Raw genomic sequence first — 130,523 nt, 5'->3', positions numbered from 1 at the left:
GGGGGGGGGGGTGTAGCTCAATGGTGGAGTGGTACAGCACGTGCTACCATGTACACAAGGCCCTGGGTTTGAAACCCCATACCACCAAAAAAAGAAAAAGAAGGAGGAGAAGGAGGAGAAGGTGGAGACAAAGGAGAAGGAGAAGGAGATAAAGAGGAAGAGGAAGGAGCTACCTGCCACCTGAAAATCCTGTCATAAGAAAGTCCTACAAGCAATTCTTTGGCTGTTCTAAATTGTAAGAAGGCATTCAAACATATCTGAGTGTAGCTTATAGTTAACACCTAAAGAAAGAATACTTGGATAGAATTCAATTGACACTTAAAATGCTAGTATATCCCACTATTCACCTTTCTACTTAATTTGTCTGTGTAAGAGTAGGGTACAGAGCAAGTGAAAAGGATTTTTGTTGTTGAATGTGTGTGACTGGCAAGCTGACACAAATTAGATAGATTGTCTCTATCTCTCTTGCTCTATGAACTTTATTGATTAAAACATTCAAGAACTGACCTAGTTTGACTCTATTCATCTAATTATCTTTATATTCTGTAAACACCAATGCATCATTCATGGAAGAGAAAGAGGTCAAATTTGCTATTAATGATTCCTTTCTTTAAATGGTACCTACTTATTACTATAAGCACTGGGACTTAACACCACATTTCAAGCTGAGGACTGAAAGAAATTGTCTCTGGCATCTCTGATGAAAAGCTATAAGTAAGTGAGCCCCAGACTCAGGTACAACAAATAATGACTAAAGAGTTGGGCCCAGTGGCTCTACCTATAGTTCTAGCTACTCAGGAGGCTGGGATGGGTGGAGGGATCACTCAGTCCAGGAATTTGAGACTAGCCTGGTCAATATAGTGAGACCCCACCTCAAAATAAATAAATACTGACTAAAATTGAATTTATTATACTTTCACATATGCAGAAAAAACACAACTCAATGATAGGCAATTTGACCATTAAATGACATATTTAAATACTCAAAAATTCGATATTGTTCCCAACACATTGGCCAAAATAAGAAACTTGCTCTCAATATTGCATATTCTTTTATATGTATACTGACAATGGAAAAAAGTATAAAATGTATACAAAAATAATCCCTACGCCCATTATATTGGGCTTTAAAGTCAGAGTGAATATAATGTTAAGTGAAAAAGAAAATTACTAAATCGTATATACAAGAAAAATCCCAATCTTATTGAGAAAATATTTGCATAATGTATAATTTTTCAATGTATACAAAAATATTTTATGATTTATATACTTACATATTTATATAACATATATTTTTAATGTTTCAAACCAATGTCACACTTGTCCATTTATCTAGAAACTAGTTCAGCATATTTACTGTAATAATATAAAATTTCTGATACTGATATTTAAGTCAGATAAAACTTGAATATATAAGGAAGTACCAAAAATCTCGTGTCTTCACTGTCTAGTTTAAAAATGAGTTGAAGGGTCTGAGGGTACAGCTCAGTGGTGGAGCATCTGGTTAGGGTGTACAGGGCCCTAGGTTCCATCCCCAGAACCACACACATACATACACATAAGGGAATTTAAAAGCAAAAATGAACAAGAGCCTTGTCCTTAATCTCCATATCACCAGTGAGCAAATCTCAGAATCTCCAGCCTCAGGTTGATGTGCCCAAATGAAAATTCTGACCCTCAACCATGACAGAAGATATATTCTTTCATGGACCCCATGAATTCTGAATTCTATATAATAGTTCATGTTGAATGGCACACCTGGGAGTCAGGTCACTTACATGTATCCATCTGTTGGACGGCCTACCTATTGTAAGAAGAGAGGGGGCATGGGAGCAAGGAACCAATTCAACTCATACCTCCCAAGTCCATGGGTAACCACACTAACCCAAACCCTTCCAATGCACACAGCATAGATACATATTTACCCTTTTCCCTTGGATGGTTTTAAAATTTGCGGGAAATGAAAAGTCAATCCATGTTAATATTTATTTGACAAATATATAACAAGTATATATGCTTAACTTAGAACATAGCAGTAAAAGTCACAGTAGGAATCAGATAGTGTTCCCAGCACCATCCTTCTCTGAAGACTACCATCCTCCTGCATATGTTAATCCCATCTGCTAGCTTTTTTAATATATCATATGACCTTATCTTGGTGAATTAAACAAATTCAGCCCTTTTTCTAGGAGAGCTTAAAAATAAGAGTGGAAGAGATGGGCTGGGTTGTGGCTCAGTGGTAGAGCACTCGCCTAGGCGTGTGAGGCCCTGGGTTCGATCCTCATGCACCACATAAAAATAAATAAATAATGGTATAAAAAAACTGTGAGAAATAATTTTTAAAAAAAGAGTGGAAGAGACATTCAATATGCAACTAAACAAATGTGTAGTTACAAATTGGATTAAGGGCCTTGAAGGAAATAAACAAGATGCAGCAGGTGGGTATACTGGTGATGATATGAGAGAAAGTATGAATGAGGATGGGATTCACCATGAGCCCTAAGGATGAGCAAGAAGCAATGGGAAAGATGTGTGGGGAGTAGAAGAAGTTGAGGAACCAGCAGTTCACCAAGGACACACCACATAGCAGCATTCAATTAAAAAATGTACAAACTATTACTAAATATTCCTAACTGATGAGACTCATGAAACTGCGTTTCTCTATCCATAACTAGACCTAACATGTTCTCTCAGAAATAATATATGCATGCTGAATAGTGCTGTTCTTTTTCTCTGCTACACTCTAAACATAGCTTAACTCAGTTAAATAAATATGGCCCAATGGAAAAGGCATTAAAATTCAGGAATGAAGTGAGGAATTTGATTTCTTTGATGATCTGCTGATGAACATAAGTCATAAACTGAACTTAGCCTTTAAAGGCAACAGGAGGAAAATTGCATAGATACCATGATTACAGCTATGTAAAAAGTATATTTGTGTGTGTGTGCATATTTATAAACTAAAAAATGGAGAACAAAATCTAAACAGTTGAATTGTTATGGCAGTAGGATCCTAGGTAATTTTTGAGTTTTGAATTCCATGTTACAATATTGTTTTGAGCAATAAGTAGAAATTTTTTTAATAAAGCAATTTAAAGCAAATTCTAAAATTATTTAATATGGCATCCAAATGTAATCTTTGCCTTAGGCTACAAGGGAAATTAAAACAGCCAAATTTTGTATGTCTAATTTTGATGTATCTCAGGAATGCAAAGGTAGTTTAACATTACCAATTTAAAGAAAAAAAAACTATATAATCAACTCTATGGATAAAGAAAAATTGGAGGCCTGGGGTCTAAGTCAGTGGTAGAGCATACATGAGGGCCTAGGTTCAATCCCCAGCATCCCCCCCAAAAAGTACCAGATAAAGAAAAAATGCATTCAATTAAATTCAATACCAATTTATGATAAGTAACCTCTTAGCAAATCAGAAATAGAAGGAAAGCTCTTAACTTCGTAAAGAATATCTACCAAGGCTGGGGATATAGCTCAGTTGGTAGAGTCCTTGCCTCATGTGCACAAGGCCCTGGGTTTAATCTCCAGTACCACACACACACACACACACAAAAAAAAAAAAAAAAAAAAAACCCTATAACAATTATTATTATTATTATTATTATTACTACTACTACTACTACTACTACTACTACTACTATTATTATTGGTACCAGGGATTGAACCCAGGGGTGTTTACTCATTGAGCATCCTCAGCCCTTTTTTGTATTTTATTTAGAGACAGGGTCTTGTTGAGTGGCTTAGGACCTTGCTAAGTTGCCGAGACTGGCTTTGAACTCATGATCCTCCATGCTTCAGCCTCCTGAGCTACTGGGATCACAGGCATGCCCCACAGTGCCTAGCCTCCAAACATTATTCTTAATGGTAAAATTCTATAAGTATGACTTTTACAACAGGAAAAAATAAGTATATTTACTGTAACCACTCTCTTCAATATTGCATGAGAGGTCCTAGCACACAGAAGTTTTTGTTTTTTTTTTAAAGGATGAGATTTGCAAAGTGAGAAACAGAACTATATTAAACACAGATATATGATTAAAAATCCAAATAACTCTAGACATTATATCATTAGAAGAGTTTAGGAAGGTGGCTAAGTATAAAATGGTTAATAAAAATAAATTCCATTTATACACCTAATACAGACAGGAAATAGGGGCTGGGGATGTGGCTCAAGCGGTAGCGTGCTCACCTGGCATGAGTGCAGCCCGGGTTGGATCCTCAGCACCACATACAAATAAAGATGTTGTGTCTGCCAAAAACTAAAAAATAAAGATTAAAATTCTCTCTTTCTCTCTCTCTCTCTAAAAAAAAGACAGGAAATATATATTCATAAAAAATACCAATTTTAATAACAAAATTACAAAATACTTAGGAATAAATCTAACACACACAAAAGATGTGATGACCTTCATGGGGACAATTAGGTGCAATGCCTGAATGGAGTAGAACTGTGCTGTCCAAAATGGCCACTAAGCACATGTGGTTGTTTAAATTTAAGTATAAGCCAATTTAGATTAAATGGCTTTCAGAACTCAGTTTCTTAATCATATTAGCCTATTTCCAGTGCACAATGGGCACATATGGTTAGTGACTATCCCTTTGTCAGTGAAGATAAAAAAAAAATCCATCATCACAGAAAATTCTATTAGGCAGCACTGGATTAGAATATGTCCATTCATCACACAATTTTCAATTAGAATGCAATAATTTATAATACATTGTATGTTATACTCCCATAAAGGGAAGCATGACTTAGTAAGAAATATGAATTAGGAGTTGTAAAGGTTGCTTATCTTCTAAGAGTTTGTAGGAGATATTTATCTTTTGTGGGGGACAAGGTTTGCTTGGCATCTGAAGGTCCTTCTGATGTTTTGTGAGTCTTCTCATTATAAAAGCCCCTAAGGGGCAGATACTTGTTCTTCCAGTACCCTGGCAACAAAGATACAGGCAAGAGACCAAGGCTAGCTAATCAGATACTCTCTTTGAAGATCTGAATCTTTCGCAAGCAGTACAGAGATACTGTAATAGCTCAGAGTTCATTCTAGCATGGCTGTTGTGGCCTTTAGTCTCTAGTGACCACAGAATTATGCCAATGGCAAGGATCCAGTGGTAGTATCCACTATGTAACAGTGACAGCATCTTAATCATGCCATTCAATCAGGCTCCAGGCCCTGACTTCCTGTTGGTTTCATGCTCAATACTCCAGCCTTGCCTCTAAGAGCTACTCAGTATTTCTCCAATAAATTCTTTTTCTAAATTAGAATGAGTTGATGTCTTTCATCTGCAACCACAAACCCTGAATGATACAAAGTTAGAATGTATCTTTACAGATTGTCTAGTCCAAGTTAGTGCCATACCTAATATAAATAGAGGCAAATGGAATTTTCTCTCTGATACTTATGTACTGATACTTATGTATCAATTTAGGCTAAGCTACATTGTGATGAAAACAATGACTCCACAAGCCTGGAACAGTGGGGCATGCCTGTAATCCCAGTGACTGGAGAGACTGAGGCAGGAGGATTGCAAGTTTGACACCAGCCTCAGCAATTTGTTGAGGACTTCAGAAACTTAGTGAGACCCTGCCTCTAAATGAAAAATAAAAAGGACTAGGGATATGGCTCAGTGGTTAAGCACCCCTGGGTTCAAACAATCCCTGGTACCAAAATAAAACAAAACAAAACAAAAATGACCCCACTATCACTGTGGTTTGCAAAACTGAAGACTCATTTCACACCTTAATGTCCATCAGGGCTTAGCTGTAGTTCCAATCCATGTCATTTTTTTTTTCTGACCCCTAGATGATGAACACGAGCTAACTGCAGATCTCATTTGTTGAAATCATACCAAAATAAGATCCCTGCTGGCTCTTTTTCCATCCTGAAGTGACATTCATCATTTCCGCTCATCTTTATTGACCAAAGCAAGCCACATCTTGGCATGTATAATCTCCCTAAATGGAAGGGCACTGCAAGTCACATGGGAAAGCCTAATGTGAGTGGTGTAGTGTTCTCAAATTGTCCTACTGGGAAGTTTATTAAATATATGAACAATAATGCAATCTAACACAGCCCTTATGAATCAGGGCTTTACTTCATTAGTCTCATAATATTCAAATTCCATAACAAAATGAAATATGTTTATTTTGAACAAATTATTTTTCTGGAGAGTAGGTTTGAAACATTAAAAATAGTAACATTTGATCCCATTTATTAAGTTAGATGCAGTGCTTTTAAAGTGTACAGTAGGCTATGCAGAACCAAAACACATGAGCTCATATTGAAATTCTACTCGACGCAAAAATCTAATTTTTAAAATTGCATTAAGCATCTACCATGCTCGGAGTTAAACCTTGGGGCTTTGGGGTATACAAACATAATTAAGGTCTGCAAGGAAGCTTGATGGATAATTAAAGGGAAGAATCATGTCCATAGATAATATCAAGCATTGATTAAAGAGGGGAAAGAGAAAATAGAGAAAGTTCATTGGATGGGCTAAGTATGAAATCCCCCAGCCTAATAGAATTGTGGGAGAATGGGACCCCTTGTGAAAGCCATACAATTGATATACTTTTGCCACATATTTTATACAATAATTTTATACTACATAGAAGAGATGTGGTGAAGAAAAAATTGATCCAACTTGATAAGAATTCCTAATTAGTCTTTATTAAACATGATGGTTCTAGTAAAAAAAATATTGAATGCTTCTTTGACAATTTAAGAAACACGGGGAACAATATCCTTACTTCCTTTTTCTTAAAGGAAAAAAATCTTGTGACCTTTTTCTTGTAGAGAACAGTAGGTATCTTGCTTTCAAATGTCAGGTTCTGAATGTGGTTAATCAAAAATAATTTTTGACACAGAAGTTTGAAGGAGTGTAATCATAACAGATATAAACGTTAAATTGTTTATGCAAATTCAGTTATGATACACTTTAGCTAAAGGTCAGTAAAGATCCTTTGATTAGTAAAGCACAGTTTACTTCTTGAATTAAAAAAAAAAAACTCATGAAAGAAGCCAGATATAAAAGGCCACATATTATGTGACTTCAATTCTATGAAATGTCCAGGATAGGCAAATCCATAGAGACTGAAAGTAGATTGGTGGTTGCCAGGAGCTGGGGAAGGGAAGAATAGGGAGTGACTGCTGACTGTATCAGGTTTCTTCTTGGGAGTAATGAAAAGATTCCAGAATTAGTAATGGTGACAGCTGCACAACTTTGTGAACATACTAAAAGCCACTAAACTATAACAAATAAATAAATAAGTACACATAAATTTTTAAAAACTCCTAAGTTGCAAAATTTGTGTGTGAGAGAGAGTGTGTTATGTGTGTGTGTGAGGGGGGGGGGTTGGTAGAGATTATTTTCAGAATCACTGCTAGAATTATAGATATATAATCAAGTATAGTCTGTAATGCATATTAATAGATAACTAGGTCAACAACAAAATCACCAATGTTAGTTTTGGTAACATCTTTCAACTATATTATTAAACACTTGCAGGAGCTTCTGGCAAGTAAAACAATCAGCAAACTGAATTTTATTTTTGATCTTTATTATTTCCATGACAATGCTACTGAGTTGGAGAAAAGATAGCCTCTTTAACAAATAGTGCTGGGAAAACTGGATAGCCTTATGTAGAAGAATGAAACTAGATCCCTGCCTTTCACCCTGCACAAAATCAACTGAAAGTGTATTAAAGATCTAGGAATTAGATCAGAGACAGTGAAACTGCTAGAAAAAAACATAGGGTACAGGTACTGATTTCCTTTTTGGAGCAGGTACCAGGGATTGAACTCTGGGGCATTTGCCCACTGATCCACATCCCCAGCCCTATTTTGTATTTTATTTAGAGACAGGGTCTCACTGAGTTGCTTAGTGCCTTGCCATTGCTGAGGCTGGTTTTGAACTCATGATCCTCCTGCCTCAATTTCCTGAGCTGCTGGAATTATAGGTGTGGGCCACCATGCCTAACATGACTTCCTTAATAATACTCCAAAAGCTCAGAAATAAAACCAAGAATCAATAAATAAGTGTGATCTCATTAAATTTGAAAGTTTCTGCAAAGCAAAGGAAATAATTATAAGAAACTGAAGAGAAAGCCTACAGAATGGGAAAAAAGTCTTTGCCAGCTACTCCTCCAAGAGGGGATTAATAACCAGACTATATAAAGAACTGAAAAAACTTAACATCAAAAAACTAATAACCTACTCAAAGGGGTGAAATATCTAGAGAGACATTTCTCAAAAGAAGAAAGATAAATGACTGGCAAATATATTTTTAAAAGTTAAACATCCTGAGCAATCAGAAAGATACAAATCAAAACTACAATGAGATTTCATTTCATCCCAGTTAGAATGGCAATCATCAAGACTACAAATAAGAATAATTGCTAGTGAGGATGTAGAGGAAAAGTTATATTTATATGTTTTTAGTGGGACTGCAAATTAGTATAACTACTTTGGAAAGCAATATGGAAATTTCTCAAAAGGTTAGGAATGGAACCACCATATGATCCAGCTATCCCACTCCCTGGTATTTATCCAAAAGAGCTAAAATCAGCATACTGTAGTGATAGATGCATACCAATGTTTATAGCAGCAGAACCCACAATATTTGAGCTGTGGAACCAGCCTAGGTGCCCACCAAAAGAAGAATGGATAAAGAAAATATGGTCTATATACTCATTTTGTTTTACTTATGGTTCTACTTAGCCATAAAGAATGAAAGAAAGTATGGTATTATGAAAATGACGGCAATTATGGCATTTGCTGGTAAATACATGGAGCTGGAGAACGTCATGCTGAATGAAATAAGCCAGACTCAGAAAGTCAAGGGTCAAATATTTTCTTTCCTATGTGGAAGTTAGATAAAAGGAATAGTAAAAGGGGGAACTTGTGAAACTAGAAGGGAGAGCAGTAGAGTAGAAGCAGGGACCAAGGGTGAGGAAGGAGGGGAGGCAAAGGGGAAGGCTGAGGAATAAAGTGGACCAAATTATGCCATGTGCATTATGACTATATCACAATGCATTTCAAGTTTATTTATGAATATAATGCACCAACTAAAAAATAAATAAATAGAAGGAAGACCAATAGAATAGAGGAAGAATGGGGGAGGGAGGGAGGAAAGGGGATAGCACTGGGGATTAAAATGGACAAAACTATGTTATATGCATTTATGAATAGAACAAAATGAACCTCACTACTATATATAACTGAAATGCACTAAAAATTTTTAAGAACTTAATTAATAATAAATATTTTTTAAGAAAAAGGAAAAAGAAGTTTTATTGCTTTGGTAACAAAGGAGAAACACATAGAACTCTTGTCCCAGAGACTGTGATTCTGACCATCAGAGGGAACAGGGTTTTTTTTTTTTTAAAGAGGTGATTCAAAGGCTAAATTCCAGGTGTTCCCTGTCTGGAGTTGTAGTTCACTTATTAATTTTGGAGACAGGTATTTCTTAGATCTTCTGGCACCGTTCCAAGTCTGAATTACTGAATTACCTTGTTCCTGTGGTGGCTGTGTGCTCAAGGACTGGTAACTCTGCCTAGGATGGGGAAGAAAGATAATACTGTTTCCTCAGACTAGAGAGGGGAAGATTAGGGGGAGGAAGAGAGGAAGATAAAGAAACATCCATTTAAAAAAATAAGACACAGGGACAGAGCAGCAAGTACCATATTCAAAGCATAAGGTAATAAATATATTTAAAGGATTAAAAAGCACATTTTTGAAGGTTTTCTATATATCTCAGAACCATGCTAGGGATTGGGGATATGCTGTGAACCAAAGAGACAAAAATCTCTGATCCCATGAAATTTCTGATTTAGTGGAAGGAGATAGAGAATAAAATAAAAACCAAGACACTGTGTTGAAATAGTGAATAAGCTCTTGGAAAAAAATCAGAAAAGGTGTTAGGGAATGTAGAGAATAGCTTGGGAAAGCCTCATTTCCCAAGGTAACATCTGAACCGGGGCTTGAGAAAGTAAATTAGAAATCTGTAGTAAGAATATTCCAGGCAGAAGCAACAGGAAGTGCCAAAACCCTGTGGCAGGAGTGTACCTGGCATTGCCAAAAGGCAGCAAGGAAGCCAGTGTGACTAAGTCCAGTCCATAGTAAGGAGAGAAGTAGTGAGCAAGGAGCTTTGAAAGGTCTCAAGGGACAGATTAGCGAGGGTTTTTAAGGCCACTGTATAATCCATCACTTTCTCTTGGAGATGAAAGCCAAAAGAGAGATTGAGTACAGAAGTGATATGACCTGCTTTGCATATGTCCCAGGATCACTTTGGCTATTGTTCTGGAAATATACTTGAGGGATAAGAATGGGCCAGGCACAGTGCCACATGCCTGTAATCCCAGCATTTTGGGAGGCTGAGGCAGGAGGATCTCGAGTTCAAAGCCAGCCTCAGCAATGGTGATACACTTAGCAACTCAGTGAGACCCTGTCTCTAAATAAAATCCAAAATAGGGCTGGGGGTGTGGTGGCTCAGTGGTTGAGTGCCCCTGAGTTCAATCCCTGGTACCAAAAAAAAAAAAAAAAAAAAAAAAAAGGATAAGAATGGAAGTCAGACAACCTCTTACCAGGTTGTATGTATGGTGATTAGTCATCCAGGTGACAACTGGCCCTACAGGTGGGGATGATGCTAGCTTAGAACCAGCATGGTGGCAGAGAACATAATATATGGTTGGATTCTGGAATGTGTGTGTGTATGTGTTTGTGTGGTGCTTGTGCACATGTATTGCTGAGGATCAAATTCAGGGCCTCATGCATGCTAAACATGTTCTTCCACTGAACTATACCCCATGGATATTTTTAAACAGTGTTATTAAGGTATAATTTACACACAATAAAATTTACTTGTTAAATGAAATTCAATGATTTTTAAACAAATTTGCAAAGTTGTCCAGCCATCACCACAATTCAATTTTAGAACATTTCCATTACCACAAAAGGATCCCTTGTGCCCACCTGTAGCGATCCCCTTTCCCAACACTAGCCCCAAGTAATCACGAATCTATTTTCTTTCTCTATGTGTTTGCTTATTCTGAATATATAATAGAAATGGAGTCATATGGGGGCTTTTGTTTTCATTTCTGTTTTGTGGTGCTGGGGATCAAACCCAGGGCTTCATACATGCTAGGCAAGGGCTATACCACTGAGCTGTAACACCAGCCCATGTATAGGCTTTTGTGACATCTGCTTTTATTTATCATGAAACTAGATAAGATCACCAAAGAGGAGGCAGATCTAGAATGAGTCCATGGACTAAAATCGGGACACTCCAAAGTTAAATGTCAGGAAAGTAAAGAGGAACCAGCAAATAATACTGAGATGGAGCAGCCAGTGAGAGGGAAAACCAGGGAGTGTGGAACCTACTGCAAACCACGAGAGAAGTGTTCTCAAGAAGGAAGTGGGTATGCCAAATGCTGCTGATGGGTTTCAAAGCTAAGAATCATCCCCTGAATTTAGCAACATGAATGGTGGAGGTAGTTGGCGACCTAGACAAATACAGAGAGCAGTGTTAGCTAGAACCTGGAGCAATTCATCCAAATGTAGAAGCAGGAAGGCAGAATTAATATGCCCAGCTGCTACAGACTGGAAAATGTTTCACAAATGTTAACATGCACAGGAGTCACTGAGGACTTGGTGAAAATGTTATATTCAGATTGAGTAGGTCTGGGTTGGAGCCAATGTTTCTGTATTTGCTCCTTGGTGATAATAGTGCCAGTGATCCAAGGGCCTCACTATGAGGAACGAGAGTGTATGGCTGATTTCATCTGCAGTTAAATTATAAGTTTCTTTGCTGAGTACAGATCTAACTAGGAACATAGATGGCAACTGCTCAGGATGGATTCTAATGGATTTTCCACTTTCCAGGGACTTAATAGCATTGGTAGTTCAGTTCCAATCTCTGGCTTAAAAAGCAGAGAGGAAACAGAAGGAACAATGACTTTGGATGCCCTCATAGCACCATGAGCTGTGGCAAGCAGGAGGACCTTCCATGCAGAAACACAAATGATGAGGCCCAGGAAATTGCCCTGAGAGCTTCCGCTTTTTACCTGTCAGTGATCTGGCTGTTGTGCTTCCCAAAATTCCCTTTTGAGGAAGACTGCCATTATTTCTCCATTACATGTAAGAATAAATTGGGACACTCAAAACTCAGAAGGAGTCAATGAGATACATACCCAATAGGGACCCTGTCTTCAATTTCTTTTCTCAATTCAACTGATTTTCTGGTAACAGGTTATTAAAATTCAATTCATATATCATATGATTCAGCCATTTATTTTTAAAATTTTTGGTAATGGAGCTGGGGATATAGCTCAGTTGGTAGAGTGTTTGTCTGCAAGCACAAGGCCCTGGGTTCAATCCCCAGCACCAAATAATAAATAAATAAATAAATAAATAAATAAATAAATAAATAAATAAATTTTTGTAATAATTCACCTATTTAAAGTGTACAATTCAATGGTGTTTAGCCTATTCACAGACCTGTGCATCCATCACAATCTTTTTTTTTAAATTTGTTATTTAATTAAATGTATTAATTTATTTTTGGTACAGGGGATTTAACCCAGGGCCTTGAGCATGCTAAGCACTGACATATAAAAACACAAAAATTGTATATATTAATGGGGTACCATGTGATGTTTCAATACATCTATATATTATATAACCAGGTTAAACATATCTATCTCCTCAAACATTTATTAATTCTTTATGTCAAAAACATTCAAAATATTTTCTTCTAACTTTTTGAGATATGCAGTATACAATCACTCAATAGTCATAGTACCCTAGAACTTTTTACTGCAATCTAACTGAAACTTAGTACCCACTGATCAACCTTGATGAACCCATTGATCACAATCAATTTTAGCATATTCTTATCACCTTCCCCCCTAAAACCCTGAACACTTTAACCACTGTCTCACTTTTAAATAGTATAGATGTCCAGTAAAATGTCTAGAACATTCTGCTCAGCAATCTATGAGATATCGCAAAGCTGAGGGGCAAAAATCCATGTGTTGAATGAAAACAAAACTACAAAACTAGAAATCATCAGACTGAAAAGACAAGCTAGCCTGGTGGACTCATATATGCCAACAGTACTTTGAAATCACAGCCCAAGCCAGTCAGGGTAGTGCATGCCTGTAATCCCAGCGGCTCGGAAGGCTAAGGCAGGAGGATCACGAGTTCAAAGCCAGCCTCAGCAAAAATACTAAGCAACTCAGTAAGACCCTGTCTGTAAATAAAATACAAAACAGGGCTGGGATGTGTCTCAGTGTTTGAGTGCCCCTGAGTTCAATCCCAGTACCCGCCCACCCCCCAAAAAAGAAATCACAGTCCATTGTGTCTTTTGCTGTTAAGATATTGGTAGGCTTGCCTTTAGCTTTTCTCAGCTGAGGTACCCTTGAGTTCACCTGCCATGGGTAAGAGCTGTGTGGGACACTGATTGATTGGACAAGTGCCTGGCCATGTTGTGGCTGGGGAAGGAAAACTGAAACTGTTTTGGAGCTTTGTGTCTTCCATCATTCACAGAGAGGCACACCAGGTGGAACCCAGCCAGATGACTCAGAGCCTCACTGGCACTCATGGAAATTTCTTAATTTTTTGTTTCAGTCCACAGAGGTGAATTTAGTGAATTATGATACTTTTCAGGTAACTTAAAAGCAGCTGCTGGGGAGCTATCTATTTCTATGTTTACATACTTTTAAAAAGTCAATATATTCCAAAAATAACAAATGAAGTTTTTGAATGAATGATATCTTGCTTCTTAATTCTTTCTCTGACTTTTCCATGGCTGGTTTAGATTTTTTAAAAAATGTGTCATCACATGAAAAAGATTAATGACTGCTTGGAACCTATTCCTATTCATTTCTCATTGACATTTTCAAAGAAAGCAGGAATACATCCAACAAATTATTTTAATCCTATTTTTGACTGTCCATCCCGTAGGGCACTTACGATAATTTAATAAAGAATGCAAGATTGCTTGGCTAGTTTGTTAGAATTGTTATTCCTAGGTCATATAGATAGAATAGCTCTGTGTTTTTACAGAAAATGGTATTTCAAATTACAATTTTATATTCTTCAAATTCACAAAAATATAAATTATGTAAATGTCCCTTAAAAAGCTACATATTCTCAGCTGGGTCCAGTGGCGCATACCTGTAATCTCACTGGCTCAGGAGATTGAGGCAGGAGGATTGGGAGTTCAAAAGCTGGCCCAGCAAATTAGTGAGCCGTAAACAACTCAGTGAGACCCTGTCTCTAAATAAAACATAAAATAGGGCTGGGGATGTGGCTCAGTGGTGGAGTGTCCTTGAGTTCAATCCCTGGTAGCCCCGCCTCCAAGTGCTACATATTCTCACTGGCATGGTGGCATACACTTGTAATCTCAGTGGCTCAGTAGGCTGAGGCAGGAGGATTGCAAGTTTAAGGCTCAGCAATTTAGCAAAACCCCAACTCAAAAAATATAAAAGGGCTGGGGATGTAACTCGGTGGTTGAGCACCCCTGGGTTCAATCCCTAGTACCACACACACAAAGCTACATGTTCTCAAGTTTTAAAATTTAGGTATTTTAACAGTCATTCACTTTGCAGAAAACCAGAAAAACTGCACGGACACTACAAAGAGGTTCAAGGTTTCCTGTGTCAGGAGAGCTGGCACCTGAGAGAATAAAGTGCAATTGTTACTGCACAGTATTTCTGACAATGTTTAGTAACATCTTGGGAAACCTAATTTTAAATAATAATGCAAATGGGATTATGTGAGGCTGTCATCAGTTCTTCCATCTGATTATGGGGCTTTTTGAAAGCAAGAAGGTGATTTCTATAATCTAAGTACTTACAGTAAGTACTTCTGAGAGCTAAAAAATACTTATTTTAGTAAAATATTTTGCATTTACTGAAGTTATAAATAACAAAGCAATCTAAACTGAGATGGAAGGCCCAGCCCTTGCAAAGGCAGTGGAGCCCTGCCAGCTGCAGGCTTCCTGCCTAGCATTTAGAAATGGTAATAGGGAATGAAAGGAGCCTCTCATCACAGGAAGTGCTCAGGGAAGAGACAGAGCCGCCATTGTATCCAACTCTTTATTTTAAAAAAGTAACACGGACAAAGGACAAGGGAGAGCGATGAGAGGAAAAAACCATCAAAAAACCTCCTACATTCAGGTATAACAACTGATGGTTAGGCCTATGCCTGGCAACTAGGGTACAGGATATACTTGTGTCATGCCGAGTTTCCACAGTTATGTGTTTATTATTATGGTCCATAGGTAGGGGATTTTCAAATGGGGGTTTTTATGAAATACCCATTTACAAAATTGCCAAGGGCTTTGTTAACTCTAAGGATGTAGGGAGACCAGTCTTTTCTGTACTTTTATTTGAAGCCAGTTATATGATATGTGGACCACTGCAAATGGTGTTCCTACATCCATCCTTACTTCCCTTCCCATTTAACATAGCAACTGTAGTGATCTTTCCCAAAGGGCACTTGAATCTCATCACTACAAACTTCATATGTTCAGTGACTGCCCATCATGCTTTAAAACAAAACCCAAAGTCCTTATCATGGCCTAACAAGGGACCTCATGAATTCTGTGGCCTCTCTGACTTTCTCATCCTTCTTCCTCTTGCTTACTGCACCTCAGCTGCTGTGAACTAGTGCTGTCCTTTGACTATATCGGGCACCATCCTATCTTGGGGCCTTTGCACTTGCTGTTCCTATAAGCATGATTTTGAATTAGAGTCTTTACCTCACTAGGAATATTAAACAAAACTCTTTCTTTTTAGGAGATAAGACATGGTATGTGAAAAAATTATTATCCATACTTAGAAAATGTGAGGCTGTTTCATTGGCCAAAAGAAAAAAACAGCCCATATTACTATTTTGCTCTCTCTAGTTGCAAAACTCACTGACAAAGTTGATATGAAATGAGGAAGACTGCAAAATTTTTACGTCAAAGAGTCAGGGATTTTCCATTTCAAGTGATTTTATTTGTCTGCTAGTTTGTAAAATTCCAACATAAATAAAAACCACACACACACAAAACCAAAACACCAACACTGACTTGAACTAATCAAACTTGGTTTTCATGTGCTGTGTGTGCTCTTTCATAACCACTGAAGAATTTTTAAGATCATTCCAAGTCATATGAAACCACACTTTGTGAAACTCTTAAGTTTTAGATGACTTTGCAAGTTACTGTTTAGAGGACTGACATGTTGTATCACAGTAAGCAGCCCCAAGAAGCCACAGAGAGAAAAGATATCAAAATAAAATCCATACTTGATGGCCTCAAGCTGATGTCTTCAAAACCATTTGAAAACACAAATGTATTTTAGTTTTATGCACCTTTTGGGAAAACTGCAGTAAGGAGGTAAATTGTACATACAGAGAGGCCTTCAGACTTCAGCAATGGAATAATGGAGAGTTAAGAGAAAAGAACTGGTGATAAAGTGAAAATATGTACATCTGTAGACAACCTGGAAGTAACCTTTGTAAAACTATAAAAACAATAACATACTATGATTTTTAAAGACAAATATCAGTTATAATCACATAGGCTTGTGTTTAAACAATTATACAAATTAGTCAAGCACTGATTGCAAAGGCCTTAAAGAAGTAATTTCTTCTTCAATTTAGTAAAATAAATTTAGATAAATAAATACTGGTAGATTTGAAGGTTGAAGCAATGGACTCCCTCTGGCAGATTAATGCCATTTTTACTGAAGCAGAATTTGGGCTTTAGACCTAACACACCTGCCTTTGAGAACATGAAGATCCCTAATATCAGAAACTAAATGTCAAAGAGTTTATGGAGAATTTGTGCAAAGAAAAGAATAAATAGCTCCTTCAACTAAGCAAGAGGACTCTAAACCAAATTCCAATCACAGGATAATTTATAGGGTAATTTTCAAGGCCCAAGGGAGAACCGTGAAATGAGAAAAGAAAGAGGAAAAGAATGAAGCCCTAGTCAGCCAAGGTTAGCACCTAAAGACACTATTCACTTAGCCCCCATCGACAGGAACACATTTCTCAGACTGTGGATTGAGCTCATCTCAGACTGTGGATTTCCTTTTTCCTTTTCTTTCTCTCTCTTTTTTTAAAAATTTCAGAAATGCCCTAAATAGGCCAGAAGTCATCCCACTTATGAGTTTATTTCATGTGATCCTTCTCAGCATGCAGTGTACCTTGGGAAAATTATTTGTCCTTTGCTGCCCTGGTTCACATTATAAATTAATTTACAAACAAAGAATTGTGCTAGAAACAATATTCACAAAAAGCCCTTATGCTTGTTCACATACAAAAATATCCATCAGACAAGATTTGGAAGATAAGAATCTAGGACCAACTGGGTGTGGTGGTGCACACTTGTAATTCCAGTGGCTTGGGAGACTGAGGCAGAAGGACTGCAAGTTTGAGGCCAGCCTCAGCAATTAAAAATAAAAATAAAAACAAAAAGGGTTGGGGATATGGCTCAGTGGTTAAGTGCCCCTAAGTTTAATCCCCTGTGTGTTTGTGTGTGTGTGTGTGTGTGTGTGTGTGTATAAATCTAGAATCAGCGTGAACTGAGATATTTATAGTCGTTTAGCCTGGGCAAGTCACTGCAGCTCTGTGGACCTGTTTCCTCATCTGTAAAGTCTCCAGAAGAACACTCATTTATTACAACTATAAAGAGGATCAAACAAGAGCCTTTTTGTGAATAGTTCTTAATTCTGACTGCATCTTAAAATAACTTGAAGAATGACAGAAGCAATGTTGAAACCAGTGTCCTATCCCATAGGTTCAGACTGAATTGTTCTAGGCTGGGTCTCAGTATTAGTGGGATTCAGAGCTCCCCCAGGAGATTCTAATATGCAGCCACTGCTGAGAACCACAGGCCTATTGCTAAGGCAGCACTTCTCAAGGTTCCTGAGGACCCTGCAAAAATAAGTCTGCATTTCTGACAGGCTTCTAGGTTATGCAGACCTGCTCTTAATCCCAGTCTGAATACAGTAAGGTACTAAATAGCCACGAAGTACAAAGCAATAGTCATCCACTCTCTCTCCCTAAAAGATGACTTTTAGTGATGGTGGCATGTGCTTCAGCAAATAACTTTTCCTCCTTCTTAGTACTGTTTTAAGAATGCTATGCACAAGATTTTAAAAAGAGCACGAAAGGGCTATACAAATAAAAGGTATCCCTTGGGATATCTGTTGTTAAGGAAACATTCATTTATAATTACAAGCACACCCACTTGTTATGATACCACTGCTCCCCACATTCATTACAAATTACGTAGGTCATCATTTGTTCATCTGGGTTTGAATTCCTCACCCAACTTGGAAGAAAAAGTGTTCCTCTGGTAATTACAGTAACCTTGCAATTGTATTTCTCACAGCGCCTGCATTTTATTTTATTTGTCTGTGTGCCATCGATCACTTGGGGAAGGTAATGTTCCTGGATACAAGATTTCGTGTAGGAAGCTCTCAACTGCTTCAGTTCCTTGCTTGCCATCTCCATGACGGTCATTCCAGCAAATTCTTTTGCAGACATAGTTCCAGAGAGCAAGTTTTGTTGTAAGTGAGAGTTTCTGGGATTCTTCAAATTGGCCACTTTGCTTCTGATACAAGCTTTATATTTTTTGATGTTCCTTGAATAAAGGGTAAAAATGTGCTCTTCAATTTCTCTTGCCAAGATTTGCCACAAATCAGCTTTTGGCTGCTCTGTGGAAGAACTAGTTAAAGCTGCAAGAAGAAGTTCTGTGCATTTAGTTCTCAAGGACATTGTAGAATCCTGCAACTCACTTGATCTCTTGCCAGCGGACTCAGGGTCACTGCTCCCCGAATGCTCTTCTTTAGGTTCCATCTGAATAGTGCTATTTTCAGTCACCACCATGTCAGTGTGGTTTGCAACATCTTGGGAGGATAGCAGGGGATTAGAACTGCAGGCGCCCAGGATTTCATCCTGACTTAGGTCATGAGAAAGTCCTGCATTTTCTCCTTTATTACTACCTGAAGGGAATAATTTAGGGCTGTCCCTTGGTTTCAAATGAGTATCCTTATAAAGAGCTTTCCACTTTAACAGCAAACACTTAGCTTTCTTTCTCAAAGCCATGGAGGGGCAGTTTTTGAGGACTCTGTACACAGCTCTGACCACATCTGTCTCCTGGAGATGCTCCTTAGTCACATAAATCATTTCTAGTTCAGTAAGGTGGTTGCCAAGATCCTCAAAATTTCTTTTCGACATCAGTTGCTCAATAAGGGAAGCTCTGGCAGCTGTCTGGTTTTTGTCAGACATATTTGCAGCTGCAAAGAAAAAAAAGAGGTTTCAGTTTCTTAAGCTTGCCTTTGCTAGTCGAAACTCCTGGACAGTGAAATTGTACTTTCTGCCAGTTATGTATGCAATGTTTTCTGAAGGAATAATGTAATATAAATGGCTGTGACATTTTAGAAAATGGAATCTGCAACGTGGAATGGTTTAGTTTCCAGAGTTTTAATCTCAGTAGTTGACGGGAAAAAAATGGCATGGAAGCATTTCAGTGTAACATTAAAAATGGATCGCTAGAGGATCTGCTGTAACCTTTTCCACCTCCAATCATACTAATCAATATCTTTTTATTAAAATAAAGATTAGTCAATTCATTTGGGTAGAATTTGATGATCATGTTGGGGAAGACATCACACCATGTCAGCATCAACATGGTAATGCTAAGCAACGATGAACCATTTTTTCCCTCATATTCAGCAATATAACTGAAATACTTGTTTATTTTATCTTTTTTAATATTTATTTTTTTAGTTCTAGGTGGACACAATATCTTTATTTTACTTTTATGTGGTGCTGAGGATTGAACCCAGTGCCTCATGCATGCCAGGCAAGCANCCACTGAGCCACAACCCCAGCCCCTCATTAACTTTTAAAAAAAAACTTTTAAAATATAAAAAGTTGCTACATGATTATGTCTGTGTGAACCTTGTCCTGGGCAGGCAAATGTTCACTGTATCTAAGTAGTCTATTTTCCCCTCCACATAACATACATTACCTTGTTTACAAAAAAACCTCAGATCTATATTTTTTCCATCTGGTTTAAATGTGAGCACTAGCATTTTGATGGCAGGGACCTTTTCTTTTCAAAAGTCCATGGACTTGATTTTACATTAATCAATTATCACTGAACAAACACAGGATAAGAACACGGAAGTGATTCCAGAAAGAATTCATGCAATCTTTCTAGAAACCATCTGATAAGTACCCTTTTAGTCAGTAATTCTACTTCTATATTTTTCCCCTAAATAGGAGAATGTTTAAAAATGTACAGGACATGATGACACAATAATGTAACCATTTAAAATCATACTTATAGAGAATACTTAACGACATGGGGAAATAGTCATATAATATTAGGTGAAAAAAATCAGGATGTATAACTAAATAGACAAATGATTAAACACTGAGGTACATTATGATCCAGCAGATCTATCCAAGAGAAATGAAAATGTCCATGCACACAAAAATTGTATCAAAATGGTCACAACAGCATTATTCATAATAATGAATAAGTATTAAAGATGGGAAAACCCTAAATGCCCATCAACTCATGCATGAATAAATAAAATGCAGTACATCCATATTACAGAATTTTTTAGTCATAAAAAGCATTAAAGCACAGATTCATGCTACAATATGAAATCAACCTTGAGGACATTAGGCTAAGTGATAGAAGCCAGACCAAAAATCCACATATTAATTTATATGAAATGTCCAAAATAAGCAAATCTAGAGAGACATAAAATAGATTAGCTAGGTGGGACTGGGGCAGAAGGGTAGTCGAGTAAAAGAGAAAGGGGAGTGGTTGCTAATGGGCAATGGGTTTTCCCTGCAGGGTGGGTAGCAAAAATCTTCTAAAGTTGACTGTGGCAATGGTTTCTGTAACTGAATATACCAAGAAGCACTGAGCTATATACACTTTCATTAGGTGAACAATACAGTATATGAATTATACCTAAATAAATCTGTTATCAAAAAATAGTCAGATCTAAATTTTATGTAAAAATTACATATAAAAAGAAAGAAAAGGGATACACAAAATTTTAAAGAGTGACATTTTGTGAGTAGTCAGATTTTAGGTGATTTTTATGCATTTATTCTTTTCTGTATCTTCTGTGATAAGTATGTGTTGTTTTCATAATCAGAAAAGTTCCTACTCTAGTATTATTTCACAATAACCTATATACATGTAAGATATATACCTACTGAAAAATGACATGGGAAGTCAATCAGTCAACTTCCATCTTTCTTTAAGTAGGAGAAGATTATCTCTTAAAAGTGGTTGTATTGGCTGGGCATGGTGGTAGCACATGCCTGTAATCCTAGGGACTCAGGAGGCTGAGGCAGAAGGATCACAAGTTCACGGCCAACCTCAGCAACTTAATGAGACCCTAAACAACTCAGTGAGACCCTGTCTCAAAATAAAAAATAAAAGTGGCTGCATCATCTGTGGCTTTGCATTCAGATGAGGGCTCACAGTTTCCTCAGAAGTTGATCACTGAATTGTAAACAGTTCTATATTCCCTTAAGCTTTGTCCCCCAATATGAAGAGGTAAGTTTCCACTGGTGTTTCCCAACTCACAGATGACCCAAAGTCTGAATCTTGCCAATTTTACCACAAGAGAGAGAGCAGCAAGGTAGAAAACCTGGGCACTGGGTCTTTTTTGTTGTTGTTCTCATTGGTTTTTTTTTTTTTTGTGGTCCTGGGGGTTGAACCCATGGCCTTGTGCATGCAAGGCAAGCACCAACTGACCAACTGAGCTAAATCCCCAGCTGTTGTTATTCCTTAGAGTCAGTTTAAGTCACTCAGTGGGCCATCAATTTAGGATCTTAAAACAATTTTCCTAATTACTTAGAACTAGTACTCAAAGACAATTCTTTTTTCCTTTAAAAAAAAAAATCAACTTTTCAAGACTGAAACCAGTAACAGAGATCTTCCTAAGAATCAAAGGCTCAATAAACAGAGAATAGGTATAGCACAGAGAAATAGCAAATACACACCCTCAATTGCTGAACACTTCTCTTGGCTTGTGTGCTTTAGATCTTGAGGAAGTCAAGCAGTTGAGTCACAGTAGTAAGGCTTCAAGCTGCTCAACACACCTGAACCCTGCCCCACTTGTTAGAAAGTTCCTTCACAAAGAGAAATATCCATTCTGCTTGTATTCTCAGCACACTTCTAGATTTTCCAGATGTTCAGAAAGGTGACTAGTAAGAAAGAGACAGGCCTACGTTGCCCACAAGGCGAGCAATATTTGACTCAGATCAGAGTTCCCAAAGGGGAATTTCACCACAATCAGGATTTCAGTGGTATGAAAGCAGTTTTAGCTTTGCCAGCAAAATATTTTTACCACTTGTATAAATCCACAAAAGTTAATGCATTCGTGTGTATAAAACCAAACAATTCTCTGCTCTTCATTTCAGTCCTTTTGTTTGCTACTATGAACATGAGTGTACAACTATCTCTTCAACTCCCTGCTTTTGATTCTTTTGAGTATGTGGTTTCCTTCCATACTATGCTGTCAATTCTTTCAGTACAGAGACCATCTCTTTAGGCTCAGCATCTAACACATAATAAATTTTGTTGAGTGAACTAAGTAGAAATAAAATGGACACATACCTTACTTTTTTTTTTATGGAAACTCAAGTTGTGTGCCCCATTGCTTTCCACATTATGAAGTCCTGGGGCAATAAATGCTTTAACCCATGTGATTGTCTCATAGGGAGAATAGAAAGTTTGACAGCATTGAAATGCTATTAAACATACAAAGGTGAGCCATGCCTACTTGTGCACAACTGTATCCTAATGTATCCTAAGGTTAAGGCAGAAGGATCACCAGTTTGAGGCCAGTCTTGGCAATTTAGCAAGGCCCTGTCTCAAATTAAAAAATTTAAAAGATCTGGGGATGTAGCTTAGGGTATTGTACCCCTGGATTAAATCCCAATTCCTGTTTGAGGCAGTCTTGGCAATTTAGCAAGGCCCTGTCTCAAATTAAAAAATTTAAAAGATCTGGGGATGTAGCTTAGGGTACTGTACCCCTGGATTAAATCCCAATTCCTGGTTCCATCAAAAACAAAAATAGGGAGAATAATGGGAAAACAGTATGGGAGTTTCTTTTTTAAAATTTTTTTAGTTGTATGGACACAAATCTTCATTTTTATTTATTTATTTTCATGTGGTGTGGGGGATTGAACCCAGGGCCTCACACATGCAAGGCAAGCGCTCTACCACTGAGTTACAGCCCCAGCACCAGTATGGGAGTTTCTTTAAAAATTAAAAACAGGCCAGGTGCAGTGTCATACACCTATAATCCCAGTGATTCGAGAGGCTAAGGCAGGAGGATTGCACATTCAAGAACATCTTCAGAAACTTAGTGAGGCCCTGCCTCAAAATAAAACATAAAAATGAGCTGGGTTTGTGGCTCAGTGGTTAAACACCCCTGGATTTAATCCCCAGTACAAAAAAAAAAATTAAAACAGAATTGCCATATGCTCCAGCAATTCCACTTCTGGGCACATACTCAAAAGAATCAAAAGCAGGGAGTTGAAGAGATAGTTGTACACTCATGTTCATAGTAGCAAACAAAAGGACTGAAATGAAGAGCAGAGAATTGTTTGGTTTTATACACACGAATGCATTAACTTCTGTAGATTTATATAAGTGGTAAAAACATTTTGCTGGCAAAGCAAACAACTACTTTCATACCACTGAAACCCTGATTGTGGTCAAATTCCCCTTTGGGAACTCTGACCTGAGTCAAATATTGGTCACCTTGTGGGCAATGTAGGCCTGTCCTCTTACTAGTCACCTTTCTGAACATCTGGAAAATCTAGAAGTGTGCGGACACAAGACATTGACAAGAAACTGGCCAATTATGTGTAGTGAGTCCATAAGGACAGATACAGGCCACTAGAAGCAACACAGAAGGATGGATACCAAACTCCATTTGGGTTCTCTATCATCTGGACAGATGCAATTTACTCTTGATTCATGGCACTTTGTTAGAGGGATCATCCTCTAGTACAGAACTCAGAAAGATATTCCTTCATTTTCCTGTTTACAGCTCTCCAGAGGTTCTCCTCTGCTCTCAAGATGTCACCCAACATACTTAAGGGCAAGATGATGAAAAGAGACACTCCGGGCCTCCCTCTTGACTACTCTCAAACCAGAGATGGGTACTGCCCATTTCACAGCTATGGGCCCTGGCTCCAGCAGCTCCCTGAGCCTGGCCTCTTTCTTACCACAAGTGGTTCTCAGCCCTGATTGTATATTAGAATCATATGGGGAAATTAAACAATGAAAACTAAAACAATGCCAGGGCCTTAACCCAGACAGAATGAATTAGAGTCTCTGAGCTTAGGGCCTAGATATTTATTTGTTCAGTTCTCCAGCTGGTTTTAATTTAAACCATACACAGACACAACCTCATTCCTTCCCCTACATCATTCCCCTCCCCCCACCAACAGCAGTAGGACTGCCATTAACCCCAAAGATAGCTGCTCCTGGACCAATGCACAGTACCTCTCTGACTTCAGATTTTGCTAGATGAGTCCTATTAAATCAGAAAATACTGAAAACACTACTGTGTACAAATCACCTGAGAACATTTACCAACTACAACAGGTGATTATAATGTTGTAAGCGTTATGATGTACACAATGCTTGATATTCACTTCCTCACTTACCTTTTAACAGAAGACAATGTACATTTACTGAGCAATTCTATGTGCCATGCAAATTCATGTCATCTCAATCCGCACAATAAGCCTGATATTCAAATACAGTTTATCTCCATCTTGCAAGTGAGAAAACCTGTTAAAACATCAAATAATTGCAGTGTTTTTTCATAGTGATTACTACATTTAAAAAACCATTTTTCTGTCTGCCTTCCCCACAAGACCATAAGAACTAGATCTGTTTTATTTACGTATAAATACCTGCCCAGTGCTTACTATTACTCGAGAAATATTTTGTTTTGTTAAACAAGTGAAAAGCAAGCATCCAGGATGCCCTCTCTCTTCTCTGCTTGTGAGCTTCATTTCTTTTCACTGCAAACCAACTTGCTTGTACTCACTGTACCTAAGCCCAGTGCTCCTCAGCTTCTTCCCTGGGAGACAAATGCCATCTCAATTCTAGTTCAAAAATCATTCAAGAAATTCTAATTTAAAAACAAAAACAACAACAAAGAGTGGAGCATGTTGGCACACACCTGTAATCCCAATGACTCAGAAGGGAAAGGCAGGAGGATTGCAAGTTTGAGGCCAGCCTCAGCAATTTAGCTGGGGATGTAGCTCAGTGGCAAAGCACCCCTGGGTTCAATCCCTAGTAAAAAAAGGAAAGAAAGAAAAAAATCCACACAAGCACAAAGCAAAACAAAACAAAACCCCCAAAGAAACCATTGTGAGCTAATCAAATGGGTCTGAGAAGCAAGTCTTTTGGATTTGGAGGGTCAAAAAAGTATAGTTGCCAGAAGTGAGGGGTGTTGAGCAAGATGACTAAGTTTCTTGGTCATCTTGTGTCTCGGTTTCTTCATCTACAAAAGGGGGAAATCCAATATTCTAAGATTAATATGAGAATTAAATTAGATGGTTTTTATAAAGTGCTTAGAATTATGCCTGTGGGTCTACAATTAAAAGTTTTATATCTACCATACCATGTATTGTTCCAGAGCAAAAGTCAGACACATATTTTATATTCTGCAGGCCTTACACTGTGTAGACTCCTCAACTCTACTACTCTTGTAGCAGGAAGAGTTGACACAGAAATACACATATGCATGGGCATGACTTGGTTCTGATATGACTTGTTTACAAAAGTAGGCAGATTGGATTTAGCCACAGGCCCTAGTCTGTTAACTCCTTTCTAGAGAAGTGCTGTCCCATAAAAATATAATTCAAGCCACAAATATAATTTAAAATTTTCTAGCTGCATGCAGTGACCCATACCTATAATTCCAGTGACTCAGGAGGCTAAGGCAGGGGGACTGCAAGTTGAAGCCTCTGCAACTTAGCAAGACCCTGTCTCAAAATAAAAAATAAAAGGTCTGGGGCTAGGCATGGGGGTTTATGCGTGTAATTCCAGCAGCTTGGGAGGCTGAGGCAGGAGCACAGCAGGTTCCAAGCCAGCCTCAGTGAGTTAACAAGGCTGTAAGCAACCTAGTGAGACCCTGTCTCAAACAAACCAGCAAACAAACAAAAAAGGATGGCTGGGGATGTAGCTCAGTAGTTGAGCGCCCCCTGGATTCAATTCTGAATATCAAATTAAACAAATTTTTAAATAAAATTAGGTGAAATCAATTATAATACATTTTATTTAGCCCAATGTATAGAAAATATTTTGTTTCTTTTTCTGTTCTTTTAAAATGTGGTGCTGGGGATTGAACCAGGAACCGAGTTACACTCTCAACTACCCCAATATTTTCCAATATATAGATATAAACAAATTTGGGGTACTTTAATTAAAAAGAATTCCCCCAAATTTGCCATTTTAAACTTACAGTACATCTCAATTCTGACTCATCACTGCAAGTTCTCAAGCCTTATCTTAACTAGTATCTACCTATTGGACAGCCAATTCTAGAACATATGCTAATATGAATAATGCTTACATATACACCTGCGCCTCTAGCTTCTGAATACACACCCAAAATAATTTTTTATGGTGCCAGCAAGAATGGGCCCTAAATATTTGTTGAGTGAATGCATATAAAAGCTTGTAAATATTAATATTACATATGGGCAAGGTGCCCATATCTACACTAAAATTGCCTAAACCCTGAGAAGTACCAGATGAAAGCTCACAATGAAAATTTCCGAGAGCTGGTAACAATCAACAGTAACTTAGATCTGGTTAAGTTTTCAGATTTTTTTTTTCAGACCTAAAGAGAAAATTTAACTTTCTAGCCCTAAACCCATATACAACTCTCCAGCTTCAAGAGGAGCCCCTCCCTCAACCGAAGGAAAACGATACCAAATGTTGGCAGGGGTGTTGCATTTTCTGAACAGCCAACGCGACGCTACACTAGGACTCTTTTCCATAATGAAAATTTCTAATAAAGGAGTAACGAGGGGGAAGGGACCAGTCCAAGAACCAGGGTTCCGGTGGGTGGGGTCGAGCACTCAAGCAAAGCCTGCAGCTAAACATCCCAAAGTGAATGGCCTGACAGTCGGCACAAGAGCAGACGCGGCCCCGAAGGTTCCGCCCACCCGGGCGACCTCAGCTGGAGGGGAGGGTGCAGGACAGGGCCTACCCAGCCTGAGGCGCACCGGAGAGCCTCCGCGAGCATGGCGGCATTCCGCTGGAAAAGGCTCGCCTTGCTGAAGGGCAGACGCGGGGGCGTTCCCGAAGCGTAGGCCAGTGAAAAGCGCAGGCGCAGCCCCGGAGTCCTCAGCGCTTCCGCGTCCAGAGAGAACATCCGGTTCCCAGGACTGTATGACAGAAGCTCAACCAATCTAAGTCCACGGACCGGAGAACGCGGGCGTGGGACCTAGCGCGTGCGTGCTGGGGAAATGGCGCCTGCGCGGAGCGGTTTGTGGCTGTGGGCTGACCTTCCGCGGTTCTCTGAGGGAGGAGCCAGCACACGCCAGGGCTTGAATTGAAACTAACTTGGCTGTCGGGTTTTTTTTTTTTTTTTTTTTTTTTTCAGTAGCGAGGTTTGTTGAAGTACTCTGCAACTTACCCTTTCTGCTTTCTATCAAAAGACAATTAAAGACAGTGCTCAGCTAGATGCTGATATAACTGTGGACATAAATGTGAATAGTCTGTTTAACAGTAATTAATCCAACACATATTTATTGCACAGTAGTAGAGTTCTTTAAATAGGTGCATCCTGAACTTCTTATCTGTGCACATTTTTTGCCTGCAAGGTTCACTAAAACCATCCTTTGCTGATCCCCTACTGCAAGATAATTTGAGGCAAAGTTAAAGGAAGCAAAGGTGGATTGGATGTTGTTCAGAAAGCAGGGTGACTGTGATTGAATAATGTAATAAATACTTGGTCATTTTTTGTCTTTGGATAATGTTTATGTTTTGTTACTATTAAGACATGATTACAAAGGAGTCTTGTTTTTGTTGTGATCCATCACTGTCAGAGAATAGCCTCATCAGATGTTCTGTGAAATTATTTATGTTCCATATTCTAAGCCAATTTGGTGCTGTCAGGAGTTGCTTTTCTCTTTCTCTCCAGTCTTTAAACTACTACAGGGATAAACTGTTTGCTGCTTTCAACTTTAATGCAATTTGCATTTGAAGATTATTTTGCTAAAGAAAAAAATTATAATTTGACACTTGTTGAAACATGGTAAGGAAGACTTTTTCCAGGACCATCTCTAGATATAGGGACTACTGCAACCAGGTCCCTGTGCCCCAAATACAGCATGGATAAGTGAGAGTTTATAGCCAAGGAAAGCAAGGGAACAGTGGCTGAAAAACTACCAAGAGGAAACATTAGGGGTAAGGGAGATTCTGGCTAAATTGACCTAATAGGATTCTTTCTGGAGATAGGCCAAGACCAGACATAACCTAGGGGAGGGGTAGAGGAGAATGAGGAACTGGATCAGATACTGAATGTGATCAGACATTGGGGGTAGGAGGGTCTTGCAAAACTGACTTAGCAAGGCTCTTTGCTCAAACTAGGTCTTAGAAGGAAATCATAGTTTGGCCTAGGAGAAGTTTCAGTAGCCTGATTATATTTTGGCCAACAAAAAATCTTTGTCAATCTTTACTTTGGCCCATTAAAAGAAAAACTGTAGACAATTTAAATTTAGCACATTTCATTTGAGCAAGAACTTGTGATTCATGAATTGGGCAATGCTGAGATCCAGAAAAGGGTGAGAGAACTCCATGGGCAGTATCTATTAGAGAATGGAAGTAAAGTACAGAAATAGGTTGATTGGTTATAGCTTCACGTTTGTCTTCTTTTCTTTCTCCATTGTTCCTTTTTTGAGTTCATTTTCTGTTCCCTTTGGAAATACCTGATTAAATATTTGGAGCACTATAGGTCTCCAGAACAATAATCTTTGGTTTTGAACAGTGACCTAGAAGAAACCTTCCTTCATGATTGGATTTGTAACATTCAATCTTAAAATATTTAATATTTTTCAAAACAATTGTACTGGGCTGAGGATGTGATTCAGTGGTAGAGCTCTTTCCTTAACATATACAAGGCCCTGAGTTTGATCCCCAGCACCAAACAAGACAAAAAACTCCAATTTCATTCAAACTATGAAGACCCAAAATAAAGGGGTTAGTTTAGAAACTAGAAGTCACTTTAAAACTATCAGTAGAACCTTGTGGAATACAATAACCATTTTCTCATGAATTCTAAATTTAGGGAGGAAAAGAAATTAGGCAAGATTCTAAAAGACAAGGCTTTCCTCTGGTGTGAAGAAAAAAACATTATGTCATCTAAGAGGCAAATTATAGTTATTGTGTAGTCCTGCCTTGCCCACTACAGTTTTCCACATGTGGCTAATTACATTTAGATAAAATTTAAAAATCAGTTCCTCAGTAGCACTAGCCAAATATCAAGTTCTTAGTAGTACTAGTGGGGACCATATTAGATAGCACAGATTGAGAACATGCCCACTTGCTACAGAAAGTCCTGTTAAAATAGTGCTCGTTGGAATACAGAAAGGTTGCTGAGAAGTTCTTTTGGGCAATTTTAAGTAGACTGTAAAAGTATTTCTATGATAATTTATCATACAGACATATAAGTTTTTCAGACCTTTGTTTTAAAATAATCTTTTAGCTGTTCTGATACTCTAGAATTCTCTTTGATAAATTTCCTCTGGTACAGCAGAAACCACTTTTCAATTCTTATTAAGTCTCTGAGTGGTGATGTTGATATTTTGAGCTCACATAAACAGCCCTTTCCTGAAAATTCCCTAGGAACAGAGGCAAAATCCCTTTATGGGTCCTCTCCAGAATCTAATGTTACACATTACTCAGGGAACAGTTACAGATGTTTTCCATGGAATGAAGTAAGAGAAACTACATCTTTCTGGGTTCTAAGTTGATGACTGATAAACACCAGACACAGCACCAGACATAGGACTTAACTGGGGATGTTCTTATAGGTCACAGAATATAATATGTGGGATAAAAAATGAACAGTTTCTATCAAATCACAGGAGTTACAGAATGTCAGGAAACATAATGAAAAAGCATGGAGTGTAGAAACAGAAATAATGTTTAAGTTCTGAAACATACCTCAGACTTATATAGGTGCAATGGCAGAAAAGTAGTGAACACACCTAGAATAAAGAAACTCAAGGGAAGAGTTAGTTTCTGCATAGATGAGGCAAAGATCAGCTGGGGGGCCAGGGATTAATTAAATGAATGATTCTTCACCAGGAGCAGGGGAGGGAGGGTATACACTAAGCATCTAGGAGAGCTTTTGTTAAACACAGAATCCAGCCTTTCTTCAAGCTGGGCAGGATTGGTGGGGGTAGGGTAGGGAGGGAGACTGGATTTCTGATTTAAAACCATTTTTTCCCTCCTAGATTAAGGATTCTTCACTTTAAAAAATTGTGTAGGAACTTCCTTCATTGGTATAGCCTTTTACATTTAATTATCATAGATAGATGCTTAAGTTGTGTTTTAGTTCACCTTTGTTGAGGAATAACTTAAACATAGTAAAGCACACAAATCCATGTTACATCTTGGTAAAATTAGATATATATCCAGTTATTCATCACCTAGATTAAGATATAAACATATCCTCTACAGGGCTTCCTCTGTCTTCCCCTCCTACCACCCAAGGCAACTTCCATCTGACCTTTTTCTCCATAGCTTAGTTTTATCTCTTTGGGATAGATCAGTATGGACTCTTAGTGTATGTACCAGTTTGTATTTAGCTTCTTTCACTCAATCTTATGTCAATGGAATTCACTCCGTTGTGACTTTTTATTCTGTGTAGTATTGGTCTGTATACATCTTCCATAATACATCCATTTTACTGTTAACGGAAATTTGAGTTGTTTTCAGTGGACTATTATGGATAAAGCTGTTATGAACATTTTTATTTTGTCATTTGGTGGATATATACACTTATTCTCGATTATATACCTTGGGATGGAATTGTTGAGTGATAGGGTAGGTGTATGTTTATTTTAGCCAACATTACCAAACAGTTTTCCAAAGTGGTGGTTCCAGTTGATACTCTAATCATCGAGGTATTAGTTTGAATTGCTTTATATGCCCACTAATATTTGGATTGTTAGTCCTTTTAATTTTATCCATTGTAGGGTGACCTACCTATGTTAGTGTTTCTCAACCTTTGCTACATATTAGAATCATCAAGTGAACTTCTAAAACTCCCAGTGGCCAGGCTGGATGTTTGCTGGGGGCCCCATCCTCATCCATTTGCTGGTTCAGATGATGCTCTGTCTGGTTGACAGGATAGTTGTCCTGCTTTTAGTGGCAAGTGTCATATAGACTTTCTCTGCTGGGTCACCTCACCCACAGGGCAGGGTCTTTCCAAGACAACTGATGCCTACCTACGTGCTTGATATGTATGTAGGCCATGGGAAAAACCTAGCAGCTCTGCTCCCACGTAAGCCCCAGAAGAAGGGGCTGCTCCCTCTGCAGCCTGTCCCATTGCCATTATAGGCAGTCTTTTACAGCTGTAGCTGGCTTCTTGATTATTGAGTTTTCCAGGAAGAGTCAGGCACCATTCCAAACAGAGTGACCTGTCCATCTCTCTAAATGGTTCTCTCAATGTCCTCCTCCACCTGCCTTGAGGAGGGGCAGGAAGGAATTTCTAGAACTCTAATAACATTCTTTCACTCTTGCCTACATAAGCTGAAGAGGGGTGAGGAACCATGGATGGCAGAAGTAGTTTTGGGTTCATCCTTTATTAAGCTCTGTGTTAATGGTCTAGCATGTGTCTTTAGAACCAGTGGACACTTACCATTGTATTCAGCTTTGGGGCATTGTATGAAACTCCAGGTTGGGAAAAGTTCCATTTATCAAACATCATCTTCTTTTCTGCGTTTTTTGTTCATTTTACTCATTTCTGTAGAATGTGAGTTATTTCTACCATAGATTTATGGCAACAAAATTAGCAGACAAATGACAGGACCAGTAAGTCGGGCTTCAGTCACTTCTTGGTGCATATCATAAAATGAAAATTCAGGGGCAATGCAATAACATTTTTACTATTGTGTTGCTAGGGATTCTTCAAAAACCCATTTAATCAGAAAACCATAGAAAAAGTATAAAAAGAAGTGAGACACAGGATGCTAACTCCACTCAAAGACTTCCACCTGCCTACTCAATGGCCTCTCTAATTGCTATTAAGAAATTCGAGCTGAGGCCCACCATCTGGGGTTTGGTTCCTCCAGCATGACTCACTTCCAGGAAGAGTGCAGATTGCCAGTGATCCTGATGTGTGGACAGCCCCAGGAAATGCTTCACTTCATTTTGGTCCTTGGGCTTTTTAAAGGGGATCATTTTTTAACAGCAGTTCATCAGAACAGTGAGTTATAAGTGCTCAACCACAAAGCATTGGTACAAACTGCTTCCTTATCTTTCATTCTTGCACTGTGTTGCCTCACAGCTCTTTTTCATGGACCAACACTGTATGCACCGTCCACAACCTCATTTTCATTGGAAGGTTATGGGTACTCAGAGAAAAGCATGAACTTACAAGACATGGAGGACAGGGAGAGAAGAGGGAGCAAGAGAGGCAGAAGACAATTCTGTCGGTTACTGGTGGCTGCCAACCACATGTTCATAGGCCGCCACAAGGAGGCGCTGCTGACTCTGAGAGAGCATTTAAAACAATAGGTGCTGCAAGTGAAAAGTGTCTGACACTCTGCAGGAGAGCTGAGTGACTGTAGCTTGGACTCATCTTAGGAGGAAAAACACATTTAAAAGAGTTCTGGATAGAAAAGGGGATGTAGATTCTTTTAACACTACTCAGAAAGACCAATAGGTGCAGAGCAGGTGAGAGTTTCAGACTCCTGAGCAAGTGGGACCTTTCAGCTCTGGGGACTGTTGCACATGTAACCTTGCTATCTCAAGCCCAATTCCAGGAAGTCCTTCCTCACACCAGGCCAAATTCTCACCACTGTACTTCTGCCTCCTGAGACATAAATTATTTGTAAATAGTGTTACAGAATTTTTAATGTACATATTCATACTACAATTTTATGAAGCATTGATATGATGTTTAAAAACATCATATTAAGAAGTAGTCCCATCCTCCACATTAAAAAAAAGAATCCTTATTTATGCACATGTACACAAATACTTAAGTTCATGATACTTTACCATTCTCTAACCAGACAGAATGAAGATGCATGCACACAGTACCAGGGCACTTTGAATGGAGAAAGAACACAGCTATTTGGCATTTATGATCATGGTCTGATGGAATGAAAGAGAAACATGGTTGAATTCATTTAGATGAATTCAAGCCCCAGAGGGAATTTAGAAAAAAATCTCACTTAAAACCACTGTACTGAGATAAATTCACCAACATATAATTAAAAAAGATTCACCAACATATAATAAAAGCCAGTTTTTAACATAGAATGTGCCCTTCATTTCTTCTTGGAGAGTAACTCAGTGCTTTGGACTGCCATGTCATAGCATTCCATCTTCCACAAGAACTTGATTCACTCAAAAGGATGCTGAATAATCATTAGCCAATTTACCTTGTCAGGTTTCCAAGACACTTTAAATATTCTGAAAAGCAGGAGTATTGACACAAAACAACCCACTGTAGGTGCAGAGTATCAATTATAACATGTTGCCAAACTCTGATAGTTCTCCCTCAAAATATGGAAAAATTTCATTCCATGTTTGCTTATTTTGCAGAAGTTAAATCACCTAACTGCTATTTTATGGTTTGATTGAAGTAGTCTGGAAAAATAAGTTCCAGAAAGCACTAGCTGCTTTCACTCAGACAAGGTGAACTGTAGCAAGGGTGAGAATGTTATTTGTAATATTGTGGATCGATAAGGAGCCAACATTCCTATCCAGTTTTTCTAATTCATTCTTTTATCTAATGGATTCCAGAAAGCTAAGAGTTTAATGTTGGGTGGGTTGGAGGTGAGTCTCTATGAATGCCACCCCCATCTTCTGCACAAAGGCAGTGACTGCTTTTGTTTCATACTGTCTTTTCAAGGATATTTGTATAATGAACAGTCTGGGAGAATAGAGACAGCGCTTTCTTTTTGGAGGGCAGATTTGGTTCTTGGCCAAGACAACTACAAAGTTTGAACAGGTTTTCTATGAGCCCTTTTATAAGATTGGGGGTTTCCTAAACTCAGGGTTACTCAGCTGTGACACAAACCCATTGTGTATAATAATGTCCAGTAAGATCCACCTCTCCGTTGCCTCATCCCTGTGACACTTGGTTCATTGTCTTCATTGCTTTAGGTGACAGCAGGCACAGATCTGGGGACCCTTCTATTTGGGAACCATCTTGGACCTGTTTCTGATACAGAATCTCTGACAGTATACAGCTGCTTCTCCACTTACCATGGGGTTATATTTTTGAAAAAAAAATCATTATGTTTAAAAAAAATTACAAGTAAAAATACATTTAATATATTTCATCTACCAAACACTACAACTTAGCCTAGTCTACCTAAAATGAGCTCAGAACACTTACATTAGCCCACAGTAGGGCAAAATCATCTAATACCAATTCTAGTTTATAATAGAATGTCAAATATCTCATGTACAGACACAGATGAGTGTTTTGTAGATATGATAGGAAGTGAAAACACGAAGTACAACATCTAAAAGCCACTGGCAACATAGCACGCTATAGAGATTGGGTTATTTCCTCTTGTGACACCGGGGCTGACTGGGAACTGTGGCTCATTGTCACTACCCTGCGTAACAAGAAAGTATCCTACTGTATATCCATAGACTGAGAAAAATTCAAAATTTGAAGGACAGTTTCTATAGGATGCATATTGCTTTCATACCATCATAAAACTGAAAAAACTTGAACCATTGTAAGTTGGGGACTGTGTAGTCATGTCTACAAGGAATATACCCAAGATTCATTACCACATAAAACTATTTTTAAATTTGGAAGAAAGGAAATAGAAAAGAAAGCATAAGTCTTTTGTTTTTCAGTCCTGCTTCTTGATAATTTACTTTTAGGTAGTTCTCTGAGGCCTTCAGTTCAATAATTTGTATTACAGTTATGAGGCCTAATGAAACAGTCATCTTTTCCCATAATACTAAATAATTTTAAGAATTTTAAAGAGCACAAAGCATTTTGATAGAAAAAAGAATAAAAACTACACTTTTAGAAAAGCAATCATATACATTGAGCATAATCAACAACATATTTTCTTTCTTAGAAAAATTTAAACCATGACACAAGTTGATTATTTGGACACTATTACAAAAAATTTAAACATGCAAGCTAGGCTATGAAAGACCATCTTGAGCCACTTTGGCAAAGTTTATGTTTAATATCATAGTTTCCAGTAAGCACCATAGAAGTTAAACATTTCTCTGTTCTTTGTGGTTGTTGTGATTCTAGAAATATTGTATGGAGAAGTTCGTCAACTCATGTTAGACAAATCAGATATGCTACATCGGAGATGAACTGGAATTTCCATATTTTATAATATAATGTAGAAAAATTCATAAATGAATGAGAAGACACAGAAGTACTATATTCAAAGCAAATATTGGCAAATCAGTTACAAAGAAGGCATCTTAAAATAATATTTCGGTTGGTACTTTACAATTTTCCAGCTTGATTTCTAAAATGGGGTGTGTCCTACAATAATATCAAAACACAGAGAACTGACATAAAAAGCCAAATAAAAAGATATAAAAGACAATAGTAACATTCAACCTTCCACAGATAAAAGACCATCTGGACATAGGCCTGAAACCAGCAAGACGCCATCCACAGCAATTTCGCCACTTGTGCCCTTGCCACGTTCTGCTTCAAAAATGATCTAACAATGGAGAAAGAATGAAACATTACTTCAAAATATTAAAAACAATGATATAATCAAGCTATTTAACAGTTATTAACAAGAACTAAACTCATGTGTCTTTATTACATAGTAAAATATAAAGGATCCTGGAAAGCACCATAAACTGAGAGGGACAAGGTTTAAGAGGAAATTTCATAATTCCCACTTAAAGAAAAGAAGTGAAAACAAAAGAATTTGTTTTCTTTATAAAAACCCATTTAAAAGGAATTTGATATTCCTTTCAACATCTAATGTAAAACTATTTGGTTGAAAGACCTGTAATCCCAGCGACCTGAGAGGCTGAGGCAGGAGGCTCGCAAGTTCAAGACCAGCCTCAGCAACTTAGCAGGCCCTAAGCAACTTAGTAAGACCCTGTCTCAAAATTAAAAAAAAAAAATTTAAAAAGGGCTTGGGATATGGCTCAGTGGTAAAGTACCCCTAGTTCAATTCCCAGTAACGTCTCCCACCAAAAAAGAAAAAAATGCTTATGCATTTGGAAATTATCTGAAATATTTTTCTCATGTGTTGAAATGTGTTTCATAAGATGCTACAATAATTTTTATTTAAGAAATTTATTCATAATCAAAAGAGAAATAAACTTCCTTTATTTTAGAAATTTCCAATGTATAGAGAACAGAGGATGAATACTAAAAAGAATTATCTTCAAATTGGTTGCAAAATGACAGGAAACTCACTTAACAAAATTAAGGACACACAATGACTGTTTTATATTCACCCACTCATCTAAACACATTTTCAAATAAATATGATTAGAATAGATATTTGCTGAGTGAATATTTATAAGTTTCTTTAATACTATAATGCTTTTAAAAATAGTTTGCGTTGATTTTATAACTAGAAAAAAGTACCATACTTTAAAAACTCAATAATTATAAAAATAATGCTAGCTCTAATTTATGGAGCACCTATTCATTATAATTCACTCTAAGGAGGAGTATATCTCCCTCACTTCCCATATATCTCCCAGAAAGAGGGCAGTAGGCTTAGTGGAACACTTCTCAGTATTAGAAATATGCAGATTTGGAGGACAGAAAGATGATTCTGATTCAAAGACAATTAAGGTTATCCTGTATTCAAAAGCTTTTGAGAGAAAAGAGCATTTAATTTGGAACATGTTATTCTTCTTTAAAATGATACACACATATATTATGTCAAAATGGAATTCAACAATGGCTTAAATTAAAATTTAGTCTGTCCAACATGGGTATGACTAAATTAAAAAATATGTATTCATGTGGGAAGGAAAATGTAAAATATGAAAACACTCATGTCATTGTGATGTGATTAATGAATCTTTACTTTTTTCAATAAAGTAATTTCCCTTTGCCTTTTCTAAACATTTAAAAAATAAATTCAAATTTACAGAAAATTGACATTTCAAAGAATGATCCTTAAAGCATCATGCTCACAAGAATGGCATCATGCAAATAGTCACCATTACCAACAGCATCTTTTTTTGCTTTATAAACAATCATGAAACAGTTTTCAAGGTGACAGAGATAAAGCAACTTAAAGTTTATTGCCATCACTGTATCCAGCTTTCCTAGGCTCTCCAAAGAGAAAAGAGGAGACCTCAGGAGGACAAATGGGAGTGACAAGAGCCTGTGAATACCAATTCCCAGACTGCTTGCTTTTGCTTTCAAACTGGGTACATTTTCTTAGGAACTGTTGGAAACAAGCTATTACTAAGCACCCAGAGAAAGTACACTAGATTTAGAAGTGTTTTCTTCTTCTGTTTTCATCTCAGGAGGGAACTTCTTTTAGGTAGATATCTCTTTTGGGTAAATTTTAAAAAAGTAAAGATGGGCCAAAAAGCAGATGGCTCACAGTAGCTACAGTGGGCAGGATAATGAGGGTGGTATGTCTGCATCTTGGGATATGGAGTCTTTTCCATCACTGCAACCCCTTACTGATATCCCCTGGATAACTAAAAATAAACGTCAGAATAATTATTTGTCATAGTAATTTGTGTTTGCTTTTCACTTTTTTTTTTTTTTTTTTGCCTACCTTGGTCCAAAATCACTTAGGCAGGCTTTTAGTGTTCTCTTTTATCAAGGAGATTTGGGATATAATGATCAAACTCAAACTTTTCTGGAAGATAAGGCCCTTCCTGATGTTAGTTCTCCAGAATGGGAGATTGAATCCAGGGCCTCACCCATGCTAGGCAAGCCCTCTACCACTAAGTTACACCACCATTTTTTTTGTGATGTTGGGGATTGAACCCAGGGCCTTGTATGTGCAAGGCAAGCATTCTACCAACTGAGCTATATCCCCAGCCCACATTACCAGCTTTTAAAATTTTGAGATAGGGTCTCACTAAGTTGCTGAGGCTGGCCTGGAACTTATGATCCTCCTGCCTCAGTCTCCCAAGTAGCTGGGATTAGAGGTGTGTGCCACCATGCCCAGCTAAGCTTAACCTCCTTGAGGAGTTTATATTAGTAGAAGGTGGAGGGCCAAAAGGTGAAGCAATGATGGGGAGAAGTAAGGATTATCCAGAACTATGAAGGCACACCATTGCTTTTCCCTAGCAGAGCTCTGAGTGAAAGATGGCTATCTGATGTTCCATAGTAAAAAGACTGAGTAAAGGTTTCTGTGTCCCAGCCTGGCATGTGATAATTGACTTGAGGGGTCACATGGATGCAGAAAATGTGGGTACCCATGGATCCCACAATTAAATCAAGATGTTTGTGGCACTTTTAGCCTTTGGGAAGCATAGCCCATCCTAGAGAAGGGATTCCCTTGTGAGCAAGTACCTGAGATGGAATTTCTTCCCAGCCTAACAAGATTGGGCTTTGGATTCAGATAATATTTTATTTAAAGAAGCAATGCAGCTTATCTTATATGCTCAAGATTATGGAATAAAAGTCACCATATGTTACAAATATCCATAGCCAATATGTCATGCTAATCTGGAATACATGCTTTAGACTGAATTCTTCAGCTTCTCCAACTTCCAGTATCCCCCACCAAGGTTTCCCACAGAACTGAAAAATTCAGGACACAGGTGCTGAGGTGTGAGCATTCCTCTCAACCAAGCATTGTTATGTTATAGTGTGATGGCTGGCCAGGTTCTTTGGAAGCATGTTTTTAATATGTGCATTAAAAATCACTGTTTTGATGATGAATCTACCTCAAGCTACCATATTATATAACAAATAATCCCCAGCACATTAATTCAGTCAACATGGAGGTCATTGTGAATATTGTGCAGAAGCATATTTCAACATTTCAAACGGGTATGCCATCCATATATATCATGGCTCAGTGCCACAGTCCCCAAAACATGCTATGAACACAACAATATAAACATGTGGATTGGATTTGTGTTGATTTAAATGCACTGTGATGAGAGTAAACTTGAATTGTTGTGTGTGTTAGTTCTGAACAAGCACTGGCTGCTTTTCCTTCAGAGGGTAAGAGTGATTAGGAAATTCATTAACTAGGGACCAACATACGCTTTCATTATAGTCACATCTTATGAGACATTTTTAAAATAAGATATTCTGTTTTAATTAAAACGTGACAAGTAAATGAAAAGATGTTAAATTTAATGTCTGACACTAGGGACTAGGCTCTCTGGTCTGATGCATAATGCCAAGAAATATGCCTTTACTTACATTAATCATCATCTTTCACAAGCAAAGTATTAATTAATTTCTAATTTATGGATCTACTAATTGTTCTTCCTTTGATCAACTCTTTATATACCTTCTAGTTTGCACCCTGTCTTATCTTTTTCCTTCTCATGTTGACCAAACTTTTCCCCATGGTCTACAGTGGCTCCCTCCAGGCTCTGTTCCATTCCCTCCTCATGTCTCTTTGATGCTTTCCTCTAAAGAAACAACTCCTGAAAAGGCTCTCTGTTTGACCAACTTGCTCTTAAAACTCTGTTTCCTTTTCCTTTATTAAATCCACTACACAGAGAAGAATTAACTCAGCAGGTCAGGGTTGTCCAGATGCTGCACATTCTAAAGAAAGTTTGGTCTATAGCTGGTTCTTGGGAGATAACTTCTAAGCCCTTGGAATATCCTACCCGATTAAGTTTTCTTTCTTCTTGGTATTGGGGACTGAATCCAGGGGCATTTTACCACTGAACTAAATAGCCATCCATTTTTAAAATTTTTATTTTGAGACAGGGTTTCATTGAGTTGCTTAGGGCTTCACTAAGTTGCTGAGGCTGGCCTTGAACTTGCAATTCTCTCACCTCAGCCTCCTGAGTTGCTAGGATTACAGGCGTATGCTACTGCATCTAGCTTATCCTACCTGATTAAGAGTGCCTTTGTTTACCTGGGATCTTTGGCTAAGCCAGATGGTTTATACTAACAATGTGATTTATGGTGGGGGCCTTGGGTTTCATGGTAGCAAGTTGAGAGACTGGAGACCAGATAACTAAGGACAGTTATTCTGTGGTAACATGGGCAAAGTTTTAACCCATAAAAACTTTGGACACCAAAGCTTGTGTGAACTTCCCTGGTAGGCAACACTTTGGGAGTGTTGTCACAAATGATTACTGGGAAAATTAAGAGCTTCCTATATGACTCTACTGGGAAAGGAAAACTACAAGTTTGTGCCTGGGCCCTCGTGGATTCTATACTATGTGCTCTTTCCCTTTGCTTATTTTAATATATGTAAGCTGTAATTATCACTAGAATAGCTTTTATGAGTCCTATGAGAACTTATTTTAAGAATATTTTTTAGTTGTAAATGGACACAATGCCTTTATTTTATTTATTTTTATGCAGTGCTGATGAACACAGTGCCTCACATGCTAGACAAGCACTCTACCACTGAGCTACAACCCCAGCCCCTCTGTATGAGAACTTTTAAGGGATCATTGAAACCAAGGGTGGTCTTGGGGACCCCTGACAATAGCCACTCTCTCAATTCAGTTAAAACAACATTCAACAAGTCATTTTCTGGCTTCCATCTGTTGTGCTAAGTTCTGCAGATAGAATGGATGAGAAGGACAACTTTGATACATTAAGGAATGCATAGCCTAGTTGGGGAGGGAGCTGGTAAAGAAGAGCTGGACACTAACAGGTCATTGCCACAGAATGTGATATCATTCACAAGTATCCTCATTAGGTGTCCTGATTAATCACCATGCCTGTTCTGCTCTAGAATGTAAGCTTTCTAAATGGAGGGGGAATTCTTATTCATTTCTGTATCCTCAGTGCCTAGGCACTCTAGTAAGTGTTTTGTTTGTTGAATCATTGAAAAAAGAATGTAAATATTCAGCTTAATCATTTTTTTTCCACTTACACTTTTGGTAGTATCAGTCCCTTGATACAACTGAATTTTCCCTGTCTTCCACCTTTCATCCTCACTCTTGGTCTCTTCCCAAGCTAGGGCATTGTTACTATTTTTCACAAACACTCGAAGTTTCCCTATTTTGTCTCCAGTCAGCCGATAATCAAAAAGCAAGCATAAGTTGTTTTGGGGTTGCAGGTCTGGGAGGAGAAGTTTCAACCGGCCAATGTCCTTCTTGTGCCCTGCCAATGCTGGAACTGCCATATAATAGCCAACAGCTTTAAGAGAAGAAGAAGGTAAAAAGGCACATTTAGTGAAGCCATTATAAAGGATTTGTCTATAATATATAAAATAGCTATGCAAATGAACAAAAGCATGCTACAGGGAAGGCTGATATCATTTTTGAAAATAGGAACAAATTTTTCATGCTAAAACAGATTTTAGAGATTACACAGTTGAAGTCCTTTGCTATATGGAGAAGAAAATTGAGGGTCAGAGCAACTGTACTTGCCCTGAATCTTTAGCAATAGTCCCACTTACACAACTGTTCTAAAAAGAATTCTTGTTAGTGGATATCCAAGTTTTCTGACTGTATGTGAGGGCTTGAAAAGAAAGATCTCAGGGAGGAATTAGATCCAAGGTAGAATCTAGAAGGATCTTTTAACCAAAGCCTGAGTCTGTATATCCCTGAATAAATAATTGGACTGGGAAGGAACTGCAGACCATGAGGTGTAATGGTTGTCCCTAGTTATATAGGCGGCCTTCAGGAGACAGAGGTTCAATATGTGCTCCAAATGAGAGCTGCAAGCCAAATGCTTTACCCAATGGGAAAATTAGGGTCCATCAATAGTGTTGGAGTACACAGTGGAAAGGGCAGGAAATCCACAGCTTGGAGCTGAGGTTGAGCAAAATTCAAGGGCAGGTGGTCAGAAAGAAATCCTCCAACAACAGAATGGAAAGCTTAGTCCAAGAGTTCAGACTGCTAACTTGATACTCATCAGGTTTTTGATGCTTTGAGCAGTAGCTCAACTAAAACTCCAGGTTTCAACAGAGGTCATATTTCCTTTTGAGATGGATTTCCCCTGAAAACACAAAACAAAACTACAGAGCATCATGACTGGAAAACTGAGAAAAAGGAACAACTTCTTTCTGCCTTTTCCCCAATACCCCTAAACTTTACATGAATATCATTATCTTCTCTCGGAAGCAAGAGGGTAAATATAAAAGAAGTTTTCTGGAGCATCCTTTATGAGGGCAGGTGAGTGGAAAAGGGATTAAGGAGGGGAATATATACTGGACCAAGTTAATCATCCATCAGAGGAGACCTCAGAAGGTCTAAAGGTTTCCAACAATGACAAAACTCTGACCTAAGGAGTGACAAGAATACTAACCTTCCATCATTGGAGCAACTGATTTACTTTTGCCCTATTGCAGAACATGAAAGAGTCAAATATAAATACCATTATCTCGATCAGCAGGATTCCAGTCAAAATCATCTTCTCTATCTTGTTTCCAGTCACAGACCCCATGATCAAAGCTGCAATCAGCTGAGATATTTAAATCTGCCAAAAAAGCATATTTCACAAACATTAAGAACATTAGAAAGGTAGCTAATATTTAGAGCTTTGGAAGGCAATGTCATATTTTCAGTTGCATAGAGTATAGATTATGGCAACTTAAATGCCCTAACCAGACACCCTTTTTTGAGTTAAATCTGTGACACCATTCTTTACAAATTTTGTTGTGATTTTAAAACACAATAACAACACTAAAACAACCTATTTAAAAAATAATTAATGAGCAAGAACCCCGTGAGCAAAGCAAAACAGGGAATATAACCAATTGTTCATAAAATTCAGGCCAGAAAATAAATTCTCTTCTACAGAAATAAACAACCGAAGAGCTTGCCAGAACTTTTCAGATGATTTGTGGAATAGTAAGTTTCATGTAGTACATGACTCACTAACATTCATTTAACAATAAATATATAAATCATGTTTTTTATTTACTGTATTTTATGATGTTTTCACATCTTGGGGGACCTTGAAGACCTAGGGAGCAATTTCCCCCTTCCCCCTTCAGAGCCAGCTAATTCCAAGATAGTAACACTTTATTCGAGAGCATGCTTCTCATATGCAAGCCAATACCCCCTTTATCTACTCTTATACACTGTTATGGTTTGGATCTGAAATGTCTCCCAATGGCTACGTACTAAAGTTTGGTCTCCAGCCTGTGGTACTATATTGGGAGATAGTGCTACTTTTAGGAGGTGGAGCCTAGTGAAAAGAAATAAGGTCACTGGGGCCATGCCCTTGAACAGGATATTAGGATTCTAGGCCTTTCCTTTCTCTTTCTTTCTGCTTCTTAGCTACCATGAGGTGAACAGCTTTGCTCCACCATATGCTCCCTGCCATGATGTTCTGCCTCATCATAGGCCCAAAGCAATGGGGCCAAGTGAGCATGGATCAAGACTTCTGAAACTGTGAGTCAAAATATATCTTTCCTCCTTATAAGTTGATTATCTCAGGTATTTTGCCATAGCAATAAGAAAGATGACTCACACACACACCAAACCAATATTTCCCCTGTCTTAAATCATCCCAGGACCAGGCAACATATAGGAACAGCCCTTGTGCCCCAAACCCCTCTGCAGTTATTCGAACTAGCCAAACCTAAGCAGTTTACCCTGCCCTGTCCTGCCTTTCTTTCCACAGAAACCACAATAGAGCTGTGGCCTAGGCTTTCCCCTTGTTCTTGCTTCTTTCTGGATCCTAACCTGATGCTTTCCCTGTGGCCCTGTGTTGGCATCATATGCCCCTTCTCTTGGGAACTGTAAGTAATAAATCCTTCTTTCAATGGCATTGGCCTCTTCATGTTGTCATTCAGTCACTTTCATCACTTAAAATCCCATAGGTACAAATGAGATATTAAGTGGACAAAATTGTCATTTCTTAACTTCATGATTCCAACATTTCAGTTAGAAAATTGCCAGTGTTCTGGTGTTTCAAATAAGCTGAAACACTGCTGGTTTCTAAATTGTTTCTGGGTTTTTATGGTAGAATGACTGCCATGTTTAGAAGTGTCAGAGAAATCTATAGTCAGCTAGTATAGGTTTTAAATTAGTGCCTCTGGTTACTTTTATGTAAGTCAGAGGTCATAAAACTAATATCCTGGCCTACTGCCCATTTTGGTAAAGTTTTATTGAAGCACACCTTGCCCATTCATTTACATATCATCTATAGCTGCCTTTGAGCTACAAGGATATAGTTGAGTAGTTGACACGGAGACCATATGGCTCATAAAGCCTGAAATATTTACTATCTGGCCCTTTCCAGAGAAAAGTTTGCTGACTCCTGGTATAGATAATAAAAAAATACAACTTTGAAATAGGGAGAAGACTGGGGCTGAGGCTGTGGCTCAGTGGTAGAGCGCTCACCTAGCACGTGCGAGGTACTGGTTCAATCCTCAGCACCACATAAAAATAAATAAATAAATAAATAAATAAATAAATAAATAAATAAATAAATAAAATAAAGATATTGTGTTCAACCTACACTAAAAAAAGAAAGAAAGAAAATAAATAGGGAGAAGACTGAGATACTTCTGATTGAAAACAAAGCCTAGCTTCTGGCTCTGATTTAGGGGCTTTCGCTGTTTTTGCAAAGGAATAAAGGAATGGAAAGAAAAGGAAATAAGCTCAAAAGCTCTTGATTCTTGACTCCTTTCAATGTGCCAAATATTTGCACAAACATTATACCATTTGATTTGATTGTCAAAAGTCTACCATCGGACCCATTTTTAGGAAAGTAACACCGAGGCTCACAAGTGATTTGACCAAGTTCTGCAGACATTGTGTGCTAGAACTAGACTTGAACCCCAAAGCAGACTGAAATCAGTAGTTGTCCATTCTGAACATATCCTAACTTAGTACAAGCACACTGCCCATTTTCTCACTATCCTTACTTCTTTTTTTGGGGGGGAGGGATGACCAGAGATTGAACTCAGGGACACTTGAACACTGAGCCACAGTCCCCATCCCTATTTTGTATTTTATTTAGAGACAGAGTCTTACTGAGTTGCTTAGAGGCTCACTAAATTGTTGAGGCTGGCTTTGAACTCGTGATTCTCCTGCCTTCACCTCCCTAGGTACTGGGATTACAGGTGTGCACCACCATGCCCATCTTCCTTTCTTTTTAACCCACTGTTTTTCCCTGTCATCAAAGACAGCTTATTTCTAGTCCTGATTTTAAAATAAAAATAATACCAAATAATATTTGCTTCTTCTTCAATACTCTTTAATGAGTGCTATTACTAGTTTGAGAAATTGATGTTACCATTCCCATAAATAGTGGGACATCAATTTTTCAATTGGTTTATATGCTGGCACATTTTTCCCAAACTCCCCCTTCTTCCTCAACATGTGGGAAATAGGGCATGCAAACTGAGATTAGGGACCACTATATAGAAAAATTCCATAAAGAGGTATAACTCAAGTCTTTGTTCTCAAAGCATAAAGCATACTACTTCATTAGTTTAGCACTTCATGGTTTGCAAAGTGTTTTCAAATATATTCTCTGATTTAATTCACACCAACCTCAAAGCAGATGCTGTTGGTGCTGCACCAACATCTGTCAGTACTTATGTTCCCTTGCAAGCATATGGATTTCTACTGCAAGTACCCACAACTCTCTGTATGAAGATGTTCTCTGGCTGAAGCATGCTTGGCCCAAGCCAGGGATGTTAGAATGCTGGTGAGTTCCTTCCCTAGGGAGAGCTCTGAACCAGTGATGGACAGGAATTGGTAAATAAATACTTCTATGTTCTTGCTTTTGGATAGGACCCATAAGTGCTGGAAATGAATGCAGACTGAAGTCAGGAGGGTCCAGAAGCTGTTTAGTTCTGCAGAAGGGCTGAGGGGCATGGCGGTCCAGTGACCACAGTGGTGCCCTCCCCTACTTTCATGGCAGTGTAGAAGTGCCAGGGAATTAGCTTCTTCTTGGAGCAGTATTCAATCAATGTCAGATGGGACTCAGTGCATATATATACCCCAGCTCCCTTATCCCTCCTCTAGGATAATTCTAAGCCTTGTATTTTGCACTGGTTCCAAGATTTCCCTAATTAGATTGAGCTCCTGTTCCCCATGGTGAAAATTTGCCTGATAACACACCATTTATTGCCTCTTTATATCCCTTGTCTAATTTCCTCATGCTCTATCCACTGCTTCTTGGGATGCCTCTCCCATTAACCACTTGCACACAAATTCTTGTCTCAGTATCTCTTTTAGGGGAACCCAGCCTAAGATAGCAAGTAAGAGAGGAATATTGTTCTCATTCCATCTTCATGTATGAAAGCAATGAGGCAAGCAAGTCTAAATGACTTGCTCAAGGCAATTACCAAGTGGAATAGTTGGGGTGTGCATCTGAATCTTTTTTGCGGGGGAGTACCAGGGATTGAACTCAGGGGCACTCAACCACTGAGCAACATCCCCAGCCCTATTTTGTATTTTATTTAGAGATAGGATCTCACTGAGTTACTTAGGGACTTGCCAATTTGCTGAGGCTGGCTTTGAACTTGCGGTCCTCCTGTCTCAGCCTCTCCAGCTGCTGGGATGACAGGGTGTGCCACCATGCCCAGCCACCTGAATCTTTTGATTGGGACTGAGCTCTCTGAGACACTTTATTCAAAGACTGTTACAATAGTAGGGTCATTATACTCCTGAACAAAATTTTCAACTTTCTGTGTTTCATTAAGGATCCTGGAAGAAAAAGTAAAAGAAGAAATCTGGTCAGTTTGGGGATCCAACGAGGACTCAAATAATTCCTTATGGGTGCTTAGCAAGTGTGAAGCAGAACTGGGTAGAAACTGTGAGCACTGGGAGGATTGTGCTATGGAACTCCCTTTTCCTAACCAGGAAAATGGACAATAGGATGTCTAATGCTGAGAAATTTTTTTAAAAGGAGGAAAACAAGATGTAGGAGCTGGGTCATGGGTTACTAGCCCTTGAAAAGATTTTAGTAGAAGATTCTCAGATCAAATTTGAAGGATGGAACCAGAGAAGCACTTTCTTCATGGTAGAGACCATTCCATAAACCAAAAAGATAAAACTAAAGAATGTACTTGCAGGGTAAACACAAAAGGGAATCTAATTAGCATAGGTTAGCACTACCATCTACAGTGGTAAGTGAAAGAAAATTTGAAAAAGAAAGATAGGACAAAGGCATTCATACTTACCACCAAGGGAAATCTGTGTGGATCTCAATTATAGCCACATATAATTTATCATGGGTAGTAGTTCTAAACAAACTGAAGAACCAGGCATCATGCCCAAGAAATTCCAGATAATAAAGTTTTGGTAAACTTCACAAAAATGGTCCTAATTCTTATCTCCTCCTATAGCCACACCCTTTGTAACACAGGTTGAACATCCCTAATCTGAAATTCAAAATGCTCCAAAAAGCTGAAACTTTTTAAGCACTGACATGACTTCACAAGTGGAAAATTCCACACCATGAAACTGTTATATGCACAAAATTGTTAAAAATATTGTATAAAATTGCCTGCAGGATATGTATATATGATATATATGAAACAAATAAATTTTGTGTTTATATTTGAGTCCTATCCCCACTGATATCTCATTGTGTATATGAAAATATTAAAAAAATCTGAAATTGCAAAGATTTCTGGTCTTAAGCACGTCAAACAAGAGATACTCAACCAGTATAACTTTGTAGATCCTTTCCTAACCTTTAAGTCTAGGCTGGCCTTGTGACTTGCCTTGGCCAGTAGAATGTGGCAGAAGTGATGTGCCAGTTCTGGGCCTAAACCTCAAAAGGCCTGTTTTGTCTCTGTTCTATTTTTTGGAACTGTCTTTTGAGAACAACCCTGGACTAGACTGTAGAGGGATGAGAGACCACATGGAACAGAGCTGAGCAAGTTCAGTTGTCCTAGATGAGGCCCAGACATTTGAGAGAGCACAGTTAAGATCATTAAAGTCAGAAAGCAGGCCTGCAACTGACTCCAGCCATATGGGTGAGCCCACTCAGCCCAGCTCAGATTGGCACACTGCCCAGATGATCCAGGTTCATAAGCAAAAATCAACATTTACTGCCATAAGCCATTGAGAGTTTGTGGTGATTTGTTATACAGCATTATTATGGCAACTGGTAATGGATTCAGGGATGTTGGGCCAGATTTTAGTACATGGCAATTTTCGGGTTGTAGACCCTCAAGTGTTGGGGTAATTTTCTCCCATCTTCACATATATAGTCTGCCTCAATTCTATCCTTTCAGTGACAGGTGGGAGTGGCAAAGAGAAGAAAATAGTCATACTATATTGTAATTATTGGTACCAATCATGCAAGGACTTACTATTTAAAAAAATTTTAGATGTTGATGAACCTTTATTTCATTCATTTATTTATATGCAGTGCCGAGAATTGAACCCAGGGCCTCACAAATGCTAGGCAAGTGTTTTTTGCCACTGAGCCACAACTCCAGCCCAAGGACCTACTATTTTAAAATTGGTACTGGGTATCATGATGTAATGATTTTTCCCTCAGGGGTTTATGAATGAAGCAGTGATTCCAAATCAATCACCTCATTCTATGAAAAAATGAAAAAGACATGGGACAAGGTGAGAAAGCATATACTTGGGAAAAAAGAATTATTTACCTTTGTGTTCCACTTTGGAATTTGGCACTTTTCTTTGGACAAGAACCAGACCAAAATCTCCTGCTTCATTCACCTTAGGGGCTGATAAAGGACACTTGGTCAGTTAAGAAAAAAACCTAAAATCCCACATGGTCAGAAAGCAAAGATCAAATCACTGAACAAAGAAAGTCTGATCATGCATTCTAATCACAGAACGTATTAGAGCAGTGTCTGCCATTTCCAAATCAGTCACATCGATTCCAGTTTCCTTATCTAGAACATCTTTTTGCAGAGGTTCTCTTAGCATCTACATTCCTGAAACATTCCTTATCACCAGGTTTTGGAAATACTTCCTTGAGATTTTTACTATTAAAGGAGATAATGTCACTGGTATGATATTTCTTGGACAGGTGGACTACTTACTCTTTGATTAATTCAAGCTGGCATTTTTATATTTGACCACCCATCATAGAGCCAAGAATAGACAAGGCAAAATACAGAGGAAGTGACAAGTGTCAAATAAGGACATAGGGAGTCTCAGTGTAGGGATCCAGGCTGGGTTAATATGGGAGCTGTTCTGGATGGGCTGAGACTTGTAGTGGGGTTCTGTATAGCAACTGATGAAAAGAGAGATATGGTGGTCACTTAGCTCATGCGGAAAACTTAAGCTTTACTATAGCTTCCCACCACCCCCATGATTTTTTATTTTGTCCTTTAAAAGCATAACTACACAACTGTGAAGTTCCCATTTTATAGAGTGGGCCAGTGAAAAGTATCTTTAAGAAGTAAAAAGGTAGAGCTTGGTAGATCCACATGGCAAGGGTCTCCCTGATTTGGGAGGTAGGTCTTATGGAGAGTTTGGCAGCTAGACATCTGTGCTTGCAGGACAAACAGCTTATTGGGCTGCTAGTGGGAAGAGAGAGTCTGCCCCAAACAGGGAATGCTCAAGTAAGGAAACAGGACTTACCCTCCTCATTGCCCAGCATACTTGGTTTGGTATCTGTGGAAGGTGAACCTGACTTCTTAGGACTTAAGACCCATTCCAATTTTACTTAAGTTGTGAAACTGTCTATTCTTCTTTCATTTTTCCAAGAGGAATAACAATTCATTTTTCATGAAATGTATAAAGTAATAAAAGCGATACTCACAAAACACATCTCCTCGAAGGCTTTTCTCCTGCTCCACATAATTCTTCAGGGGTTTCTCTTCTCTTTTATCTTCTTCAAGCCCCTCTTTCATCCTCTCTTCATTCCTCTTATTTTCTCCATTAGAGTTCCCATTCCTGGAAACAGTCTCTTCATAGCTGAAGGGTTGCAAGTTAACCTTAGGGTGGCGAGTCCCAGTGGGTCCTGGGGTGACATTTTTAATTTTTACCTTCTTTTTCATGCTGTTTTTGTGGGCAAGCAACTTCTTAATTCTGTCTTTGATGGTCCCAGGTGCTCTGAGGATTTCCCTTGCAGAATTTTCAGGTATAACTAAAACAAACAATAATAGGTAAGAAGTTCCAAATTGGTTGATAATTAGATCACTCATAAATGATGGAATATTTTAGAAGGATTAAAGTACAGTAGGTGACTGCATCCAAAATGAACCCGTATGAGGCTCTAACATGTGAGATTTTAGGATAAACTATATTTGTCTGAAGGAGTTCTAATGTAAAGACACACTTCATTTTGCTTCAGGAACGACTTTAGTGAAATACTTGCTACTAACCAGTTGGATTACAGATCCTAAAGTAATGGATTTTCTAGATTCATCTAATATTTTTGCTTTCATGTGCACTTTCTCAATCCTGATATTGTTCAAGTAGCCATAGAGATTTTTTTTCCAAATTTGATGTCAAAGACTACAGCTATAGCATTAGGTCAAAACATATATGCCAATAATGTTTCGTGACTTACAAACATGATGATTTGTGGTTCAATGTCCATGCTTAATCTTCCTTCCCCTTTCTCTCTCCCCCTTTCATTTTCTTTAATTCAGCCAACTACTATCTAAAGCTGAATGATTTTGTTTATTGAATATTTCTAGAGAGGCTTCTAATTTACTAATTTATATCCATTTTTCTATTTCTTACCACAAAACTAAATTGCTATAAAAATATACCTCTAGATTGATTCCTTCTATCCTGAAATGTGATCCACTGGGGTAAAATGATAACACTGGGGAAAAAGTGTTAGTGTAGAAAAACTTAAGAGGTAGGAAAAGGCCAGTTAGCCCAACAGTCTCATTTTGTAGATGGAGCAACTGGGCAATGCTAAATGACTTGACCAACCTCATTAGCTATCGAAGGGCAGAGCTAGGATTTGAGGGTAAAGCATATATAAATGACTCTTTTATCCAGTCCTGTTTCCATGGCAGGGTTATTCCTATTTTAAGGTTAAGGGTTATTTTTTCTAGACTGGTTCAAATTTCTGGAGATCTATGATCCAATGATACCTGTTCCTTTTCCAGGGCTATACTGAGGATAATTAAAATATCCAACTGATGTAAAAAAAAGCAATTTATTTCTTAAAAATTAAAAACAATGATCTTTAAAATCAAATATGTTGTCCTGTTATAAAATATCTAGGCCCAAGCTAGTCTAACACTAAGCAAGAAAGGCTGCAATAACACTTGACTCAATTCACTCAATTCTACTACTTAAAGACAGTATATAGGAAAGTGAAAGAAAGAAGTAGACATCAATTTTGGTGCCAAAATGAATATGATAAAAATAAACTGGATTAGGATGTTATTAGAATATTTTTCTTGGCAATGTTTTAATCTCCTCTGCTTTGTTCCTTCTTCATCACTTGGCTAATTCGATCTGTACCAAAGTAGCAGAAAAATAAATAAGGAGAAGTTCACAATATTTTGAGTAATCAAAAGGGGAAATAAAAATGCTTTGAGGGCTGGGGCTGTAGCTCAGTGGTGGAGCACTTGCCTCGCATGTGTGAGGCACTGGGTTCAATCCTCAGCATCACATAAAAATAAATAAATAAAAATAAAAATATTATGTCCATCTACAGCTAACAAATATTTTTTTAAAATTCTTGGAAAAAAAATATATATTTTTTGGTACCGGGGATTGAACTCAGGGGCACTTGACCATGGAGCCACATCTCCAGCCCTATTTTGTATTTTATTTAGAGACAGGGTCTCACTAAGTTGAGGCTGAGGCTGGCTTTGAACTCACAATCCTCCTGTCTCAACTTCCCCAACCACTAGGATAATAGGCGTGCACCACCAGGTCGGCAAATATATATGCTTTTTTTTTTGTTGTTGTTACTGGGGAGTTAATCCAGGGGTGTTCAACCACTGAGCCACACCCCAGCCCTTTTTTGACTTTTATTATTTAGAGACAGGGTCTCACTGAGTTACTTAGGGCTTTGCTAAGTTGCTGAAGCTGGCTTTGAACTCATGATCCTCCTGCCTCAGCCTCCTGAGCTGCTGGGATTTATAGGCATGTGCCACCATGCCCTGCTATATATGCTTTTAATTAATACATTGCTTTCACTTTGACATCAATCTGAGGCTACTAGGACAAAAGTGTGGTATTTCTTTCGATGAAATATTCTAGTTATTTATCATTGTGACAGACTGTACTTATAGGTATGAAACAAATTAGTACTAATACCAGTGGTATGTCATTTCTAATTTTCCTGACCTTCACATGGCCTGTTTCAGCTCCTTTGCCAGAGGTCTTGATTTTAATGTGCTGATCATAATATACCTTCCTCTGGAGGCCCCACTGTGTAATTCTGTCCACAGCTTTCTGAATCTTTTCTCAGTACCCAGCATGAAAAATTAACAGGAAACACCAATTCTCTGTAAATTTCCTTTGTGCAATCAGTAACATAAAACTAAGGACCTTTAATAAATAACCGGGAGAGGAGAGGGTTTCAACCACATTGGGCAAACCTAAACATCTCTTTTCAGTTTTTGCTTTGAAGTTTCAAATTTTCCTACTGAAAAGAAAAAAAAATCAAAACATCATAACCTTTGTAATACCAACAATTTCGTTCCCTTAGTGTGTAAAGAGAAAGCTGAGCGAAGATAAAAATGCAGTAAAAAGATATGCATATATATAAGCTTAACTAGATTTGCTTTTATGTAGGTACTGCTGTTTCAAATTTAACATAGTTGATGATTGTTTCTCCTAACATTTCTTGATTATTGTATTTTCTTTTTGAGAATATACAAATGTGAGAGGAAGCTGAAGTAAGAGAGTCTTAGGCATGTTTGGGGCACTTAGACAAAAATAGGGAATTTCAAAGTCTTTAGGTTCATGGGCCAGTCTTTTGTAGATGCAGTTGACAATGTCTCTCGTGAAGGATTAGAGATTTCTCTAAAATCCATTTTGTCAAAAACTTCCACCTGGAAAACTTAGCTTTAATCTCATTTCTCTAGAATAAGACTGTTAATAGAAGATCACGCTTAGGTGAGAATATCTGACTCAGAAGGAATATGACTTTGACATTCATTTACCTATACTTAGTTCATCAGATGACCCCATATCATGTGATAGGACAAATGTTCCACCAAATGAGCTTTGGACACAGTCCTGGGAGGAATTGCTTAACCACAGGTGAGGGTGTACTGTACCAGGGGATCCAGGAAATAGGAAGGGCTAAGATGGAACAAAAGCTGATCTAGACAGTTTTATGGGGAGGGAGACAGAAGGACTTCTCCATCATAGGGGATTAGCCACCCACCATGAACACAACTGCCCCATGCTTAAGCCCACTTTCCTGGACTTTACTCCTTCCATCTCTAGCCATATGTCCTCAAACTAATATCCAACTTCTCTTAGCCCCAGTCTCCCCATTTTAAAAAATTGGGATAAGAAGAGGATTTTGAAAGGTTTAAATGAGTGAATACAGGTCAAGCTCTAAGATTAATGCCTGGCACAAACTCAGGATATGTTTGCTATTATTTTTAGAATTAATCACCAGAAGGTTTAAAATCTTTTACTGAGTTAAAAATAAAATTCCCAGGCCCTGCCTCCGAATTTCTGAGGTTTATGCTGTAATTGAAGAAAAAAAATTGAGACATCCTGGTTTTCTCAAAACCTCTCTTATTGGGTAAATTGTGTATAAATTGAATAAGAAGTTGCTCTTCAATGGGAATGATTGTTAGATTTTGGTAAAGAAATCTTTGGCACTATTACTCCTACTACTAGCACATGCTTACTGAACATAGGTGGAAGATAAGCCTTTTAGATTGAAATTTGTTTCTTCTGCACGTATTGCTTCATTTAATTATCAAATTAACATCAAGGGCCAGATGCTACCATTCCTATTTTGTGGATGTGGAAACTGAGGTACTTAAAAGTTAAATAATTTGCTCTCAGGCCACAGGTAGTAAGCTAGGAAGCCAGGGAGCTAATTAAGGTAACCTAATACCTGGTAACTTGATTGACATAGTTTCCTTTCATAAATTGACCATTACTGCCCCAACTGAGTACTATCCATGTTTTCAATTTCTTAGAATGAAGTATAGCTGTTGTCAAATCCAGACCAAAATATTTAGCAGTGTAATAATATTCACGTATTCCTTTTTGTTTTTGATATGGGGGATTGAACCCAGAGGGGATTAACCACTGAGCTACATCCCCAACCTTTTTTATTTTATATTTTGAGACAGGGTGTCACTAAATTGCTTAGGGCTTTGCTAAGTTGCTGAGGCTGGCTTTGAACTTACGATCTTCCTACCTCAGCTTTCCGAGCTGCTGGGATTACAGGCATGTGCCACCACACCCAGCTCACTTATCTTAGTATGGTAAAAAACAAACATCTATGTTTATAGGGTGCTTCTTCCTTTGGGCCCAGATGGTGTATAAGGATAATTGACCAACTCTTCTTTGTTGCTGCAGTGTAGCGTCTGAATTTTTCAAAACAATGAACTCATGATAAAAGTCACTATATTAAAAGCTGGGGGACGGGTAGCTCAGCAATAGAACACTTGCTTAGCATGGCCAAGGCCTTGAGTTCCGTCCTCAGCACTGCAGAAAAGAAAAATAAAGGCTGCTATATCAATGCTCTATATTAGATAGTAGCAATTCATGCACACATAAATGTATTTTGCAAGCTGACATTATATAATGCTGGATACACTTCTCTCATTTTTGTTTTTATAACTTCTATGCCCATAAGGGTAGAATTTTGGTTATCCTTTAAGCAATGGGTGTTAAGACTCATTAAGATCAATTTTCAACAGAAACATAGATGTTTGTTTTACAAAGAATGAAAGTAAAATTAAAAGGGAGGACAAATAATATAGTGAATGCCCCAAAGATGACTTTCTCCTTTAAGTAAACATTCTAGGGAAAGACTAAAGAAATAATTCAGCTGCACAATGGATGAACAACAAAATGCATAATTTTCAGATGTTGAATAGAATGGTGTGATAAATTTGAGGTTTCAAACAATAAAGAAAATTTTGTTCTACCCTCAAATATACGTAAATTTGGATCATCAAAGAAAAATGAAAGTTTTCACATAAGAAATGTTTGCACTGATGTGGAATTTATAATTTTAAAGTGCTGAGTTACAATATAGAAAACATGGGCTGCAAACAATTGCCTAGTTGTGTGCTTAAAGCTATTGCCTTCCTTTGGAAATGAATAACACATTGTGGTTTCAAGGGGTCCAAAGGATGATAAAGATGACTCCAGGTTTATTCTGGGAAATTCTTTCTAATCCCTTGATTCTTAGACCTGGGGGTAGGGGAGGGGATATGTGGGGGTGAGTTACCCACTATTTTCCTGAGGCTTCTATATTGTATGCACAGTATTTTCCATTTATCTTTATAGAATTTCAGAGTAGCTGGCCTCTAACAACTGATTTAAATAATAGTAACAACAATAGTAACCATAGCTAACTTTATTGAGCAGCTAGTACTCTGTACCTAGATGAACTAAGTTCTTCATCTATATCACTTTGTTTAATCTCATAATGGACTTCTGAGAGAGGTATTTGTCTTAGTGTGGGTTCTCCAGGCAAAACCTAAGATAAGGGTTTGGGTGTAGGTGGTTTATTTGGGAGGTGATTCCAAGAGACAGAAATGAATGAGAGAAAAGGGACAGTGAGATAGGAAGGGAGGAAAAACAAAATATGGTATCCTGATGGGCAGGTTCACTGTGGGTAATGGGGTTCATTCCCACTGGGGATGTCTGAGAGTCAGTGTTGAAGACAACTTAGAATTGTTCTACCTTGTGACCGGGAAAGTGGTGTATTTATCCATAGACTCTTGTCCCTCGCTGGCTGGGGGTGGGGTTCTCTAGGGGTATTGACTTTCCCTATCTATGAGTTAAATCTTCAGGAGGCTGGGTAGCCTTTTAGAGAAAGTGTTGTACAGGGGTTAGAGATATGCATGGAACTGTCCATCCTGCCTCATTGGGGTTAGGGAGCTCTAAAGGACTGTGGTCTGAACCAATACTAGCACCTGTCTTACCTTGGACAGGAGAAACTGAGCTCAGAAAGATTAAGAAACTTGCTACAAGTCACAGCCAGTGGAGGCAGAGCTCAGATTTAAATTCAGGCCTCCTGTTCCTGGAATGTACATATTCACATTTTGGTGGCACGAAAGAGTGTTAGGTATGGGTCTCCAAACATTTATCCAGTATGGACAATTGATTTATTCCATCTCCTCCCTGGAAGCCTCCCAAGGTTATGGCATCCTCCCCACCAAAGTACAGCTCTCTCTCTCTCTCTCTCTCTCTCTCTCTCTCTCTCTCTGAATCATGCTTCAGAAGGACATCATTGGGTACTTCTACCTAGAGTGACAGAATCCATAGCATTGAGTTGCTGGCAATTGAGTAGTCATTTAATCCTACCTTCAGCCCAATGTAGGAATCTCTCCCAGAGCCCTTGGCCTGAAGGCGTGTGGCAGTGAAATGCCCCTACTCTTTGAGGTTCCTTGTTCCATCATTTTAAAGAATGTACTTTCTACCCATTGGTTTTAGTCTGCTCTGGGAAGCCACTTTTATTTCGCATTTCTTAAAATATTTCCAGGCACAATTTATGCTTTTCCAGACTAAATGCTGCTCAGTTATTCTGCCAGTTCTAATAGAATTTGATTTCCAGACTAATTTTCTTTCTTTCTTTCTTTATTTTTGCACACACTCTTGTCCAGTGGCATTCAACCACAGCCCAGTGGGTACTACAAAACTGTATGAGTCTGCTACTAAATATCCATCATGATAAATACAGTTTGTTTTTGCATGATTGAATCATCAGGAGCATTGGCTAAATGGGGACATAGGATGTGGGTGCAGGTCAAAGGACAACTTGCATCCATATTTATTGGAATATGTGGGAAGTCTGTAGGGCAGTAAACATAGTCAAATGATGAGCCAGTGCTAGAAGGAACATGAGCAGAGGGATTAATCTGGCTGACTTTAAACACTGTAAGACACTGTTTACCAGGGGATGGCCTGTGTTGTAATCATGGCTGACTTGTGTTAGCAGATATTCCAGGTGTTCACAATGGTTCCTAGTTTTCTTCTCTCTCAGGGCACACAGCACAATTATTGTTTTTGTGCTCCTTGAAGTTAGACACTCACATGCTGAATTAATTAAGATCTGGCACATGGTTGTTCATGCTTCTTTCCTGGTTGTGACAAATTCTAAGACCCTGGACTTATGTCCTTGTACCATAAGATGGTGAGGCCTCAATCAGCTTGGATCCCTAAGTGACTATATGGAGAAGAAATCTCCTGAAAACTCTCTTCAGACATACTGTGCATGAGAAATATACATTTATTATTGTTGTAGTTGTTCATAGCAGTAGAATTTTGTAGTTGTACATCTGGCTTATAAAGTTTTAACTAATAACCATTAAAGAATTCACCAGTGGCAAGAACAATGGGGCTCTCTGTTATACAATCAAGAAAGTGAATCCAGGCCTGTGGATGGCAGATAAAGTGATATCCACTGCATTGTACTTTGTTTTGGTTGTGCATTCTGCAAAGCCCTGATTCACATTAAAGGATTGCTTGTTACTATACCATAACCTAACCTATCCTGACAGATATCCTGGGGTCTTTTGTCCGTACATCTTATTTTTCAGTATTTAAAAAAATGTCTGAGGGGGCTGGGGATGTGGCTCAAGTGGTAGCGTGTTCACCTGGCATGCGTGCGGCCTGGGTTCGATCCTCAGCACCACATACAAACAAAGATGTTGTGTCTGCTGAAAACTAAAAATAAATATTTAAAAAATTCTCTCTCTCTCTCTCTCTTTAAAAAAAAATAAAAAATAAAAATATGCTGTGTCCAGAAAAGTATGATGTCCCTGCTGTTCTTTTAGTTTCGTGCCTACAATGTCATGAGTATTTGAAATATGATCCAACTAGCAAAGAAGACAAAGGTAAGGCAGAATTAAATTTAGACACCACACACACACACACACAGAGAGAGAGAGAGAGAGAGAGAGAGAGAGAGAGAGATGAAGATGAGAGATATGAAGAAGAGAGAGAGGGAAGATGTGGAGATAATGCTTTAGTGGGAATAGCAAAAACATCATACTACTTACCAGAACACTGAAATCCATTGCCTTTATAACCCTGCTTGCATTTACACTTGAAGGATCCTTGGGTATTGAGGCAATTGGCATGGAGGCTGCACGTACGGGTATTCATGGAACATTCGTTTACATCTAAAAATGTGAACATTCCAGTGAACAACTTTATGGTAACAGGGCTTGCTGAAAGACTACCCCTTACTTGAGCAACTCCAAGGCCAACCAGTCAACACCCTCAACAAACCAAGTATTGCCTGAGAACTGAGAGGTGTTCAAAATTCCACGCACATTGGCTAAGAGCCCTGACTTTGCCTGATGCCTGCCTGGTATGTAGGAAGCATGTCAGCAGCTCACCTCCCCCACAGCAATTTCAACCCTTGCTTATGAATGCTATTGAAATCTGAAAGATATTTGGGTTTTTGTCTTAACTTTCTCATTTGTCTAATTTAGAACTCAATAACAGATTCAGAAAATAAAATCTATATTTGGAAGGGCTTGAAACTCTTAACTCACAAAAGATGAGCTCAGCCAGAAACTGTTGACATCATCTGAACTTATAGGCAGGGTCATTTGTTTAAAGCATGCCAGGAGGAAGGGTCAGGCTGGTCTCAGCTCGTCTGCTGGTTTAGAGGAGGAAAATTTGCCAAATTCCATCCAAGCAAGAGGTTCCTTTGCTCTGCTCCATCCCACTTTCTAGCTACATGTTTGTAGACATAAGCATACAAAATGGCTTATTGTTTTTAATTCAGCAAAAAAGGGAGCTCAGATGCTAATCTTAATCACTTTAAACATCAAAGATTTATTTTCTTGTGAAGCTCTCCATGTGAGTGCCTACCCTATCTACCTACCCTACCCTCGGGTGTCAGGGGACAAGATCACACTGTATAACATAGAGTTATTGGATTACAGAGCTAGATGGCTTTGCAGGAGGGTGCAGGGTCCAAGCTCACCACAAATATGGGTTTTATGAGCCTGTGTAGAATGGTCTTTGTGTTTGAGAAGATTTGAGGGAAGAGCTGTGGAGGTTTCACAAGACTGTTCAAAACCCAGCAATCAAGGATTGCCCCAACATGATTGCACAAGACATGTCCTGGAAAGCCTGAGTGTGGGGTTGAAAACAACTCTATTTTTCCCAACTGTTAGCTTTCCATGTAATGCACACACCTTAGTTACACATGCTATGTGAATAGAAATCTAGAGGAAGCCCAAATTTCCCTTCACTGTAGGGTAGCATATCAAGGGCAACAGGAATTTATATGAGGGTTCTGCAAATACCCTACCTCATGTGCTCACTGAGATTTAGAATCCATTCACTATGGAATAAGATACTTTATTATACACAGATTAGGCCAATAGCTGACTGGTATGAGAATCTTATCAGAGAGTGATTTTGGGGGACTGTGGAAAGGGAACAATTTATTTGGAGCTCTAACTATGAAAAGGCTAAAAGAAGAGAGAGAAAAGAGCATGTGTACTCATATCCTTTATGCAGTTTACTAAAGCTCCCCTGATGGAGACTCAGGAACAGACCACTGAGATCTTGTTTGTTCTCCATTACCAAATGTAACTATCATTTTATGATTCCCATTTTTAGATGTGTAGATGGAGACAGAACCAAAAAATGTAAACAAAACCAAACCTACCAAATTAAAAAAATCCCACCAGAATCATCCAAAGATATTTGCCTCCTTAATAGAGATATAGTCCTTACTTTAAGTCTTTGTTGACCTGGTTTCCTAATTGATGTCACTAGAGTTTTCTAAGTGCCAGAAACTTGAATAATATCATCTTTGTTGTTGTTGTTGTGCTGACCAGTATAGTCGATGGTTTAAATAATAGATTGAATTGACATCAGAATTATCTGTAGAGAAGCTTTCAGGTGTGATGGGGAAAGGAACAAAAGGAAAAGTGCCATTGAATCTTACCTATGCAGTCATATCGGCCACTGATATATTTCAGTTCAAAACCAATGTGACACTTGCAGTAGTAGCTTCCAAATGTATTGACACATCTTCTATTGTAGGGGCAGACTGCTTTACTGGAGGCACATTCATCAATATCTAAGGTGTAGAACCAGAAGGTGTTAGTGATGGCAAGAAAACTACCCCCAGCACGTGCTTGTGTGCACTCTCTCCTGAAGCATGTGCTGTGTATGCACATGCATGGTTTCCTCACCTGATAAATTGATTATCTGGTGTCAATGTCATCTTCTGGAAAGTATTCTAGATCCTCACCAGTCACATGCACAGCTTTCCCCTTTAGGAGTTTATATCACTGTGCACGTCTTTTCTTAGAAACCTTGCTGTGATGCCACTACTTATCTTCATAACTGCTCTGACGTTAATACTTGGCTCTTCTGGGGCAGGGTGTATGTGCCTGGCACTTGGTACTTATTCATTACCTGTGTGCTGAGTGGGTGCATATTTCTCCCACAGATTACATTGTACTACATATACAATTTTAAAATCAGAGTAAAAAAGAGTTTGCTATACTTTAAGCCAACCGAAATACATAGACATTTAAGATTTACATTTTACAAAAGAATTATTCCATTTTCAAACTCCTCCAAAGCTTCTGCAAAATTAACTCAAATCACTGAAATGTGGTTACACAGGAATGCATTTCTGCATAAACAGTGGGTCTAGTGTAACTGTGGAAGGATGCAATTTTGGCCAATAATAGGCATAGTGCTTTATTCCATTGAGGGTGATGTTATAGAAGGGCTGGCAGCTCTGCTGACGAATCAACTAAGACTCAAGTTTTACTTTAACTTTCAGATATCAAATCAAGTAGATGATTTGTTATCCTTTTGGACCTGTGATTAAAAATGCAAGTTGGTGCTGGGTTATTGTTCGAATATCTTGCATTCTTAAACTAACAAATGTGTGTTAGATGGACCACAATCTCTTTTCAGTGATCACTTTCATACACATAGCTTTCTCTTCCAATTAAAATGGCACTCAACAAATCAAAGAAGTGGGTAGAAGTTTGGATTTATTGTGGCCAAGATTTAGCCTTGTCATGTATACATTACTATACCAGTGAGTACTAACTCTGTGAACCTAATTAAATCTTAAAGAGAAGACACAATTTTAATTCCTATGTATATGTACTTTAAAGTGCTTAACTGATATAGGACATATTTGGCTGTTTGAGTTTACTAAATGCAGTTTTCAAGTTATATACATTTGGGACAAATAAACATTCATTTCCTTGACTGAACCATATTTCTATTGCATTGAAGAAGTAAGGTTCTTAAATCATCTTGCTATTTGCTTATTTAAATCAAAGAGATTAAGAACTATTTCAACATTCTGATTTGGTTTTATATCCCTTATTAAGGCTATGTGCTCACTTAATTATAACTATTATGTCTATTTGGTACAATACAATGAAGTTTTATGAGTATATACAATTTGGTGATTTAGCATAATTGAAATCCACTAAGAAACCAAAGCACAGAATAAATAGAGTATGGCTTCCATCATTGAGGGTCCCCTTGAGTATTAAATACATAGCCCTTCAGCTTTTAAAGTTTCCATACCTCCTATTTATTGCTTTCTGGACCTGTGATGTTCTGTTCAGACCCTCACTTGGGCCAGGCTGGGAATACTGGGGAATGATGTCCCAGAGCAATGTCCCATCAAAAAGGGGCAGAAATTGATGAAAAAATACCCAGTACTCTTGCTCTAGAGAGAAAATTCAGAGGCAGCTTCCCCCAGTCTCCCAGAGGTGCCCATATCTTATTTAACCTGTTCATGAAATTCACCTGACACTGGTACCTTCCTTTCCCTTGGCCATTTTTCTACTCTTCAACCAATGTTTCCTGGCATCACCTCCCAAATGGACTGCTCAGTCAGCTTCTGTCCCCAAATTACGATACAAAATAAGAGAAGGAGAGAGCAGGACACCAAAGTTCTTATGTATGGATTAAATTAAATTCAAAGTTATGGATAAGTATCCTTCATCCATATCTTTAAATTTAATCAATCCTTGATTAATATTGATTTAATCTGCTCATTTTCTCTGATCAGAAAAAAATATGGGATATTTTAGTTTCTATAATTCAGAGCAAGTTTTAAAGACAATGTGAAGTTGGTTATCTGCTAACTTATATAATGTAGAAGGCATGTTCTTTCTTTGTGAATGTTATAGCAAAAAATACTTTTTTCCAGGAAAATATTAGGTAGAACTTGGAACAAAGCCCAGTGGCCTTTGGGATGTTACTCACTGAATGACAACATATGAGTAGGGGAGTTTCTATCCTATGGTAATTGAAGTGAAATATGCAGGGTGAATGTACTAACATAATATTACCTTTATCCTTTTCCTATTATGGCACTAGGCAACCAGAATACTAGAGAGATGTTCTTTCTAGCATCCCAAAGTATGTTTGAAGTATAAATGGCTAAAAACACCATTTCAGAAATGGACATATATCTGTACTTTTAGAAGCTTGCAATGTCAAGTCAATAAGCTGATTGTGATAAATGAAAAAGTGGGTTTGGGGGGCCAAGGGGTGACGAGTAGAAGTAGAGACAATTCCTGATGTTTTACCTAGACAGACTCTTCCATTTGAAGCCAGGTGGAGACCTGAGGATGGACACAGGCACCGTGGCCCTTCCTCTGTGTCTTCACAGCCATACTGACAGTTTGTCCGGGCACATGTCCTAGAGTCTGAAAAAGTAGAAAAGGATGAGCCTGACTCTCTTGAAATAATAAAACATGCTGATAGAGAAACTATTTTCAAATTCTGAGACATTAAGTATACCATGTAGATTGGCATTGTAGGGCAAATTTCATTATATGGGTCCCAAATGTAGAGCCAGAAGGAATCTGGGCGAGGGTGGTCTCTTGGTGGCCCCTGGGCTGGATCCCAACTATGGTCTGTTTTGTTAGCCAACACATTGAACTTGAATGTAGGTAGGGCATACAGCCCTCATACTACATCTCTCTCTCCTCCTATGTGTGCTCCTGTCACTTCTTTTGTCATTTAGTTGGTCTGTATAGGGTGAAAAGTCACTGTTAACATAGATCTCCCATGCATTTATAGCCTTAATGAGAGTCATTTGAATCATAAGACTTGGTCTTTCAGGTACCTATATTAAAACATGTGTGAGATACAGCTGATCAGCTGCCAGAAAGACATTCTGAATGACCTTTTCTTTTGCCATTCTCACCACTGAGGCTGGAAAGCCAGATACTTGTCTTTTTCCCAGCTTCCTTTGCAGCAAGGAATGGTCATGTGAATCAGTGTGGCCAAAGAAATATAAAGATAAATTCACTGGAGACAGTGGGGCTCCTGGTAAAGATGTTGTCTCATGATAAATGAGACAAACATGAAAGAAGTATTGGTTCTTTGGCATCACCTCTATCCCCTTAGTTTTGCCTACCTTCAATGATATCTGGGGCTGAGGGAACTATATTGTCACTATGAGGTCACAGCATGAGAATAAGATTAATGCTCTGAGGATGGCAGAGACTGAGCAGTTCTGGAATGCTTGCCTCTAACTTTTTTAGTGACTTAGATAATTTCTTTGGATTTTTCTGTCATTTGTCACTAAAAATAATTTATGTCACAAAATGCACTTACCTGATAGGGGTCCAGTTTATATGGATCATGAACGCATGGGGTTAATTCATACTAATGTCTACAACAGGGGAGTACAGTGAGTATACTCCTTCCATTCACCCATCTCCACAAAATGCCAATCACCCAGGACAAGAGAGACTGTAAGAGACCAGGTGGAATAAAACCAGCATCCAGGAGAGAGGTCTGCAGCTACCTGGATACCTTAAGCTATAAACAGGGAGGTACAGGTAGTTCCTAGATATACAGAAATAGAAAGAGGGTACATGGATAGAGGTAATGCAATAGATACCTACTGATTTTTTATTACTCATTTTTGTTTCTTATTTTTCTCTTTAGTCATCTTCTTTTAAACTTAATCTTCAAAATTATCACAATTCTACCTTTCCTTTGAAGGAAAGATATATTTTGGCACTGATAGACCTCTTGTGGAATGTTTCAGAAACATCCATTAGCATATATCTTTTAAAAATAAGAACCAAATAGAACTTTGCCAGAACCTCCTCCCCTCAGCCCTCCCCAAATGGGACCACTATCTAGGCTTTTATAGTGATCACTTAAAATTTTTAAAAAAGATATATGCCTGTGTCTTCTTATAAGAATTCATTAAAGTATGTATTTGTTTCATGTGGGTTTCTGTTTAATTTATAATAATGATTCTTTTTAAAAGACACTTCAAATGACTGGTTTATCCCTTAAGCTTGCTTCCTACAGGAGGATCTGAGTGACTGTTGGTGTGGGGGCACTTTGCCAAAGTGGGAAAGGACAAAGAGGAGCCAAGAGGCAGCGATCTGTGTAGTAGGCAAGATTTTATAACCTTGGGAAAGCCAAGGATGGTGATGGGGGGAGGCGGGGAGTCCAGGTGACTGCAACCATAGGAAGCTGACTGAAGGCATGGGCTCCAGGTTTGCTAGGGTCTACAGAGTGGAGGAAAGAGAGAGGGGGAGAGAGGAGAGGAGGATGGAAGGTAGGCAGGGAGGATGGGTTTGCCTTTCAGCTGCAACTTAAAACCCAAAAAGCTTTTTCCTCTCAATAAGTGAATGGATATAGATTCCTACCCTCCCACAGGACATGAGTTTTCTTTATCACAGAAGGCCTTTTCTTTTCAGGAATGTGAGTCAGAAATGTTTTTCCAAAGAGAGCCACTAATCTTTGGGTGTTGGACAAGGAGCGTGAGAAAGGTAGCTGGTGGGAAGGATTGATGTCCTGAGATGGCATGTAAATTTATCCCCTCCCTAAAACAATATGCTCATTTTGTTTAACATGCTTAGCTTTGTGATGAAACCCAATCCACCCCTGCATATATATAGATACATAGTTATATAATTTATTGTTCCCCCCAGTTAGTCTTTTTATTTATAAAGTAAATGACCAGAAGAGGCAAATCCATAGAGACAGAAAGCAGATAAGCTGCTGCCAAGGGCTGTGAGGAGGGAGAGTGGGGAGTGACTACTAATGGCTAAGGTTTCCTTTTGGGGTGACAAAGATTTTCTGAAACATGATAGTGGTGGTGGTTGTATAGCATTGTGAAGATACTTAAGCCCATCGAATTGTATACTTCAAAAATGGTTAAAATGGTGAATTTCATGTCATGATTTTTTGGTCATAATTTTTATAAAGAAATAAGTGCCCAAAGACGTTTTAGCTTAGGGCGATATTAGAATTTTTTAAAATCAGTCAAGTCAGCCTTTTCCAAAACATTAAATATCAAGAGCCAAGCCTCAAACACTTATTGAGAATAGCCTGGCTGCTCAGACTTACTTGCACAAGTAGCATCTGGCATGAGCATGTGGCCACTGAGGCAGAAGCACTTGTAGCTGCCGTGTGTATTCACACATCTGTGCTGACATGGTCGGGGCTTCCCTCCACATTCATTCACATCTGTAAGGGCAATTAGAAAATGGAGAAAGGTTACCTGAAGCAGGAAACATCCAGGTGGGGAGTACTTGATGCCAATCTTGGGGAGAACAATTGGTTGGCTACCCTGTATTCCACCACTTACTTCTCTCACTATAAAATTCTGTTTTCAAGGCTTGGTGAGGATGTGGGTCAAATGGAAAGACCATTCACCATTGGAAGGAATGTAAATTGGTTAAAGCCCTTAGAAAAACTGGCAGAATGTACTAAAGTTAGATGTAAACAAACTACATCCATGATCTAGCAATTACAGTCCTGGATGTAAAACCCACAGAAATGTGGATTTGTGCTCTCCAAAAAAAATGTACTAAAATGATCATAATAGCACTAGTGTTGGGGTGGTGTATGGCTCACTGCTAGAGAGCTTGCCTACCATGTACACAGCCATGGGTTTGATACTCAGCACCAAAAAATAAAAGATTATTATAAAGCACTAATGTTAATATCCCAAACTGGAATTAACCAAAACACTTCCCAACAGAAGGATAAATGATTTGTATATTCATGTAATGAATACTATATAGCAACGAGACTGAAGAAATGAGAACATCAGGCAATGATGCATGAGTCTCACAAACATGATATTGAGTGGAAGAAGCTGGATACATACATACATACTGTATAATTCCATTTTTGGCAAAAATTAAATAGATGCACTAAACTGTGATAGATGAGGCCAAGATATGGTTTTGTTGGGGTGTAATGTAAGTGACTGGATGGGGCATGAAAGTCCTTCTGGTGGGGCTGTTAACTTTCTGTTTTTTGATCTGGGTGTTTATGAAGATGATGTATTGAGTTATACATCTTGGGTATATGCACAATTCTGTGTATACTACTTGAATAAAAAGTTAGAAATATACAATTTAGATATTTCTGCCTTTCATGCTTTCCCAGGCAACCTATGACAGATGCTGACAGCACAGCCTCATTTCAATTATTATTATTTTGGGTGGCTCCAGACTGACCAAATTGCTTTGGTTCACACAGCTTCTAGAGGGATTCTTGTCAGGAAGTTGTTGATGGTAAGGTCAGAAGACAATGTTTAATCCCATGTAAAGATGTTCACAGGATGTTGTTAAGTGATAAGAGAAGTTTACAAAGCTCTGTGCATACTTTGACTCCAAATTTGTAAAAAGATAAAAAAGAAAACGTGTAAAAAAGAAAAAAAAACCAGGAGGATATGCTATAAATACTAGCCATGGTTGTCATTCTCTAACATTAAAGGTGTCTTCTTTCTTAGTGCTCTCCAATGTTTTCTAAAAAATAGTTTAACCATTAAGAATAGGTACTATTTTGGGGGGCTGGGGATGTGGCTCAGCGGTTTAGCGCTCGCCTAGCACATGCGAGGCCCTGGGTTCAATCCTCAGCACCACATAAAAATAAATAAAAATAAATAAAGATATTGTGTCCAACTACAACTAAAAACTAAATATTAAAAAAGAAAATAGGTACTATCTTTATTAAAATAAAAAAACAATATGGAAAGAAAATAAATCTTTAAAAGGAATCATTAGTAGAGGATCTTCTCTTTGGAAATGTCTTAACTCCCCCAAGGAAGATACAGAAAGAAGGAAACAACTAAGTTCTGTATAAGACAAAAATTCTGCATGGCATTGGTCAAAATGTGCCCTGGAAAAGATAGAAATGATTGTTTTGTTTCTGAAAAGATCCCTATATGGGGATTTCCCAACAGCCTAGCTGAACATTTGAAACTTCCTTCTCCATTGCCCAACCCTTCAACCCTGCCATCTCCCTAATGGATCCTAATGGCTTCCAAAGGGGTATCTGGAAAAAGCTGATTGGACATAATAGAAAACCCAGGAATACCCCATTATTTGGCCCTAACTCAGAGGTGACTCACTTGTCTCTTGGAAGGAACATTTTTGGGAAAGACATCAGTCAAGGGCTGAAGCCTGCCACCACAAATGGATATATGTGGACTTTGATCAGGATTACTTGAGCAGGGAGGCTGTAGGGAAAAGACAGCCCACAAACTGGAGCCAATTGGATCACTCCCTCCATGTTAATATTTTACCAGGACTTGAAATTTAGCATGAAAAATATGGTCTGAATTCCAAATCTCTTGAAAAAGTCTCTTGGTACAAAATCTAAAACATATGGAAAAGCAAATTTTCTGGTATGAAGCCTCTGGTAAGGGACACAGCTGAATTATCACTCATGAGCACATGATTCTTGATGCACCTCTCTCAAGCAGTTCTAAGGAGCACCTTCAGGCCTCTAGCCTCCATGTTGGTGGTAGGACTTAAAGAGATTCAGAGATTCATCTCTGAGGCTGCATGGCTGGCAGCTCAAAAAAGGCTACTTCAGTGTATATAGCTAACCTCTGGGTTAAGCAGCTAGGGTTCGGAATGGTAGAGTAGAGTGTGCCTGTTGCTGAAATGTCACCCTCCCTTCTAGAACCTTGGCAGCCTTTCTTTCCTTCTTTCTTTCTTTCTTTCTTTCTTTCTTTCTTTCTTTCTTTCTTTCTTTCTTTCTTTCTTTCTTTCTTTCTTTCTTTTTTAAATAAATACACGACAACAGTGGACTGCATTACAATCCTTATTACACATATAGAGGACATTTTTTTGTATCTCTGTATATAAAGTATGTTTATGCCAAGTTATGCCATTATATAGATGTACTCTTTTTTTTTCTTAAGGGCAGCTAAACTTGATTTGCTGATCTTTGTTATAGGACAGGGGACACTTTCATAATTATAGCTTGTTTCTTCATGCCAGGGTTTCTCAACCTCTGTTGACATGCCAGATCATTGTTTGATGTATTGCAGGACATTTAGTAGCATCCCTAGGATCCATCCAGTAGATATCAGTAGCACCCCTCACCCACTTGTGACAACCAAAACTGTTTCCAGACATTGCCAGTGTCTCCTAGGTGACAAAATCATCGAGGTGAAACCTCTTGGTCTGCTCCAATTAGGAGATCCCTTGCTCCAATTAGGCATTTTTCTTCACCATAGATTTCTCACCATCAGCACTATTAACATTTCCATCTTCTCACTCTTTGATGTGGGAGCTATCCTGTGCATTGTAGGATGTTTAGCAGCATCCCTGCTCTCGACTCACTTGTATGAATGACAGCTCCAAAACTTGAACTAATTGGATCACTCCCTCAATGTTAATATTTTATTGGGACTTGAAAACTAGCAGGTATGGATTTCTCATTATGTGCAATCATAATTTTTCAATTCCCCCTTTTGAAACAGAGGGTCTGTGAGGAAGATGCTAGAAATATCCCTCCAAATATCTTTAAAAACTGCCAGATATCCCCTGGGGTAAGGCTCCCAGATTTGGTAAATAAAAATACATGATTTTCAGTTGAATTTGAATTGCAGGTAAATGAGTAACACTTTTTTAATATTTATTTTTTAGTTTTCGGTGGACACAATATCTTTATTTTATTTTTATGTGGTGTTGAGGATCGAACCCAGTACCCTGCACATGCCCGGCGAATACGCTACCGCTTGAGCCACATCCTCAACCCGAGTAACACTTTTTTAGTATATGTATATCCCATACAATATTTGGAACATACATGTACTATAAAATTATTTGCTGTTTATCTGAAATTTAATTTTAAGTGGGCATCTGTATTTTATTTGGCAACTCTTCCTGGAGGGCAAAATCACCCAAGTTGAGGACCACTTTTCTAGATATTATAAATAAACACCTTCATGTCTTCAGACAAACAGCCAAACACAAACATCACAGATTGTCTTTTCAAAATGTCTCTATTACAATAAAAATATGTATACTATTTAGTTCAACAATTCCATCTAGACACTTAGCTGACACAAATACTCAAAAGTGCAAGGATGTAGTAAAGTGATGTTTGGTTTAGCAATGTTTGCAATGAAGAAAATTGGATACAATGTAAGTAATAATGGTTAAATGAAGCATTTATTTCATAGATGATAAAAATATTCACTTTAAGTACTGGGATAGGGCCTTAACAAGTATGAAGTAGCTTTGCAAATGCTGACAGGTAAAGATGCCCATGAGAAATACTTGCATTTTTGCAGTTAGCAAAGGACTCTGAGGAACTAGATCAAACTGTTAACTATGGTTATAATAAGGATTATGGGTAGAGACTCTTAATTTTTAATTTACGACCTTTTGCATTGTTGGAGTTCTTAAGAATAAAAAACAAACATTACTCAGGTAGTTTAAAAACATAATAAAATTCTGTATTTTAAAAAAGCATTTTATTGGGTACTTGACAAAGATATCAGAAGTTTTACATTTATCGAGGAGAAATGATTGGCTGAAGAATCTCATCCTGAAATCACATTCATTTAAAGATTCAACTAAAATAACCTAAGAAATCCTATGTACCATATTTCATTGCAACCCCACTGCTGATGGAATTTGTACTACAATCTTGGGTTGTTTTACTGACCTTGGCTGCAGGTTTTCCCGGTGTATCCTGGAAAGCATCTACATTTGTTTGGTCCCACGCATTCACCAAACTTGCATCCTGGTTCACATGTAGCTGTGAAGGAAAAAGATGTCCTGACCATAACATAACAGAAGCTGACACGGTGAAATGTGTATGTCAAATTCAGTTACCTTCTGCTTGGCAGAAAACTTCTTGGGGACACATACAGGGTGATCTGCCCCCTCTCTCATTTGTTTTTACCTCTCAGATACTGGACAGAGTTTCCTTGTGATCAAGATCAACCCTCAAAGCTACCATCTGACAAATGCAAATTTATTGTGCTCATTTGCTTAGCAGCTGCCATGTCTCCAGTCGTACTCAAAGAAACACAAAGTCACCAGGACCATAGCCATAGTTTTACATGTCAACACAAAACATTTAATAAAAGAAGAGTAATATTTGCACTGGAAGAGACCCCACAGGAATCCTGGGGCAAGTGCCAAGGTTCCTTCCCTTTTGACTCTGGCCTATTCCCATCCCATCTCCTTCATATTTTCTTTCCTGTTTTTCTTTTGAATGATCAAATTCTACTAGGAGCTCAGGAAATAGCCTTGGTATGAAAGAATTACTCAGCAATTGCCTGTGAATGTTACTTACTTCTCTGCCCACTCATTCCCCAGCTCATAGTAGGTCTACCTCTAAGCAAGCCTGTTCCTAAAGATCCCAGAATCTTTAACCAGAGACCCTATATTTTATTAATGTCACCATTTTCCTAGTTACCTAGACCCAAATCTCAGACTTCTTCTGTTTTTTTTTTGTCCCCAACCCAATCAATCATTCTACTACCAATTCATTAACTGAACAAATATTCACCCAGGTAATGGAGACCACATTGCCTGCAGACACCTGGGATATCATGTAGGACTCTCTCTCCTTGCTTTCCCCATGATGATCTGATATTAGTGCCTCACCAATGTAGGGGTCTAACAGCTTATTTTCTTGGCAGCAAAATCCCCTGGTTCAATCAATACTCTGGAGCTCCCTGTGAGATCAGTAAAAAGCTAGAATTCTCTTGAAAAGCACATCTCTACCTAACTTCTTCCCCTGCTCTCTTACTCACCTATAGATTTCTCCTCAGAACACCCAGCAATGGGATACTTATACAAAAATCTACCATGATCTGTCATGCATCTTTTTTTCAGTCTTAGTTTAGATGTAAGCATCACTGTGGCCAAACTAGATTGTATACCATTTGCTTTCTGCCCCTTTCTACCACTGTCACCCCCCCTGGGGGGCCCTTCAATCTTCCCTATCCTTCAAAGGTCACTACTTCCAGAAGCCTTCACAAATTTCTCCAGCCATATGAGAACTTCAATCTAACTTTGAGAACTCCATGGAAGTTTGGCAGGCATCACCTGTGCAATTCATTTGTCTTTGTTTTATTAAAAAATTAGGCATTATTTGACTTTGTCCTTAATTTCTGTCTATTACTTGATTTTTAAGTGCCTTCAGGACAGGGACTTAATAATCATTCATTGTTGTTTCTCCTACAGCATTTGATATAGTGCTGTGAACATGCTACACATGCAAATATTTTTGAATAACGAATGAAGTCATAGGTGTAGACCTTTTAACAGGAGAACATTTTATAGCCTTGAACAAATAATTGAGAAGATAGGGGAACAATGCTTCCCCAGCAAAGTTTTTCTACTTTTACAGTCAAAAGAGAGAGATTTTAATTTCCAGTGTCTATTTTGTTATGGATATGTACTTGGTGATGCAGCTTTAAGTTCAGATGTTAGAAAAATAAATCTTTTATTTTTTTTAAGCCCTGAAGACCTCTGATTGTTCCCTGGAAACTGATTTCCAATGTGATCCAGACAGGAAAGTCCAGGACAAATGCCAAATAGCACATAGGAGGAATGGTGAATAATACCCTTGCTCTAAGGTCAAAGCTTCAGAAAGATGTTTTCAATTTACAGTAACTGTGGATTTGTGATTTGAATGGCCAATCCACACAGCAAAGGGAAACTTAGTTTATGTCTGAAATGGCCAGAAATTGAAGCATGCTTTACACAAAGTGAAACTCTCTTGTTCAGTTCTCCCCAAAACTCCTCCATCTGCAGCTTTTCATTAGGGATTTGTTTATGAACAACTCTTTATTCCATCTCTCCACAGTGACATATATTTTAAGGTTAATGATATGTAGTTGATCTCAGACCCTCCCCTGGGAGCAGATTTAGACAGGCCAGAGGCCAAGAGCTGGGAAGCTCCAGCATGCATGGAGATAGGGTTTGAGAGAAACAAAGGGAAAACAAATAGATGGAGGAGAAGGCCTGTGCAGATTGGAACTAGGGTCTGACTCTGCTTGTTTGGGCAGATTGATGTGTGCTCTTTTAACTGTGCAGCCCAAACTCTGGCTTAGAAATTAGAAACCCATCAATGGAGGACTAACTTCCTGTGTTATTTTGTGCTTCTAGGAGCATACAGCTTTACCATCAAGAGGAACCATGCAAATTGGAAAAAAAATATGATGCATATTTTTAGGTAAAAATATCATTGCTGGGCTGGGGCTGCAGCTCAGCAGCAGAGCACTTGCCTAGCATGTGTGAGGCACTGGGTTTGATTCTCAGCACCACATTAAAAAAATTAAATAAAATAAAGGCATGTTGTCCTTCTACAACTATAAAAAATAGAAAGAAATCATGGCAATTTAAAACTCAGACATTTGACTGGGGCAGTTAAGGTACCAACAATCTTTTCAGCTTGCAATATTTGTATATTGAACATTTTGCTTAAATCTTCTGTGCTTGATCTTTGCACACCGTGGTTTAAATTCTTTCATTCCTGTGGTATAGAGTCCACTAAAGCATTGAGAATGTGATTGTCTGTGCACATTGTGGACAAACCGCTCTGAACCAGTTAAAGCAAAGCCCTTCCAGAATGCTAAAGCTTTCTCTAATTTATTCACCACTGACGTGCTGTGTCTTACAAGTTTTATGGCAGTAAGTTCTGAGGTTCATGCAACTGTAAGAAAGATTCCAAATCATGTGTGTCACATGGTTTTTGCCCTTTCTACCTGACTGACTTCAAATAAAAATGTGTTATGTTGTGTCTAGAAAAAGAATAAAGCTGCATTTAATCTTCTTATCATGGGTACTTTAATAGACAGAAGTCGATAGTAATTTATGAGGTATATTCCATGTGTACCAGGTAATAAGCAAACCTTTTAATGCTTACTCTTTGTATCCTCTGAGGCAGGTACTACTCTCTCCATGTTGCAGAGGAGAAAATGAAGCCTTAGTGAGCTTACCTACCTTGCCCAAGATCACCCATGTTAGTCTAGTTCACAATATCCTTGATCATGACAATATAAACCAACCAAAGTGAGGATCTATCCACCCTTTTAATTGACACAGGTCCCACAGTATGCTCTAGCTTCTTTTTTCTGAGTAGGCAATGATGATCATTTTTCTATCATTTTCATGCTCTTGCCATCTCATCCCATGGGAACCACAATGATGGAAGGTTTTATATAATATAGAACATGTGGGAGCACTATCATTGTCCTCCATTGTTCCATGGATAAATATTATCAAGTCCTTCCCGCACCTATAGTCAATCTATATATTTTTGCAACAGCTAGAGAGGAGGAGATTGGTGCATGGACAGACCAGCAAGAAGAAGGTAGCATTGTTATTCCTACAAATAGCTAACATTTTAATGCTTTTACCGGGCATACAGCCATGCTATTATCCCACTTAGCAGATGAAGGACTGAGGCTCAGGCATTTTCCACCTGCTCAGGGATGGTAAGACCAGATTCTTACCCTGCATCCCTGTTCAGAAAGTTAGCTAGGAGGTATATAGATTTGATCCCTCTATACTGCAACTCATAGTCTTTGTGGCAAGTCATGTAAAATACAGAACAAGACAAAACTCTGTGATTGTCTCTGTCCTCCCCAAACCTCTTGAAATTATCAAAGGCTTCTCTCAGAGTTCTTAACATGTTGTCTTTGAAACAATGTGTGAGGCAAATTATGGTTTAGTTTTCAATTTGTATAAGAGTATCAGAAAAATACTTAGAATTGTTGCATATATGCATGCATTTATTGCAGTTGTTTAGAAACTAGCCTTATAAAATTTAAAAATGTAAGTAACAAGTCTATAAGGTAAAGGGTTTACTTTTCTGTGGCTAAAACCTACTGATTGAGTGGTTAATATTTAAAAAATTTATTTCATTAGAAATCAGTTGGAAAAATTTGTAATTAGAAGAAGAAATCAATTAGCCTGTTTTTGCCCATCTCAGTTTCTCCACATTAAACAAAACTAAAACAGAAATAAACAACCCAGTTATACTTACTAAGGTAGTAGCAAAAATAATTGACCAGAGAGTCTCCTAAGATAAACATGTCTAGTGTGACAATATTGGCCACATCCCAGATGGGAAGAGATCTCACTGGGGACTTTGAGTATTGGTAGTTATCCATGTTCCTACCCTGGGGAATTCACTGGCAATTTTGTGTCAGCCTGTGGTATCACAGATTAAAAACCTAAGGATACTGATCTGAGTGTAGTGTGAGCTGAGATTTTATAAAATTTACCTTCACAGACTCCTTGGCTGTTCCTTTTCCAGCCATAGCAGCAGGCCAGTTTAGTTCCATAGTGACAGACCCCAGGCTGGCGTGCCAATGTTGACAACCCATGATCCCTTGGACTGTGGATAAAGAGCCACATGTTAGTATTGAAAAACCAGAAAAGGCAACAGAAACTCTTCCCTGCTCCTAAAGGAACTGGAGAAATGTCAAGAACCTGGTTCATTTCTTTTTTTTTTTTCTTTTTTTTCTGGTTCATTTCAACAGACATGAGGAAGTGCTAAATTCCACTTTGAAAACCTGAATTTTGGGGTTGGCAGCCTCTGCTATCATCCCTCACCAGACTTCTCCAATAGTTTTGTCTGTTTCCTTCTTCCCCAGCATTACATAATCTTTAAAGCTAGGGCACATAAAAATGACCCCAAATGTATGTTTTTGAACCTGGTAGAGTGACCCAAAAATGTATGTTTTTTTAACCTGGTAGAGTGCCACATCTCAAATTTGTTCTGTATGGGCACAGTGGCTATCCAGTTCTGGGGCTGTTTCAGTGCTGAGTGTGATAATGTGGCTCACTGGCTGTGTGGCTTTAGTGCATACGAGAGCTCAGCACTTTTACCTCATTGGCCACCTGGGAACTCCTGAACAGACTGGAATCACTGCACACTATGGACAGTTAAGAGCTAGAGATTTTTCCATTAAGCCCTCTCATGTTACAGAGGCAGAAACTCCTGCCCATTTGAGTAGATCCCCAGTAGAGCCAGCTGTTGGGGACTCTAGCCGAGGGTTTGTTCTCATCCCACATGGCCTCCTGGAAGTACAATTTGCTAAACTCTTTAACTATGGAGGAGAAGTCATCAAATGTTTACTGTTTATTGGCCAGATGGTCAGTATTTTAGGTTTTGTGGGCCTTGAAGTCCCTGTCCAGGAGGAAAAGCAGCTATAGGCAATAGTAAACAGATGGGCATAACTGTTCCAATAACATTTCATTTATGGACACTGATGTTCAAATTTAACATGGTTTTCATGTGCCATACATACATAGTATTCTTTTGATTCATCATCAACCATTTAAAATATGAAAACTGGTCTTAGCTCATGAGTTGTGTAAAAATGGGGCCACTCTGCCTTGGTCTGCAGATTGTAGTTTCTGATCCCTGATTTAGAGCCCTGAAAGAGTGAGCTCCCTGTCCCCTGGTAGTGTAACCAGTGAGGAAGTTCCTTGCACACTTACCTATTTAACTGTCTTGGCATTGGGCAGGGTTGCTATCAAGACTAGAAAAGAAGACTTCCATTACATATTTTGTGGAGGGCTGGCTATATTTGATATTTCTCAGAAATATTTAAAACACTGTAAAATGTTTCCTGGGTTCTTTAATCAGATAAGGAATGTACATTTTACCATGTGCTTTCTGTGACAGGACTTTTATGCCAGTTAATAATATCTTAGTCATGGTCAGACAGTTAAACAAGCTTATAGAATTCCCTCATAGTCTGCCTTTCCTACAAATTAGTTTCTCAGTTAAGAGCTACAAAGATATGGTTTGGGATATTTTATTAACTGACAGCACAAATTATAAGGTTCACTTTATTATTTACTTCTTTTTGAAGGGAACTTTTAAAAGTTTTTAAATGGAATTCATAAATCATTCACTCAACCACTTAGCATACAGTTTCTCAACATTTTACATGACTGTTATTTTGGGCCAGATAATTCTTCATTGTTGGGAGCTGTCCTGTGCATTGTAGGTCATTAAGCAGCATCCCTGTTCTCTATCTATAGGTGTCAATAGCATATACCTTCCAGTTTTGACAATCAAAGATGTCTCCAGACATTGCCAAATATTACCTGGAAGGCAAATTTTTCTTCCAGCAAGTACTCTTACTTTAAAATAAACACCCATTAAATATTTGCTTTTTTCTAAGCATTGACTTAGGCACATGGAATGTAGCAATGAGAAAGGGAGCTAGGCTTGCTCTCTTATGTTTGTGGTGTTGTACACTACAATATAGGGCACCATAGTAGGTATCATTACAATGCTTTTAGAAAGAGTTGCTTTATTTTATTTTTTTTCAGTGGTGGGGATAGAACACAAGGCCTTGCACCATGTCAGGTAAGTATTCTGTCACTGAGCTCTATCCCCCAACCCTGCCAAAGAGCTTTGACTGAGAAATAATGCAGCCATCTGTCACAATCTAATCTGTGTATTACAATTCTACAAGGGACACTACAATCTTGACCTACAATCTGCAGATAACTATGTCCAAAGAAGAACCAAGGAATGTGAGCTGAGTAAATGAGTACTAGGCTAAGGACTATGAAGTCCTTAAGATTTTTTTTTATTTTACCATTAAAAAAATTGGGATATAAAATTTGCGATTTGAAAATGTATGCTTCAGTGAATTTTAGTATTCTTACTATGTTATACATCCACCAGTACTATTTAATTCCAGTACATTTACATTACTTCAACAAGAACCAATTCTAATTCCCCCCGTCCTGCCATCCCTTGATAACCAAAAATCTACTTTTTATCTCTGGATTTTTCTATTTTGAACATTTCAGATAAGCAAAATCATACAACATGTGGGGTTTTTTTGTGCTTAATTTCTTTAATGAAACATGTTTTGAAGGGAACTTTGAAAGTTTGTGTTGTAGTACATAATAAGAATTTGCTCCTTTTATTGCTAAATAATATTCCACTGAATAGAAATAACATATATTGTTTATCAATTGTCAGTTGATGGATATTTGGGTGGTTTCCAGCTTTGGCCATTATGAGTAATGTTACTATGAGTGTAGGTATACATTTTTCTGTGGAAATAGATTTCATTTGTCTTGGTTATACACTTAAGAGAGGAATTGCTGAGACATATGGTACAATGGATGGAAAAATTGTGTCTCCAGAATTCTATATGTTGAAACTCTAATCCCAATGTGATGGTACTTGGAGGTGGGGCCTTTGGGATCTAATTAGACCTTTGGGGTCTAATTAGAGTAGAGCCTCATGAATGGTATTAGTGTCCTTAAAAGAGGCAAGAATGGCTAGCTAGCTTGAGAAGTCTACAACCTTGGAGAGAGCCCTCACCCAAACCTGACCATGCTGGCACTCAGATCTTGAACCTCCAGCCTCCAGAACTGTGAGAAATTTATTTATGTTGTTTATAATCCACACAGTCTATGGCAATTAATTGTAGCAACTTGAACTAAGACATATGGTAATTGTATATTTAAATTTGTGGAACTCTCAGACTGCTTTTCAAGATGATTGTATCATTTCATATTGTACCAGCAGTGTAAGAGAGTTTTAATTTCTCCATATACTCTACAGTACGTACTATTCATTTTTTAAAGTTATAGCCATCCTTATGAGAAGGGGTATCTTGTGATTTTGATTTGCATTTTCTTTTGATGGCTAATGAATGGAGCATCTTTCTTGTGTTTAAGGGCCATTGTATGTTTTCTTGGGAGAAATGTCCATTCAGGTCTTTTTTTTTAAAAATTTTTTATTGTTGGTTGTTCAAAACATTACAAATTTCTTGATATATCATATTTCACACTTTGATTCAAGTGGGTTATGAACTCCCATTTTTACCCCATATACAGATTGCAGAATTACATCAGTTACACATCCATTGATTTACATATTGCCATACTAGTTCCATTCAGGTCTTTTGCCCATTTTTGATTGGATTACTTGACTTAATGGCTTTAAGATTAGAACACGAGATTGAAATTAGTTGGTAAAACCAACTATTCCATACCTCGATGAACAAGGTAATGTAACTTTTTCTTATTCTGCAAGCAACCCATCCACAAATTGAGTACTCAGAGAGTCCATTTCTTAACTACACATGTCTGTAATAAACCTTAATAATGCAGCAAAACCCATTTTCACTTCTTATTTTAATAACACAAAGCTAATGTTTGGGGAGCAAAATGAATGGTGGAACTATCTATCTGGGAAAGAGGAGGAAGGTGTCACATGGAGGTGACATTTGAGCTGGACTTAAAAAGAAAACATGGGAAACAAGAAAGTTGTATAGGAGAAAATTCTGCCTATGTGATTTTTATTCCATATTTCTTATAAGAAATGTGGGATTCAGTTAATTAGATTTTAATCTAGCAACAAAATCTTAGAGATTACTTCTCAACTTCTTAACTGCAGGCTTGCAAGCAATATGCTGTACAGTACCAATAGGAAGGGCCTTACCTATTTCCTGATGTCAAAAAAGCCAGTGTAATCCTTAATGGGCATTGATATATATTGATCATTGTGCTAGGTTCTGGGGATACAGAGGTGAACTTGGAATACAGGGTCCCTGACTTATAAACTTTTAGGCAAGGGAGTAGGAGTAATAATGTCACTAAACATAGTCTAATACAGAAGCTTAAAGTAAGGAAACATAATACATTATAGGGGTCTGAGGTGTTCTCCTTGAGGGTGCAACTTTTAAATGAGACTTAAGGTGAACAGAAGTCAACCGCATGAAGTAAAAGAAAGAATATTATTAGCAGAGAGAACAGAATGACTATAGACTAAGACATAAGGGATGTCAGGCTTATGCTTGAAGAATCCATAGAAGACCAGAGGACTAGAGCAAAAAGAGAGCTGGTAGGGGATGAGCTGAAAGAGGTGGGCAGCAGCTATGTCATAGAGGGTCTTGTGAGTCAAATTAGAGTCATGGGGCTTATATACTAATGGCACAGCTCTGAAGGGTTATAAGTAACAAGGTTATTTGATAAGATTTTCCTTTAGAAAAACATCATGGCAGGAGTCTGGAAAATAGACTGGAGGGAGGAAAAAAATGGAAGTGGGTATACCAGTTGTTTCAAAAGATAGAATCTGGTTGCTTGGACTGGAGTAGGAGAGGTGGAGGTAGGGAGAAATGGATGGATTCCCAGTAGAACCAAAATACCTGGTAAGGGATTAGGGTCATTCATTCATCCAACAACTATTATTGAATATCTACAATGTATCAGGCACTGGGATAACTTCCAGAGGTTCATCATCAACTAAGAGGGGAATATGATCTCTGAACTCATGGAACATCAGTTGGATGTGAAGTATGAGAAGAACAAACCATCAGGTAAATGGCATGAGACATTTCTGGAATGAGGACTATGGATGGAGGAACATATTAGCAAATAGGGTAAATGCTGAGTTGTCTTTGGCACATGTTGATTTTGAGTGCTCATTAGGCAGATAAGACATTGAATAGAAAGTTTGATATTTGGGCTAGAAGTCTAGGAAGCGGGACTCAAATTGGGAATCATTTTCAGGTAAAGGAGTGGATGTAATATAAGAGGAGGCTTAGGGCACAGACATAAGGAAATCAGCATATAAGAGGTGGGTCAAGGAAAAGGATGGTCCAGAAAGAGACCTAGGCAATGCTCAGAGGAACACCAAGTTAGTACAGTGCCAGGAAAGGAAAATGAGGGGATTGTTTCTAGAAAGAGTTGAGGAGCAACTCTGGATGTTGAGAAGTTATGTAACTTGATGGTTAAGACTTCAGTTTACTTCCTGGGCTTGAATTCTGGCTCTACATATATTAACTCTGTGACCTTCAGCAAGTTACATCATCTTTCTATGCCTGAGCTATCTCATTTCTAAATGGGGATAACAAAAACATTTACATTAAGGGTATTTGTGGTAATGAAATGATTTAATATTTAATATTTAATAAAGGGCTCTGAACAGTGACTAAAATAGTAAAGGCTCCCTAACTGATTGCTTTTATCAGTACTACTAGTAGGATCAGTATTAGTAGATGTGTTGACTTTAGAGAAGAGCCACATTTCCCACAGAAGGGCCTGCTGCAGTATTTTTGACATACTCTGGCATTGGTGGGAGCATCCTGTAGGATTTGTAGCCCCACTTAAAAGTGGTGAGGGATTTCCAAGAGCAGTGTAATTAGGGGCCTTTGGTCAATAATACTCCCTGCCTATGAGGCACATTCTCATGGATGTCATGGTTTCCATGTGATTTAGGTTTTTAAAAATGTCTACAGGAACCAATTTTCACTGTAAGAGGAGAGTACCACATAATTTCACCTTAAGGAAAGTGACCTTAGATATTATTCAGCTATAACATAACTACTTACACATGAAGAAACTAAGGCCAAGAAAGACTAAATATTTCATCAGTATCAAAAGCTAGAAGAGAACAAATTTTACCACACTATCCATCTGTCCAGCTATCCTTTTGTATACCCAAAGCATATTAGGCAATTACACATCAAGTTACTGTACTAGACACCGAGACTATTAGGTTGTGTATTGTTATGGTTTGGATGTGAGGTGTCCCCCAAAAGCTCATGTGTGAGGCAATGCAAGAAGGTTTAGAGGAGAAATGATTGGGGTTGTGAGAGCCTTAACCAATCAGTGAATTAATCCCCTGATGGGATTAACTGAGTGATAACTAGAGGTAGGTAGGGTGTAGCTGAAGGAGGTGGGCACTGGGGATGTGGCTATGGAGTATATATTTTTGTGTATAGTGAATGGAGTCTCTCTCTGCTTCCTGATCATCATGTGAGCTGCTTCCCTCTGCCGCACTCTCTGCCATGATGTCTTGCCTCACCTCAAGTCCTGAGAAATGGAGTCTGCTATCTATGGACTGAGACCTCTGAAACTGTGAGCCATCAAATCAATTTTTCCTCCTCTACAATTGTGCTGGTCAGATCTTTTAGTCACAGCAGTGAAAAAGCTAACTAGAACATGTAAAACAGCCCTTGCCCACAAAGAATGTATATTCTAGGGGCAAAAATGTATAAAACAGGTAATTATGCTCCGACATATGAATCCTACAAAAGGTGTGAATTTTTCAGAAGATAGGTAAAAATGCAGGAATTATTAGGTTGGGATGGGTTTGTCATAAATTTTCTGAGTGAAATAGTGTCTAATATGAACTTTGGTGACTGGTGGAACCTACTTAGGTGACATTGGAGGAGGCTATATGGTGAGAAAGGTGTTACAGGCAGAGAAAATAACCTGTGATAAGGATGCAGTCACTCAGAACATGAGGAGTTGGTGGCCTGAAAATGTGAGCGTAGACAGTGATATATGTTTGGAGCAGGGGAGTGGGAAGGGAAGCTAGAGGAATGGTGGGATGGAGATAAGCCAGAAAGATAAGCAGGAGCCAGAAAGAAAAGGCCTGTGTGCACAGGAATAATTTTGTCCATCTTCAAGTTTCCAGAAAGTTATAGAGGGATTTCAAGCAGCTAGAAATATCAAGGATTTTGCAATATAGGCAACAGCTTCCATAGAATTAGAGTGAGCTCAATAAGCTCCAACAAGATTTCTGAAATGGTTAGATGTGAAGTCACACAAAAACAAATTGAAATTTGTTGAAATATGATATTTTTAAAAAGCCTAATTAGAAACCAGCCCAGAGTCTCTGGTATAGGTGGCCAAACTTATTTCATATGTACCAGTCAATGTTAATTAGTTTGAATTGCAAAGAATACTGCCTGAGGTTAACTAAAAGGAGAAAGTTACCAGAAGATGAAATTCATATACCGTTTGCACATTACCACAGCTCTCCAGAGAAATCCTCTTTCTCTTGAGCTTTATTACTTTCACATGCCTGCCTTCAGGTGAAAAGGTGAAACCAAGAAATCTGAGGTGTATTTATTTCTCCCAAGTCATCGTTTTTGACATTGTACAAAATGTCACTTATAAAACTCCAAGACATTAATGACTAACACTTGGGCCATTAAAAACTTGTGAATAAAGTAATATTTCTTATTCACTACAAGGAATTTCTTCTCCAGTCACAAATACAACTTAAGATTACAGCTCAGTTGGAAGGCATCAGAAATTTGTCATCAAATCTAGCCTTACTCTCGTTTATTGGAAAAATGCAAATGCTAGTTGTTTAAAAATGAACTCAACTCATGATGGAGAACTGTAAAATGGATTCTGATATTTAAACAACTACACAAGTCAGGCAACACCAGTTCTGCCTCTGGCTGCTCTGTGGATGCAGCAACATGTTCTGTGCATATTTCCTAAAGGAAACCAAGCAGCTTAAACCAGCACTGTAGGAAAAAAAACATCAGAGGAGCACGAGTCCTAAATGAATAACATGCCTTTTAATTAATGGTTGTGGGGTTCATATATTCACCTAGTTTTGAAAGATAGCTTTAAAGGGCCAGTCACAACTGGAATTTTATTGTTTTAATAATCAAATTATACATTTGGTCATGAAAATGAAAAAAGAGTTTCATGGGGGAAAATCATTAGTAGATAGAATTAATTGCTAATCATTAACTTGCTGATTTGTAGATGCTAGAGGAAATTGATCTTGTACACCAATAATCCAGATTTATGTTTTACACTGGAAGTTTTTCAAAATGCACATATACAGATATTCTAAATTATACATGAAAAGAAAATTAATTATTAAAGTTTTTTATTTTTAAGTTGAAACAATATGATCCAGGGAGAGGAAGGAATCCAGCACAAGCAAACATGGTATTGGCAATAATAGCAGAGCACACATTACCTTGCAAAAAATTTTCAAGTTGCTTAGAAAAAAAGCCTTAACTTTATTTCTACACAGTCTTCAGTCACAGAAGTGTCAACATAGCTGACCAGGTCTGTGTGGAAAGGAGACCCTGAGCTTTGGGAGTCTGAGCTAAATGCTGAGTATTGTCTAGAGTTCCTTTAATGCATTATACATACCAAGTGAATGTTTGAAATTATTCAGATAATTTTTTCAAGTGTCATCTCTGACCTCCTCTTTGCATTTGCTAGCTTTCCCATCATTGATTCAATAATCTTCCATTTTAATACCTGGTTGTAAATATTATGGATAATGAAATTTCCACTTTTCTAGATTAAAAGATGACCAAAAAACTGTGATTTCATATGCTGCAAGTAACAGATGTAGAAGAGAAGATTAAGTGCTTACCAAATCCATATCTATGTCTCCTGGGCTCAAAACTATACTACATTTCCCAGCTTCTTGCCAGTCAGTGGTGGCCATGTAACTAATTTTGGCTAATGAAATGTGGGTGGATAGGATGTGGGCCACCTCTGCTCCTGGTTCAGAAAGCTCCCCTGGGATCCTCACTATGATTCTTCCTCATCAGCCCATTGAATAAAGTAGAGTTTTGGGACCTGGAAGAAGATGGTGCCCCAAGAAAGATGGAGGCTGGAACCATGTGAAGGCATGCATCAGAGGCTCTCTAAACATGCCTTATATCATAAGACAGGCAAAGAAATAAACTTTTACTGAATTCAGTCTCTGAGATTTTGAAATGGTTTGATGTAGTAACCTGTCCTGATCAACAAAGGAGGATTACAAAAGTCATTTCTTTTCCTAAAGTCAAGTATACATTATGTTCTCCTTAAATGTGAATCCTCTTGTACAAAAATAACTCAAAAAACTGTTAATATGAATTGCATTTGGTTCTATGTTTGTGAGGCATGCATTTTTAAAAAATGTATAAAATTAGACCAGTGTGTCATGTAATACCAAAGATGAATGGTTAAGGCATAAATATCAATCATTGGAATTTAATATACATCTGGTAAACTTTTGGTTTGACTGACCCAGTACCATGGAACCTGATAAAATGAATTCATTGACAAAAAATATTTTTAATCCAGAAAGAGAAAGTCTGACCTTGGACTGAATCAATCCCACCAACATCCTCTGCTACCTTGGGAGGCCTGGATGCGCTGACCAGTCTTTCTTTTCTTCCTTCCCTTCTTCCCTTCTTTCCTTCCTTCCTTCCTTCCTTTCCTTTCTCTTTATCAGATGTCTCTTCCTAGACAATATTTAGCAAATGTAAGACCCAGAGAACCCAGTCTTCAGTCACAGAAGTGTCAACGTAGCTGACCAGGTCGGTATGGAAAGGAGACCCTGAGCTTTGGGAGTCTGAGCTAAATGCTGAGTGTTGTCTAGAGTTCCTTTAATGCATTATACAGCTTGCTGTCTACATTGATCAAATTAATCAGAAAATCACTGTCTCCACAGCTGAAGTTAATTTAAAAAAATTCCAGGGATTGTGTAAGTAGTATAGTATTTCTGCATAGGATTCCTTATTTTCTGCAAAAAATATACTGTGCCAGAATTCTTAATATGCTTGTTTATGGTTAGGTTCCAGGAAACTTCATGATAGCCTCCAAGACAAATTGAAAAGTTAAACCTCTTTTGCTGATGTTTAAATACATTTAAATATTGCCATACAAATAAAATAAAAGTTTTTTTTTCAAATAGGGATAACAAGGTCCAGCCATGAGGTTTTTGCTATTGTTGTTGTTCTTGATTTTTAAATAATAGCTCAATATGGCAAATTCATTGTACCCAAGCAGTTAAAATTAATTTCAGGTTCTCATTGATATTTAAGAGACAGAGCCCAACTCCAAAAGGCCCAGGGATACCCTAAGTCACCTCACCTTCCCAGATGTGTAGAAGTTTAAGAACAAGAGCCTAATAAAACCTGGTCCAGGCTACCAAGCTCTGCTATTCCAGTGGATGTTGATGTGTCTTCGAATTTCCCATGACATGACTGGCAGGGATAGTAGTAAATCTCAGGCAAAACTTGGAACTTGTCATTGCTTCTATTCCTCTCACTTGACTTCCAAGCTCAGGAGTTAGATGGAGATTGGGGACGGGGAGTACTGTAGTTTGGACTCATCCAAAAGAAGACCATGAGATAAGGATTTGAGTGCAAGTGGTTTATTTAGGAGTAAAGGGAATATTGATGGCGGAGTGGGGAGCAAGAGAAAGAAAATAAGGCAGCCAATAAAGGAAGTGTTATCAAGATAACTACATGTATTCTCCTTCTTTCTCACTCATTCCTCATTCATTCACTGTGGGGAATGATACAAGATGGAGCTGGGGAAGTAGGCAAAGTCTAGATCAATCAGGATCCTTTTTATGCTATTTTAAGTAGAATGGATTTTATTCTTAATCTGGTGACAAGTCATTGAAATGTTTTAAGAAGAGGGCTATTGGTATGATTTAAGTTTTAAGAGAAACACTTTGGGGTGTGGACTTGAAGGGACAAAAGAAGAAACAAAAGGAAACTATTATGGTGGTTCTAGTGGGAGATGATGGTGGTATGCTTGGGTGGTGGCAGGCAGTGGGAGAGAATAAGATGGATTTGAGACGTGGTTTGTTATAGTGCCAGATTGAAAGAGGGAAGAAGTGTTCCACTTGTCAGAAAAGATGCCAGAGTTTTTTGGTATGAGCCAGTTTGAATGCTGTTTGTTTCATGATGGAAAGAAGAGGGGAATTCTGGAGCGATGATCAAGAGTTCTGTCTTGGATGTCTTCAACTCAGTGAACCATCATAATGCATATGTCAGGAATGTAGCAGAAGGATGCTAGGCTTTAAGACTCTCACTTTGAAGTCATATACATATAAATGACATTGAAAATTTAAGGACTAGGACAATCACTTGGAGAGACTGTAGTTAAGGAAGAAAACAGGTTCAGAGCCAGATCTCTGGAAATCCAACACTTTAAATCTGGTAGAAGAAGGGAAGCTGGGAAAAGAGACTGGGAAAGAGTAACCAGTATAGGATGGAAACTAGAATGTGTGGGGTGGTAGTTTTATGTTAGATTCTCTGATACTTTTCCTTTCAAAAGATGAAGGCTTAATTTACCTCCCCTCATGTGTATCTCTACTTAGCAACCAGCTTCTAAGAGAGTTCTGTAGGAGTAATGGAAGGTAACTTCTGAGATCAGGACACAAAAGGCACTACAGCTTCTTCCTTCTTCTCCTTTTGAATTAGATACTACAGGAGAAGTCGGTTATTATTTTGTGAAGACGCTCAAGCATCCCTATGGAGAATCCACATGGAAAGGAGCAGAGGCCTCCTGCCAACAGCCAGGAGAGTGTGCCATCTTGGAAGCAGATCCTCCAGCCAGAGTCAAGCCTTCAGATGACTGTAGCATTGGCCAACAGCTTGACTGAAATCTTGTAAAAAACACCAAGCCCTTTTGGTCTGAGCCTAAAACTGCTTTAAATAAAATAAAACCTATTAAGAAATCCCTGATCTCTGTTCAGCTAAGCTGCTTCTGAATTCCTCACCCACAGAAACTATGTGAGACAGTGACTATTGTTTTAAGCTACAAAGTTTTGAATTATTCTGTAGCATACTCATAGATAACTAATATATGCAGTGCCCAGAAACCAAGCAAAGGGAATACTGAAGAGTGAGATGATGATCTTTGTAAAGATATTTGCAGTTTGGGTATTTTATTTTATTTTTTGCAGTGCTAGGGATTGAACCCAGAACCTTGCACATGCTAGGTAAGTGCTCTTTCACTGAGCCACATCCCAAGCCCTGCTTCAGTATTTTGAGTTTTGATTTTACATTTGTATTTATTGAATCTGAAACACTATGGATTATGAGCACGCTATCATTATGAGCATTAGGAAAGACAAAATGCTACCAATTAAACTAAACTATGGCTTATTACCTCAATGATAATTCTGTGCTATTGTGTCATAATTTTGTGCATGAATTTTGTGCTAGCTTTAAAGAACACAATGGCCTAATTTGCTTCCTGTTACTCTCAGAATGAAGTCAAAGCTCTTTGGTTTGATATACCAGGCTCCTCACAGCCTGGTTCCAGTCTGTTTTCTTTGCCTCTGACAGCCCCTGGGCTCATGACCACTGGGCTTGTGTGGGCAGTCTACTCTTTTTTTGGGATGATGCCTTCCTTCTTCATTATTTTTGCAGGGATGTATCCATCCACCCTATTCATTTATTCCTATGCAAAACCTACTACCAGGTAGGCACTATAATACTTGCTTTCTCCCCCTCCCACATTTTACACCTGTGGACTTACATGTATCCATAAAGATAGTTTAAATGTCATGCCCTATCTTCAGTTTTTCCTGACTCTTGCAGACAGACTCAATTTGTCTCTTCCTTGTATTCTATAAGTGTTTTATGAATGTTTTATATATGCAGATAAATATGTACAATATACATTCATTCCTTTGAAATAATCCATTCATTATTCATATATAAATAACATTATTTGCCTATTCTTCATCTCCTTTCTTTAGTCATTCATTTACCCAGCAAATTTTTTTCAACACCTACTATGTGCCAGGTACTGGGCTAGAAGCTGAAGTTATAATGCTTCATACTGACTCCTCCACCTAAAAAGGAAAGACATTTTTCTGGTCCTACAAAGTTGTCTAGTGGGGGAGGCAAATAGACATAGCTCTCTGGCATTCAGGAGAATGTTGGGACATGTCAGCTGCTCTGTTAGTGTTGTTGAATTGGACTGAATCAATTTCAACCCATTTTAGAATATTTCTTTTTCATAATTTAAGACCTGAAGATTTAAAGTTGTTTGAAACTGATAACTGACCTGGTAAGGTAACTGATGAAACTGGAAGTATAACTGATCCCTCTATACAAAGTACTGTATTTGATGGAAAGTGATTTAAATATTCTTGGAAGATAACTATAGCCTTTAGATCTGCTAGTTATTCACTTATGAAATTCTTGGAAAATCAACATAACCAATATTGCTCTTGAAATCCAGTTTACTTATCTGTAAAATTAAAAATGTGATATGAAACTTACACATAGGATATGTGATCTGTAATTTACACTCAACATTGTGAGTGGTTTCCCAATATCTATTCTCCCTTTTTGTCTTACTGAGAACCCTATTATATAGCCACTCAGAATAAAGGTTGCATTTACTTCGTGAGTCATGACCATGGAACTAAGTTTGGGCCAATGGGATATAAGCAGATGTGCCACGTGCAATTTCTAGGATATGGTTGTAAAAAGAAGAGCAATGTTCTTTATATTTCCTCTTTTTGGCCAGGAGAGGAGAGCCTTTTGATGGAGTACTAAGGTGGCAGCATCCAGGTCCCAGACTTCCTGGAGTGCCATACCAGTCCCACTGTCACTCCTATGTGTGAGACAAATACACGTCTATCTTGTTTAAGCCAAGGTTCTGTGGATTTTCTATCACAATCAATTTTGAAGAATTAAGAAGCATCATTATTACACTCACTAGCTACTACAAGCTCTCTACTCCTTTTCTTTTTACATTTCCTGATTCAAACCACCAATGTTGAGTGATTTGTGAGGCCCAGTTTTTCAGTTTGCATGCAACTCAAAATCAAGATTAGGTGAGTGAAATTTGATTCTTTGGCTCTATGAAGTGTCTATCTTTTTTGAACTTGCTTTTGCTTGCTAGGTCTGCCATAGCAAAGTAGCACAGACTTGGTTGCTTCAATAATAGAAATCTATTTTCTCAATCCTGGAGGCTGGAAGTCACAGCATTATTTTGTGGGCAGGGTTGGTTTCTTCTGAGACCTCTCTCCTTGACTTGAGAATGCTGTCTTCTTCCTGTTTCCTCACATGGTTCATCCTGTGTGTGTGTCTCTGTCATAATTCCCTCTTCTTATAAGGTTTTAGTCATATTTGAGAAGGGCCCCCCATAATAGCTTTATTTTAACTTACCCCATTGGGGACCCCATCTCCAGATACAGTCACATTTTGAGGTACTTGGGACTAGGGATTCAACATATGAATTGTGGGGGGGGGCATAATTTAGTCCATATCACCTTAGGACAACTGCATATCCTGTTTCCACTGTCCCCAAGGAGTTTATGTTCTAGAAATTGTCACTAGGAGTAAGAGTTACTCAGAAGTAATTCCCTGTCTCACCAGGTCCGTGAAAAATGGGTGCATTGTGGTATATGGCCAATCTAATTTCTTGATACCCAAGAGCTTCTCCATTGGTGAGAGCCTGCTCTGCCTTATGTACATAGTAGGCCGAAAGTGTAGAACCCCCTCCCCAAAGCCCTCAATCAATAACTGATAGGAGTAAAAGTACCCCAGCTCCCATGTCTTCAGAAGGGATAACTGAGGCTCATGTCCAACTGTTCCCTAGAATTCTCCAGCAGGGTTCAGTCATAATGGTAACTTAATAAAAAAATTTGTTTTATGGCATTGAGGATCAAATCCCAGGGGCTTATACGTACACTGAGCTATATCCCCAGCCCTTTCTAATTTGTATTTTGAGACAAGGTCTCACTAAGTTACACAGACTGGCCTTCAACTTGCAATCCTCCTGCCTTGGCCTCCCCAGTAGCTGGTATTACAGGTGTATAGCCCCATATCCAATGGTAACTTATTTTTATATTTTTCTGTCACACTTACCCTCTTCTATATCAGAACTTCCTAATTAACAACCTCACAAATTAACAACACCGTCTGTTTCAGGGAGAATACAAACTTAGAGAGGAAGGTGGTGGTGTTAAGAGGGGGAACATACTCTACACGAGTCCCTTGATTATAACGGACTAGCATCAAGTGAAGCAGGATCACTGGTGATGATGTGTGAGCAAGCACTTTGCAAAAATGCCAGCTTTTCTGTATTCTTTTTTTTGAGGAAATAAATTTAATATTGGAACATCACTGACTGGTCTTAGAGCATAAAACCAAATCAAATGCAGTTTGCAAGAAATCACCTACTTTCTTCAAGTTTCTCTGTCCCTTTGCTTGTCAAATGGATACAATACCTATTTCTTTGGTTTGTTGAAATAATCGATTGAAATAATATTGAAAAGGATTACCATAGGGTCTCTATATCTATTGAATGCCAATCTGATTTAGGGAGACCAGATGATATACTTATGATTTTGGGGGTACATTTCTACAAATTCTGGTTGTAAGAATATAGAGATGAATGACATGACAACAATTAAAAAATCACTAAAATTGTATTAAAAGATGAAATATAGCCCATAAAAACAGGAGTGACAGATTCATAGCTCAGACTTCCTGTGGAAGGCTGAATCATGCCCCCTCCACTGAAAAAGATGTCCAAGACCTAATCCCTGGGATCTGTGAATTTTACTTTATATGACAAAAGGGACTTTGCAGATGTGATTGAGGTAAGAATTCTGAGATGCGGAGATTATCCTAGATTATATCAGGTGGGCTTGATATAACCACAGAGGTTCCTCTTAGAGGAGGACAAAGAAGATTCAGAGAGAAGACAAGGTGACAAAGGAAGAAGAGATTAGAGCAATGTGGTCACAAGCCAAGGATTGTTGGCAGACTCTAGAAGCTGAAAGAAATGAGAAACAGATTCTCCCCTGGGGACTCCAGAAGGAACCACTCCTGCCAATGCCTTAATTTTAGCCCCATAAGACTTATTTAGACTTTTGACTTCCAGAACTGTAAGATAATAAACTTGTGTTGTTTTAAGCCATGAAGTTTGTGGTAATTGTCATGATGGCACTTCCCTAACAGGGCTCTGAGAAGAACTGATTCCTCGTGTAGTGTATTGTTTGCAATAAGCAGGCCTCTCTCTGTGAACATGGCCCCTTAGCATGAACCCAGATGTTCCCTCATCTCTCACATGAATTTTATTTGAATTCAGTAGAGAAAAAAATGTATCACAGAAATATGTTGCAAGTAAAGAGTTGTTTACTTCATCTCAAGAATACAAAGTAAAATTAGCAAAGAGGAAGGGGATCAGGTAGGGGGTTGGAGGTAAGGTTAGGTAATAGGGGGTGGAAATGATCAAAATATCTCATATATGAATATGACACAATGAAACACATTATTTGTTTAATAATAAAAATTTGGAAAAAAGAACATCAAAGTTAATACCATTTATCTTATGTGCCCAAGGCAAAAAAATTTGCAGTGTTAGGATCAGGAGTGCTAGAAATGAAACCCAGGTTAATAAATATTCTAGATCAGCATTGTCTACTAGAAATGTAATAACTACATGGCATGCAATTTTTTTCCCAGTAGACACTTTTTAAAAAATGTAAAATAAGTGAAATCTATTTTAGTAACTTTTTTTTATCCAATGCAGCATATTCACAACATTACATTTCAAAATGTACTCAATGTAAAATGATTAGTGAGATATCTCCTATTCCTTTTTTCCATACTAAGTCCTGAAAATCTAATGTGTATTTTACACTTATAGCACATCTCAACTTGGGCTGGCGACATTTCAGGTACTCAATAGTCACCTGGATCTCCTGACTATCATATTTGCTGTATCAGCAGGTCCAGAGCATCTAAATAGTCTGAATACCGAAGGGAATAAAAAAGTATAAGGCAAGTCAAATTCTGATACTTAAGAGCAGGTAAATGCATACAGTGAATGAGTTATTCATTTGGTGAATGTTATTTGTTTCCCACGAACTAGTTCCATTTAAGAGGCATATGATTTTCCAGGTATAGAGTTTCAATTAAAAGCATTGGTTAAATAAATAAATAAATTCATGCTTATGTTAGAAATCTGTCCCAGTCAATTGGGAAATAACCAGTATGTGCACTTTGTAGTAATGGGTGCCTTGCCTTCTCTGTACATGTCTTGTCCTTGAGGTGAAGTCTGGAGTTAATTAAATTTGGTCCCTCAGCAGTTTCCAAAGAGCAACCACTTGACATTACGGAGCATGTTCAGCATATAACAAATACACCAGCTCACGAACCCAATACTGTAAAGAAACCATGCTTCACATCTTGAAAACTGCAGAACTGCAGAATCCTGATATGGATTTTTTTTTTTTGGTTTATTGGGGTCTTTTTGCCTTTTAATTTAATTTAGTGGAACTTTGAAAGTGAAGCTCCTGGCAGTTGTTTTGCCTGCCTCTGAAGAACTATTATTTCATCTCCAAGAGCACTTGGTTTTTCTTAAGTGGGCTTTCCAGCAAGACAAGAACCTCCAACATTCAAGGAAAATGTGATCACGAGCAAATTGCATCTGCTTACATTTTTATCATGGGAAGGAAATTGAAACTTGCGACCATACATTCTAAGAACCTGGTTTGAGGTTTGTTCTGTTTGAACTTCAAAATCCCTTAATACCATGACTGACTCTGATGAAAGATTTTTTCCTGTAAGTCAAACAAAGTCAATCAGGCTCACCTCTAAGAAGCCTGAGCCAAACCAAGACTCTTATCCTGTTCTAACCAGAAATCAGCACTGAAATATCTCACTCAGCTGGGGGAGATCCTACCCCTCAGGGGACTTTGAACCATATCCGGAGAGGTTTTTTTTTTTTTTTTTTCCTTGTCACAGCTTGATGGTGGGTGTCAGGGTTGTTACAGGCATCCAGTGGGTAAAGGTCAGGGATGCTGCTAAACATCCTACACAGCACAGGACAACTGCTACCCCAAGCCTCAACAAATAATTATCTAGCCCAAACCAAAAGGTGGAGAAAACTTATGTTAGCAGACACCTAAGAAGAAAGCAAGAGTTTACAGCCAGAGAACTAGGAAACCTTTGTCCTATGTCTTTTCTAGAAGGCTGCCCACCCTACTGCATTATTGAAGAGCAGGGATGGTGGGCCACACTGTCCAAGTTTGCATATGGGATCTATCACTTACTGGTTGTGCCTCTTTGAACAAGTTACTGGACATCTCTGTGCCTCATTTTTCTCCTCTACCAAAGTAATTATGGGCATTTGGTGAATTCATAGTTCTAAAGTGCTAACTTAGAACAGTACCTGGTCTACATATGTAAGAGCATTTGCTAAGTGGTTTTGCAGATCTCTGGAAAAATAAATTTCAAGGCTCAGAAATTCTATGGGCAGTAAGGAAGTGGCTTCAGATCCTGATTGCTGTAGCAAGAATGAGAATAGTTGTCATCTGACAACCAACTCTTTTCTTTCCAGTTCATCAACACTAATCAGAAGCTATCCAGGAAAGGAGCCCAGCAACATGGCAGGCCACCTGCAAGAACAGTGAAGGCTCGGTCTCTTTCTCTCCTTCCCCAGCAAAATTAGCGACTGAAGATCAGTTAGTGCCCTTCAGACACAGTGGAAAACACAAAACTGGGCAGACAGAACCCACTCAGCCACACACATGGGGACACTCACACACCTGCTGCTACTGTAGATGTCTGCAGACTACCATGCCCGCAAACACTCACGGGACTGTGTGCAAAGCCTCCCTCCTCCTGTAACCCACCCGAGGGACCTTTGCAGCCAGGTAGGGCTCAGTTGATTGAAAGGCAACTGGATGCAAAGCTCCGCCAAAGGGGCACGAGGAGGAAAGAAAGCCCGTGGGTGTCCCAGGCCTGACATCCTGGTTACATCACGTCGCATAGACACCCACATACATGGGGGTGCCTGGAGGGATGGGTCACAGAGAAGGAGCTGCAAAGGGGAAGTTCAGGAGGGGGCAACCAGATACTCACCTGGCCGCGTTCCCTAATCCACCTGCCACCCAGGGGAGCAGCAGTGGGAGCGCGAGGCCCCAGGACTGCTGCATGTAGGCAGGGTCGTCCCTCCTTCCTCCCGCGCCCCTCGGAAGGTGTCTGCTGGGACCCGTACGCAGCGGGACCGCTGCCTCCTCGGTTCGGGGCCTCGGTTCCCGTGGCTCGCGGGTGCTGTAGCGATCGGGGAGGGCGCTCGCTGCTGCTAGTGGCTGGGCAGCCTCGGTTCCTCTGCGGGTGAAGCCCGCGGGGTGAGCGAGGGAGGGCGGGGCGGGCGCGCACATCTGGCTGAGACCCGCCTCCAGCACGACAGGCGCGTCCTCCGCAGTCTCAGTTCCCCCAGAAACTTTCCCCAGACTCAGTTATATTTTGGGGACCGGACACGTCGGTGATACCTGAGCTGGAGGGATTAAGAATTTAATTGGGAAATCAACGCTGGACCAAGGGTTCAGGTTCATAATGACGGGCTATCTCACTTTTGTTTAGGTTTTCTTACTCTGCCAGGTTTTCTTCCACAAACTGTATATCATGGGATGGTAGAGCTGGAAGGTCACCAAGTCCTGTGCAGCTCAGCCATTTGACAAGTGATCTCTCCTGGTCATTTGTAACAGCATGCTTAGATGGAACCCCAAATGATATTGAAATACAGTGACCAGTGCAGAAACCAATCCCAAAAAGAGGGATGACAAATGAGCTCAGAGAATTCTTTTGGTTACTGATGCATGCTCTTTGTTCTGACAACTTATTACAGTAGAAGGAATGATTGGTTCCCTCCTCCTTCTCCCCATCCACACCCTTGGCTTCATGGTGGTCAGAGCCCCTGGCTTCACACCTTGGCTTTGGACTTGGCTGTGTTACTTGCTTGAACACATGATATAAGGGCAGAAATTGCAATGTTCCGGTTCCAAGCCTAGGCTTTAAGATACTTGAGCCTCTATTGTGGACATGGGAAGACTTTTTGCCAGTTAGTTGAGTGGCCCACGGAGGATGAGGAACAGATAGAACAGAGCTACCCAGTCAACTTGCAGGTCTCTAGTTTGAAGTACAGCCATTCAGTGGACCCTAGTAGATATCAGCCAACCCCAGATGTGTGAATGAGTGGAACTAAAGTTAGAAGCACAAACCAAGCTACTGAGGCTTACTGGGATCATTTCTTATACAGCAATAGCTCTCTGATACACCTGTGACCTAGTGTTAGGAATAAAATGAAGACATAGAGAAAGACATTTGTCTTCATTATAAACTTGATTCAATTTTATGGGCATATATATGCCTTAATTCTGTTGAGAAGTAGGGCTGGATAAGATTCTTACTGCAGATTCTTGCTTTGTACCATATTATCAGTGCAAGCCATGTTTAGTTAGGTCCTTTGTTTTACCATTGGAGGCATCCCCATGGATTCAGAACCCTTGGTCAGTAAACAATTAGAACACTGAGCTGTTTCACAACTAATCATGACAGGCATTGTCTTAAACACTTTACATACATTATCTTATTGAACATCCACAACTCTGTTATGTGGAGACTATTAGTTCCCCCAGTTTGGAAGGTCAAAAAACTGATAGTCAGAGCAAGTAAGTGGCTTGAAAACCAAGACTCTTTTCCAGTGGGCTCTGCTGCTGTTATGTCGATCTTTTCTGTTGTTTTTGTTCTTGTTTTGATCTCCTTATTCCTTGGCAGCATAACATGTCAAAAGAGTCTCATGAGTCAGGAAATAAGATGATTTCTTCAAGGCTCTTACCAAAATCAAAAGGAAGGAATGTAAGATATGAACTCTATACCTGCAAATATCTTAAAGAAAATAGAATGTAAAATATATCTTGGTATGGATTTCCCCACAAGCAGACACCAAGGCAAGGATTCCAGTTGAAGTAGGTTATTCTGGAAGTACAGAGAGCACTGGTAGAGGAGTGAGGGAGTGAATCAGGGCAGAAGATAATTATCAGACATGTATTAAGTTATCATGGGCAACTGGAGTTTCACACTGCTGGGGATCTCCCAGAGCTGGCATGGAACATGCATCTCCAAATGAATTTATCCCCCAAATGAGGAAATTGGGGTATATATCATTTCAATCACTGCCTGACAGCTTCAACCAGAGTGCTGATCTCAGGACTTCTGCCTTCTGTGCTGAGGGCAGAGCTAGGAGCATACGGTCAAAGCCCTCAGGCAAAGGACTGTAGATACTGTCTATGGAAAGCCCTACTGAAATGTAGGGACTGAGAGGACAAGGGCAGGATGACACATTGACTGCCACCTAATATCTAGAAATTGAATTGAAAATTATGATTTTTTGCCCATGTTACTTCTCCCTAGATATTCAGATACAAGCAACCTCCTTCAAATGAACCATTATTTAAAAAAGTCCTAATTAAACATGATTAGCCTAAAATATGAGGCTCATCCTGCCTTCTTAGTCATCATATACAAAGGTCAGAATGGCATCTTGCATTAATGTTCACCTGTTGGGTTCTAGCTATAGCTTCAGCAGTTTGACACTGTTTCTGGCTTTGTTTTTCAGAGCCAAAATCTATTCTGTAGGCTTAAGGAGGTGATGAGCATTACAACAGATAACTTCAGAGGAGGTCAAACACTTCTCAGCCAATCCACCTATTATTTCCTGGAGGGAGCTGTGGACAAAGGAGCTGTCATTTAGTGTGAGGAACAGAGAAGGAACCTGGAAATGATGTGTCGCCAGGTGAGATGTCAGATACAAATTGCCACCTGGAGGCAGGTGTTTTTAATAACCACACAGGTGCTGCTGACTTTGAAGAGAAACTTGGCAACTGCTCTTTAGGGGATCTACTCTGTTCTACAAAGGAAAAATGATCTTTGATCAGAATCTCATAAAATTGTCTACATCTCGGGCTGCATTTTTTTCCCAATCTATTTCCACTCAGCCCCCTGCATGAAGCAGGTGTGATGGTATTTTTTCATGCTTTCTGAACACACACATGCATAACTTTTAACAAATGTGCCTGGCATTGAAATACAAAAACTATTTAATTGGCCCCCAGTGTTGCTCATGCTGCTTGTCTGAGGACCATACTTAGGGTGGTGAGATTTAGAGGTCACCTGGATTGGTGGTTCACAAGTTGAGTTGCACATTGGCAAACTTTGACAGTACCAATGCCTGGGCTATGGCATGGGCATGGACACTTGCAGCAACTTTCCAGGCTATCTAATGGAGAGCCACTAATATGAACCAACAGTCACATTTTACAGCTGAAAAACTCAGTCCCAGAGTGCAAAAGCAAATTTGTCCAAGGTCTCAACACAGAATGTCCCTGTGTTTCTACCACATAGTCTTCCTACTCATACTTCATGATGTTTTCTTGATCACCATTCCTACTGAAGACAAAATGGCACTGCTTAATTCTTAATATTTTATGTTCATCATAGCCCAGCACCATATTCTAGAAATGCGTGTGTTTCCCCAGTTTGTTTTTTCCATCTCTTCTTATTCAATGAAAGGAGTCAATGAAGAAGTGTATAAATCTCAATGCAGATACTGGACTTATGGATATGAAGGTCTGTCTTGAGGTATACATTGATTTTCTTCTTCCTGTGCTCTGTGATAGAAGAAAATTCACAATAACTTTATCTTTCTTTCCTTCCTTTCCTTTCCTTCCTCCTCCTCTTTCCCTCTTTCTTTGATCTTTCTTTTCTTGTTTGCTCAAATATTTATTGGGGTCCTAGTCAGTGTCAGGCCCTGTGCATTGCAGTAGGGGCTACTTGATGAACAGTTCATGTTTCTTTTGTCTCCCTGGCATAGTGGGCTGGACAACCTAACATATAGTTTATGGAAAGTTTGGACTTCTTTAGCAATATGATTCTCACCTCTCAATGCAGAAAAAACTAAGGCAAAAGTAAATGGGGAAAAAATGATAGCTTGGTAAAATTTCCCTTCAAATTTTGGTAACCCTTAGAACTCTGCACTTGGAAATTGAGAAAGAGAAGGAAACTGATGCTTGTGAAGTGATTTTTATAGGCCAGATATTTTATAGAGTAACTAGTGACTATTAGCAACATTTTTAAGGAGGCATTATTACCCCCATTTTATAGATGAGGAATGTGAGGTTTAAAGCAGTCAAATATCTTGTCTAAGATTATCTAGCAATGTAATGGAAAAAACATGGGTTTTGAAGTCATAGGTTAACTTTGCCACTGGATTTCATTCTTTATAACAGAAATATGTAAATTGGTAGTAATATTAGAGTAGGATCAATTCATCAGGGTGCATTCTAGTGAGGGGCAACATGGTTTACATCTGATTTTTAAGGGGGCCTATAACTCTTTAAATGTCATGACTAAAAAGAAATATCCCCTTGCCTGTGAATTAAATCTCATTGCCTGTATGTTAGCTCCCTTGACTTTTGACCAAATTCATAAGTTTCTAACTGAAGGCACTCAAGGGGCAGGGGCTTTTCTTTTTGTCTTGGGGGGTAGACAGGATTATAACCTGAGTCCATCCTGTGGATTTCCTTCTTGGTCTGTGTGTAAGTATATTTTGCTATTTTTCTGTTCATCAATGAATGTAATAACTTGACATACCACTGTCTATTTATTTTTCCTACATAAATCCTACACAATGATTTGTGAGACCTCAGCCCAGGCAACCCAGTTTAGACAATCCTTAAAAGCAAATACTCTTACTCAAAGTCTCTCCAACTTAATTTGGGAAAGTTTGGTTGAGAAATGTTCTGTGGACTATAAATTAGGAACTGCATTTGTAATCCCCTCACTTTTTAAAAAAAAGAATAAAAAACAGAAAAATTAGCTAGAATAAAATTCTTTCCTTTTTAATAAAAATATACATATTACCATTTTAGAAAGTTTTTACATAAGGTTTATAGGCTTGTTCATTCCTTTAACAAACATTTATTTTTACCTTGCCAATCATGTGCTGGACACTATGTTTGGTTGGAATATAAAGATGGATAAGACATAATCCTTTTCCCTGGGTGGCAGAAATGCAAACATATTATTACAATTAATGACATAAGTGTTAACAGAAGTATTTCAGGGTGCTGTGGAAACAAAGAAGGAAAAAATGCAATTCTTTGTATTCTATACATTTAAATGTTTGTCCCTGTTTTGTCCCTTACTTTCATAAATCACTTAATAAAATAACTTTTGGATGGCAAAATTTTTAGAAAGTAGGAAAACTAGAAAATTACATTCTTTTAGATAATAACTTGCTACAGACACATTGCCCCAATACACAGAAGTTCTGCTATTTTCAAGTAGAACTAAAAATTAAGAGAATCAGATTTAGCTCAGGGATCTACCAACGAATTTCCTCAACTTGAATGGATCAGTTCACCTCTTTGGGGCTTATTTCTCTCTCTCTCTCTCTCTCTCTCTCTCTCTCATCTATATTTTCAAAAGATTCTAGATCCTTAAGTGTCTTCATCCAAAGTTCTGTGATTGTAACATTTTATTTGGCAGAAAGGTGGGGAAAAATCAACTATGACCCCAAATCTTGTATTTGAAGTAACAAAGTTGGATTAATTTCAGTAAAGAAGGAATGTTGATCCAATGAATGAATGATACCCTCACCCATTTTATTAACTAGTTTTTACAATCCTATTGAGATGGTTTGCTTCTATAGTGTTTTGTGCTCTATGGCTCACTCATTCTAGGCCACAGCTGATTCAACCAGGATGGATATTCTGGACATATTGTTCCTGTCAAGGAATGTGGAGTTTGGACACTAAGAACTATAGTCAGTCAGTGGAGAGGGGTGGGGGTGGGGCTGAAGAATTGTGATGAGAGAAGTCAAAGGTGTATTTAAGCTAATGCCAGGGCAGGGGACTGATGGGGAAGCAGTAGGGGCCAGGCCATATGGACAAGAAGAGAACTAATGCTCAGGGACTGGGTAGCCCCACATATATCCATATCTGGGCCTGTATTTGTATTCATATATATATACCCCTCTCTATATATTTGTATACAGAGAAATTTGTATATCTGTCTAAATATCTATAATTCTATCTCTATATCTATAAATATATCTCTGTAATTATCACTATATCCATACTGTTATACCTATACAACTCTATAACTATGTCTATCTCTCTCGCTCTAATTATTCTCTCTATAACTATATCTCTATATCTCTATGTCTCTTCCTGTATCTTTATCACTCTATCTGTATATATGGGTATGTCTATAACTCTACCTCTATCAATATATCTATATCACTATATGTATAATTATATCTTTATCTTTATATCTGTAGTTACCTATATCGCTATGCCACTATCACTGCACCTATATTTGTATAATTATATCTCTATTGCTATAACCACAACAACATATATACGTCTATAACATATATATATATATGTCTATTTCTCACTCTGTGTCTATCACTCTCACTACCTCTGTACCTATCTTAAGTTAGTTTTGTGGTCCTTCTCTTACATTAGGCTTGTATCTACTAGCTGTCCTCCATCTCTGTGAGAGTCCCTGAATTCTTTTAATATACTTCCTTTGAAGGTGAGTTAGTTTGAATGAATTTCCGTTTCCTGCCTCCAGAGGAGTCCTGACTGGAAACTTTCTTTTTGCATAGGCTAGCCAGCTGCACTAACTATTCAAGCAAAGGGAGGAAGAGATCCACTTACAGAAAACATAGAATTTTACAATAGAAAAAAGTGCTCAAGATCATGTGGCCTAGACCTCCCATTTTACAAATGGGAAATCATACAGAGAGGGCTCAGTTGCAGCCTGGAGTTGGTCTTCAAGTATTATGTGTAGAAAGATATGAAAATGGGGATAGAATGAGGCCACCTGGTCAGTGTTCAGTTTAATAATTCATCAGGAAAACATAAACTGCAATTCTTGCATTGAAGAATTGAAAGACCGAGTTTCACACCCATGGACTTAAAACCTATTGCAGTAGATGCTATCAGTGCCCCCCCCCCATATCTTCTTGTCATTCTCTACTGATTGCCAAGTGCTTACCTGAACACTTGCAACTCTGAAGGATTTTTAATCTCTGATGGCAGCCCTAAACCAATGATGGACAGGGATTTTGTGACTAAACATCCACCTCACCTCTGATTGAGTTCCAGGCACCCATAGTGGAAACTTGCTTGGTAATTCTCCTTTTACTGGCTTCCTCTCCTTCCCTTCCCTTCCCCTTTCTCTATTTCCTGGGATTGCCTTCCAAAGTACCTTCTGGTACTTACCTCCTTGCCTCTGAGGAAACCCAAAAAAGACACCTATGTATACTAATAGAAATAATTTCCATATGAACATTGAACTACTTCTTTTTTTATTGATTTCAAAAAATAAATGACAGCAGAATGCATTCCAATCCTTATTACACATATACAGCACAATTTTTCATATCTCTGGTTGTATATAAAGTATGTTGACACCAATTCATGTCTTCATACATGTACTTTGGATAATGATGTCTATCATCTTCTAACATTCTTGCTAATCCTCTGCCCCCTTCCTTTCCCTCCCACCCCTCTTCCCTATCTAGAACTCATCTATTCCTCCCATGCTCCCCCTCCCTACCCCACTATGAGTCAGCCTCCTTATATCATTCAGCATTTGTTTTGTTGGGGATTGGCTAACTTCACTTAGCATTATCTTCTCTAACGCCATCCATTTACCTGCAAATGCCATGATTTTATTCTTTTTTATTGCTGAGTAAAATTCTATTGTGTATATTTTTTATCCATTAATCCATTTTTTTAAAAATCTGTGAATCCACTGAAGGGCATCTAGGTTGGCTCCACAGTTTAGCTATTGTGAATTGTGCTTCTTACAGTAGATTTGGAAGGGAATTTCTTTTTAAGCCCATTTATCCTAAATTCTATTGATTGCCTGAGATCTGAGGTTTCTCATGACCAAGTTGAGAACTGTGGGCTATTTTGCTTTCCTTTACATGGATAACTGGCTATTTCAGTATGATATATCCATTTCTCCTAGACCCAATGCAACCAAGGGGATAAAACCTCTGAGTCTCACCCTCAGTCATTCCTTGCTCCACACCTTTCACTTTACTGAATTTGTAAACTTGCAGTGTTTGATTCTGTATGGTGTGAAAATGAAGAAAACATGTCTTTTGAATTTTATTCTTAGTTCAACAAAGTAGACTGTAAATTCTCTAAATGACAGATTTACAATGTATGTAAATTCTAATATTTCCTTCTTTTGTCAAAAGCATTGAACTGCTTGTATGCCAGGGATAAGAATTTATGTAGAAATTCTTATGGTAGAAACACGATATGGTAATAGTTATATCATTCCTAGATACCATTATCTTTGCCAAACAGTAAAACAATAAATGTTTTGTTGATGTTAAATAGTATGGATTATGAAAATAAAATGCCCAGTGTTTGCCACTGGGTTCTATTAACATCACTAAAACACTTTAGATGATTGCACATATTCAGGAATTATAATATAACATAGTCCTGATGGGAATATTTGGCTTTGCTTGAAGTTCATAGTTAAAAGTTAATTTGGTTTGTTCTTTCATTCAATAAAGGTTCGCTTAATACCTATCATATGCTGGGCACTGGGGGATGAAGCAGGGGACAAAAAATACTGTTCTAAGAGAATTTCTTTATAATGGGAAGACAGACAAGTAAACAAAATATATAAGTAATATGGCTTATACATCTAACTGTAGGAAGATTTTGTTTAAAATTTCACATCCCTAATTTGGCTTTGTAATCACAGAAAAACAAAATTGGAGATTTTAGTGAAGTTGCTGGTCTGCATTTAGCTTTATTCATCATTTATTTAAACCACATCTGCTTTCTGAAGCATTTTCAAAGCAACATTTTTCTAAAGTTTTTTTTTTTTTTTGTAGTGAAGCATTCATTTGGTCTCCTTTGGATAAATGGGGAGGGGTATTAATTGCAGAATGTGTGTCTTGCAAATGGGACTTTGGAGTTCATGCAAAACATCTGTCCAAGGTCTAATATTAATAAATCCTGAATGATCAAGGGATCTTTCAACATTAGGAAATGTGGAAAAATAATACAAGTGTGAACTTTGGCCATAAAGCAGCAAGAGCTATCCTACTTCTCAAAGGAAGAAAAATACTTTTATAATATTGTGCTGAATTGTTCCAGTTTAGGGGAGCTAAGTAAGAATCTCTTATTCCCTATTATTATTTATGAATTGAACCAGAGACTTATCCCCAACCTGCCAGTAGACATTACCAGATGTACATACTACTATTGAAGGGCAGCCCAGCTCCAACATCATAACCCTGAATTTTGCATGACTTATTTTCTTGTAATAGAGTCCTAAGCATGTATTTATGAAATCAAATATAGCTGAACTTCTAAGACTCAGAAAGCAAGTGATTTGTCTAAAACTGCTATTAATTCTTGGTAAAGGTGAATCATTCAATGACACATTTCTTCATTAGTCTCAGAAGGCCCATAAAAATATTTTGAAGATTTAAGACATTTAGAAAGATTTTATTCTAATTTGAGTTGTGAGAAAAGATTCTCCGCATCACCTTTATAGGAAGTGGGTCAAAGTCTGCCATTCATGGTATTATGCAGTGAGTCTCTTCTGGTGTCTTCTTTCTGTCTGTCCAACTCAGATTTATTCAAGACCAACTGAGAACTGTTTTTCATTCTTACTTATTTAATTTTTATGTGGTGCCAAGGATCGAACCCTGTGCCTCACACATGCGAGGCAAGCGCCCCACCACTGAGCTACAGCCCCAGCCCCTTGTTTTTCATTCTTGTTTTTTTAAGAGAGAGAGAGAGAGAGAGAGAGAGAGAGAGAGAGAGAGAATTTTTAAAAATATTTATTTATTTTTTTTAGTTCTCGGTGGACACAACATCTTTGTTTGTATGTGGTGCTGAGGATCGAACCCGGGCCGCACGCATGCCAGGCGAGCGCGCTACCGCTTGAGCCACATCCCCAGCCCCTGTTTTTCATTCTTAATCATAATTGTTATAGCCACGAGAAACGATGAATTATAAGACAAGTTTTGGAAATCGAACTTTTAAAGATGTAGAGCCCCTTTTATTTGGTATTTCCCATCTTTGTTTAGGCTTTCTCTGTTTTACAATATAAAATCAGAGATAGATGGGACCTTGTGAATGATATGGGTCATTTGCACAAATGTGAATACCTAGCTGTATCACGTGGGATGAGCTAAATTTCTGTTTCTCATTTTCCTAGGAAAAGGAACTTCCATGGTCATTGTGAAGTTAAATGAATTAATATCCTCCCAGCCCTTAGAATAGCATCCAGTACAAGTTAAGCACCACCATGTGTTAGAAGTCATTGGGGTTGAAATTATTAATATTATTATTTTGGTGCTAGGGATTGAACCCAGGGCCTTGAGCACACTAGGCAAGTGTTCTACCACTAAGCCACATTCCCAGTCCTGAAGTACTTTTTATGAGAGTAGCAAACTCAGAATGGCGACCAGGGCTTCAGACTTTCAGTTCATTGTTCTTTCTGCAACAGCACACTATGATCCATGATCAAACAAATATGTCATAATGAATTCCACTCATACACATAATGATAATGCAATAATTAAACTAATAATAGAAGAGAGATCAGTAAAGTAGAGCAAATAGAATGGGCAGGGAGGAAGAGAAAGAAAGGGAGGGTACTGGGGAAGGGGATTGAGCAAATTATGAGCAAATCATGTATGAATATGGCATAATGAATTCTACTATGATGTATAATTATAATGCAATTATAATTAGAGTCCCATATAAACTTGTGAAACTTATAATAAAACAGTTGTTACCAGGGATTGAACTCAGGGGCACTCAACCACTGAGCCCCAGCCCAATTTTGTATTTTATTTAGAGACAGAGTCTCACTGAGTTGCTTAGCACCTCGCTTTTGCTGAGGTTGGCTTTGAACTCGTGATCCTCCTGCCTCAGCCTCCTGAGCTGCTGGGATTACAGCTGTGTGTCACTATATCCAGCCAATAAAAAGTTTTTAAAAAATCAACATTGAAGTTGGATTTTAGGAACTAAATCTCCCAGTTATATTGCTGATTAACATAGCAAAGAAGAAAGACTAGTTTTATGCATAATGACAAATAAAAAATCAGTGTTTATTATAAGAATTCTGTTAATGATTTTTAACATACAAAAGCTTATTAAAAAGACATGTTTCATTTAGTCTTCTGTTTTCTATAAAATAAGAAAAAGAAAAAGAAACTCTCTAAGGCTTCATTCCACAACTATGTAAGATCCCCAACATTCACAATCATGCCAATGGAGAAACTCAGTACAAAACATGTTTGTGGCATTGTGTACTGGTGTAGGGAAACATTTTTGCTCCAATGAGAAGCAATGCATTGTTTAGATCACAATGTCTCTAATTCTCTGATTCTAGCCATTTTTTGCCTTTTTTGGGGGGAGGTGGGTACTGGAGATCTAACCCGGGGCGCATTACCACTAAGCTATATCCAAAGCCCTTTTTGTTTTTTATTTTGAGGCAGGGTCTCACTAAATTGCTTAAGGCCTTGCTGAGTTGCTAAGGCTGGCTTTGAACTTGTGATCCTCCTGCCTCAGCCTCCAAAGCTGCTAGGATTAGAGGCATACGCCACTGTGCCCAGTCTTTTCTTGCTTTTGAAATATTTTATGTCTCTGAAAAGTTTTATGACTCTGAAAATTGTAGATGACTGATAGCAACACAAATCATTTTTATTTGTAGATATATACATCCTGTATTCTATAAGTTCAAGTGACCCTCCTCTCCCACTGTGGAAGTGTCCAGTTTTATCTTCATTTGCACGTTGACTTCAATATTCCTGTCCTACTATGTCTATTATTTCATTTTTCCTTATACTAGTCAAAACACCTTACTAACCTACTAACCTGGGTGCAGTGGTACATGCCTGTGATCCCAGTGGCTTAGGAGGCTGAGACAAGAAGATTGCAGTTCAAAGCTAGTCTCAACAATGATGAGTCACTAAGCAACTCAGTGAGACCCTGTCTCTAAATTAAATACAAAATAGGGCTGGGGATGGGGCTCAGTGGTTGATTGCCCCCAAGTCCAATCCCTAGTGCCACCCTCCCCCAAAATATCCAAAACACCTTACTAGTTCCCCCAGTAATAAGTAAAATAAATCTTCAACGAGTTCATCTTACATCTTTAGGAGTGTTGATGTTGCCTTTTTGAAAATTATACCTTAATAAAAAAATTCAGAGCTAACCAATATATGGTTTAAATGTTTAAAATATATAATACAAAAATATGCAATAAAAGACATAGTTTTAAAATATAGTTTCTCTTTGATACCTAGCACATTCCTGTTTGCTGTTACTCTAGTCTTTATTACTTTCATTAACTTGGATTTCAAAACCATTTTCCCCCCGCAGTTTATTTCCACTTATCTCCAATAGAGTTTTTAAATTTGAGCAAAACAAAGTATCTCCACCAAATAGAAATAAGGAAATTATTCATATAGAAATAAGGACATTTAATGTTAAAATGAAGATACCAGGCCCACCCATGTTGACAGGGGAGGGATATTAAAAAGTAGATGGCAATGACAGTGATAGATTGATTTGTCATCAAAGTAGCTAGAGATGACTAATATGATATGCTATGACACATGACTAAATCAGTCAGAGTCACTCCAGGTGAACTGGGCTGGCATGAAATAATCACACAAAGACAGAGAAAATACCTTTTTCTTGGGATTCTTCAGCGACGGCTCCTCTGACCCAGCTTCCTCAAAGGGGGGAAGAAAAAAGAGAGGAGGAGGACAATCTGAAGCCCCTTTATATTGAGGGGAAGACACTACCCCAATGAGGGGGGTAAACTTTCAGGGGGTTGAGTCCAGCTTCCTGATGGCTTGTGGTCAACAGATTGACTGACATCTTGGAAGGCCACACCCATCTAAGGTGCTGTGTGGGGATCAAATGAGTGAAAAGGACACATACATCTCCAACCCAAACAGAGAGGCAACGCCAGTGCAGTCCACTCATGTACTCATGCTCATAGTTCACACACACACACAACCCATGGCTGGCTCACTACAATGATATAGCTAGTTGTTATATAGCTACCATTTTATGTTGCTGTGCATGAAGTCAAAGCAATTTTATGGGTCACTGAGATTAATATTAGTTTCTTTGGTGGTGGGGAGGGAGGACTTAGGCCTGATTATATAGGGTGAGTAACTCATCCCAATTACTTGGTGTTGGGTGTGTGGGAGACTCCCTGCTGAAGTTAGGTTTCCGTCTTGTCTTGGGAGAACATCACGGAGTCACCCTGCCAATCAGCACCCGCCACGTTGCCTGCGAAACCCTTCTTAAGCCGAAGCTTGCAAGCTCACACTCTCTGCCCTCTTCTTCTTCTTTCTCTCCACTCTCTGCTCTCTTTCTCTCTGCCTCTCCCTTTCTTCCCCTTCGGGCAGCCCTCCAATAAATCTCTTAGTTGAATCTCTGTCTTGGGTGAGTCACTGGCCTTTCACTTCAGTTTTTTTGGTTTAGCAGTGAAATCTCCCTGTCTTAGGAAAGCCCTCAGTTTGGGGGCAAACTGGGATGATTGGTTACCTCATGTTTGAACCACCAAAAATGCTAATGATATTGAATATAACCATGTTAACTTTTTAATGATCTTCATATTATAGTGGAAAGAGAATTGCCTTTGAAATCTGCCCTGAGGTCGAATTCTGGCCCTGCTTCTTACCAGTTATGTGGCCTTGGCAAATTTCTTAACCTGTCTGATGCTCAGGTTTGGGAGGATAACACTACTTGAATCCCAAGATGGTTGTGAATATTACTGCATGGACTCCAAAGATGTTTGTGCCACAGCAAGCCTGTCATGCTATGCCCCATACCAAGTTTCAGAGAGACACTTTTCTCTTTCCATTAATTCTGAAGGAGCAAATAATCCTGGAGGTGCTGCAGAGAAAGGTGCAGGGTGCTGTGGATTTCCCATCAGCAAAACGAAGGCAACTAGCACAATGTAACAACCAGCTTCAGCAGCAGCTCACCTTTGTGGAGGACTGTGGGCTGGTTACTAGTCTCTGTCGTTTGCTTGAATTAACTAATTTAATCCTCACTTCTCATAGCAACCCAAAGAAGTAAATACTGCTGTTTAACCTCATGTTGCAGATGAAGAAACCAAGGCACAGTGAGGTTAAGTGACTGACCCAGGATGTCATTGTTAACAAACAGAAGAGCCAGGACTCTGGTCAGGAGACTGGGGGCAGGTCAAATTGGAGGGGCCTATATGTGTTTAACAGATGCTAGAAATATACATTGTGGGTTCACAAAGAAGTTAGATCTGTGGTTCAGGATGTGTGGGGAATTTCACAGAGCAGCCATATCTAGGAGGACAGGGGAACAAGGGCAACAGTGAGGGAGACTGAGTTGGAAAGAGCATGGAAAGAGAGAAAATAAAAATAAAGAAAATGGCCAACAATGTCAATCTATCCAATAAGATCAAGGATGATAAGAGAAATGCTAGTGTTTGGAGGTCCCATGCAGATGTGAACATTTTGTAAACAATCTCTTTGGATTGGTCTGCATGGTATAATTTAACTCAGGCCACACTTGGGTCAGAGATGCCCTGGGTTTGAGGAGCCTAGGCTATTTCTTAAGCTGGAGAAACTCCAGAAAGCCTTTCTCTTGTGTAAGCCATGGAGCATCTGGAACCAGGTCTATAATCAGCATGTTTTTGGACTGTGGCATAGCAAATGCTAAGTGTTAGATAAGGATCATTTGATGGGATGCTTTGAGAGAGGACTACTCCGTTTCTGAAAACTCAATAGCTCCAAGAAGGAACAGTGTGATGTTTTAAATTCATATTTTAGAAAATTTCAACACAATGCACAACATATCACTCATATGTCTGTGGTGATACTGGTATAAACAAACCCATTACAATGCTGGTCAGATAAAATTATAGAACATGCAGTAATGCACAGTACATAATGGTTGGCAAAGGCAATAAGTGACTATGTTACCAGTTTTTGTGTTTATTGTACTATGCTTCTTATCATTATTTGGGAGTATACTCCTTCCACTTATATAAAACATGTTTATGGTAAACCAGTATATAGTGTTACACCAGCAACAGCCTCATAAGTCCTATGTTGAGTACATCTCTTAATTGCACCAAGAGGCCTTATCAAGTGATTGATCTTTACTGTCTGAGCTCGTGTAAGTACACTCTATGATGTTCGCATGACAAAATAGCCTAGGCATGTTTTTCTCAGAGCATATCCCCTTCATTAAACACATGTGACTGTATTTCTTTGTGTGTTGGATTGTTCGTTGGTTGTTTACTAAAAGGTAAATTCCATAAGAACTCTGTTCAGCTTGTTCACATATATATTCCTAGCACTTATACAGTATCTGACTCCATAATTACTGTTGAATGAATGATGTCATTCAAGATTCATTGATTCATTTTTTCCCATTAGTACCTTCTTACTGATTGCTTCAGTGACTGTCCCTTTATACAATAGGAACTCAACTATAACCCTAGGGCAGTGCTACTCAAGTGCTGGTCCAGGAACTGCTAGTTGCTTGTCCATGCTGCAATAAGAACCTTGAACTAGAATGTCAATCTTCTATAGCACTAAGCACAGTGCTTAATTAGGATGACATTTTACTCATCAGGATAATTTGCAATGGTTTATTTATTTGTAAAATGCCTTTTCTACTGTACATCAAGAATACATGACTTTTATTTTAGTAAATTACCTCAGTGTATAAAAAAGCAAGTTTATGTTAAGTGACTCAGTGTTATAAGTTGTATATGATACAAAAATTAAAGTTTCACGTTTTACAAATATCAGCCATTCAAAATCAATTGGTGAAGAAGCTGAGAGAAGTCCAAGGAGCCACTAGTGTTTAAATTGCCAGAAGGAATATATGTCTGCAAAAGAATATAGTGACAAGGTTATATTTCTAGACTTTAGGGAGTTAAAAAGGTTTTTTTTTTTTTTTTTTTAGTGAGTTTGGCATTGACTGAGACAGGAATGATGTTTTTAAATAAAGTATTGATTTTGACAGCAGCCCATATTTTATATGTTGTAAAGATGCTATTTTTAAATTTAAAGCTGAGAGCCAAGGAATTTTTTTTCTTGCATTTTACTTCTGGAGAAACACAGGATGGTCCATCACCCTGAAATCCGAGAGAGGATAATGGTTCTAAAACAACACACTGAAATGTCCTGTTCTGTCTTACATTTGGAGTTGAGAGACTGTGGTACATAGGTATAGGGAGCCTAAACTCATTGGAAAAAATGCAGGCATTAGAGTTCTGACAGTAGGAATCGAGGGGAAAAAAGTCAAAGGGGGCAAAAGCATAAGATTTGGTAACAAAGTGGATATTAATGATAAAATAAAGGGAAAATGCCAAAGATAAGTGAGCAGTTAGAAAAGTCATCACAATAATATAGAGTTAAGTCTTAAATAGGTTCAACTATAGATTAAAGAAACATTCAAAGAGCCACACTCTGTGTGCATCTAGAGTAATGGAAATGGGGTTAAGATAAGGACTTGAAAAAGACATCATGTGCAAAGAATGATCTTTGAGTGGTAAAGTAAATAAAAATTAATTTTTTAGATGTTTATGAGAAAAGACCCTGGATTATCATTAAAAAGCAAAAAAGAAGTCAGATGTGGGGGTGCACACCTGTAATTATAGTGATGCAGGAAGCTGAGGCAGGAGGATTCCAAGTTCAAGGCCAGGCTTAGTAACTTAGTGAGATCCTGTCTCAAATAAAAAAAAAAAAAGAAAGAAAAAGAAAAAAAGAATGGATAATCCTTGGCAGTCTTTAACCTGGCAGTACATTACTTTGAAGAAAAGTGGCATTTATTTCAGAGTGAGAGGGAGCTCTGGTCCTTAGTATAGACATGTTTCCTCTGAGTACAGATGTGAAGAAGCCTAGTGAACCTAGGAAGAACTAAAGAACACCAAGCTTTAAAGATATTCCCTGGTCATATCTTCATCCATTTAGGCCTTAGCAAAGACTGCAAAGTTCATGGGCAGTACTGGAAAAAAGTCAAGAGAAGGTCTCTAGGCACAATTGGAGAGTGGTGAAGAGTAAAGTTGAGAAAAACAAGTTCTCTTTCTTATCAAGGAAAATAACTCCTTAAAAATCCTTCTATGGCTTCATATTTTACTTAGAAGATATGCAAACTCCTTCCCATGGATGAAGACATGATCCAATCCTCACTGCAGTCACTCTGTGAAGGCCACACTAAATTTTCCTTCCTCATGCTGATCTCAGAATGCTGTCCTTTATTTCTCCCCTTGTCTGGACTACTTTTTGGCCTGATCTTCACATGGCTGAGTCCACTTCATCCTTCAGGTCTCAGATAAAATTTCAACTCTTTAAAGATCTTTTCTGATGATCACATCTGTGGTTGTATCCGGAGCCTCTCAATCTGTACTATGTATGCTGACCACCTGGGGAGTGTGTTGGATTGCAAACTTTAACTCAGTGGTTCTGGGGTGAAGCTCGATTCTGAATTTCTAATGAACTTCCAGGTGATGCAAACCTGGTGCTCCACAGATCACACTTTGAGTAATAGCATTACTTCTCAACCTCTGTCATATTTCTTCTTTCATTTTCTTCATGATGCTTCTCACAATTTGAAATTACAGTCATGCACTGCACAATGATTTTTGGTCAATGATAGATTGCATGTATGACAGTGGTTCCACAAGTTTATAATGGAATTAAGAAATTTCTACAATATTTTGGTGTTATAGTCATGGTAACATGATAGCAAAACATATCACTCAAGTATCTGTGTTGATGCTGCTGTAAATAAATCTACTGCACTGCTAGTGAAATAAGAATATAGCACACACAATTACTTGAAAATGGTAATAAATGACTATGTTACTGGTTTATGTATTTATTATATTATACTTTATTAATTATTTGGGAGTATACTCCTACTAATTATATAAAAAAGTTTACTGTAAACCAGTATGCTGTTACACTGGCAGAAGCTTCATGCATCTTTTGTTACTACATTCTTGATTGCTTAAAGAGGCCAAGTCAAGTTATTGAGTTATGCCACCTAGGTTTATGTAAGCACACTCTATGATGTTTGCACAACACTAAAATCACCTAGTGATGCTTTTATCAAAACATATTCTCTTTGTTAAATACACAAGGCTGTATTTCTTTGCATAGTGGATTGTTCATTGTTTGGTTAATTTATTTGTTTACTAGAAGGTAAATTCCATCAGAGCTTGTTTGCCTTTATATTCCCAGCACTTATGGTACACTTTTGGTATCTAACTTCACAAAGCTGTTGAGTGAATGATGGTATTCAAGATTCATTTTTTCAGGTTGGAGATGTAGTTCAGTGGCACATTGCTTCCTTAACATGTGCAAGGCCCTGGGTTTGATTCACAATTCCACAAAAATCATTGATTCATTTATCCCTTTGATACCTGACTACTGATTGCTTCAGTGACTGCTCCTTTATACAATAGGACTTTGACTGTAATGATAATGCAGCTGGTCCAGGAACTAATAGTTACTTGTCCATGCCGAGCTAAGAAGCTTGTACTAGAATGTCAATGTTACTATTAAGCACAGTATTTAACTAGGATGACATTTTTTTTTAAAGCAAAAAAAAAAAAAAAAAAAAGCTTTCTAGTACAGGCTCCTCATGTCCTCATGCACTGGTAACGGTGTGTGAATAGCACCCATGGGCAGATTGCATTGTGGATACCCCAGTATAGAAGACAAAAAAAAAAAACTTAAATAAGGTACATTTTACAATTTTAGAAAAGTCAGACAAGTAAGAGAAGTACATATTAAAAGATTATGCTGGGGGTAGTGGCATTACACCTGTAATACCAGCTACTCAAGAAGCTGAGGCAAGCAGATTGCAAGTTTGAGGCTAGCCTTGGTAACTCAGCTAGATCACAACTCAAAAAATGAAAAGGTATGGGGATGTAGGTCAGTGCTAGAGCACCCCTGTATTCAACCTCAGTACAACAAAAACATAAAGACATAATTATAAAATTTTGCATCAAGTGCTATAATAGAGAATTATGGGAGAGAAAACAAATGTACGAGAGAGGGATTGTGGAGAGAATGAGAATTATGGGAAAGGGATGGAACTATGGGAGAAAATGAAAGATGTGGAAATAATATGGAATTGTGGAAACATAGAATTATGGGAGAGAATGAAGGATTGTAGTAAATTTTGGAAAAGAATGAGAATTGTGAAAGAAAATGGAGGAAGAATAGGAAATTATTAGAAAAGAAAATAATGAGAAATAATGTAAAATTTTGAGAGAAAATGAAGAATTGTGAAAGTAAAGGGAAATCTGCATGGGAGAATAGAGAAATTCAAAGACTACACAGAAGATTCTGGGGAAAATAGGAAATTGTGAGAACGGCAAGGAATTATGGAAAGAAACAAATTGCAGGAGCCTTATGAAATTGTGGGAAAGAGGAGTTGTGAGATAGAGAATCATGGGAGAAAATGAGAATTATGGGAAAATATGGACTTATGGGAGAGAATGTAGGATTGTTGGAACCACATGGAATTGTGGGAGATAAGAGGAATTATGGGAGAGATGAGAATGGTGAAAGAAAATGGGAGTTGTGAAAATGGCTTAGAATTATGGAAAGATTAGAGTATTATGGGAATCATGCAGAATTGTGTGAAGGAAGAGGTATTGTGGGAGAGACAGGAATTGTGGGGAAAATGAGCGCTATAGGAAAAGCATGGAATTATGGGAGAGAAGGATTGTGGAAATCATATGGGATTGTGGGAGAGGCAGGGAAATGTGGGATAAAATGGGAGTTATGAGAGACAACAGAGAATTATTGGAAAGCATGGAATTATGGGAGAGAAGATAGAATTGTAGGAGCCACATGGAATTGTGGAAATAACGAAGCATGTGGGAGCCACATGTACTAATGGGAATGAGTAAATGGGAATTATGGGAAATACATGGAATTATGAGAAAGAATAGAGGATTGTGGGAGTCAGCTGGAATTGTAGGAAATTTTGAAAATTATGGAAGGGCTTAGAACATGACTCACTGGTAGAGTGTTTGCCTAGCCTGTGGGAGATCCTGGATTCACCCTCCAGTACTGCAAAAGTGGGGGCAGTGGAACAAATTATAGGAAAGTGAGAATTATAAAACTAGAGAATTGTGGGGGGGATGGGAATTGTGCAAGAGAATGCAGAATACTGAGAGTAAATGTGAATGAATGGAGAATTGTGTGGAACAATGGGGATTCTAAAAGAACATGAGGGCTTGTGGGAGAATGAGAGAACTGTGGGACTAGTAAGGAATTATGGAAAAGGCATGAATTATGGGAGAGAATGAAGGATTATGGGAGCTACATGGAATTGTGGGATAGTCATGGAATTATAGGACACAATGGAGAATTGGGGGAAACAGGAAATTGTGTGAAACAATAAAGAATTGTGGAAATGAATAAGAATGGAGGGGGATAGAGAATTGTGTGGAAGAATGGAAAATTGTAGGAGAGAGTCATAGGAGAGACAGAGAAATATGGAAGACATTAAGAATTACAGGAACTGCAGAGGATTGTGGAAACCAATGGTGATTTGTGGGAGCCATATAGAATTGTGGAAGACAATGGAGTTGTGGAAGTGACAGAGAATTATGGAAAAAATATAAAACTGTTCAGGAGGAGAGAGAATTGTGAGAGAGACTGGGAATTGTGAGAGAGCAGGGAAAATTGTAGAAGAGAATAAAGAATTGTAAGAGAAAAAGATTTACAGACCTCTGAGAAATACAGAAGCAGTAGTGATTTTAAAAAAGATGAGAAACTGTATGTTTGGAAAGGTGACTCATTTTGCCAGGACCAGTTGTAAATTCACTGTTACTCTGAGATTGTGGCTGATTTATATGCTCTGCTAAACCCTGGGTTCTTCCAGCAGCAGTTCACCTCATATGACTATGGACTATAAGCTTGTGGTCACTATCTCCTATGTGCTAGTTCCAAGATCTAAAATTATTTTTCCAGACCATCTCCATTCTCTCCCCACAGGGCTTGCTCTGCCACATGCAGGAAGTTAGACACTGTAGCTCAGTGGTTCTTACCTTTGCTGTGTCTGTGAACCTTCCCTTAGGAGCCTAGAAATGAGGTGTACTTCATGCAATTGCGAGGCACTCATTTTTCATGCCATTTTTTTGGTAGTCCATTCAGAAAGAAAAGAAAAATAGCAACATTTAAGTTTTGCTGAGAGACATTTCCTTCTCTTGTACTTTATTTTCCATCGAATACCAGGAAGACTTCTCATTCATTAGGGAATGGACTGTTTATCATTTATATGAACAAATGTGATGAGAATGCTAGTTTCATCTTGGAAGTATTATAAATATAAATCATTGGCTTTAGAATGAAAAAGGAGACTCTTTGCTCTCCTCTGGCTAAGAGTGGAGGGTTTCATATTGCTTGCATTTATGCATTGGTAATTTAGTCCTTCATTTCATAAGGGTGTATAATTATAACCAGGGTGATCTCCTGGAAGTAATTCAGGACTCTTTCACCCCTCAGTCTATAATACCTTCCATATGTTGCCTTAGAAATGTTGTACATCTCTTATTTCTCCCTTTAAAAAGCCATCAGCTTTTAAAGACATTCAGGGATATTTTACTTTTTAAATGAGAAGAACATTGTAATGTTCCAGGTAGTTGATTTCTCTTTGAGGTACTTTTGTACCTTACTTATACGTGAACTTTAAAAGACTTTATTATCTTTAGCTGAAAACTGACAATTGTTGGAGACAAAAGTTATTAATTTAATTCCTTTTCGCAGAACTCAACAAGTGAGGCAGAAAAGTGAGAATTAAATTCTACATTATTGTTCATCATCTCTAGCAATTAGAGAAATGCTAATCAAAACTACTCTAAGATATCATCTCACTCCAGTCAGAATGGCAGCTATTAAGAACACAAACAACAATAAGTGTTGGCGAGGATGCAGGGGAAAAAGGTACACTCATACACTGCTGGTGGGGCTGCAAATTGGTGCAGCCAATATTGAAAGCAGTATGGAGATTCCTTGGAAAATTGGGAATGGAACCACCATTTGACCCAGCTATCCCTCTCCTCAGTCTATACCCAAAGGACTTAAAAACAGTATACTATAGGGACACAGTGAAAGGCGAGTGACTCACCTGAGACGGAAATTCAACCAAGAGATTTTATTGGAGGGGCTGCCTGAAGATGAAGAAAAGAGAGGAAGAGAGCAGCAGCAGCATGAGCCTGCAAGCTTCAGCTTAAGAAGGGTTGCTTTGGCAACGTGGTGGGTGCTGATTGGCAGAGTGAGTCAGGAATGGGCGAATGATCATTGTGTCCCACAGGGATTGGTCGAGAAAACTTTTGACTTTGGCTCCTTTGGCTTGGTGCCCTTTGGAGAGAAGGGGGAGGGGTAAGGGATTACGTGATGTTCTTCTCGAGAGACAGAAACTTAACTTCAGTGGGGAGAAACCCGATGGGGGAAATAAAACCAAAAGGCAAGGTTTCCCACACACCCAACACACAGCCACATCAATGTTTGTAGCAGCACAATTCATAATAGCTAAACTGTGGAACTACCCTAGATGCCCTTCAGTAGATGAATGGATAAAAAAAAAGTGGTATATATACACAATGGAATATTACTCAGCAATAAAAGAGAATAAAATCGTGACATTTGCAGGTAAATGGATGGAGTTGGAGAATATAATGCTAAGTGAAGTTAGCCAACCCCCAAAAACCAAATGCTCAATGTTTTCTCTGATATAAGGCGGCTGATTCACAGTCGGGTAGGGAGGGGGAGCACAGGAGGATTAGATGAACTCTAGATGGGGCAAAAGGGTGGGAGGGGAAAGGATGGAGCATGGGGTTATAAATGATGGTGGAATGAGACAGACATTATTATCCAAAGTACATGTACACAAATGGTGTGACTCTACTTTGTGTACAACCAGAGATATAAAAAATTGTGCTCTATATGTGTATTATAAATTATAATGCATTCTGCTGTCATATATAACAAATTAGAATAAAAAAATTTAAAAAAAGAAAAAAAATAGTACTTGTTTAGAGTTTTGATTTTCTGTAATTCAGAATAAAAGATATTTTGTGCATGAAAAAGGTATGGCAGAGGTATGGAAGCCAGCATTTTTCCACATTGTACCAAAGAATAAAGGATGGAACTTTCTGGAATTTCTTAAATCTGTGCTGTAACAATTATGGCTAGCAGAATTTATATCCTAAAAATAAAATCAACAAGGACCGTGAACTCTATGAACATAAATCACAGAGAAAAGCCTAAGATGTATTTATAATTGGGACAGCTAAAGCAGCTGGCTATAAGAAACTTACCAATAAGGCTGGCATAAGATGTAAAATAGTATGGGATATGAGACAAGAAGGACCCAAGATCCACAATCAGGCCAGCAACAGAGGCAAGACCTGGATAGGGCCATGGATTAGCCTAATGTCTTCCATCATGCATTCTCCAAGATAGTGTTAGGTATAAGGATTATACTACAAGAATGCTATGGGAGAAAATAGGGGAAACAACTGGGTACAGCTGGTAAGGAATCCCAGACTGCTGTGCTGACTAAGGAAATTTTGGTGAAGCTGCCCAAAAGTCTTATAGTCAGAGTTCACCCTTAGAGGAGAGTTATGTGTCCCAGCAATGGCCTGCCTGAAGCTCCTAGCCTACTATCATCATCATGGCCTTGGTAAAAGCTCTGTGATGGATTTCAGATGCTAGGGCTCTCCCTTGATTACTCATGCTCCCTACAATTAGAGATCTGCAAAGAAAATTCTAATGGTCATTGTATGCCAAGATATGTGTTTCTCTTAGGCCCTCCTGCTTAACAATCACCCATTTCCAGGTTTTCTTTATTCATTCAAGAATGGGATCCTAAGTAGATCTTAAAATATACTCAATGTACGTATAATATGTCAAAATTCACTCTACTGTCACATATATCTAAAATAACAAGAAAAAGAATCTCCCATTTCTACTTGAAGTTGGAAGATGCACAACCATCTCTAGCCTTGTCTTTTTTTTTTTTTTTTTTGCCAGTCCTGGGGATTGAACACAGGGCCTAGCACACAGTAGGCAAACACTGCCACTGAGCCACACCCCCAGCCCCAGTCTTGTCTTGCTTAATCTCTATTTGCTTAAGTTAACTATTTAGAAAGCTGTGAGCATTCATCTCATGAGGGTGGATTTAATCATTTTGAACTAACTTTTCGGTTGTCACTGTATTGTTAGAAAAGCAACTCCTTTGGTTTTTTGGGATTGGCTAACTTCACTTAGCATTATCTTGTCTAACTCCATCCATTTACCTGCAAATGCCATGATTTTATTCTCTTTTATTGCTGAGTAATATTCCATTGTGTATATTTTCTTTGATATAAGGAGGCTGACTTACAGTGGGGTAGGGAGCAGCGCATGGAAGGAATAGACGAACTCTAGATAGGGCAGAGGGGTGGGAGGAGAAGGGAGGGGGCAGGGGGTTATAAATGATGGTGGAATATGATGGACATTATTATCCAAAGTACAGGTATGAAGACATGAATTGGTGTGAATATACTGTGCATACAACCAGAGTTATAAAAAATTGTGCTCTATATGTGTAATAAGAATTGTAATGTATTCCGCTGTCATATATAAATAAATAAATAAGATGGAAAAAAGAAAAGAAAAGCAACTCCTTCAATTGTTGTTAAGAAAAGTCAACTGGTGAACTTTGATGATTAAAATCCAGTTTCAGGTACTCAGAAAGAGGCAAATCAAGTGAACAAATTCTCTACACAACATGGGTTCTGATAAAGCCTGCATCTTTTGGTGTATAAATGTGGCCTAAGCACCTATATAACAAAAGGCCAGGGCCAAAATCTGATAGAGCAGTGGCAAGCTGATGAAGGAATGGGAAAAGTAGACTTCTGGCTGAAGCCAAAAATATATGAGAAAAATAGCAGACCCCAGTCGTGAGAAAAGATTCTCCAACTCTGCTAAATCTCCTGTTTACCCCAAGGGACTAGTGTGACAGAGTTGCCCTGCTTCAGCAAAATCCCTTTGAGCAGAGGGAGAGGATAGTCTATTTGCATATATTTGAGCTGCACGCTGCACTTTGTCTCCTGTTTCATGGTTTATTCTTCTAGTCTGTATAGGAAGTGGAGATTAGAAAATTGAGCACATTCATGAGAATGGATACAATGCCTGCCTATGAAATTAAACCCAGGGAAAGATCAGGGCTGTTTCTCAGTGTGGAATGCTGGCTTTACTCTTATGGCTTCCCTGATATCTCTAAGGCTGAAACTCAGACCAACTTATCAAACACTGGAAAAGTCTCTTACCTTTCAGCACTTTCACCAAAGTTTCAACAAATGCAGCTCAAATCTTTCCATATCTAAATCCATTTTGGAAAAAATCTCTAATCTGCAGTAAGAAAAGAGCTTTCTGGAATTTATGGTTATCCATTTATTTATTTAAAATTTATTTACTTTAAAATTTGGGGTTTGTTCAACTTTTTGTTTTTGGACAGATAAAATTCAAAATGTAAAAAATGATATACCATGGAAAATCCTGTTCCTTCTTTGTCCAATGATAATAGGGAACTTTACCTGAACCCTGTGTGTCTGGAAAACAGCAGGAGGCTCAGAAATCACCCACCCTTCTGTGTTCCAGGAAATGGCTTATTACAAAGAACCACCTTTCCCCACATCACTTGATAAGCCTCTTGGATGACCCCTTTACTTACCCAGGATGAGGCCAGCCACACACTCCAAGTTCCCAGTCTTTGCCTTAAAAATAAATAGCTGAACCCTTTTGTTCCCACAGATCAATTAGGACAAAATACTTGTTAACCAAAGTTTGGTCTGGCTTCCCTCCTCCCAAGTCCCAGAACTTTGGCCCAGCCTCAGCCTGAGTCAGCACACAGCCCTTCCTGTGAATGAGCTGGCTTCAGGGTAAAACCTTCTCTGATCTACTGGTTGATGGTGCCATTCTCAATCATGTCCCCACCTATTGTTCTTCCCAGGCTTATTACTCCTCCATAAAAGATTTTTTTTTTTTGCTTAAACCTTGAAACATTTATAGACCTCATGGTCAGCATGTTCTCCCTATTTCAGTAGTCCCTTTCCAATTTGTGGTAATAAAATTTAAAAAAGTAATAATTTTAGTAATCTCTAATTACTAAATCTGGATTCGTTTTTTACTTGATACCAGTCTCCTAGTCTTCCCTGGACTTTATTAACCAGTTTCTTATAGACCCTTCCCTAGAGATTCTATTTATGAAAATTTATTTATAAATATTTACATTGGTCCTACCTTTCTTATTTCCACTAAGCAATGGAGTTTATAGATTGTCCCCTATTATTTTTAAAGGCTATCAATTCTTCCATGGCATTTTATGGGTGCACCATCATTTATTTAATCAGTTTCCTATTGATAGACATTTATGTTGTACAAACTCTAGTGCAATGAATTTTGTCTACATTTGTCACATGTGTATGTCCACAAAAGGAACACCAACTGGGGACTTCCCAGGTCCAGTCATACAGGCAATTTTAATTTTGGATGGTGTTGCAACTGGGACCTGGCTCAGATTTATTGAAACAAAATTTGTATTTGGTCAATGCCCCAAGTGATTTGCAGGCCCATTAAAGTTTGAGAAGCTACCTCTACAGAAGCAGTTCTTGCACCAAGCCACTTGCTTGGAACCCATGGGGAGTAGGTGGGAAAGAATATGCTAATGAGGGTCTTCGCATCTCAAATTGGAAGGGAGGGCTGAGCAAGTGGATCCTGAGAATACATTTGGAATAATAATATACCTGTTCTTCCTTATTCCAGTTATTAGTTGAATGAACACTGTTGAATGGAGTTCAAGAATAAGTACTATTTTAAACAGCAATAATAATGTACTTTACTACATCGTCCAGTAAATATGGAATCTAAGTAGCTATTCTTAGTACTGCATGATATTTAAGGGTATTTAAATATGAAAAGTGAGAGAGATAAATGGATGGGGTTGGAGAATATAACATTAAGTGAAGTTAGCCAATCCCCAAAACCCAAATGCTGAATGTTTTCTCTAATTTAAGGATGCTGACTCATAATGGGGTTGGGGGGGCATGGGAGGATTAGATGAACTCTAGATAGAGCAAAGGAGAGGGAGGGGGTATGGGGGCAGGAAAGACGGTGGAATGGGATGGACATTATTGCCCTAAGTACATGTATGAAGACAAGAAAGGTGTGACTCTACTTTTTGTACAACCAGAGACAGGAAAAATTGTGCTCTGTATGTGTAATATGGATTTTAATGCATTCTTCTGTCATATGCAACAAATTAAAATTTTAAAAATCACATCTGTATTGAATATGTACAAATTTTTTCTTGTCAGTCTTAATCCCCTAAACAGTACAATATAACAATTATTTTTGCAGCAAGAAAAAAAAAAAAAGAGAAAGAGAAAGAGCTGGAGTTGTAAAATAGACTTTCTTTCTTTTTCTTTTGCAGAAAGAGATCACAAAAGCAGAACTTGTGCAGTGGAACCTGGGATAAAAGTAAGGGTGTCAGTGATATTGCATCAAACTCCTGTGGCAGACAGAGTGGAGGATGGTCTCTAATGATCCTTGCTTCTAGGTATGCATGTCCTTGTGTGCTCCCTCTCCTTGACTGTGATTGAGACCCATGACTTGCTTCTAACCAGTAAATGGATGCTTACAAGAGGCCTTAACTTAGAAGACTTTCTAAGGCAAATTTTCCATTATGTAATTTCTGATGTCTGTCTTATTTTACAATGAAAATACCTTAAAAACCCTGACCCCGTGGTAAAAGGTTAAATCTTCATAAGAATATTTATTGGGCCTGGTGTAGAAGTCATGGTTCCTGTCGATATTTGTTATGATTTGGATGTGAGGTGTCCTCCAGAAGTTCACGTGTGATACAATACAAAAAGGTTTAGAGGAGAATCGATTGGATAGTGTGAGTCTTAACCCAATCAGTGAATTAATCCCCTGATAGGGATTAACTGTGGTAACTGAAGGCAGGTGGAGTGTGGCTGGAGGAGGTGGGAATTGGAGGCATGGCTTTGGGGTATTTATTTGTATCTGGCAATTGGAGACCTTTCTCTGCTTCCTAATCACCTGTGAGCTGCTTCCCTCTATCCCACTCTTCAGCCATGATGTTCTGTCTCATCCAAGGAATAGAGCTTGTCTTCTATGGATTAAGATCTCTGAAACCATAAGCCCTCAAGTAAACCTCTACAATTGTTCTGGTTGGGTCCTTTAGTCACAGCAGTGAAAAAGCTAATTAAAACAATACTGTAAACTAGGGCCAGAGCATTGGTCATTTATGATTTTTTTTCAGAACTATGAAATACATGCATGCCAACGTATTTACAACTATTTTACAGGTTTCCCCTCTCTTGCCACTCTTCAAGGTAGTAAAAATAGGAATTTTAAATAATTTCTCATGAACCATATCAGCATAAATATTTTCCCTTTCCCCCAAACCAGGTCTTTGAAATGGAAATAGGAAATTGAATCTGATGGAATGCGCTCCCACCCATCATTTAATTCATGAAAGGAATTTTTATTGCAAATGGCACCAGAATTCTGGACCTGCCTTTTAATGAAAATATAAAGTCCATCTCTTCCCACCTCCTGTCTAAAGGCTTTAACTATCCTAATATTAACAGAGATAACCTCCCAGCAAAAGATGTAAGCCCTCAGATTTCTTTATATACCCCTAGAGGAAGAAAAAATATACTACCTTAATCTCAAGTAATTTCTGAGCTATGCAACTAAGAGCAGAAAGTTGAATAAAATGAAAACTCATCTTTTCTAAGTGGCAACATTTTTTTCAGTGGAAATCCATGTTATTTCCATTGGAGGATGACTCAGTGAATTGCCCCCAGATGTGTAGTTTCCTTCTCTATTATCTGATGACATGTCATTCATATCATTATTATTATCTATTGTTTTTATATAAGAATTTAATTAAAATCAACTCAGTAAGCACCAAGACTATTACATATATAAACTATTACAAACATAAACTATTATATATTTGTGTGTGTGTGTGTCAGATTCTTAGGCACCAAATATACAATATCAATATGATATATTTTCTCCAATAGCATTTCAAGTGGGGCTTAGATGTTGTCATGATTTGGATGTGAGGTGTCCCCCAAAAGCTCACTTGTGAGATAATGCAAGAAGGTTTGGAAGAGAAATGATTTGGTTATAGCCTTAACCTAATCAGTGAATTAATCCCTGATGGGATAAGGTGGCTGGAGGAAGCGATTCATTGGGGGAATGGCTATGGGGTATATATTTTTTATCTGGTGAGTGGGGTCTCTCTCTGCTTCCTGATCACCACGTGAGCTGCTTCCCTCTGCCACAGTCTTCTGCTAGGAGCCCCAAGGGATGGAGTCTGCTGTCTATGGATTGTGATCTCTGAAACTGTGAGCACTCAAATAACCCTTTTCTCCCCTGTAGTTGTCTTGTTGGATCCTTTAGTCACAGTGGTGAGAAGCTGACTAAATCAGAAGTATCAAGCAAATTCTCAAAGCAGAGAGCATGTCAGGTCAAGGACTTAAAAAAAAAATGATGGGGTCTGGACTCTAACCAATCAAATATTTTAGCTCTCTCCAGAGACACATGGGTAGGCAGAGGAGGCAAACTGCTCATTATGAATGCCCCTTTGTCGGTTTCCCCTACTTAATCAGCAGCCACATCTGCCATGTCAGGGTGAACTAACTGTTCAACGCATCACAAGACTGATTAACTGGAAGGATGGAGTGGCATTTCAGGTGTGCTCACTGGGGAGTATAATTTGGGAGTCATTCTTTTTGAAAAATCTTCTTGAGGAAAATGTTTAGGAAAGTTTACCCAAAAAGCACATGGATCATCCATTGTTCTAGCGCTAGAGTTCTGCATCATAACTATCTCATAAGGGAGTTAAGAATAGATGTGTCAGGGCACCATTGAAAAGACAATGAGCCTTAGGTCTAGGTTGAAGTCTAGACAGACCGAACTTGGAGAAAGCTCCCTGGATGGCTCTTATGGCTGCACCTAGTTATGGAAGATTCCATTCTTCATGAAGTTCCCACCTAAATCATGCGAAGGATTCATTGCAAATCCATTGTTAATATATTTGGAGCCAAACATGAAATTTCAGGGGAGGATGACAATGGAAAGGGAACATATTTATATGGTTTGAAATAGCTCTACATTTGCTTCCAATGGGTTTTCTCATTTCCCCACCTGCACCAAGAATCACAGCTCTGGCAATTTATCATCAGACTAAACAATCAATCAGAAATCCATCTAACTGGGCAAAAATATATTGATCCCCATGTCCTTTGCCTAAAAATTGCCAATTGAAACGTTCAGAGTTGCATATTTCCATTGGCTTTAAAAGATGAACAAGTGTGTCAGGTTTTGTTTTTCATGGGTCATTGGTGAGGTCTTCATTTATCATTTTTGCACCATCCTCTTTGCTAGAACTGCGGGAGAACAGAACTCCCTAGGAATTGGTTCATGCTTTATGGAGACTGAATCATGTAATTGCCTGCATCTCTTTGTGTTGGCTTCCTAAAAGTTCAGAACCAAATTTGTAGCCATAGTATGCATGTCAATCAGCTCACTCATGGCTGTTGTTTATTTTTCTTTTATTCTCCTTTGCCTAATTTCTTTGCTTATTTTTAATGTAACTTTTTTATGTTTAAACATTGCTTCAATATATTTAAGAATACATTTGCTATCAGTAATACATTTGATACAATGTATAAAAAGCACACAATATATTAATGATTGAAAATTTATAGCAATTGATGAGTTTATAAAATATGAAAACATTTATATGTATATATTTTTGGTTCTGGGGATTGAATCCAGGGGTACTTAGCCACTGAGCTACATCCCCAGTCCTTTTTGTTTTTTATTTTGAGTCAGAGTCTCACTAAGTTTCTTAGGGTTTTGCTAAGTTTCTGAGGCTGGCTTTGAACTTGTGATCCTTTGCCTCAGCCTCCCCAGCTGCTAGGGTTTCAGGCATGTGCCATGGTGCCTGGCTATATTTGTCTTTAATCCATTACTAGAAGATAGCCTTGTATTAACAAATAAACAAAACCAACAGACACTATTTTCTGGGTGTACTGATGATATAGTTGGTAATTTTAAAAGAATGTGGCTGTCTGTTGGTAGAGGAAGTGTGTCAAATATGTGATTACTTTAGTTAGTGGTGTTTCCAAATGTTTTTTATGTAGGGCCTCCCCAAAAAGGATTACTTGGGGAAACTAAGGCATGTTGATTCATTTTACATCTAAAGTAACTCAGGTATGTCTGCTCAGCAGATAAATGTCTATTCATCACTGTCTCTACTGTTTTCTCAATATTAATTGGGAGCCCAGAAACAAAAATCTTTCACTTTTTCCACACATACCGAATCACCCACACATATACATACATATTTATTTGTTATTTGAACTATATTTTAAGAAGCATGACATTTAAAAAGGATTCATTCTTCTTTATTAATTGTTCTTTCTATTCCTTCTCCTTACTCCTGAATTTGCCCTGAACTATTCTTTAAAAACGAGAGAATAGCCATTCTAGGAATATGTACTTTGAATCTGGGCTTATTTTTGTTTTCTACTCTGGTGAGATCCTTTATAATTTGCTATAAAATGAGGCCCCAATTTCTCCAACCAATAAAACAACTAGAGGTATTCAAAGCTGCCTTCAAAATGCTGGAAACTACAGTATATGAGACCCAGAGCAGTGGCCTCACATATAGGATGGTTGTTAAAAATCCCATGTCAGAAGTGCATGGTATTCCTTCACTCTAGAAATCCTGCTTTCATTTGTGTGAAATGTGTCCTGGTGGAAATAGACTGTGTGAGGCTGATTAGGGGATGCTGAGACATGGGGAACTGGCAGTGAAGTCAGAAGGCCGGTGTTGCTGGGACTTGAATTTGAAGGTGAGAAACTTGCACTGCAGGTTCACTTGCTTAGTCAGTGCTGAAGCCCTTCCGTTTCATTCAGAGAACTGGCCATAATAGGCAAAGCCCCCTAGAATGTGTCCAAAAACAACCAGATAGAAGGCTCTAGGGACATCTTTAGTGAAAAGAGCACAAAACACCATTCATTCTTAGATCAATGCTGTAAAATAGAACTTTCTGTGATGATGGAAATTCTTTATCCATGCTGTGGTGGCCACTAGCCATATGTGACGATTGAGCACTTGACTTGTGGCTAGTGCAACAGAATAACTGAATATTTCATTTTCTTTTACTTTAATTAATATAAATTTAAATAATCCCATGAGGGTAGTGGCTACTGTGTTGGACAGTGCAGCCTTAGACAATGTCATGAAGATAATGGAGCATGATTTGGCTGGCAGACATGCAAAATGCTAGGCCTGCTCAGGAAGTTTTTCTTAGCTACTTTCTATGTGCCTAAGGCTGTGGTCCTTTAGGATTTGCATCACTCAAAGTAAGTATGTCTGTGCTCTAGCTTGTCCATCTTTCTCATTCCTGCTATAGATTCTTCCTCTGCAAACAAACTTTTCTTTCTTTCCAGCCTACTTCTTGCACAAAGAGTCAGAAAACAGGGCTGCCTGCCAGTACTCTATCCCCTGGCTTAACTCAGAGAGGATGAGAGCTAGTCCCTTGGGGAGGATTTGCTGAGACAGATCTCTCCAGCAGTGAGGACTGGAGCAGTCTGCCTCAACACGACTCAGCTACCTTCTCCAAACAAAATGCCAGGTGAATTTAAATTACTTACAGATGGGGAATGTAGGTCAGTGGCAAAGCAAGGTCCTGAATGCATTCTAAACTTAACAACAGCTCCTTTGAGTTTAACTCTGGCCAGGCCTTGGTGGCTGTCAGAAATCAAACACAGGACCCTAAATTTGGGGTTGCTCACTAATTCACTTTTAATGCCCTGCAAGTGGTAATACCAGTGGTCTTATGCCTATTAGGAACTTGGCCCGGAATACAAGCTGTGGTAAACCATTGTGACCACATTTTGCAGCCCTGGTTTGGGTCACAGCATGGCTTCCAAATCACAAAATTGGATGGTAGCACCTAAAAACTAGTCCTATGGTGCATGAAAAAAGAGTAGATCTGAATCTATTAATATAATGATTAATAAATGATCAATATAATCTATTAAAAATAATTCATTAAAGGTATGAATTAAATGGTTACTATTATTTTTGGCCCTTGCTAGTTCTCTTACCTGCCTGGTCCTTCTCACTCTCCCATGGATTTGGCACCTCTGATTCCAGCATCCTCCAACCCTTATGTGGCTATCTTTCTTGGTCATAGTATACTTTAGGGTCATCAAATTTCTTCTGTAAAGGAGTGCTTAGTAAATATTTTAGGGTTTGAAAGCCAGGCAGCCTTGTTTTCAGTCTACCATTATAGCAAGAAAGCAGTGATAGGCAATATGTAAATGAATGGGCATGGTTGTGTTCCAGTGAAATTTTACTTATCAAAACAGGAAATAAATGCCACATTTTTTTTATCCATTCGTCTATTGAAGGGCATCTAGGTTGGTTCCACAGTCTTGCTATTGTGAATTGTGCTGCTATGAACATTGATGTAGCAGTGTCCACTTATACACAATGGAGTATTACTCTGCATTAAAAAATGACAAAATCATAGAATTTGCAGGGAAATGGATGGCACTAGAGCGGATTATGCTAAGTGAAGCTAGCCAATCCCTAAAAAACAAATGCCAAATGTCTTCTTTGATATAAGGAGAGTAACTAAGAACAGAGTAGGGACGAAGAGCATGAGAAGAAGATTAACATTAAACAGGGATGAGAGGTGGGAGGGAAAGGGAGAGAGAAGGGAAATTGCATGGAAATGGAAGGAGACCCTCAGGGTTATACAAAAGTACATACAAGAGGAAGTGAGGGGAAAGGGAAAAATAATACAAGGGTGAGAAATGAATGACAGTAGATGGGGTAGAGAGAGAAGATNAATGCAGTGTGTAGGTGGAGATGGGTGGGTTTGTGGGAGGGGAGGTGGGATGGCTACAACTAATGAAGAGAAAAGTGAAATACAGAAGCTAGAGATGTGTACAAATGTGTGTGTGTGTGTGTGTGTGTGTGTGTACGCATGCATATCTGTGTATTTCAGAGGTAAGCATTGTTTTGCTCATGTAGATGATTCTGAAATCCAGCAGGATCTACACTATTACTTATCCTAAAGAAAGAATTCAATTACCTACTTAAAAAAATCAGAATATTTGGGGCTGGGGTTGTGGCTCAGCAGTAGAGTGCTCACCTAGCACATGTGAGGCCCTGGATTTGATCCTCAGCACCACATAAAAATAAATAAATAAATAAATAAATAAATAAATAAATAAATAAAGGTATTGTGTCCAACTACAACTAAAAAATAAATATTAAAAAAATCAGAATATTTGTACCTAGTAGATGATTGCTCAAAATCCATCTCCACTGTAGGAATGGAAGTATTTCTGTATCAGGAATAGAAACATTGTTAGCTTTGACATACTACTCATTGTCCCTCTTATCATGTGATGGCACCAAGTCTGTAACACAAACCTTGAACGTTAGGTCACAGTGATGCCTCTATGGCTATTGAGTGTTGTGGATTGATCCTAATAAATATAAATAGAAAGATTAAGAAAATAACCCAAGTTCAGCTTCTTATCAGCAGTATGGTGTGTGGTTTGTTAATTTCATAGACTTAGGGGTTGAGTGTAAAATTCTTTGCAACAAAGTGTCACATTACTGTGGCTTAATCTTAATCTTAACATGCACAGTAAAGGAAGCTAGATAAAAAGACCACATATTATATGATTAAATTTATGTAAAATGTCCTAGAAAGGCAAATCTATAGACAGAAAGTAAATTAATAGTCTCCTGAGGCTAGATAGGTGACTACAGATGAATACTGTGGACATTTTGGGGGTGATGGAGATGTTCTTAAATTGGATTGTGGAGATGGTGACACAACTAGTAGATTTAGTAAAAATTATTGTATTGTGCATTTAAAGTGGGAGAATTTGATGATATGAAATTATACTTTAATAAAGCTGCTAAAAAATTCACAATGCTATACTCCCCTATCAGTAACACAATGGTAATTTTCTTTTGGGGCTCATTAACATTGTTGCTGCTCACCTCAGCCTTTTAGCTACACACTATTTACCTTTTGATCACCATATTTACCTAAATGCAGTAAAATGAACATAAATGCAGGGTGATTTGGGATTTGGGGAGGAGCAGTGAGATTGGAGACGTATCTTCTATGTCAGTTAATGCAGTATATAGTGGATTTCTAGAATCCAGGTGTGATAACTTGAATGGGTCCCCCACAATTCATGTGTTGGCAACTTAATTCCCAGTGCAGCAGTGTTGGGATGTGAGCCTAATTAGAGGTGTTTAGGTCATGAAGGCTCTTTTCTCATAAATGGATTAATGCCGCTCTCCAAAAAGGGCTCACAGGAGTGGGTTTGAACTCTTCTATTCTGCCATGTGACCACACATCCTCTCTCTTGACCTTCCACCATCCTTCATGTGAGGACACAGAAAATAAAGCCCCCACTAGATGCCACCACCTTAGTCTTGGACTTCCTAGCTTCCAGAATTGTGAAAAATAAATTTCTACCCTTTATAAATTATCTAGTATCAGTTATTCTGTTATAGCAGTATAAAAAGTACTAAAATATCTGGTACTATTTCATTATCAACTTATTGTATCAATAAATGAGAAATGGAAAATAAAATTCATTCTGTCAGTTGCAAGTTGCTTTGATCCATTTTGAGTCTTGAATTTGTAGTTCACTAGATAATCTCCACTTACTCTCTCTTTTCTGGAAAGAAAGCACAGAAAATCATAAGATTCCTGATATACACAGTTTCCTTAATTCTTATTTTCTTTTGAAAACTTGTCAGTCATACAACTGAACTAGTTGTGAATTTGGAAAGACTTGTGGAAGATCCTGATGCCCAAATTTCACTATATTTCTCCACCACCATTGTTAAAAATGATGTGTTACTTAAAGAATAAATACAATCTGTAGAAGCTATTTTGTTCTCCCTTCCCTGGTGTGATTTGTCAAGGGGCTTGGCTGTTAAATGTTCTTTCCATTTTTGTGCATAATTGTATAGCACATAAGAACAAAAGATAAAAAAACTTAGAATGGCTTAACTAATAGTGCAGAATATGTGCCAGAACCCATTTCATAGCAAATAAAATTTTAGATAAGACAAGCAGTTTTAGAACCCCTATGGAACCTCTTGACATGTCCTTAATTCAATCCAGCAGTGCTTTCAACTTGTCTTTTTTTAGTGCCCTGAAATGTTTAGCAATAGCTGCATGAATTTTTTTTACTTAGTTGTTGTAGGTTTAAAAAGACTCTTGAGTTTAATCTCATCAAGATGGCAATGCT

General features: G+C 38.3%; 2 protein-coding genes across 3 annotated transcripts; both read right to left on the bottom strand.

Moving 5' to 3' along the window:
• Positions 1 to 17,130: 17,130 nt before the first annotated feature.
• Positions 17,131 to 27,478, bottom strand: Tceanc (transcription elongation factor A N-terminal and central domain containing). 2 transcript variants are annotated; one of them, XM_048796322.1, is made up of 3 exons: positions 27,302 to 27,478; positions 24,738 to 24,864; positions 17,131 to 19,312 (listed from the first exon to the last, which is right to left on the bottom strand). In XM_048796322.1, exon 3 carries the CDS (start codon positions 19,302 to 19,304, stop codon positions 18,246 to 18,248), a length of 1,059 nt encoding a protein of 352 aa, XP_048652279.1. In that variant the 5' UTR covers positions 19,305 to 19,312; positions 24,738 to 24,864; positions 27,302 to 27,478; the 3' UTR covers positions 17,131 to 18,245. The 2 variants fall into 2 exon arrangements, with proteins under 2 accessions (XP_048652279.1, XP_015343517.1); XM_015488031.2 differs by lacking the exon at positions 27,302 to 27,478 and adding an exon at positions 25,262 to 25,325.
• Positions 27,479 to 35,138: 7,660 nt separating this feature from the next.
• On the bottom strand, positions 35,139 to 94,357 carry Egfl6 (EGF like domain multiple 6). The gene is made up of 12 exons (XM_015487961.2): positions 94,106 to 94,357; positions 74,948 to 75,060; positions 70,366 to 70,458; positions 65,794 to 65,913; positions 63,000 to 63,119; positions 60,368 to 60,502; positions 58,455 to 58,577; positions 50,087 to 50,413; positions 48,960 to 49,040; positions 42,746 to 42,847; positions 41,298 to 41,563; positions 35,139 to 35,993 (listed from the first exon to the last, which is right to left on the bottom strand). The coding sequence occupies exons 1-12, from the start codon at positions 94,177 to 94,179 to the stop codon at positions 35,883 to 35,885; spliced, it is 1,665 nt and encodes a 554-aa protein (XP_015343447.2). The 5' UTR covers positions 94,180 to 94,357; the 3' UTR covers positions 35,139 to 35,882.
• Between the last annotated feature and the right edge of the window lie 36,166 nt (positions 94,358 to 130,523).

This window comes from Marmota marmota, unplaced genomic scaffold (genome assembly GCF_001458135.2).
Source record: "Marmota marmota marmota unplaced genomic scaffold, marMar, whole genome shotgun sequence".
Classification (NCBI taxonomy): Eukaryota; Metazoa; Chordata; class Mammalia; order Rodentia; family Sciuridae; genus Marmota; species Marmota marmota.
This window is presented reverse-complemented; position numbering and strand designations above follow the sequence as displayed.

Excerpts from the sequence above, each read along its gene's own strand:
- Egfl6 (XM_015487961.2), bottom strand. The coding sequence starts at position 94,179 with ATGCAGCAGTCCTGGGGCCTCGCGCTCCCACTGCTGCTCCCCTGGGTG. Across the intron at positions 60,503-62,999 it reads AAATGGAAGAGTCTGTCTAG|ATATTGATGAATGTGCCTCC; the intron begins GTAAAACATCAG and ends TCTACACCTTAG. Across the intron at positions 58,578-60,367 it reads TGGCCGATATGACTGCATAG|ATGTAAACGAATGTTCCATG; the intron begins GTAAGATTCAAT and ends TCACATTTTTAG.
- Tceanc (XM_048796322.1), bottom strand. The coding sequence starts at position 19,304 with ATGTCTGACAAAAACCAGACAGCTGCCAGAGCTTCCCTTATTGAGCAA.